The sequence below is a fragment of the Pezoporus occidentalis genome, unplaced genomic scaffold (assembly GCF_034315485.1).
Source record: "Pezoporus occidentalis ecotype Australia unplaced genomic scaffold, CSIRO_AGI_Poc_V1 ctg344, whole genome shotgun sequence".
Lineage (NCBI taxonomy): Eukaryota > Metazoa > Chordata > Aves > Psittaciformes > Psittacidae > Pezoporus > Pezoporus occidentalis.
This window is the reverse complement of record NW_026915419.1, coordinates 78,133-212,309: the sequence shown is the minus strand read 5'-3', so window position 1 is coordinate 212,309 and position 134,177 is coordinate 78,133. Positions and strand designations below refer to the sequence as shown.

The following is a 134,177-nucleotide window of genomic DNA, read 5'->3' as shown; positions in this document are numbered from 1 at the left end:
GGGTTCAAACTGAAACAGGGGAAGTTTAGGACAGATATAAGGAAGAAGTTCTCCCCTGTGAGGGTGCTGAGGCACTGGCACAGGGTGCCCAGAGAAGCTGTGGCTGCCCCATCCCTGGCAGTGTTCAAGGCCAGGTTGGACACAGGGGCTTGGAGCAAGCTGCTCTAGTGGAAGGGGTCCCTGCCCATGGCAGAGGCTTGGAACTGGATGAGCTTTAAGGTCCCTTCAACCCAAACTAGGCTGGGATTCTATGATTCCATGAGCTCCTTTCTTTATTAACCTGTAAAACAAGTAAGACTTTGCTGTTCAAGGAAGAAGAAAGTCATGGCCAGACTCAGTACTAGCAAGGCAGCAGCACACCACAAATCCCACTGAATATTGTGCCAATGCCACCTGCCATCCCAAGTGGAGCAGCAGTTCCAGCACCCTTCCTCCTAAGGGACGTGAGGGGAAGGATGTGGGGATCTTCCTGGGATAAGCTAATTCATTGCTATCACCCTTCCATCGTTAGTGAGGGAAGTGGGTTCAGTCACCACCACCTTTATTCATAGAATCATAGAATCACAGAATCATGGAACATTTAGGGTTGGAAAGGACCTTAAGATCATCCAGTTCCACCCCCCTACCATGGGCAGGAACACCACACACTAAACCATGTCACCCAAGATTCTGTTTAACCTTGCCTTGAACGCTGCCAGGGATGGAGCATATATCCTCCTTATATCCAGCCTGAACTTCCCGTTTCAGTTTGAACCCATCACCCCTTGTCCTATCACTACAGTCCCTAATGTGTTTACAGCACTATACAGATGAAAAAGAATAAGAAAACTGTATTTAATTTCAGTTTTAATCTATATTATAGAATATTTGGGAATGAAGAGGCTGCTTTTTCAAGTAAACACTCTCACCTGGCAAGCCTCTCATGGCAATGAGCAGAGAATGGCTTTGAAACAGCCACAAGGCATCAGTGTCGATTTAGAAACCATTTCTGAACAGTGCCTTCAAATCCCAGGCATCCTGACAAGGTTCTGCTGATCACACACCAATCCCCCCGAGCCTAAAACACCCCTCTCTGAACGATGAGACCACAGATCCCATGCAGAATATAAATAGAACACTAAAATATGGGTAAGAGGTAGAGATATAATAAGATTCTTGTGCTGTCAAAAAAATAAAGATGTCAACTACATCTCCGTTGGAAAATCAACATCCATCCACCCACCCAAGCATTCAGCTCAGAGATAAACTGGAATGTGCAGATGAGACATGAACCTCCCGTAGCCCCAGCGTGCCCTCTAGGTAATGCCAACATGAAGCCAAGCGACACTTTTAGCAACACTCCCCCGCAGTGACACAATTCAAACAGAATCACGACGTGGTTTGTGCTTCCCAAACGCAGCTTTTACTTCACCTACAGCAACCACACTCCTCCAGGAAGCATCGTCTCCGGGGCACACACCCCAGAGCACGCGAGATCCTGGCTCTGGAGGACGCTGGTCCATTGGGCTGCACAAGGATGTGACGAGCAGCAAGCTTGACTCGAGCCCATATGAGAGAGAACCTGCACTGTCACCGGGCTTCAGCATAACAGAGGCTGGGCTGTAGAGTCTCTGCTAGCCCTTTTGGAGACCCATTTTGGGGTCTGTGTCAGCCTGAATCCCTTTATCCATGCTCAGCGTTCAGTATCCCTTCTGAACGATGGGAATGAGGTGTACCAGCTCAGCAATTGGTATGGTGAGCTCCCAAATTTGGCATTTCTGTAGTGATTCAGGCCAGAGCTGTCAGATGCTCAGCAAACCTGAGCAGGCTGCTCTTCAGATCTGTCCTACAGGCTTGAGGTATCAAGAAGCTGAAACAAACCCCAGATGATGCTTGTACTCTGGTGATGTGAAATGTAATAATGGAGAAAAGAAAGCGGCGAGCAGATAACAGGGTGAGGCACAGTGCGTGACAGTCCTTGCCACAAAACACTCCATCCTCGGGGCAACAAGCTACAGCCAGGCTGACACGGCATCCTGCCAAACCTTGCTCATACCAGCACAGTGCTGGGACTGAACCTTGCAGTGCAGGCAACCCCTCTCCCTTCGCAACACAGCTGCTGGGTTAGGAATAACCCAACAAGTGAAGAGCTGCCACACTGGAACTCAAAAACCACCCTGGTGGAGCTCTCCAGCGCATACCCACTCTCCTCTCGCTCAGCTCTTAAGCTGGGATGCTTCTGAGCAGCTCCTATGTGAACTGGTCTCTTGCAGCAGTGGCAATCAATGCCCTGCCCTGCCCTCAGTGCTGCTGCACTTGTTCCTCACTAAGTAGAAGCCAGTCACATACAGCAGAGCCCTTTCACCTGTGTTCTCAGTTGTTGTTTTAACAAATACAGGCAATGGAAGGATAAAGATGATAAAAATGCAGCGGGGATGATGACAAAAGGCCTGTACAAAGTGACCAGCAGCAATGGATGTGTGATGGACAGTGGGGCTACTGCACACACCTGCCAATGAATCCCACATCCAGCTTGTGTCAGGCACTCTCACCAGTGTGTGGAGGAAAAGGAACTGCAGGACAGGGCCCTGCTTCAGCCAGAGATGTGTCAGGGAAGAGCAGAGCCCAGGCAGAGCAACAGGGCTTGTGCACTCAGAGGAAAGGGAGCACGATGCCCTGCCTAAGAGCTCAGCCCTAGGGATGGACACTTCCACCCTGAGACCCAGAGCACTGCAGCAAGGAAAGAAGGAAAAAATCATGGTTTTCAGAGCCAAAAGGTGTCTGGTCCAAACCGAAGAACATGCAAATGCTGTTGTGTCGTCCATCCCCAGGGAAGCCCTGAAGGACACATGCTGATGGAGAGCAACAGCCTTTGCATGGGGCTTAGAGCATCCAAGCCCCTACCTGGGTGCCCTCCTCCCTCTTGCAGCAAGCTCTGTGTATCTTCACTCACATACTGTTTCAGTCAGGCATCAGAGACATCCCCCTGTCTTGATGTGATTAGTGATTCAAACAACCACAACACCCCTGGAACTACTCCTGATTCCAGTGCAGCCAACAGCACCACAGCAGCTCCCCATTGGGCTCCTCCTATCTGCTCAGAGGGATGAGTGTCAAAAGAAAATGACACACTGGAGGCAAGTGACCCAAATATCACTCTGCAGCCATTTCGGGAAAGGAGAGAGAAGCCAAAAGAGAGCAATTCTGTCGGCTCCTGTACGTCAAACGACTCTCAGCTGAGCTCTCAACTGAATGGGATGAACACCTAATTCACCCACCACCATCTTATGACAGCCAAAAGAAACTAAGCCAGTGTTTGCTTCAGAGATAAGCCTCACAAACTAGCAGCTTGTAAATAAAACAGACAGCACACACCATGATGCAATGGCCCCAGTTACCCCTTCTGCAACACGGCAGCTGTTTCACTGTGACTCAAATTCAAAACCAGACTATTACCTCCCAGCTCTCTCACCTGGTCTGGTAGAAGACACCATCTCACCCTGCAATTACAACAAATTCATGCAACGTTTTCCTCAACAGCAGCTTTCTAGAGAAGGATGCTCAGAAGGCAGATGAGGACACTGCAAACCCTCACCACCAACTACATTAGAATTACAGAATCCCAGCCTGGTTGGCGTTGGAAGGGACCTTAAAGCTCATCCAGTTCCAACCCCTGCCACGGGCAGGGACACCTTCCACTAGAGCAGCTTGCTCCAAGCCCCTGTGTCCAACCTGGCCCTGAACACTGCCAGGGATGGGGCAGCCACAGCTTCTCTGGGCACCCTGTGCCAGTGCCTCAGCACCCTCATAGTAAATGTCCCCTCTGTCAGCTAAAAGACATTCCCCCTTATCCTGTCACTATATGCCCTTGTAAAAAATCCCTCTTCCAGCACTTGAGATACAGAGAACAAGGACCAGAAAGGTCTGCAGACGTCTGTGACTTTCCACATCCGTATGTCTCCTTAGGTGGAGAGCACTAAGCTCACAAGGATGGCAGGCAGCCACCAGAATCATAGACTCATAGAATCGTTAGGGTTGGAAAGGACCTTAAGATCATCCAGTTCCAACCCCCCTGCCATGGGCAGGGACACCTCACACTAAACCATCTCACCCAAGGCCTCGTCCAACCTGGCCTTGAACACTGCCAGGGATGGAGCATTCACGACCTCCCTGGGCAACCCATTCCAGCGCCTCACTACCCTAACAGGAAAGAATTTCTTTCTTATATCCAACCTAAACTTCCCCTGTTTAAGTTTTAACCCGTTACCCCTTGTCCTTACAGAAGGCCATCTTCTCACTGTCAGGTTACCTATACACCTCAACAATCTATGAGGATGGTGCTGGGAACATCTACAGCCAAGGACAGAACAACACATCAGACCACCAAAACCATTCCACAGCACAGATGCTCCTTCCAGAACACCATGCAGAGAGCAAGGGGCCCACGACAACAAGAGAGCAGCAATCACACAAGCTGGCCAGGAGAGCTCACTCGCCGGCCAAATGCTGTCCTGCTGCTTCCATGGCTCCCAACTGCTCTTGAACTGCAGGAATAACTGAAGAGTTTCATTCCAGGAAGCTGGGTTTAAGTACAGTTTGTTTTGAGAAAAGGAGAGGAGTAAATCACCAGACTGCAGTACTGGCATTCCACCGTTCCTCCAGCTCGAGTTCAACAGGAGTCTCAACAACTTTACTCTGCCAACGATAAAATTTCGAATATAACTACACACATAAATCCACTCAGTGATTATTTGTTGGCAAAAAAATTATTTCCCATAGTGAAATAAGAAGCCCCAAACTGTCATTTTCTGAAAGACTTTAATACCCCTCTAGACTCTTTAGGGGAGAGACCTGAGACACTTGCTGACTGAAGTCCCTACGCTCCATCATACCAGCTGGGAGAACACACATACCAACTGCTTCTGTTCCATCTGAGAATAGCCACAAATAACTTGTGTTCTATGAGAGGAAGCCAGAAGTCCTTTTCCCACCGTGCCCCAAGCATAGGGGGTCATTTCTGGCCACCTGACTGCTTTCCACAGCCACAGATTTGATCAGATTTAGTATTATCAAAAGCTTATGAAAATTAGCAGCAAATTTAAGGCAGCTTAAACGACAACACTGAGCTTCCCAAATGCATGGCAATTGCTTAAGCAAACGGCTCCCCAGGGGCCTGTGGGAAGAGCACTGCCACGAATCAGCTAAAAGAGAGGTACCAGAGGAAGGAAAAAAGCAAACCCACTGGTACCTCAGGTTATTGATCGTGGATTACTTGCACCTGATTGGCATTCAGTGCAGACTCATCCGGCAAATCTCCCACAACGGGCACACCTGAAGGGCAGCAGTGATTTATTTCTGTCTCTACCTTCCCAGCACAGTTCCCCTCCAGGGAACTGGATTCTGCAGACACCCCGATCGATGAGGGTCTGCCACAGACTGCAAAGAGAGCAAGAGCAGGCTGAGGAATACAGATCGAGCCGGGCAATGCCACAGAGGTGGATGCTTCAAGTAAATGCCAGAAGTAGCAAAGACTTTATTTGCACCAAGGAACAAAGAAGATCATTTCCATGCGGCTGGATGGAGGATCACAGTGTAATTCCTCCCAAACGGTTCCATTTCATTTTTTGAGTACCCCAGGAATCACAGTTTCCACTATAAAAATTCTTCTCCTTTTAAAAACTACCTATCTGAATGTCAGCCAAGTAACTAGTGAATCAGTGCCTGCTGCAATTAAAATCCAGTCGCTTCTCAACTACTTCAGTATGTCTGCCATGAAAATCAGGAGGTTTTTCGGAGGAGCTGCATGAAAGGCACCCACCCTTCCAGGCACACATTACAAACCTTACCGATTTTATTTTTATGCCATTTAAAAGCATATTAACACCAGGGCCAGCCCCATGTGCACAACCTACACCAACCCCATGCCTGCCTGCAGATGTTTCTCTAACCTCAGGCCCCTGGATTATGCAGCATTACTTGTCAGCTGTGCCCCTGAATCCATAACACAGCAAGACTTCCATGAGTTAACACGGAGTCAGAAACTCACCCTCAAGGTGGCATGGAAACACACAAGAAATCCAATCTCCCTTCCAGGCTCTCTACTATTTTAGGCACATGAGGGATACAGAACTTTACAGAGGATGACTTGTTATACCAGAGTCTGGCACAGCCGCAGCACTCACAAGGGGCTGCTGCTGCGATGTCACCAGGAGCAGGAGTCAATACCCCGATGCCAGCAGCATCAGCACTCATCCTGAGGACATGCACTTCTGAGGCACCACAGCCAGAGCCATGTTTAGATCCAGAAGTCATTTTTCCACATTCCTTCATCAGTTTGGCTCAGTCTGGAAAGCAAAGTAGAAACAAGCAGCTCCATTTGGCTTTGGGTTGTTTTAGAAGAGATGAAGCCTACAAGGCAAATCCTACAACTCTGGGAAAGGGGATTAAGGGCAATACCACAATGGGTCTTCAAAGGGGAAATAATAAACTACAACTGTCAGCCACCTCTCCAGCACCACCGAATGCAACATCAGTACTCAAAAGAACTGTAGGCACAGTCTGCTGCTCATTCATATGTATGTCTTTTCTTTGTACTTCCACAGTATCTTAATCGAGGTCAAGCACTGCACTCCGAATTGTTTTCTGACAAATCCGTAACTAAAAAGGTGGAACTAATGTCTCTGAGAGCCCAGAGCTGGGATCCTGGGCTTATTTAGGCAAGAGAGCTGCCTGACTCCAAGGGTTTTCATCTAAGCAAGGTAATAGGGAGAGATTTTTCACTCCTGTGTAAAAATGCAAATCCCAGGTCAGCGAGTGACTTAAGCATGTGCCTGGTGGAAAGCCGGGGAGAAACACTGCTACTAAGCAGGCTGCTTGCTTACAGCCAGACATAAGTACCTGGATGATGTGGAAATATCCCATAGCCCCTGGAAAAGAGACTAAACCAGGCTGGTCTGTGAATTAATCACAGTGCTATGCACACAACTGCTAATATTAAACTAGGGAGGATTGTACATGTGTGTATGTGAGTGTGTGTTGAAGCATCTGTTCAAGTTTAGGCATAGAAAACATTTTTCAGCCCAATGACTCCATAGGGAAATGCCTCATACATCAGCTCATCTGACTCAATTTTTCCATCACATTTCCTTTAATACAGTTTTGCCCATAAATACACTACTCCTTTTCTTCCAAATATAGCTTTTTATTTATGGAGTTTATTGTAACTCGTGTTACTACTTAAAGCCATAGGTTCTTCTTTGAGATTTAATCCTTACGGAATTATTAACCGATATTGAGGGATGAAACTCAGTTATCTGGGTTTGCTGAAGGGGATTTCTTTCTGCTACAACATTAACCATTTTCAGTATTTACCACAAAACACCCAATAACATCCTAACTGCCCAGCCAGGAACTGCACCTGAAATCTTTTGTTTTACAGGAAAAGAAGCCAAGTGTTTAAAAATCCCAACCAGATCTCACAGACAAGTAATGTCCTCAGTTACTCAGTGTTCTCCAGTTTGGGGAGAACTGTGAGTCACCAGCCAAGCACTGATAACAGCTCATATTTATGGCATGAGAAGGTCAAAAAAGGAAAGCCACCGTTGCCTTTTTCCCCTCCAAGGGGCATTTTGAAGATCAAATCTTTCTGTGTGTGGCTTTGAGAGGAAAGCAAACAGCCCACCAGAACCATAACGGACAATGGCCAGTGAGCAGGTAATTCAGACAGTTAAAAGTACAGAGGCAGCATTCAGACGCTGAGCAATACTGAACCCAGCCAGTGAGATGGGATTTAATAGAAGTCGACCATTCTTAACCACAACTACATGTTACTACACAGCACAAGCACGGGACGGTGGAACTCCCCTCCTGCTGCTGCTCCCCGGAAGCGCAAAGACCAGCTGCAAACACTGATAACGGTGTGGGGTCCTGCAAGGAAACCTTCCTTCCAAGGCAGTCGGGATCCCATTCCCACACAGAGGCTAGTGTGGTCCAGGGACCAGCTTTCACAGGTGCATTTGTAATTCAGGGAGTCTTCCTAAGGAGATGTGAGGAAGGAATGTGCTTCCCTATACCAGTCAGCAGGGTTATCGTAAGGCAAGCATAAAAAGTAGGGAACATTAAGGCATCTTTTTCTCACAGGAAATAATTTACTTCCTATTAACCAGATTAAAAATACATAAATCAGGAGCACAACCTCCACAAAGCACTTTGTTGAGTCACGGCACCAAAAACAAAAGCTGGAACTAGGGTGGGTGGTGAGGGTTTGCAGTGTCCTCATCTGCCTTCTGAGCATCCTTCTCCAGAAAGCTGCTAATGAGCCAGCAGCCCCGTGAAGAGCAGCCAGACCACAAAGGGGCCCATTATCTGCCAGGTTTTTACTCCAACTGTCCAGTGATTATGACCACAGTCCGAGTTGGTACAGTGGTTCGGAGAATCCCATCCGAGCAACAGGGCTAAGGTGGAAATGAGGTACCTGCCACAACTCACTTGGCATCCCCAGCGCTTAAAAGGGAGACAATGAAAACCTGAAGTGGCATTAGGAAAGAGCCAGGTCCAAATGACTGTGAGGGGAACGCTGGCAGGTCACCAAGACTGGCACAAGCTCTCACTCGCCAGCATCACAGCTTGGTCAGAAAAGCAGCATCAGCCACGCTGCGAGTGCCTGCCCGACACAGGAGTCTGAGTAACCCCGTCCAGAAGGGACCCGTGTGGGTGTTTTCAGGATTAAATTACTCCCAGCAGCATGTTTCTAAGTTGCTTTGTTGGTCCCAAGTGGCTGAGTTACATCCGCTCGCAATTGCAGGCACTGCAAGAAGTGCACCGGAGCTCATCTTCTGCTTGGTAAAACGGGATGTTTTAAGAGAGTTTGGTTGCTTGGACCCACAGAAGTTGCTGGCAGTCAGGAGATCACCAAGTCAATAAACCTCTGCATTAAAATTCAGCACAAACTCTCCGTCATAGGTTGTAAGAACCTCTTGAATCTCAGCCATTAGCTATAAAACCATACAAAGCCAAGAAAAGACCTTTTAAGACAGATCCACCTAAACAACCCAGTTCAGAACTGCCCTTGGAATACCAGAAAACTCCTCAGAAAACCTGTGTCTACAATTAAAACTCTTCAGTAAGTGCTAAAATCTTTGCAGAACTCTTACAATGGGTCTGAACTTGTCCAGCAGCTGACCACTGCCCTGCTACAGCCCCATCCTCACAAGCACGCTCATGGACTGGTAAGTAGCTGTAACGTTCTCCCTGCTTAGAGGCAGACGGACTGCTGGAAGTCCTCACTGTCAGCACACTTCTCAAGCCTTCTGCACTCTTCCCTAACTCATTCCAAGCCATCCGCCGTCCTCCCAGTCTGTGACCTGTTTGTTCAGTTCTTTACTGATATTTGCATCACTCGCAAGTTATCTGGGATGCCTTAGATGTTTGCTTTGAAGCAACAGGCAAAAATAATCACTAATGAAGGGCTAAGAACGGGTAGCAGTGGAATCCAGGTGGAAAACAGACACTTCATGCCAGTTCCTCATTTACAATCACACATCCAGACCTGTGAGTTGCTTTGCTTTAAAAAGCCCCAAACTTCGCGCTGTTGCAGCAATTAAGAAAACACTTAGTTTTTTAAGTTCAAATGTCCACTGCACCAGTGATAGTGCAAACTTGCAATTCCAGTCTTAGCCCTAAAAGCATGTTTGGAAACAGTACAGCCAGTCTTCAGGTCTTAATAGCTTTTCACAGTTTAAACTGATCTAAAACTCAACGAAGCCAATTAAAAGCCACTGCAAGGAGAGAAGCTGGGTGATGAATCCAAACAGCACCACAAAGAGCAGCTGAACACGTATTCAACAGAGTTAAAAACCCATCACGTTAAAAAGTTTCACATGATCCAAAACACAAACTTCCCAACACAGAAATGTCAGTCAAGTTACTGTTTTCCCAAAAACTGTGCTACAAAGGGATCATTTTCTTACAAGGAGCCACAGGAGCACTGTCAGGGCAGACACCCGCTACCACCACGGACCAGAGCACACAACTCTCCACACATCACCAGCCCCGGCATAGCTGGGCTTTCACTCCAAGCCCCTCACCTCTTACCTCGCCCATGCCATAGTCAGAAGCCCCTGGCCATAAAGGATCCCGGCTGCACCATCGCACGGGCGAGCCTTGTGCTCAAACTACTTCAGCTTTAACCTTCAGGACCAGCTATCCGCTGGGAGGGTTTGCTGCTGCCGAGAGAGGAGGATGAGCCGCCTGTGCACTCGTCAGGCACAGAAAGTATGGAAGTGCTGAGCCCACCCACCGCCAAGCCCTCGGGATCCTCCAGTCACCAGCGCGACGCAAGAGCCGAAACAAACATCGTCCCCTCCTGCCTCTTAGAACAGTGGGAATGCTGCAGTTAATGTTGGGATTGCTGGAAATCCAGGACTTCCAGCTGCTTGCAATCCTATGGGGAGAATAAGGAACAGCACAATAAGGCTCAAATGACCTGTGGGGCTGTGTGTTCGTTTTCTTTTTCAGACTCTTCCATATCCCACTTCACAGAGCGGAGCTCACTTGTGCCCCCAGGAAAGCACAAGCATAACTTTGGAATATACTTGGAAAAGTCATGAATACAGAGAAGGGCACTTTCCACTTTCCTAACCACAAGTCTTAATGTGCACAACACCTTTCCCTTTCTAAACGGCCTGAAGAAAGGTGGGATTTGGTACTTTTTGCTTTCCTAATCACAGGTCTTGACACACACAACAGCCTTCCCCTTTTACCTGACCTGAGGAGAGATGCGGTTTGGCCACTGCACTGACAGCTGCTTTGCTGAACATCACCAGGACAGAGACTGCTAACAGAAAGGGTCAGGTTATTTCTTTCTACTGCTTCTCTTTGACTTCCACTGGGCAGAAGACACGGAAGCAATGACAGGAATAGTCAATGGTCTGGCAAACGCAAGGTTTTTGTTCCCCCTATTTCTAAATCCAAGCCCAGTGAAAAAGGCTGAGCCCCGTGCTACCAACTGTTGCTCGAGAATCCATACTGCACATCCATGCCCTAATTAAATCCCTGCGCACTATCTCCTATTTGCAATCAATTTGAGGGTGGAACAAAATTAGCACTTCCCTGGGCAGCAAGGTCGCAATGACCACAGTCAGCACTAACCCCTGCCAGCAGAAAGGAGAACGGCCTGAAACCCCCCACTAAAAATAACCGTACAAACATGGCTTTTGTGACAATTCACGGTGACGGGTGAAAGTCGGAGCAGACAGAGGCCGAAACTTCCCTGTCCCGATAGCAGGGCTGGGTTCTCCTCGTGCTCTGCGTTCAGATGAAGCCCTCAGAAAGGTCAAACCGCACAAGCCCCGCTGGCTCCAGACAGGGGTAACTCCGTGTTAGAACCGCTCATCCGGCCCGGCTGGCTCCGCAGGAGCTCCCCACCGACGGCACCGGTTACCTGTTACTGGGCGCTGCTCCGCACCGCAGCACAAAGCGGGCTCTGCCACGTGCGGGCACCGGGAAGGTCCGGACCGGCCGCGCCGTGCCCCAAAGCCGGGACGGGGCTTTGCGTTCCTTCCCTCCGGGATGAACGCCTTAGAAACGCCCGGCCCCGAACGCTGCCTGCGGCCAGCCCTGAGGGACGCGCGGGCCCCGTCGGGTTCCGGGGGCGCGGCCGCTACCTCGCAAGGGCGGCGGAGGAAGCGGCGGCTCCTCTGGGCCCCTCAGCACCGCTCGGATCCCCCCCGGGTCGCTCCCCTCAGGCTCCCGCGGCTCGGCTCCGAGCGCCCCGCGCCCCTCACAGCGCCCGGCTCGGGCCCCTCGGGCTCCGTCCCCCTCAGGGCCAGCCCGTTCCGCTCCCCTCCGCCCTCCGGGGCTCGCTCCCCTCCAGCCCTCAGCCCCCCGGTGCCGGTGCCGGTGCCGGTCCCTGCCCCACTCACGCCGCCCTCTCTCGCGCTCCCGCTCTCAGTCTCCTCCGCGCCGGGGCCGCCGTAGCCCGGGCGGGGGGCGCTCGGCGCATGCGCGAAACCCCTCATGTCCACACACCAACCCCCCCCCCCCCCCCCGCAGCCCACTCGCCACGTGCCGCCCGGCGCGCGCGCCCCCGCCAATGGGGGGGGGGGGTGTGCGCGAGAGGCCCCGCGCGCGGGAAACAGAAAGGGGGGGAGGGGGGGGGCGCATGGGGATGGGGAGGGGGGGACCGGGATCGGGATCGGGATGGGGACAGGGACACCGAGAGCGGGATGGGGACAGGGACACCGGGAGCGGGATGGGACAGGGACACCGACACCGAGAGCGGGATGGGGACAGGGACACCGGGAGCGGGGCTGCAGGCAGGTCACCAGGAGCAGGATGGGGACAGGGACACCGGGAGCGGGATGGGCACAGGGACACCGGGAGTGGGATGGGGACAGGGACACCGGGAGCGGGGCTGCAGGCAGGTCACCAGGGAGCAGGATGGGACAGGGACACCGGGAGCAGGATGGGGACAGGGACACCGGGAGCGGGATGGGGACAGGGACACCGGGAGCGGGATGGGGACAGGGACACCGGGAGTGGGATGGGGACAGGGACACCGGGAGAGGGGCTGCAGGCAGGTCACCAGGAGCAAGACGGGGACAGGGACACCGGGAGCTGGTTGCTCAGGGAAGCACATCAAGTCACTGGGGACTGCCTGAGGGGTCCGTTCAGCATTGCTCACTGCGGAGGGGTCATTCAGCCCCTTGGTCTGTGGCAGTGCTGAGCCCTGATGAACTCGTGCCAAGGATGGAGCCCCCGGCACCCGCAGCCCCAGGGAGCAGCTCTGCCTGCCGCCGTGCCTCAGTTTACCTGCTCCACAGCCCCAGGCCCTAGGGCACCCTGCACAGCTCCCTTTGGGGGGGGGGGGGTGAAGGGAGAAGGGTGTGGAGTGGTGTTCCAGCTGGAAAAGGGGTAAGGGTCAGGGTCCGGCCATGCACGGCCCCTATTCCCAGGCAAGAGCCATTTCCATGGAAAATTCCCATCCCGTGCACACGGGGCCAGGCTTTCAGCCACAAGAGCTCGAGCAGCCGCTCGGGCCCCACTGCGGGTCAGTGTTTTCCAGAGGCTGGGAACAGCCGGCGTGAGAACCGGCTCCTTCCCACGCCAGCCCAGGCCGTATCCTGCCACCCTTCCTGGGATGATGCTCGAATCCATAGGGACCCATCGGACATCACAGCCCCCTGCTTCTGTCCATCAGAGGGCAGGGATGACCAGCACCAATGCCCATCAGCGTACAGGTGTCTCCATAGGAACTTCCAGCCCTATTATCCAGCTCTGGAGAGCCCAGGGTTGGGAATGGAGCCATCCCGGGGAGGAATGATGGATGTCTTCTTCCTGGGACAAACCCCTTGCTCCAATGGGACAAAGCAGCCAAATGCTTGGCTCCGGAGCCAGGGTCACATCCCTGGAGCCCTGGGACGTGCTGTGCAGCACCGAGCAAGCTGCCGGCCCCACAGGCACCCAGCCTGGTGCTTGGTGCACCACCCAGAGCTGGTGCAGCACCAGGGCCTGCCTGTCCTGCTCCCCAGGGACCCAGTTTACAGCCCAGCACCACTGGGAGGTGAAAAGCACCCCCAGCGAGGCCTGGGGAGGGGGGTGCAAGGTTGCATGGCAGGTCTGGGCTGCACAAAGCAGGGCTTGAATCCTGTTTTCCCCCAGGACAGAGGGGCAACATGCCACCGGCGAGGCCATGGTGCTGGTGTGGATGCAGGAGGTGATGGGGATACTCCCAGCCAGAAAGGCTGAGCCCAGAGCTAGAGCTGGAGCCCCCGGCAGCACTCACCCTCCTGCCGGGCAGAGGGGATGGGGCAGCTCACATGGGTGATGCTGTTATCCGCTGGCAGCAGCAGGAAGCCCTTCCCCATCCTGGTTTCCAGGCTCTGCTGGAAGCATCTACCTCCCCGCAGCATCCAGTTTCCGCAGAGACCCAGCACAAGGCAGGACACACATTCCTGGGGCTGCTTCCTTCCCCTGTGCCTACGTCAGCCCAGTGCCTCCCAGTTTCCACCAGCAACCAGGAAGTTTGGGGTGGTGGGGGGGTGTCCTTGGCTTTATCTTCTGCTCCCAGGGTGCTGCACACCCCCATGAGCCGCCTCAAGCCCCTCTGAGCACAGGGATGCTCTGGGGCAGGCTCCTGGAGGTGAGGCCTGAGCTGGACCAGGCTGCCATGGGCAAATCCAGCACAAATGGCAGCAAGGAGGGGCCAATCGGGGGGGGGGGAGCAGCTCCAGCAGAGCCAAGGCAGACAGAGCCCATAAATCCACCCAGGAGATGGAAACCAGCCCTGGTTTCCCAGCATGTGGTCTGGAGCAGACCCAGGGCAGAGGCTGGAGCTGGGGCAGGACAGAGGGAGCACTAAAACCCCTTTGGAGCACAAGCAGCTGCTGGGATACCTGAAAGCACAGCAGGAGAAATGAGACCTAGCAAGAAAGGAAGAAAACCTTAGTGTGGGACAGGACTATCCAGGGCTGGTCAGTCAGCTACATGCAGGAGTGGGATGGCTGGGGGACAGGGGACCTCGAGGACAGTGTGAGCTCTAAGCACCAGTGAAGGCAGAGCTTCTCCAGTGCTCTGGGTACAGTAAGACTAAGCCCCACCTGGAAACTTGTATTAAATGTTTACAAGGGTTCAAAAGGGGTACAAAAAGGTAAAAGCCACATTTGCTGCTTCTCCTGGACAGGCTGGTAAAGCCCTCCCACCACCAGCATCTCCCACCTCCCTCAGCTGCCCAAAGACATGTTTTGTACAAGGCAAAACTGCTCCCCTGGCAGCCAGGAGAGGGTTAAGAGCAAGCTCTATTGCTTGACTCATGTTTACACTCCTTAGGAATCCTGACATCACATTCTCACTGCTTTGCTGCAGCCAGGGATAACCCTTGTGCCTGGAGAGAGCCCATCCAAAGGGAAAACCTCACTGGAAGCCACAATGGCTGAAGACTAACGACACTAAAAACAGCAGTGCTCCGGGCTGTATGGAGCAGGCACAGTCCAGGAATGCCCAAGGAGACTTCTATAGCCATGAAAGAGTGACCTGAGGAGAGGTTCTCTGTGTGCCCAGAGCATCCAGGAGCCAGGGCTGGACGAGCAGGGAGGGGGAAGGACAGACAGACGCCTGCCAGGTCTCAGGTCAGCCTTCACGCCGCAGTGGAACGTTCACATGGGGTAGTTGAGAACGACGTCCTGCTTGGCCAGCTCCAGCAACATGGGGTCGTCGAAGAACTTGCTGATGCTCACGTCCTCACTCAAGCCCTGCAGGGGAACCACAAAGCCAGAGGTGAAACCCCCCTGAAGTCCTGATCCAGCCCTGGGGCAGCAGCACAAGAGGGACATGGAGCTGTTGGATGAGTCCAGAGGAGGCCATGGAGATGCAGCAAGGGCTGGAGCAGCTCTGCTCTGGAGCCAGGCTGAGAGAGCTGGGCTGGGGCAGCCTGGACAAGAGAAGGCTCCTGAAGGGGAGACCTCAGAGCAGCTCCAGTGCCTGAAGGGGCTGCAGGAAAGCTGGAGAGGGGCTTGGGACAAGGGATGTAGGGACAGGCCAAGGGGAATGGCTTTAACCTGCCAGAGGTGAGACTGAGATGAGCTCAATGAAAGTGAAAGCTGTCCCTGCCCATGGCAGGGGGTTGGAACTGGGGGAGTTTTAAGGTCCCTTCCAACCCAAACCATTCCATGACTCCTCTGGCAGCCAGCACTCATCCAGGCATCACAGCAGATTCCACCCATAGCCCTGTTGTCCCACAGCAAGATAAATTTTCAGGCTCCAGAGAAAGCAGGAGAATGTGCAAGGCACGAGGCACTCCTCAGCAGCTTGAAGACATCCCATTGCCTCTCAGGAAGCTGCAGACGTGTGGTTGCTGCTGAGCATATCCAGCAGTTCACTGCTCTCCCAAAGGGGAGCCTGATTCCTTTCACCCTGCGGTCCCAGGAGCTCCTCCAACCCCCCAAGTCCAGTTCACTAAATCAGCACAGAAACTGGTTGCTGCTTTTCCTGCAGGATAAACGGGCTAAATGAGGCCATGGAGGGATCAGAGCAGGGAACAGGGCTCAGTGATGCTGCAGCACCCCACTTTGCCTGGAGCTGCTGCCAGATGAGTGGTTTCTGGGACCACCACAGGCACCAACAGGCAGCACTGGGGATCAAGAGCGAGAGAAGAGACACAAATGACATCGGTCCACTACAGGAACAGAGAGGAGGCCCCAGGGACAACACTGCAACAGTTCAGCTGCTGGGGTGGATGGACAGAGGGACACCACAGGGATTCCTCCCACACCTACCTTCCTGCGCCTGGTCTTGATCATGAACTCTCTGGCCAGATGTGGGGCTGGCTGGGGCTCCAGGGGTCGGATGACGATGCTCTTGTCCAAGGGGTCACCAGGCACAATCTGTAACAGGGCCGGGACATGAGAGTGATGCCAGGGGCTGGTTTAGCTTCCTGGAGAACCTGAACTGCAACAGGAAGCAGCCAAGGGCTCTGTGGACACCCCAAGCCTTGGCACACCAGCCCCATCTGTTCTCCTGGCACAGAAAAGCTGTCACATCACTTGTGGTGAGCAGTCCCTGAACAGTGTTGACAGACCTCTGAGATCCTGCTAACCAGAACCCCCAGTCAGCACATCCCTCTCTACAAAGCATGTTTATTCTCCTCAGAGCTAAGCCTCAGGCTTTTATATCTTGACCTTTAAGCCAGCTCTTGGGGCTCAGATGGCTGCTGCTGCTCTCACCTGCCTGTACCACAGTAGCTGTGCAGCTCACACTGGTAGCTCCCACGCAACCTCATCTGCCCCAGAGTGGTCAGCAGACAGTATTTTGTCCCAAACCCCGTTTTGCATAGTTTTAAAAAGCTTTCTCTGAGAGGCAAAGTGAAGTGTGACAACCCATGGCTTGCAGAGCACTGAATGCACCCAAACAGGTTCCCTTCTTCCAGATGAAGACATCCTCTCTCCAGGCACTACAGGACCCTCACACCCAGCAAGCAGCAGCATTCAGCACTTCCTTACTAGGGCAAAGGGTGATGTGACATGGAACAAAGCCATTGATTCCTGGTAGACACTTAACAGCTGGTGTACAAAGCCTCCCCAGCTTGGGACCCATTTGAGGATGTTTTCCAGAGTACTGCCTGCATGAGCTGTGGTACTGAGCTCTACTGAGAGCACTTACCTGGTTCCTGGTCCTACCATGTCCCACTTCCCCATCGCACCAGGATATGGACTCACCTGCCAGTGGTGGAAGACAGAGAGCGAGAAGGCTTGTCCCTGCGTGTGGGTCCTCAAGTCTGTCTCAAACCCAAATGAATCAATGGCTGGGATGAAGGCTTTGATGGTGTAGAGAGGAGAGCCTGGGATGGGAGCATCTTGCGTCACGTGGCCTCTGCCAACACATCACAAAGATCAGTCTTCCTACATGTCATAGAATCCCAGCCTGGTTTGAGTTGGAAGGGACCTTAAAGCCCATCCAGTTCCAACCCCTGCCACGGGCAGGGACCCCTTCCACTAGAGCAGCTTGCTCCAAGCCCCTGTGTCCAACCTGGCCTTGAACACTGCCAGGGATGGGGCAGCCACAGCTTCTCTGGGCACCCTGTGCCAGCGCCTCAGCACCCTCATAGGGAAGAGCTTCGTCTTAAGAGCTCATCTCAGTCTCTCCTCTGGCAGGTTAAAGCCATTCCCCTTGGCCTGTCCCTACATCCCTTGTCCCAAGCCCCTCTCCAGGTTTCCTGTAGCCCCCTTAGGAACTGGAGCTGCTCTGAGGTCTCCCCTTCAGGAGCCTTCTCTTGTCCACGCTGCCCCAGCCCAGCTCTCTCAGCCTGGCTCCAGAGCAGAGCTGCTCCAGCCCTCACAGCATCTCCATGGCCTCCTCTAGACCTGCTCAAGCAGGTCCACATTTTTCTCATGCTGGAGGCTCCAGAGCTGCACACAGTACTCCAGGTAGGGTCTCATACCCCTTTATACGTTCTCTTCTCTGACGCTCAGGAAGAACGAGGCACAAACTAAAGGCAGGATGTGATCCTGGACATTCCCTCGCCACACAGCACAGGTGCTGGGATCAGCCAAGGAAGCTTTCAGCTGTCACGTTGTACAGATTTCACTCTCTCCCCTTGCTTTACAAGCAGTGCTAGGACTGTGATCATCTCTAGCAACCCAAATCCCAAGCGAGCAGTTGCTGCTGTGCAATACAAGGTGATGGTGGGTGGTCAGAGCAGCTCACCTCCGCCGGGCCAGGACCGTGTACACCGCAGACACGCAGTCAGCAGGAGCCTGCACCTCCACAAAGTAGTAGGGCTCCATCAAGCGAGGGGTAGCCTGTGAGGAGAAAGGGACACAAGCCACTGAGCCTCCAGCAGCACCAACACAACTTGGTTCGAAGAGTCAGGGACTGGCACGCTTTGGTGAAATGCAGCACCTGACTGGGATGGAAGGGTTCCTGCTGCCCCATGGCTACCAACACTGAAAGGAGCTTTTCCCCTGGCCATGAGTCATATGCTTCCCTCTTCCTCACGCCCACCCTTCCCAGCAAGCCAAACTGTAGCAAAAAGGGGAGACAGAGCAGATGCACACAAGTTTCCAGCCAGACTGGAACGTGATCACTTGTAAAACCCGTCTGGCAGCCCACAGGGGAGCTGGAAACGTTAATGGATGAATGAGTCAGCCTACACTGACATCCTTGGGGCAGACCATGCAGCACACATGCAGCCCACTCTCCTTGGTGCTGGCACAGAGCAAGGGTCAGTCTTTGTCCTCCCAGAGCAGTGCTCACCATCAGGAAAGCAGAATACACCACTCTGCGGGCCGTGGGGATGATCTGTCCTCCGCCCCGGTGCAGCGGCTCCTGAGCAATCACTGCATCCAGGATCTTGAACTTCACATTGCGGATCACTGAGGAAGGGCAGAAAAGAGAGCAAGTGACCCCAGGGGAATGTTCTCTGCACAGAACACACATCCCCAGAGAGCCTGAGCACACAGCGAACACCCAAACACCTACAGCCACTGGAAGAAGTTCTCCTACATTGAATTCCAGCAGGGAATGCATGACCATGCCCTAACCCTGCATATGAGACACAAACAGCTCAGCAGCAGATCTCTGCAGGGTGCTCAATGGTCTGCACCTCAACTACACAAGTAGAGCCAAGCAGAGCTGCTTGTGGGTGGCATCTGCAGCCAGGATGAAGGGAGAAGTCCTCTTATCTCCCTCTTCAAGCACTCCCAGCTGTGATGTGAGAAGGGAGCTGGCCATTGCAGGACTGCACCAGCAAACTCACTCCAGTGCTCAGATATGGAAGCATTTCATCAATCTTATTAGCTCCACTTCTCCACAGAAGGCTTACTTACATTCATCACAGAGAGGTCCTTCCCTCGTCCCCCACTGAAATCCCTGCACAATGCTGTCCTTCACAGAGCCCAGCAGCGACTTATCCACCTACAGAGACAGACAGACTGCTTCAGAGACCAAGCCTGCATCACAACACAGTAACATACACACTGCAGTGCTCAAAAGCCAGTTCCTAGAAAAGCAGCCAGTTCCTAGAAGAGCAGCAATGTCTCCATATACCCCCAGTGTCCATCTCTCCCTCTCACAGCTCAGGAGCATTATCTTCAGAGTCTGGCATCTAGAGCTATAAATTAAGAATCCCTATTTTGGTAATGCTGGAACACAGACCAATTAGTTGCCAATTTTGAGGACACTGACCCAAATAGTAACACCAGAATAGTAACAAGTGATTTCCTAGCCAAGGTAGGAGTATGGTGGAGAAAGTACAGCAGATGTGAGATCTGACAAAGCAATGAGCACTCCAACTGCATTAGAACCTTGTTCTGGAAGGAGCAGTCACCTCTTGGCATCACAGAATAAATGTCTCACTGAAATTTACCCCCTGCCTGCGTTTCTCACCTCTGAGGGCAGTGTATCATCTACCAGGATGTTTGGGCCAGTTGCATCTGGCCCAAAAGCCCAGATGGAACGGGCAGCCAGCAGATCCCAGTCATATTTGGTCTGGAAGAATTCACCCAGTTTCTTTCTGATGGAAGAAGAAAGGAAGAAACTTTAGGAAGCAGGTACCTGACCTGCACTCACAACATTACCACCCTGCTCCCCCCAGGCATAAAACAGTCTCAGCTTTTCACCTGGAACAACTCATTTGCTGCAGCAGGGATGCTCACCACTAGCTGGCAGCAGTATTGAACACAGGACCCCTGCCTATAGGCTGTGGACTCATACTGTGCACCTTGCAGATCCCAGCATTCCCTTTCCCCCACTCAGTGATTTGGATTCTTGCTCTCCCTGCATCAGTCATACCTGTTCCATGTTATCTGGACCACTTCATTTTCAATGTCCTCTGCGAGTCCCTTCTCCAGAGGCTCAGCAATCATTGTGATCTTGTTCCTGAGGAGGCAGACAGTTGCAATTAGTCTGCAGACTGATGGAAATGGGACTAACTGGCAGGACCTCAGGGACTGTGCACTGCCCTGAACACAGCTGGGGAGATGAAGCCATCCGTGTCCTTCTGCCCTGCTTGTAAAGACAGCCCATGTGCTTAACAACTCTTTGAAGTCCGGTCACTCCAGAAGCAGACTGCTGGGGGACAGCGTGGCTCCATCCCACCTGCCAGATGTCCAGGCTGCAGAGGGAAGCCCATGGGCCAGGCAATAAGCCTCTAGGAAAGCCTTTCACATTCACTGTGTTTGACATATGGGATGTTGCCTTGGAGAACCCCACCAATGTGAGGAACCTGTTCCCAGAGCAAGTCATTCCACTATGCCCAACAGTTCAAAGACTGACCAAAGGCTGGAACTTTTCCATTCCCAGAAATAAGGTTGCCAACTATGGAGAGAGTGTATGGGAATAAGAGAGGGCAAGAAGAACCAGGAGGCACAGGGGAACACAGGAAAGCCATCTTCAGCACAGGATGGATCATGATTTCCCTGAGAATAAAGGTATTAAAATGTCCTGTGCTCCCAGATCTCCACCCTCCTACTCAGCCTGTGTGCTCCCTCCCAAGGCCTCCCTCCTTCAGTCATGTGAATCTCATAATGCATTGTTGGAGGAGGAAGATGAGACCAGGCTGTAAAGCTCCAGTGCACCACTGGAAAGGAACACATCCATTGCAAGATTAAGTATGAGAGGACAAAACTTTTGTCATGGAAGGTTTGGGGAGCTCCTGAAGGCTGCACTGGGCTCTTTGGCTCCTTCTCTAGGATCCTCCTAGCCTTTAGAACACCACAAAACTGCTGAGAAGGTGAGAAATGTAGGTAAAAGAAAGGAGGGTGCGGATCTGTCTCTATTACCTCCATTATGAGAGTTCCTACAAAGGATGTGGATCTGTCTCTATTGCCTCCATTGTGAGAGTTCCTGCTAAGCACAGAAACATCCCTAGGACACCAGTGTGTTACTGAGCTCAGCAGAGCTGCTGCAACAGAATGCTGTCAACTCAGGCACACAACACTGGTCTGGACAAGAGCCATCAAGAACAGACCCCTTGGAGGGGACAAAGCCTGTCACCAGTGAACCCCTCCGGCCTTTCTCCCATGCCCAGCTCACCCACAGGCTCTTACTTCTTGTTGGGTGTCTCAGCAAAGCACTTGAGGGAGGATGTTTCCACCACTGTCTCACAGAACGTCACAACCGGATCGGCGACCTGGGATAACAGCAACAGGTTTGTAAGGGGTTCAAGAACTTTGTTTTTGAAGAGATTGTTTGAAAGCTTTGAACACCTACAAGAGAAAACTGGCTCCTCTGCCAAGTGTTTTACCCAGTGTCGTGTATGACCCACTGAGGCCTGCACAGGCAGCTTTACTAATTTCTTCATTCAAACAAGACAGCAACACTTAAGCCTAGTTCCAGGTATAAAATCATGGAATGGTTTGTGTTGTAAGAGATGTTAAAGCCCATCCAGCTCCAACCCCTGCCCTGGGCAGGGACCCCTTCCACTGGAGCAGCTTGCTCCAAGCCCCTGTGTCCAACCTGGCCTTGAACACTGCCAGGGATGGGGCAGCCACAGCTTCTCTGGGCACCCTGTGCCAGCGCCTCAGCACCCTCACAGGGAAGAGCTTCTGCCTAAGAGCTCATCTCAGTCTCCCCTCTGGCAGGTTAAAGCCATTCCCCTTGGCCTGTCCCTGCAGGCCCTTGCCCAAAGCCCCTCTCCAGGTTCCTTGGAGGCCCCCTCATGGTATTTCCTCACCTTGATGTCAATCTCCGAATACATCTTCCGTAGATCATGCATCACACAATCCAGGTAGAGCTCCCCTGTCCCCAGGATCACGTGCTCCCCAGACTCTTCCACCTGAAAGATGAGGGAGGTGTTCAACTGACAGCTCTCCTGCTCCCAGGCCCTTCCCTTCCCAGCTCCTACAGGAGCCTGAGGAAGCATCAGCCTTAAATAAATTGGTCAGGATCAGAGCATGCCAAGGAAAGCTCCCACAGCCCTTCCTGACTGCGAGCGCTGATGTGCTCTGCAGGAGGATGCCTCCTGGCACAGCAAGGTGTGTGTTTTCCCTGCTGGCTTTACAGTTTTCTGCTATTTCCACCTGATTTATGAAATCAACTGCACCAGCGTGAACAAAACCACACTACAAACAAAAACAACCAACAGTGGAAAATGAGTTAAGATCAGCCCACGAGGCAGCCCACAGCATGGGCTGGGAACAGGCCCACATACACCACAAATACCTTCGTAGTAAGCGAGGGGTAACTCTTGTTGACTTTGCGGAGGCCATCCAACATTTTGGGCAGCTCTGAGGGGTTGACTGGCTCTACAGCTATTTTGATAACAGACGTGGTGTTGAACTTCAAAGGGCGGAAGATCTGAGCCTGAAATCAGGTAAGGACAAAGAGCTGAAGCTGCATCGTTAGGTGGTCACTGGAGTTAGAGACAACCTTGGAAGCTGTTGCCTTTCCCTTAGTGGTTCTTGAACCTTGGCACCTCAGCAGATGTTTCTCTAACCTCACACCTTGAGTTTTTGGGATGCATTCTATCCCCTTGGCTCCCTGTATGGCTGAGGGATACCAGCTATGCACAGTTACCTCCTCATTGCCCCGAGGCTCCGTGACAGTTGCAGTCTTCACTATGGGCTGATCCACTCCTTCTATCAGCACCCAGTTGCCAGCAGGAACCCGGTTTACCTCAATGTGATACCTGAAAAGCAGGAGAATGTAATGGAACAGTTTGGGTGGAAGGGACCTTAAAACCCACCCAGTTCCAACCCCTCCCATGGGCAGGGACACCTTCCACTAGAGCAGCTTGCTCCAAGCCCCTGTGTCCAACCTGGCCTTGAACACTGCCAGGGATGGGGCAGCCACAGCTTCTCTGGGCACCCTGTGCCAGCGCCTCAGCACCCTCCCAGGGAAGAGCTTCTGCCTAAGAGCTCATCTCAGTCTCCCCTCTGGCAGGTTAAAGCCATTCCCCTTGCCCTGTCCCTACATCCCTTGTCCCAAGCCCCTCTCCAGGTTTCCTGCAGCCCCTTTAGGCACTGGAGCTGCTCTAAGGTCTCCCCTTCAGGAGCCTTCTCTTCTCCAGGCTGTCCCAGCCCAGCTCTCTCAGCCTGGCTCCAGAGCAGAGCTGCTCCAGCACCCCTGCAGCTTCAGGCCCCTTCCAGCACTCTCTCCCTCTGTGTCCCTGGCAGCAACCACTCCAGGTGACTTCTCTCCCAAACAAGCACTGCCATAGCTTTCCATACCTTGCCACTGAGATCCAGAGGCGTCCGACGGTGCAGATCTGGGAATCCTCCTCGTCTTCCAGGGTATAGTTTTCCCCAAGGACCTTCACAGGCTGCCCAGCGTGGATGGTACCACTGAGCACTCTGCCAAAGGCGTGGAACTGAACGCCATCATCTGTGCTGTACATTTTCGTGGTGTGACACATCAGTGGACCCTTCCCATGACAGAGAAAGACAGAAATAAGCCTCTTTCAAAACGCAGTCAAGAAACAGACACAGACCTGGCAGGACTCATGGATACAAAGGGATTAATGGGCTGGAATTTAGCAACATTACTTTTGACTTGCCAAGTCCTTCATTTCCTTCCCCTGGAAGTCCTACATCTCCTTGCCCTGTGTGGAGATCCCTAAAACAACTTCAGTGGCTTTTTCTGGAGCTTTCCCTCCTCGTGTGAAGCAGTGAATAGTGGTTAGGACAAGGCCATGAGGAGGAATGGCATCTCCTGGCCTGCAAACCAGCTCAGGGCAGAGCACGTGAGCCTCCACAGTTCACAGCTTTCAGTCCCATAATGTCCCTCCACCCCTGGTGATCTGGTTGCCAGTCACCACAGTATAATTTTATCACAACTCGTTAAAATGAGAGATTTGTTTTCTCCCCAAACACCAGAGCAAAAGTCCTGGGCAAACTCCTCCCTTCCCTAAGCTGCTGCCTGGCGTTGGTGGCTCTAGACAACTCGGAATGACAGCTCAGTACAAGCTGTTTGAGGAGGAAGGTTTCTGCAAGGCTCTGATAGGAAAGGTGCTGACTAACTAATTCAGGGTTATTTTTATCAGTGTAATTCAGATGAGTTCCCTCAGAGTTTGGAGACACACTCAAACTTCAAGGAAAAGGGACAAAAAGGCAACAAAAGGACACAAAATCACCCCGCAGCTCCCACGTGCCCCAATGTCCTGACCTAGCCCTATTCTCCTCTGAGCACTGCCAAACAATTCTCCCTCTCCAGGCCTGCCCCGGCAGGCGACTGAAGTTTCTCAGAGTGAAGAGATTTGCTTCCTTATCGGATGAGAGGTTTCACAATGCTGCCAGTCAAATGTGTGCAGATGGCTGCCTAGGAGGGCAGTGGCCCTGTTGAGGCAGTGAGAGCACACTTGGCCACATTTGCTTTTGCACCCTCCGAGCAAAGCAGAAGAGTTTCCTTACGTCAGGGTCACATTCACTCATGGCCTCCCCTAGATCTGAGTCGACTCCACCGGTGTAGGTGTGCTCGATCTTGGTCTTGGCTCCCACCTTTGGGGAGGGGATGTGCTGCACACACATGTCCACAAAGCCTGGAAGAGTAATACTGCATGAGGACAGGATTAAGCAGTGGAGAGAGAAAAAATGGCCTCCAGCCTACACAAGGCAAAGCCATTCTGACTGCAGCGCACCCACAGCCAAGGGGAAGATGTGAGCAGTGTCTCAAGCTGTCCTTTGGGCAAAGGGTTTACTATGTTATATCTGGACAGCCAAGAAGGGATCTGTGCAAGTGAGCACGCCATGGCTGTACTACAGCCCTTAACTGTGGTGCTGTGTGCTGGGAGGACTGTGGAGGGGAAACCAAAGAGCATTTACCTGTGAATTCCCCAAAGAACTTCTTGCAGACGAGCCGCAGGAGGGGCCGAATGTTCAGTTTCAATTCCTCCTTGGTCAGGTGGATGCCGAGTTCATCCAGAGTCCTGGGCAGGGTGGTGTCCACATCCCCCACCACCTGCAAGACACCAAGCACCACGCTCAGCTTTGCTGCAGGGGTCCAAGTCAACGGCTTTCAGGTGCAGCTTCACACCCTGGCAATCACCATCAGGGCTCTTGACCTGCTCTGGTTTAGAGCTCGCACAGAACTCACTGGCTGGTATTAGAGTGCACTAGAGAGAGCAAAGGTGGTTTGATTAACTGTGCAAATATAGGGCTATCTTTCCAAGCAGCAACTGCTAAGGAGTTGCTCACCATTGCTCTGCACCCCCAGACCCAATCTGTGAAGAACCCACTGCAGGCACTCCAGCAGCCAGCCCTCAGCTGCTCCCGTCTGGGACTGTGGGAGGCAGGATGAGCCACCACGTACCTGAGCCAGGATCTTGTACAGGGGCTCCAGAATGAACTCCACAAAACTGCGCTGGGAACTGCTCGTTGGGGCCTTTTTAGTGAACTTGCGGCTGTTGGGAGAGCAAAGAGAGACCTGAGGAGCCTGCAAGCACCCCTACTGCAAGCACAACCTCTGCTCTTCCCACATTATCTTCCCCCTCCCAGTCCTCCTGGGAAGCTGTTTGGGCACAGGAGTCACGCTTACTCCAAATGAAGGCCAGAGGAGGCTCTCTCCTCCTGCTTATGGGATTCAGCAGGACCACGTGGACCCACGCTAAGGAGGCCTGACTCAACCCTTCCCAGACACTTCTCTAGCATAGGCTGGAAGGGAGCTTGGGTGGTCACCTAGTCCACATCTGACATGGAAAGGAGGGGAAAACCCAGCCATAAACTAATAGATGTTTAAACAGGCTTCTTACGTCTTTGGGTTGAAGTAGATGTCACCCCAGAGCCGTTTTGCAAACTCCTGATAGTTGATATCTCCTAAAGGAAAAAAAGACAGAAGCCTCTCAGATGTCACTGCATTTCTCTCACCTCAAAAATCTTTGTTTCTTGGCTTTCTTAAAACCCCTGCAGATTCGATTTAAGGGACCAGTGCTGATGAGTGACCACTTGGTCCCAGCTCTGAATATACGATTACTCCCTGACCTGGGGAGACCAAGCAGAGAGGTGAGCAGAGAGCAGTCCCCTGTGGATGGCACCAGCAGCCCACGCACACTGTGGCTTCACAAACCCACCTCTCAGGAAGATTTCCACTCTCTCAGTTACACACAAGGTGTGTGTGCAGGAGCCCAGGCACATCTGCTTCATTTCCCAAACATTAACACTGCACCCTGACGCTGGAGTGCCAAGGTGCTGGGGTTGCTTACAGCCCATCTGCCCCACAGGCTTATCACAAGCACTTTCTGCCTTGCTGAACATCTCCAGGTTCTTTTCTCTTGTTCAGCTGATGCACTAAGCACACAGGCAAGTGCTGAAGGAACACTGCAGTGCTTGGCTGTCACGGTGAATTTACAAATAATAAGACAGCAGTGACAATTTACAGCACTTCCCAAACAAGCTTTTGCTGTGGGCAGATGTGCAGCATAAGAAATTTCATGGTGGCTGCAGATTTGACAGTTAAACTGCCCTAACTCATGTGAGTTGAAGTGTGGTGGCTGCACATAAAATCCCTGCTCGCCACAACTGAATACTACTGACTTCAAGCACCCATTCAGCTTGTGTCTGCCCCACATGGATGACATCTCCTAGCAACTGTGCCTGCACCCTGCATCTTTATCAGTTCCCTAAAGGGATACCATCCTAGCAGGCATTGGGTTAATACTGTGATGCCCAGGGAGTTCATTTACTTCCCCAAGCTCATGAGGACACGTGATAATGCTGCCACATCAGTCCCTGACCCCTATAACTCCATCCTCCCTCAGGCTAACTTCTTTGCAAGAGCTGGGCCAGCTGCTTTACAACATCCTTCTTCCCCTGCTCATGGGGATCCTACAGATCACCCTAAACTCCCCAGTGTCAGACTTCAAAAACCTCTGCTGTACAGCTGGCTAATGCAAGCAAAAGGCCTGCTTTTACAAGTGGCAGATTGCCTTGAGTGGGCACCTGGGGAACAGCAAATTAAATCAAAGCCAGAAGAAGACAGCTTCTTAAAAAAGAAAGAGGGCAAGAGAGCAAAACCTTGTGGGCCAAGCATGTGCCCGGCTGCAGCTGAGTCCCACACTCTGGAGACCTGTGTGAAAAGGCAGGCAGAACTTAACTGCTTCACTACTGGGCTGTTGCAAGAAGGTGGCAAAAGTACAACACATCCACTTGCCTCCAACTGCCACGGCAGGACTTGGTTTTTATGCTTAAGATTATGTAAAAAATAGTGGCTTCTGAATCAAGAAACACTTCTCAGGAGAAACTATGCAGCTAAAACCACCCTGGAACTGTAGCTTTGCTGTTTACCACCCAGGCTTCAGATCTGCAGTAGTTCTCAACTCCTACAAATTTCAGAACACATATCCTGGCCTCACACGTGCAGTGAAAGCTGAAGCTAAATAGCTCAGAAAACCTCAACAGAAAAGGTCAAGCAATGAGATGTTAAAAGTGTGCAAGGTTTCTGGATAATCCTCACCATATGTGTCTGCATAAATCTTTGCAAAAGATCCCAGCGTGAAGCAGATGCTGTACTGTGAACTGGAGAAACACACGTTCCCCAGAAGGGGAGACAGAACGAGGTTCTCATCCGTGGAATACATGCTGAGAGGAGACAGTTTTTAGAGACAAGGGGGAAAAAAAAAAGAAACAAATCAATGTTATGAACCAAAGAAGACACTTAAATCCACTTCCCACACCAAACAGCAGTATGTGACAGGCAAGGAAGGGTTCTACATTGCCAAAGAGCATCTTAAAAGAGGCTGCAGCATGCTTGCCATCGGAATGTCAGAGTCAGTATCATTTTATGATGCTAAACTTCCAAAGATTCATGTGCACAAAAGAAATATCAGTGTGCAAAGAAACAGTTAAAGACCCAGAACATCAAAGTCAGCAGCACAAGTATTTTTTGACAGGTTGAGTTTTTCTTCCCCTAAAAGAAGGTCAACCAAGCAAGGGAAATGATAATGCAAGGCAATTAACGTAGGGACAGAATTGGTTCGTAACAGTTTGAGTGAGTTCACAGGAGTGCTAGACAGGATAAATCACCCTGCTCGAGCTGCTTGATGCCAGCAGCAATCGAACAGGGAGACATGCAAGTGAGCTCGTGTGGAAATTACACACTTGAAGGGGAGAATGCTGTTAAGGAAATCACCTGGATGCAGCAGAATCACAGGAATGATGCATTGCCCCTGTGAAAGCCAAAGATGTGCCTCCCTCCTCTGAGCAGGATCTTGCAAGGTTTGACCATAGCAATATCATAGCCTCTCTTAGGGGTTGGGACAGCAAGTTCCTACTAGTTTTGTAACAAATGTGTAGGAGTTTTAAGACATCTCAACCTACAGTTTGGGATTCAGCCTGGACAATTTCAGTTTATTTGAGACATCTGGGAGTACAGAAGATCCCTGCTCTGGTCATATGTCTGCTTTCCCTACTTTTTAATAAAGGAAAAAAAGAGCTGATCCTAAGAAGTTCGCCATGAAGAGCCAATCCTAATTCAATATATTGGTTGAGATGGATTTCCAATGCTCCCTCCTGCCCCGTTTTCTACAATTCAATGTATCAAGAGACAAACTCATTAGTTTTTAGGCACATAAAGGGCTCACAGAGCAAAGCACCTGCAACAGAACAGGGACAACAAGCACCAACAACGCATCATCCCAAACACCCCTACCTGATCAGCCCGTTAACCTCATCTACAATATGTCTGAGTTTGTAATAAGCATCTGTAGGGGGCAACTTCAGCTCCAGGATCAGTCGGTCTATCTTGTTGATGCACACAGTCACTGCCAGCCTTTCCTGCACAGCATGCTTGATCAGCCTCTCTGTGTTCAGCATCACCTGCAGGGAGTAAGAGCACAAACACCCCTGGTGAAAGCCCTCCACAAGATGCTATCTAGGGCGTGAGAGACAAAGCAGCGACCCTTACACACAGGGCTGTGAGTCTAGAAGAGTCGAAGCTCAGCCACCAGCAATCAGCTCATCACCCTGAAATTTAGAAGTAGGTGCTAACCCAACCAAATTCCTTGAATCCTACCCCTTGGACTTCTCTGATATAAATAATCCGCTCAATTTTAGGTATCATAGGGATTGAGATGCAAACAAGTTAGATAATCAGCCTGCAGGTCACACACATCACGTCAGCCCTGGACACTGAAGCCAGAGGCTTGACTGCCTGGTTTGGCTGGAAAACACTCTTGCTTCCCAAACCGTCCTCCAAAAACCCTTCAGCCCACAAAGCTGAACCCAGCCCAGGCCTTCATCCTCAGGCAGGAACAATGAGTCCAGAGGAACTGCTTCTGAAGTTCACCCCTAGGAAAACCTGGCACTCACCCCCTCAGCCGCATCAATGAAAAGCACGACACCATCCGAGATACGAAGGCCAGCGGTCACCTCATCAGAGAAATTAACGTGACCTTCAAGAACACAAAAGAGGGGTGAGAACCAGAGCAAGCCCTGGCACCAGCAGCACAGAGGGTGGAAAGCCACCCTTCTGCTCTGCAGCTTGCTCTGGTCACTGGTATCCAGCAAGGCAGAAGACAGACGGCTTCCTCCTCAGACAGGGACCCGAGAGCGGCTGCCAAAGCTCTGGGTAGGGATCTGCTTCAGCTCTAATGCTATTTTTTGAGAATAACCACAACAACTTGTTTTAACAGGCGCTTTTCCTCACATTTGCTCCTGTTTTTCTCACAACTCCGTGCAAGTACTTCAGGAAAAGGAGGAAGATTGCTTCTTACCAAAGAACAACAGATGCCTCTCCCTCCAGTCTCCTCCTGCTCTCTAACCTCCCTCATCTTGAGCTGTAACTCAACAGATGTGTCCCAAGACCCTCATTCCTAAAGTTTGGCATTGGTTTCTTACCACAGAGCTGCAATTATGTCCCCCCAAAAGGAGCTTGCTAAAGGCCTGAGGGAACTTGCCAAGAGTCTCACTGTGGGGCAAGAGCATCTGAGAAAAGCACAGCCTCCACTGCATGGTGATACCTGGAAAATCCAGTTCTGTGTGTGCTTCTTGTACACTTGAGTGAAACACATTTTCAGCCTCACTGGCCCTCAATTAGGCCAGCTACTCCTTACTGCTGGATGTGATTTCAGAATGAACTTAACTAAAGGCTCAGGACTAGGCTGGAATCATCTGTAAAAAACACAAACCAACACATGGGTTTCCATGTTTCCATGGCATTCCATGAATCAGTGAGGTTTCAGGGTATGGATTCTTTCCAACGCTACACAATCCAACACAAAAGCTCTTTGAAGACCTTCATTAAGCATCACTGTACACTTTTTTACTGCTCTGCTCCTGTGCACAGCCCTACCCAGAGGACCAGAGAGGATTATTAATGACAAATCTGGATTCACATGGCCATGTATCTGCTGCCTCCAGCTAAGTGCATCCCAAAACCAGGATTTTCAGGACTACCCAATCACCTGGAGTGTCAATGATGTTGAAGAGAAAAGACTTCCCTTTGGTGTCTGGCAGAACAATCGTCACCGGTGTGCTCTTGATCCCTACTCCCCTCTGAAAGACAGGAAACCAGGATTATCCATTAAAAGAAAGCAAAATGACCATGTAAAGATGCAAAAGATGACCAAGGGAAAATCAGAAACAGTGGAAAGAAGTAAACATCCACCCAGGACATCCTGAGCACTGCAACTCACTCATCCATACTGGCGCAGACTGGTGAGCTACCACTGCCCAATCCACCCCTGGCTCCAGCTGAAGAAGTACAATATGCAACACCAGAGATAGAATATGCATGCTTTTCTATGCTTTCACCGTTCTGCTGCTGCCAAGTTACTCCTCATGGAGTAAGATCTGATCATACAGGGTATGAAGTAGAACATTAGGATGAAGAGAAAATAAATGCTTCATAGGGCTGTTCTGGTCATAGCAATATTTAGCAAGTAGGGCAAAATAAGATTCCCATTCACACCCCAACACATGGAGTCAGAGCACCCAGCTAGGGGTTCCCATCAAAGGAAACCAAGGAGAAACATGTGTATTTTGAAATCATCATTTTTGCCCTCATCCGGCACTGCTGTGAGCCCCTTCCACCTCTTCCTCTGGAAGAAAAGAAGAGTTATCCAAACGGGATAATTCTTCTATAGATCTTCAACACTACACAGGCTATCATCTCAGATAAATAAAATCATACGTGATGAGGGTTGCAGGAAATGGAAGAAAGTTGGACCAGGGAATCTCACTGAGGCAAACATCAATGAAGAAAATAATCAGAATGTGGAATGCACAAAAAGATGTTAAAATGGAAGATGGAACTGCCTTCAGCAAGTAACTGTGAGTTTAGCATGAGATAACTGGATAAAAATCACTGCCTGCTCTACAAGGCTCACTCACCTCTTGCTCTGTGAACAATATATCAGTGTAGCAAAGCTGCAAAGACAAAACAAAAGTCAGAATATCACAAAGTGGTACCAAATATCAAGTTTGAAGCAGGACATAATAACTCCTTAGACAGAGTTAAGGTGGAAAGTGACAGATAGAATCAGGACTGAGCTCTGCCTGCCCAATCCTACGTTCTAATCACTAAACCACACGCTACCCACATACAGTCATGCTCCCACTGAATGTAAAAGCCAACCCACGTTCCTCAGGGCAGGAATACACCAAAAGCACACTTACATCCTGGTCGTAGCGCTTCCGGATTTCAGGGTGTGTCTGCTCTATCAGGCAGTCAACAAAACAAGTCTGGAAAGTATCAAGAGAAAGGAGGTGACTACATTCAGAGAGAGAAATACAAGCACAGTCCCATCCCTGTAGTAGCAGGACACAGAAAGCTGAGCATGTTGTTAGTTCCACGTGGTTTTCTTTCATGAAAACCTTTGTGAAGGGCCACGGAGCTGCTGCGAGGGCTGGAGCAGCTCTGCTCTGGAGCCAGGCTGAGAGAGCTGGGCTGGGGCAGCCTGGACAAGAGAAGGCTCCTGAAGGGGAGACCTTAGAGCAGGTCCAGTTCCTAAGGGGGCTACAGGAAACCTGGAGAGCGGCTTTGGACAAGGGCCTGCAGGGACAGGCCAAGGGGAATGGCTTTAACCTGCCAGAGGGGAGACTGAGATGAGCTCTTAAGACAAAGCTCTTCCCTATGAGGGTGCTGAGGCGCTGGCACAGGGTGCCCAGAGAAGCTGTGGCTGCCCCATCCCTGGCAGTGCTCAAGGCCAGGTTGGACACAGGGGCTTGAAGCAAGCTGCTCCAGTGGAAGGTGTCCCTGCCCGTGGCAGGGATGAGCTTTAAGGTCCCTTCCAACCCAAACATTACTAAAACCTAGAAATAACTGTTAGCAAGAGGAGCAGACAGTCTGCTGCTGCAGGGAGTGAGAGGTCTAGAGCAAGACTTAAAGCAAGCAACACAGGGATCATTGCTATCACCGACCCAGGCTGGATGCCCACACTACCTTGCCGTGGTGAAGGTGCCCACACAGAGTCACATTTCGAATTAGCTCTGAGTTGTCCATCAGATCTGCCAGGAAACTGGAGGAATAAAACACAAAAGACTGTTAGAAGCTTCTGCTGCATCTAAGAAAAGCAGGTGCCATTTCAGCTACACTTTCTATCCAAGGTCCCCCCGAATCCTCTCCAAACTTTCCTTCTGCCAGTGCCCTGCGGAGGAAGAATCCCACTTTCCAGATGGGGAGGACAAGAAAGTTGGAGTCCTAGACAGATGGCAGTGGGTGGGAGGATATAGAGCTGGTAAAACTGCCAGCAATGGAATATTATTGAGTATTTTTCTCCTCTTCTCGTCAGTATGGGAGCAAAAGTCACATTCATGTACTTGGATGATGAAATCTCTCCACTCAAGGAGTGGCAGGCCGTCAAGTAAATCACAGAGCTGGGTACCAAGCACCCCAGGGAGTTTTAAAAGGTAACCAGGGGCCTCCATAGACTATTAGTTCTGATTTTCAGGTCCTAAAACAGGGATGTTCTCAGGGGCTCTAGGAAACAGTAATGGGATTTAAATCTCTTTAGAATCAGTTGCTTGGATCCTGTCCAACATATTACTGAGATCCCAAATTCCCAACTACCCTAAAAAATAACTGGAAGCTACAAACATGGATCCAGTGCTATGGGTCTACAGGAAATAAAGGGCTGTCAAATAATCTCATTTTACAAAGATTTAATTTTCCCTGATGTGGTTGACTTTTTAACATGCAAAATTTGGATTAAGAGCTAAAAAATAAATGCAAAAATCAATAATAATACAGACTAAAATCTTGCTTATTGGTCTGAAAATAAGGCTAAATGGGAAATCAATACCAAGCTTGCAGGTTTCTGGCTAAGTCCCACAAGGAATTTCTCTTGGTGCCATCCTAACCATTTACATCAACAAACAGGAGGAATTCATTACAGATGGAATGAGCAGAGGACACAGGGATCACGAAAAGGGTGGCTGATGAAGAGTACAGGACATTGACCAAGAGCAAAATGAATTGCTTAAGGAAATAAGACCCAGCAGGCTCTTCAGTTCCTATCTGGCTATATCAAAGACCTCTTGGATAAACGAGCACAGCCATACTGACAGTATCAGGGAACAGCCCCAAGAAGCAGCCGTTCCATAAAGATCCCAGACATCCAAGTACCCAAGTGAGTGAATACAAACTCCAGTGAAATTCTGTTGCTGGAAAATAAAGGATCCTCACTGGGAGGAAGAGGGACAGCTCCCGCTGGGGCCTGGCACACAGGGAGCTGCTGCTCACCCTGCATCCAGCTCTGGGATCTCCACTTGAATACAACAGTTAAAAGCTGGAACAGGCTCTGACTAGCCACAAAGGGGCATGTGGAAAGAGGAGCTTATGAGACACTCACGCAGCTCAATCTGTTCATCCTCAAATAGAAGACAACGTATAGAAACACTATGTGAGGATACAGAGCCCCTCCACCCAGCGACAACAGACGTCGATGCTGAGCTTATATTTTTAATACAGGAAGTCAACAACAGGTTTTATTCCTTAACAAAGTTGGGTGAGATATTATATCCAGCAGCACGGAAATTCATAGAATCCCAGACTGGTTTGGGCTGGAAGGGAACTTAAAGCTCATCCAGTTCCAACCCCTGCCATGGGCAGGGACACCTTCCACTAGAGCAGGTTTCCTCCAGGATACATAGGAATTAATTTGAGACAGCAGGAGGCCAACGGTCACAGGGATCAACCTAAAATGCCCCAATCTGAGGTGTGCTACATACTGACCGTGTAAGTACTTCTTGAGCCAGTGAAGGAAATCTGCCTTCAGCAAAACTGCCCCACAGAGGTTTCCCATTACCAAGCTCTAGATCAGCTGCCAAGGTTAAATTACATTCTACTTCAGAAAACCCTGCACTGTGCTGCATATTGTGGAGGGAAAATAACTGTCAAATGGTTAATCTGCTACTGCCTTCCACTCGGTTTTGGGGCAAAAACCTTGCAAATGGCTGCCCTCAGCTCTACTGTGCTATCAGTAAGAAACAAAACCAATGTCCCCTGCAATGTGCCTCCTCCACACAGCACGCATCACTCTGCCTCCCTCTGCCTTTGCCTGCAAGCAAGCAAGAGTGAGGGACCACAGCCACCGGCCACCCTTAAACCCCTCTCTGTTACTTACTCCATCTCATAGACAGTGACCGGTAACGTCTGTTCCATCAGAGAGAACTTTTTGGTTTTCACAGGTTTAATAATAGGCTCTGGAAACAAGAGGAAGAACAATGAACGCAGTTACCAGAGCCCCTGAACCCAGCTGGCTCAGAAACAGCCAGAGGGCACAGGGACCCACACAGATACACAGTTTTCAAGCTGACAGATGCTCTTAGCTTTCCTAAATAAAAGCAGTTGTACCAGACGATCATCGCAGGACCCTGCCAACCAAACTGTTCTACTACAGAAGGAACAAATGAGATGACTTGAACACGTTTTCATTTCTTCTTCAAGATCTTGACAGGATCTGCTGAGTATCTGCTCTTTAAAACATTGTTTGGCATTTGTAATAATCCCAAGTGCCAAACCCTGCACACCGCTGGACAAGCAAGAGTCAATGTGCTCCTGGGGCTAAAGGGAATTTGAAAGGGGCATTAAAACCAGTGGGGAGAAGGGAAGGGAATATTAGTTCCTCTTTTCCAAGGATCCATCAAGAGTCTTCTCCCTCCATACCCAACTTGCTGCTTCCACACCACTTACCAGTGAGAGGCTGCGTGTCTTCCTCTTGTACAATTGTCTCTACTTCGGGCCCATAGACCTCTTCAGCGGTGGGATAGTACTTCTTATCCTCATGCAGCACCACGTCCATCCCAGGGTGGTCCTCATCATGGTCCCCCATATCATCATCATCGTCATCATCGTCGAGCTGCAACCAATGCTCACACTGAGCTGCTGCCTGCACCGAAGTGCTTTACAAACACCAGTCAGCCCAGAAGGCACAGGCTTGGTGTCATACAGTGAAAGAGAGCCACAACCCAGCCAGGGAACTTCTGCTGTCCCCCCTGCCCTTGCCGCTCTCCTCTGGTGCCTGTGGAGCCTGCTCTGCCTTTAGCACTGCAGAACACAGCTCCTGGCCACGCTGCTGCAGCACTGGCACTAAAGGCCTGAAGACCTCACTGAAGGGATGCAGAACCTCCAAAAGCCAAATACAGCTGGAGGTGCAGAAGCTCCCTGCTCTGTGACTCCAACAGGAACTTTGTCTCTCCCGTTACCCCAGGAACAGGAGGGCAGCTTTTCCTGAATCCTTTACAAACCAACTCCACTCTCAGAATCGTGGAATAGCTGGGGTTGGAATGAACCTTCAAAGCTTACCTGTCCAACCCCCCTGTGATCTTTAACTAGATCCCTCTGGATCCTTAGGACTCAAACTCCACCACTGCAGGGCCAGGGCCCAGCATGCAAAAGGAATCACTGCCAGCTCAGGGAGCCCGCGGTGCTCGTCCCCTGCTCCCGTGGGCCGCTGCCCCTCGCCCCGTGCCCCCCGCTCACCTCATCCAGGTCCTTGGACTCCCGGCCCATCTCATCGTCGTCATCGTCCGAGTCCAGCTCGGGCCCGATGTAGTTCCCGAACTCGTCGTACAGGTCCGTGTCCATGCTGCGGGCGGGAGGGGCTCAGGCAGGGCTCCGGCTCTGCCGCACGCACAAAGCGCTCCCGGCCCCGGCCCGCCGAGCGCCCTCCGCCTTCCCCGCTGCCCCTCCGGGCCTACCCCGGCCCCGGCACAGCGCTCACCCTCCGCGTTGCCCTCGCCTCCGGCGCCGCCGACACCGCTGCGGAAGGCCCCAGGGCTGCCCGCGCCGCCGGTCACCAAGGAGCGCCCCCTGTCCTCCGTCAGCGACGCGCTCCGCGGGGGACGGGACGAAGCCGGGTCCGGTCTCGGCGGGGTCCCGGTGGCCGCGGGCCGGGGCCGGGTCTGTCGGGTGCGGTCGGTACCGGGTCCGTCAGGCGCGGTCGGGACAGCCCCGCGGGGGCCTCGGGGGCGCTGCCCTGTCGCTATGGCGACGGAAGGGGAGCCCGCGCGCGTGGCTGGAGCTCGGCTGGGGGTGGCGGGGCTATCGCGATAGAGCGAAGGTTCCTGTTGCCGGCAGCCTGGGGGAGGGCTATCGCGATAGAGCGAAGGTTCCTAGTGCCGGCAGGCTGGGGGAGGGCTGTCGCGATAGAGCGAAGGTTCCTAGTGCCGGCAGCCTGGGGGAGGGCTGTCGCGATAGAGCGAAGGTTCCTAGTGCCGGCAGCCTGGGGGAGGGCTGTCGCGATAGAACGAAGGTTCCTAGTGCCGGCAGCCTGGGGGAGGGCTGTCGCGATAGAGCGAAGGTTCCTAGTGCCGGCAGCCTGGGGGAGGGCTGTCGCGATAGAGCGAAGGTTCCTAGTGCCGGCAGCCTGGGGGAGGGCTGTCGCGATAGAGTGAAGGTTCCTAGTGCCGGCAGCCTGGGGGAGGGCTGTCGCGATAGAGTGAAGGTTCCTAGTGCCGGCAGCCTGGGGGCGGGCTGTCGCGATAGAGCGAAGGTTCCTATTGCCGGCAGCCTGGGGGGGGGGGGGGCTGTCGCGATAGAGTGAAGGTTCCTGTTGCCGGCAGCCTGGGAGGTCTGTCGCGATAGAGCGAGGGCTCTCAGTGCCGGCGGTGCACGTGGCTTGGTGGGGCTGTCGCTGTAGAGCAAAGGTTCCCAGTACCGGCAGCCTGGGAAGGCTGTCGCGACAGAGTTCCCTGTGCCGGTGGTGCGCGTGGTTTGACTGGGCTGTCGCGAGAGAGCGAAGGTTCCCAGAGCCGGGGGTTCACATGGCCTGGTGGGACTATTGCGATAGAGCCTCAGGGACTGGAGGTGCATCAGGGCCTCGCGGAGCTATCGCAATAGGAGTGGCGTCCCCAAGGCAGGACTGTCACAATAGGAGTGGGGTTGTCACGACAGGAGCAATAGGAGTGGCGTCCTCGCGGAGCAATAGGAGTGGCGTCCCCAAGGCAGGACTGTCACAATAGGAGTGGGGTTGTCACGACAGGAGCGCACCCAGGGGTGTCCCTGTCCCCCGCAGGTCGCTGAGCTCCATCCGGGATGGATGCGGAAGGGGCCGTGGACCCGCGGGCGCTGGAGCGGGAGCTGCGGGCGGCGGTGGCGGAGGACGAGCGTCGGGACAGGGAGAACGCGGCCAAGCTGCGCGCCCTGCGGCAGCGCCTTCCCTCCTACGAGCAGTTCAGGTCGGACGGGGACCCCCGGCAGGAGCGGGGGGGGTCCCACCCCAAAGGGCTCCGTCAGCACCGGGCGCTCCTGCCCTGGGGCCGAGCACAGCCGCAGGGATGGGGTCTGGAGCTCCAAGGGCTCTGGAGAGAGGAGGTCACTGCGCTTGTGAGCGCCCCAAGCCCGGTGCGGGGCCCCGGGAATCACAGAGTCCTGGAGTCAACCGGGTGGGAGAAGCCCTTTAAGCTCATGCAGTCCAACTGCCAAGGCCACCGCTGACCCATGGCACGAGGGCTCGTCTCCACGGGGTGTGAACGCTTGCAGGGATGGTGTGCAGGTATTGTGTGCAGTTCTGGTGTCCTCAACATAAAAAGGACATGGAGCTGTTGGAACAGGTCCAGAGGAGGCCACGAGGATGATCAGGGGCTGGAGCAGCTCCTGTATGAAGACAGGCTGGGGAAGTTGGGGCTGTTCAGCCTGGAGAAGAGAAGCTGCGTGGAGACTTCAGAGCAGCTTCCAGTGTCTGAAGGGGGCTATAGGGATGCTGGGGAAGGACTCTTCATTAGGGACTGGAGTGATGGGACAAGGGGTAACAGGTTAAAACTGAAACGGGAAGTTTAGATTGGATATAAGGAGGAAATCCTTTCCTGTTAGGGTGCTGAGGCACTGGAATGGGTTGCCCAGGGAGGTTGTGAATGCTCCATCCCTGGCAGTGTTCAAGGCCAGGTTGGACGAGGCCTTGGGTGCCATGGTTTAGTGTGAGGTGTCCCTGCCCCTGGCAGGGGGGTTGGAACCGGATGATCTTAAGGTCCTTTCCAACCCGAACTATTCTACGATTCTATGGTGACTCCAGCACTGCCCTGGGCAGCCTGTTCCAATGCCTGAGCACCCTTCCTCCAGTCTGTGTTCACTCCTGCAGCCGGTCCAGGTCGCTATGATCCAAACTGAGAAATTGCCTCAGAGAAGAAGCTTGAAGCCTCGGAGCGTTTGCTCTTGCTAAGCATCCCTTGCCCTTCTTGTTGCCTGCAGGAACATCGTGCTGGCATCACACCTCAAGCCCCTAGAGAAAAAGGACAAGATGGGCCAGAGGAGGAGCGTGCTGTGGAACCCCTGTGCAGCCCATGCCAAGGCGCCGCAAGCCAGTGATGTGGAAATACCCCAGGTGAGAGAGATGCTCTCCAGGCCTTTATCCACACCTAAACATCACTCCAAAATAATTTGGGGTATTCTCTTAAAATGCATGTTATTCAGCAGTATCTCTACCCATGAGCAAGCCCTCAAAGTCCCTGGGAGCATTGGTGCTTGCATAACCACAGGGCTCATCCTTGCCCACTACTTTGTGCCTGAGAAGAGCTTGCACCACCTGCCTCAAGAATCTGCTTCAACCTTGTGGGAATCCAAGGCCAGCTGCAGAGCTCCCAGTGCCCTGCCTCTGGTGGTGGCCAGGAACAGATTCTTAGGGAAGAGTGCCCTCCCTTGACTGCACTTTTCCAGCTGGCTGCGGTTTAGAGACCAGGAGCCAGGGTTGTGCATCTGGAGCATCAAGTTTAATAGCTACAGACCGAGAGCGTAGCCAGCGCTTCCTCATCCCGTGGTTTAACGATGGGAAAAGTGTTCTTTTGTTCCAAACCTGCTGCCTGAGGAGTTCGCTGGATGCTCCTTAGTTCTCCAGTTGTGTGAAATGGTGTCTAAACATCTTCTATCTGGGTCATTTGTGATTGGAGTGGCATCTATCCTGCCCTCACCGTTGGACTCTGCCCACGCTGGAATGTCCTGGTCACTGGATGTATAGACAAGGATGATTCCTGGGGATGATTCACATGGAGGCAGGCTAAGAAAGTTGGGGCTGATCAGCCTGGGAAAGAAGGCTGTGTGGTGACCTCATAGCAGCCTTCCAGGATCTGATGGGGGCCTACAAGGATGCTGGGGAGGGATTCTTCATTAGGGTCCATAGTGATAGGACAAGGGGTGATGGGTTCAAACTGAAACAGGGGAAGTTCAGGCTGGATCTAAGGACAAAGCTCTTACCTGTGAGGGTGCTGAGGCGCTGGTACAGGGTGCCCAGAGAAGCTGTGGCTGCCCCATCCCTGGCAGTGTTCAAGGCCAGGTTGGACACAGGGGCTTGGAGCAAGCTGCTCCAGTGGAAGGGGTCCCTGCCCAGGGCAGGGGGGTGGAACTGGATGAGCTTTAAGCTCCTTTCCAACCCAAACCATTCCATGATTCTACGATTCTCTGATTTTTTTGACACTGAACCTAATTTGCCTGTTTATTATGAGATGTTTCTGCAACTCCTCTAGGCAGCTTTGTGTTTTCTTAGCATGAGCAATGATCTCCCCAGAGCAAATCCTGTTCCTAATCCCATTAGCGCCTGGGCTCTGATCTCCAGGGCTTCTCCGGTTTGTGTTCCGACACAGCCTGATGTTGCTGGGCCTTGTTCTTGCTCTCTGGATGAAAGCCTAAACATTTTAATGCTCCTTCAGTCTGTGTGTTAGTTACAGAAGTCGGCGGTGATGAGTTCAGCCGTTCAATTGCATGTTGTATAAAACAGGATTTTCTTTTATCTGGGAATCCCACATTGAGCTTGGCTCTCTTGTAGTGCAAGCTCTTGCCAGAGACCCCTATGAATGCAGTCTGTTACAAGACGGTGGGGGAGAGCCATCTGCGTCTTTTCTGGGGGTTACATCTTACCTCTTTCATCTCTTTACTCCTCTGATTTGCCTCACAGTGCTCGAGGTGGAGCAGAGCTTTCTACTGAGCTACCCTGATCACCAGGAGCTCCCTTCCCGAGCAGCAGTGATGGATCCGCAGCAGGCAGCATGTCTGGTTCTGGTTAGGATTGGGGTCACTCCACTCTTGGTCTGTTTATCCACACCACATTTCATGCCTCATCCATTCTTCCTTTATTTTCTCTGAAGTCCTCTGGTTTCTATGGGGCTCAAGGAACCCCACAGAAACCAGAAATGGTAGTTCCTTGTCTTTGTTTTGCCACCCCACAAGCTTTATGCAGCCCTTTGTGCTATAAGCGTCTGTTAAAGACATCTCAGCCATGCACAGGTTGTTCGGGGCCGGGGGGAGGAAGGATGCAAATCATCAGTGGGAACAAAATCGAAGGAACTACTTTTTCTTTCAGGAACTGGATGGACTGCCTGGAACCTCTGCTGAATTTCACAGAGATTGGCGCAGATGCTTAAAAAGCAGAAAACTGAAATACCAGTTTCTGCTGGCGCTGGGAGGGGAGGCCTTGGGCAGAATCTTTCAGGCTGACTTGGGCTATGGCCTCCTGGGTGAATTTCTGACGGTGCTGGCAGAGAATGTCTGTCATGAAGACAGAGATGCCATCCTTCAGATCCTACAGAGCCTTTCGGGCACCAAGCGCTTCGGGTTAAACCTGGATCTTCTGAGCGAGCTGGAGAAGGAGAGCAGCAGGGATTTGTTTAGGAAGCTGTGGAGCATGAGCAGGGGGGATTGGACCGCCGGCCATCCCAGCAGCACAGCCGGCTGCGAAGCAGAGCAGGAAGGCAGCCTCATGGATGCCAGCTTGCAAAAGGAAACCGAGGAGGAAAGGAGAGTGCTGGAGTTGATGAAGTGTTACCAGATCAACTGAAGGAGCAGAAGCACCAGAATCGTGCAAAAATAGAGCACAAACAGAGGCTCAAAGCTTGACTTTGGCATTGCTGTGTGAGAGGGGGATAAATCGGATACTTCTGGAGCACTGCTGTACCTTTCTCTGTACCTGGGAGCCACCCAGAGCAATAGTTCTGCACAAATAAAGGTTGGTTACTGAGAGGACTGCGTTGTGATCTTTGGGGCAGGGTGTCCTCACAGAGAGCTCTGTGAGAGTATCTTAGATGCAGGGGGGGAGTCTCAAACATTACCTGTGTGGAGGAGCTTTGGCACACAAAGCCCTTGGAAAGCCATCAGAGAAGATGTAAAAGTCTAACTACCATGTTTGAGACCTCTTCTTCTGGGCTATGGAGGTCATCTGCCATCAGAGGAGGGTCTTCTCTGGGTTCACTGTACTTGGAGGGTTCAGAGCAATGATTAACATTCACTGCAACTGAGACTTTCAAGAAGATGGTGGCAATTCCCCTGTTGCCACCACGCTCCCCATCGCTGCACAAAGGAGCTGCCAGCTCATAGTCACAACACTCCAGAGCAGCTGGGAAGAGGGAGGGTTCTAGAGCCCGTGTCCCAGGGAACAGCCTGCCCCAGGGTTGTTCAGAGGGCTTCCCAGAGGGCTGGAATGGGATATTTCAGCTGCTGTTTGATCCCTGCTATCAGCCGTGTGCACTGAAGGCAGGGGGTCATTTGCAAACCCCATCTGAGCTGGTGTGTGCATCGTCCCTGCCTGGCACTGACGCTGCTGAGGCTTCCTGCCCTCCCTGCGGAGGACGTGGGGGCTGCAGAGGCTGTGCGGTGCGATGGGGACAGGGCTGCCGGGAGCTGCTCTTCTCCTCTGCCTGGTAGATGTTCTCCATGCTTTTGCGATTGAAGAGAAGGGAGATGTGTTCAAGAGAATGGCTTGTCCTGCTTTCCTGATGTTCGACAACGCCGCTTACCTGGCTGACATGACCTTCGAGCTCCCTTGCAAGTGCAAGCCTGAAGAGGTCTCTTCTGTCACCTGGTATTTCCAGAAGAACATGGGCAGCCGTAAAACCACGGTCCTGACGGACTTTGCTGGCAACATGATCGTGGACTCAGGCCACATCCACGCCGGCAGTGACATGCTGAAGCGTTTCAGCATCCGGATGTTTAGCCTCATCGTCTTCCGAGCCCAGGCGACAGACTCAGGGCACTACCTGTGTGGCACTAAGGAAGGGGACTTCTTCTACGGCTACGACGTGGACGTGCAGCCCACCAAGTCCATCGTGGTGGCTTTTGAGGACAAAGGCCAGCACGTCCAGGATGACCGCATGGGGCAGCTCATCAACCTCTTCACCACCTTCTGGGACTGGACTCGGTGTGACCGCTGCGGGGTGAGAGGCGAGCAGCGGCGGATCGGGCTCTGCTACGTGCAGACAGCCCAGCTGCACCCCCGCTACCGTGCTGCTGTGCCCAACGTCACGTCCTGTGGCTCCAAGGCTGTCCCCGCTCGCTTCCAGAGCCTGAGCCACCTCCGAAGCCCCGAGGTGGCCATCCGAAGCTGCGTGACCCCTTGCCGGACGGACGAGGTCCCCGAGGAAGGTGTGCAGACCATCTCCAATATCATTTCCAAGCTGGGTAGGAAGCCCTGGCTGCCCCATGTCCCCACCCAGTTCCACAAGCAGCCCATTGGAACCGACCTGATCATCGCGTGCCCAGGAGCCCGGCCCGAGCATGCCGTGGCCTGGGACAAGGACTCCGTGCGGCTCTACCTCTCCCACTACCTCATCCATGTCAACAAGACCATGCGGGTCTTCATTGACCACGGCAACCACCTGCACATCCAGCGGGTCCGGAGCAGGGATAGAGGCACCTATTTCTGCTGGCGGGAGGGCGAGATGGTGGCTGGCTTCCGGCTCAGCGTGTTCCACCAGGTCCGGCGCCGGCGCTCGCTCCAAGACCCCGAGACCATCTACGCCATGCGCATCATCGGCATCAGCTACATCATCATCAGCATCCTCTTCGTCGTCATCCACGTGTGCCAGTGCTGCTGGCGGGCGCTGAGGGGCCCTGTCTGAACCCAGCATCTCCAGCGTGGCCCCAATGGGACGCTCTTACCCCTCGGACCATTCTCCCATTGGAAATTCCTGGTGTTCCGAGCAGGAATTCTGGCAGCTGCTCAGCCTCCCTGCTGGGTCCAGAGAGTGATGGAGAGGCCCCAATGTGGAAAACTCCTCGTGCTGCAGATTGGCTTAGCAGGGACACGAGGGGATTTCACACCAGCACTGTTTGTTCCTGGCTCTGCTGCTGGCTTCTGGTGGGGTTTTAAGCTCAATATAGTCCCTTCCAAAAGAGTTCCTGGAGTTGGTGCAGGATCCTCTGGCCAAGCTCTACAGAGTTCTCAAAACACATCAGTGATTTATTAGAGCTGGGTTGCTAAAAGGCTGCTAAAACCACCCATCAACCCATTTAAATCCAATTAATCCTGGCTTTCCTTACCCTGTTTGTTTGCTGAGAACTCGGAGTGCCAACACTTCAAACTGTTCAATGCTCCTTTGAGCTCCCCAGCTGGAGCGAGCCCTTTCTGCAGACCCAGGTTTCATCAGTTTTTAGTTCCATTTCTGAAAAGTCTTTTATTTTTTTTATTTTTATTTTTTTTAAATTTTTCAAATCAATCTGTTGATTCTCCGAAGAAATTTCTCTGGGTTTTGGTTGCTTTGAACTCCCCTGACTCAGCACCAGCTTGGGAGTCAATAGTTACGCCTGACACAACTACCATGCATGGCCTCCAAAGAGGATGGCATCTCCACAGGGTTTCGGTGGCCTGGAGCAGGACTTCCTCATCACCCGTGCTTGAGGATGTGGCTGAGGGATTTTGGCTTTCCCAAGAGAAACCCCTCTGTCCAGGAGGGCGGCATCCAGGGTCCCTCACAGGTGTTGACCCATGAAGCATCGGCCATGCCTTGGGGTACAGCACCAAGCTTGTGTCCCCTGATGGCTTTGAACTCAGTTTGAGCTCCCAAAGGGCCTTTCCACCCCGACTGATCCCATCTAACTCACAGCCCTGGCTGTGGAGAGGCGGTTGCAGGCAGAACGTGGAAGCAGAGCACTGGGTTTAGCTTTATTTCTCCTCTCAAGCTCCTGCGGGTGTTAGTGCATTAATTCAGCAGCAACGTGGGCTGCAAAGCTCCAGCTCGCAGGGGACTGAGCCCCCCGGGCCGCCACCATCCCACCCCCGATGCCAAACCCGGGCAGCACCCATCTCCTGAGGCATCTGCCCTTGGGAATGGCCTTTGGTGTCGGCGGTGGCAAAGCATGCTCAGCACCGGAGCCAGGGGACGAGGGGGACGGAAGGGAGGAGGGGATGGCATCCGAGTGGAATCCCATGTGCTCACCCCAAAGGGCTTGCAGGTTGTTGCTCCTGTGTTAGGTGGCATCAGGGCAGGTTTTGCTCGTGGTGCAGGTGGGTGTAGAGGCTGCAGGGGAGCACCAGGCTGGGTGATGGCACGTGCTGGTCCAGGGGGGGAGAACAGGAGTACAGGTGTGGGGACAGAGCCACGTGGAGCCCGAGGACAAGGGATTCCTCCCATCCCATCCATTCCTTGGGTGCCTGCTCTGAGGGCAGGCTCAGGCTCCATGCACGGCAGGGATTGACTGGGGCAGCCCCAATCCCAGTCCCCCTGGCTCCCAGTGGGACAGGCAGGATGGGGATGGCTCCATTTGCCCTTCTCCTGTCACCCCCCGCTCCATTTTCACCTGCCTGGGACCCCCCCAGGGCCATGGGTCACCCCTTGCCATGAGTCCCTTGGGACTGTTTCTCCTCACCATGATCATAGGGAACGGCGGTGGTGGACACCCAATGCAGGGCAGGTCTGTGCCAGGAGAAGCCCTTGTGGCCACCCACCACTGCTTCAGCCCCACAGAGCAGCCCGGACACCCCAGCATCCCATCCTCATCCCTAGGAATCCCTCATTATCCTCATTTCATTCCCCTTTAACATCATCCCGACAGCACCCTGCCTCTCCATCCTCCTCTTCCTCCTGCCCATACCTCTTGGCTAAGCTCACCCCATGCTTGGTGATGGGGAAACGTCCCTGACCAGCCGGTACCTTGCACCCTGCAGCCCCCCAGCACCAAGGGTACTCAGGGTCTGGATGCACTGGGGAGATTTGGGGTGACCTCCCAGGGCAGGCAGAGGGCAGCAAGGTGGGATGCAGGCCCCAAATCCACCAGCCCCTCCATGCCATGGGAATGTGGTAGCATCCCTATTGGGAACGTCAGCTCTGCCCTGTTCTGTTCACCCCCCTTGGGTACTGTCCATCCCCAGCCAGACGGGTGCTCTGCTGGGAGCCAGCTCCAAGCAGGGTGTCAGCGATGTCCCTGGGGCAGGGGAGGATGTGGGAGATACAAGGGGTGGGTGGGAGGGAGATGTCCCCACTGAAGCACCACCAGCTCCTCCTGGGGCTCCCTCGCAGCATAGGATGGGACCTATGGAGCTACACCTACAAGCGTGCGGCTGCTGCAGGCACCCGCTCTACACCAGCTCCTTGGGCTCCTGCTTGGGCTCCTTCAGCACCTGGAGGCAAGAAGGAGGGGCACCATCACCCTGTGCCATCACCCTGCACCATCACCCTGCACCATCACCCTGCACCATCACCCTGCATCACCATCACCCTGTGCCATCAGCCTGCACACCATCACCCTGCCCCATCACCCTGCATCGCCATCACCCTGCCCCATCACCCTGCCCCATCACCCTGCCCCATCACCCTGCACCATCACCCTGCCCCACCATCACCCTGCACCATCACCCTGCACCACCATCACCCTGCCCCATCACCCTGCCCCATCACCCTGCACCATCACCCTGCACCATCACCCTGCATCCCCATCACCCTGCACCATCACCCTGCATCCCCATCACCCTGCACCATCACCCTGCACAACCACCCTGCACCAGCATCACCCTGCCCCATCACCCTGCACCACCATCACCCTGCACCATCACCCTGCATCACCATCACCCTGCACACCATCACCCTGCCCCATCACCCTGCCCCATCACCCTGCACCACCACCCTGCATCACCATCACCCTGCACCATCACCCTGCCCCATCACCTGCACCACCATCACCCTGCCCCACCATCACCCTGCGCCATCACCCTGCCCCATCACCCTGTGCCATCACCCTGCACCATCACCCTGCCCCATCACCCTGCACCATCACCCTGCACCATCACCCTGCCCCATCACCCTGCCCCATCACCCTGTGCCATCACCCTGCCCCACCATCACCCTGCCCCATCACCCTGCCCCACCATCACCCTGTGCCATCACCCTGCCCCATCACCCTGCACCCCCATCACCCTGCGCCATCACCCTGTGCCATCACCCTGCACCACCATCACCCTGCGCCATCACCCTGCCCCATCACCCTGCACCACCATCACCCTGCACCATCACCCTGCGCCATCACCCTGCGCCATCACCCTGCACCACCATCACCCTGCACCATCACCCTGCACCATCACCCTGCCCCACCATCACCCTGCCCCATCACCCTGCGCCATCACCCTGCCCCACCATCACCCTGCCCCATCACCCTGCCCCATCACCCTGCCCCACCATCACCCTGCGCCATCACCCTGCGCCATCACCCTGTGCCATCACCCTGCACCACCATCACCCTGCCCCATCACCCTGCGCCATCACCCTGTGCCATCACCCTGTGCCATCACCCTGCCCCATCACCCTGCCCCACCATCACCCTGCCCCATCACCCTGCGCCATCACCCTGCACCACCATCACCCTGCGCCATCACCCTGCACCACCATCACCCTGCACCATCACCCTGCACCACCATCACCCTGCACCACCATCACCCTGCACCATCACCCTGCACCATCACCCTGCGCCATCACCCTGCGCCATCACCCTGCACCACCATCACCCTGCACCACCATCACCCTGCACCACCATCACCCTGCACCACCATCATGCTGCTCCATCACCCTGCGCCATCACCCTGCACCATCACCCTCCACCTGGCTCCAGCTGAGCCTGCTGGGCTCTGAATGAGCCTGGGGACAGGGATGGTTTCCCCTATGAGCTGCCAGGCTCGGCTCCACCACATCCAGAGGCAGCCCATGCCCTGCTCTCAGGGCACTGGGATCACCGGCTCCTGGGGCTGAGGGATGGCAGCCCCATGTGCGTGTCCCCTTGGGGACACCCCATGGGAGGCAGGGGTGGAGGGGAGGCAGCACGAGTGACATGGATGAGGAAACCCCACCCCTCCATCTCTGGTCTCCACAGTTTTGACCACGATGCTCCTCTTCACGTGGGCTTCTGACGTGGATTTAGTGTCCAGGCTGGTCTCTAGGGCACATGGACAGGACATGGCAGTGACCCAGTGCCCGGGGTAGAGCCCTTCCAGCCATGCTCAGGTGGACAGGCCCAAAGGAAACACATTGGGCTGGAAATCCCTAAACCACCTTGGGACACAGCTGCCCTGGGGACATGACCAGTCACAGGGACATCCTGTGGGATGCAGCTGGGGATGCAGTTGGCCTCGGGGATGTGCTTAGCACTGAGGATGGGGCTGGCTTTGGGATGGGATCAGCTTTGGGGACACAGTAGGCACTGGGGACATGTTTGGCCTTAGAGATGGGGTTGGCAATGGGGACATCGTGGCTTTGGGATGTGATTTGGACTTGAGGACAGGGCTGTCCTTGAGGATGCAGCTGGCACTGAGGAACACAGTTGGCCTTGGGGATGTCATTGGCACTGGAGACACAGTGATTTGGACAGTCCTGGGGACATCACTGGCCTTGGGACATGCTCAGCCTTGGGGATGTGGCCATGGGACGCTCCCCCCACAACTTGGGGAAACCGAGGAGCCCTGGCTCCCTGGCAGGAACCCTCTCTGGATGGGGCAGGGACAGTCAAGGTGGCATCTTCTCCCACAGAGCCCCTCCTTGTGCCTCCATCCTGCCCCATGCATAGCCCCAGGCTCACTTCGGATCTGCAGGGTAGAGAAGCTCTGCCCAGGGATGGTGATCCTGCAGGAGCAACGGGGGAGCAATAGGGTCCTGCTGCCCTCAGCACAGGCTCCAGCCTGCCCAGGGCTGGGTCTTGGCTCGGGGCATGGCTGGGGATGGGGAGAGGAGCAGGACGGAGCCCCCTCCGCCCCCACCTGCTCTCCTCGCCCTCCAGCAGCCTGCGGTAGGCGGCGATCTCCACGTCGAGGGCCAGCTTGATGCTGAGCAGGTCCTGGTACTCCTGCAGCTGCCGCGCCATCCCCTCCTCGAGGCCGCGGGCGTCCTCCTCCAGCCGCAGCACCGCGTCCCGGTGCGCGGCCGCCTCCAGCGCGCAGCGCTCCCGCAGCGCCCGCAGCTGCCGCTCCAGGGACCCGTTCTGGGGACACCCCCACGGCACCCCTGCACCTCCGGCCTTGGGGACCCAGCGCAGGGCGGCACCGCCGCGGCGGGGGCCGAGGACAGGTTCCCCCCTCGTGCCGCGCACCCATCACCTACCGAGCCCCGCAAAGCCTCCAGGACGCAGGAGAGGGCCCGGAGCTGGCGCCGGTACTCGTTGGCCTCCTGCTTGGCTCCGCGCAGAGCCTCAGCACCGCGGGCGGCCGCATCCGACAGGTCTGCAAACTGCGGGGAGCAACGTGTGCAAGGGCATGGATACACAAAGCCTGCCCTGGGGCACAGGGCATGGAAAGATCACCTGAACCAAAACATAACACAAAAACTAATAGTTACCCTAACCCTAACCCTAACCCTGACCCTGACCCTAATTCAAAGCATAAATCTACACCCCAACCTAATCAAAACCCAGACCCAAACCCTAACACTGACACTAATTCTAAACCTGACACGGACGCTAACCCTAACCCTAAACCTGACCCTAACCTGACAATAATAATGACCCTAAACCTAACCCTGAACCTCACCCTAACCCTAACCCCAAACCTGACGCTAAACCTAAACCTGACCCTAACCCTAAACCTGACCCTAACCCTGACCCTGAACCTAACCCTGACCCTGAACCTAACCCTGACCCTAAACCTAACCCTGACCCTAACCCTACAGCGACCCTAACACCAACCCCAACCCTAAACCTAACCCTGACCCTAACTCTAACACTAGCCTTGACCCTCACCCTAAACATGACCCTAACCCTAAACCTGACCCTGACCCTAACCCTAACCCTAACCCTAACCCTAACCCTAACCCAAACCCTAACCCTAACCCTAACCCTGACTCTGACCCTAACCCTGACCCTAACCCTAACCCTAACCCTAACCCTAACCCTGACCCTACCCCTGACCCTGACCCTAACCCTGACCCTAACCCTGACTCTGACCCTAACCCTGACCCTAACCCTAACCCTAACCCTAACCCTGACCCTACCCCTGACCCTGACCCTAACCCTGACCCTAACCCTGACCCTAACCCTGACCCTAACTCTGACACTAGCCCTGACCCTCACCCTAAACCTGACCCTAACCCTAAACCTGACCCTGACGCTAACCCTGACCCTAACCCTAACCCTAACCCTGACCCTAACCCAACCCTGACCCTAACCCTGACCCTAACCCCCAGTGCCGCTGGGGATGTGTCCATGCTCACATGGGACATGGGCTTGGTGGCACTGGGGGCACGTCCCTGTTCCTGCAGCACAAAGGGTCCTGAGGACATCCCAGCCCCACATCATGGGGACACATCCCTGCTCCCATGGGAGGAAGGGACAGCGCACGCAGGATGTGCCCCCAGTGCGTGTGGTGCTGGGACACGTCCCTGCTACCATGGGTGGAAGGAGCAGTGCACATGGCTGATGGCACGTGTTGTGGGAGCATGTCCCTGGGCTCTTGAACTGATGGGACAGGGGATGTGGGACACATCCCTGATGGCAACTGCTGGGGACGTGCCCCAGCCCTGCGGGTGGGAGGGATGGTGCCTTGGGATGTCACAGGGGATGTGTCCCTGCTCCTGTGGGATGGTGCACGTGGGTGATGCCTCACAATCCTTAGGGACCGTGCCTACATGAGTTACCACAGGGGACACATCCCTGCTCCCCACAGGGACCAAACCAGGACGTGAGACACAAACAGAGACAGCGAGGACCCCAAACCACATGTACCATAAATCATACAGTGGTTTGGGTTGGAAGGGACCTTAAAGCTCCTCCAGCTCCAACCCCAGCCACGGGCAGGGACCCCTTCCACTGGAGCAGCTTGCTCCAAGCCCCATCCAACCTTGCCCTACGAAGGGCACATCCAGGCCACCCGTCCATTGGGTGCTTGGCTTCTACCGCACCTTGGACTTGTACCACTCCTCGGTCTCCTGCGCGGTGCCGGTGGCCACGGCCTCGTACTGCCTGCGGAGGTCACGCAGGGCAGCCGCGAGCTGGGGCTTGCTCGTGTCCGCCTCGACGTGCACCCGCTGTGGGGCCGACTGCTCCTGCAGCTCCCGCAGCTCCTGGGGGCACAGCAATGGTCAGTGGGACCCCCCCACACCTGGCCAGGGCCGGGACCCCCCCTTCCCCTGGGCTCCGCGAGCAGCGTTACCTCCTCGTGCACCTTGTGCAGGAAGGAGATCTCCTCCTGCAGGGTCCCCACGCGCCGTTCCAGGTCCAGGCGAGCCAAGGCAGCAGCATCCACGTCCTGTCACCATGGGATGAGACAGGAGGGGCTGTGCCAGGGGCCTGCTGCCTCCTGAGCTGCCTGCTCCTGCCTGTCCCTGCCCTGTCTTTGCCTATCCCTGCCCCATCTCCATCCCTGCCCTGCCTTGTCCTTGCCCGTTCCTACTCCATCCCTACCCACCCCTGCCCCATCTGTCCATCCCCATCCTTACCCAATCTGTCCATTCCCATCCCTTCTCCATTACCACCCATCCCTTCTCCATCCCCACCCATCCTTACTCCATTCCCACCCATCCCTTCTCCATCCCCACCCATCCCTTCTCCATCCCCACCCATCCCTTCTCCATCCTCATCCATCCCTTCTCCATCCCCATCCCTGCTCAATCCCCATCCCTACCCAATCTGTCCATACCCATCCCTACTCCACCCCTACCCATCCCTGCTCCATCCGCATCCCTACCCAATCCCCATCCCTTCTCCATCCCCATCCTTTCTCCATCCCCATCCCTTCTCCATCCCCATCCCTGCTCCATCCCCATCCCTACCCAATCCCCATCCCTGCTTCACCCAAGCTCCATCCCCACATATCCCTGCAGGAGGCTGAGCCAGGGGCAGAGCCACTGGGGTGCAGGGTGGGGGATGCAGGATCTGATCCCTGTCCTCACCTGCCTGTAGGCAGCCAGGTTGCTCTCGGCCTCCAGCCGCAGGGTCACCTCGTCCTGCAGCCTGTGCCGGGGTGGAAAAGCACCATTACCCGTTCAGCACCATTACCCGTTCAGCACCTTTACCCGTTCAGTACCATTGCCTGTTCAGCACCATTGCCTGTTCAGCACCATTACCCGTTCAGCACCATTGCCTGTTCAGCACCATTACCTGTTCAGCACCATTACCCGTTCAGCACCATTCCCTGTTCAGCACCATTACCTGCTCAGCCCCATGGACAGACACACACCCCCCCCCGCCAGCTCAACACAGCCCCATGACACCAGCCCCTACACCCTAGGTTAGGTGCATGTGCCCATCGCACACCCTCCACCACTGTCCCCAGGGGCCACCCATTTCCCCATCACCACCCTGGTACTCAGCAGTACCTGGTCCCCAGGGCTACCCTGGTCCTGGTGACCACCCTGATCCCTGGGGACACCCCAATTCTCTCATTAGTCCTAGGTGTCACCTTGGTCCTTGTTACCACCATGGTCCCCATCACCACACTGGTCCCCAGAGCAAGCCTGATCACCATGCCGGCATCCACCCTGCTCCTGGTGGTCCCCCTCACACCCATCCCCAGTGGCCACTCTCAGTCCTGTCCCGGTGACCACCTTGGTCCCTGGGGGCACCCTGGTGGTCCCCCTGCTCCCCATCACCACACTGGTCCTGATCACCCTCCCGCTCACAGCACCCACCTTGACCCCACGCCTACCGCAAGCCAGGCAGCTCCTTACCTGTGCTGGAGGCTGCCGAGGTCCTGGCTGAGCTCGTCCCTCTCCGTCTCCAGACTGGCCTTGGCGGCGGCCAAGAGCTCCACACGACCCCGCAGCTCACGCAACTCCTCCCGGTAGACGCCGGCCACACGCCAGGGCTCCTGGTCCCGCGCCTGGTCCAGCTCCAGCACCAGGACCCGGTTCTGCCGCTCCAGCAGCCGGACCCTCTCGGCGTAGCCGGCGAAGCGGTCGTTGAGCTCCATCAGCTCCACCTTCTCCTTGGCGCGCGCCTCCCTGAACTCCGAGTTGAGCGCCGTGGCCAGCGAGAAATCCATCCTGCCCGTGCCCGTGCCCATGCGGGGACCCAGCTGGGTGCTGCGGGGCGCCCGGGGTGCTCCCTGGGGCAGCGGGGCGGCGGTGCCGGAGCGGCGGCTGGAGGAGGACAGGCGCTGGCTGTCCATGCCGATGGGATGGGGGCGATGTGCCGGGATGAGGGGTTTTATGGAGCCCGGGAGCCCCTGTCCCGCTGGCACTGGCCGCTGGCCACAGAGCTGGAGGGATGGCACAGAGCCCAGCCGCTGCGGCGCCTGCAGGGGTGAATGTGCCCTGGCACCCGGCCTGGCCACCGGGAACCGCCTGCCCCATCCATCGGCTCTGCTGGGATCCAGGGAGGGCATTGGGCACCCGGCATGGGGAGCACAGAGCGTGGCCATCCCTACCCACCCCTTCTCCATTCCCATCCCGGCTCCATCCCTAGCCATGGGGCAGCCGGTGGGGCTCGCTGGGCGCAATGCCATGGGGACACTGGCTGCTGGGTCCGAGGTGTCACAGGGTGCCCACTGCAGTGCCTGGGCTGTGTCTGCACCCTGGGGATCCATCCAGCAGCGTCTTGAGGTGCTCAGGGTAGGGAGAGCCCCTGGGCAGGCTCGGGGGTGGGTGTGCACCCCCCTGCCATGCACATACGCGTGGTTCTGCCGCCTGATGATGCTGATGCTGACCTGGATGCTCCTTTGGACCATGTGGATCCAGACAAGGAGCCTGATTCACATCCCCCAGACCCTCATGATAAATGGGCAGCTGTAAAGGGAGGAGCGAGAGGGGCAGGGATGCGGGTGGATCGAGAGCTTTCCCGGTGCTGTATGTGCCGGATCAGGACCCACGGAGGGAAGGTCTCTCCTATGCTCTTATCAGGTACCAGGTGAGCAGTGATGGACCATGGACTTGGAGCCCCGTATACAGCTCATTTGATAGGGTCTCTCTGGGATGCTCACATACCAGGATCCGGCACATACAAACATATCCATGTTTCCATCGACCCCCACAGACTTTTCCAGCCTGATCATCCATCCTCACAGGGTCCTGGCTCCATGTTCTGTGCGTGGGGCCGTGCAGTGGGGTAATGATGGTCTGGGTTTTGTGTTTCAAACGTTGTAATTGTGAGGAGTGTGTTTGTGGGATCCCTCGTGTGTGTGTGTGTGTGTGTCTGTGAATGTGTCTTTGTGTGTGTGTAGGTGCCAGGCAGTGTTCTGTGTGGTTTTTGTTGTCAGGTTCCCATATTAGTTTTTAAGGGAGGGTTGGAAGCAGGCACTGCTGCCCCTTCACTTGTTTGATCCCCGTGTGCACAAGAAGCTCCCCCTGATCCGGCTCCCAGCACTCCTCCGGTGGCACGGCCGGGATGGACACCGGAGCCGTGCAGTGAAGGAAACCCCCCCCAAACCCTTTCAATCTATGGGAGCACTGGGGCCGTTTGTAGACACCCCACAAACAAAGCCTCAAGAGCACCTGCAGCACGCGGGGCACACGGGAGGAGCCCAGCTCAGGGTGTTTAAAGTGACCTGGGCGTGAATCCGGGGCTGGGAGGAGCAGATGGATCGGGTGACACCAGAGCTGCAGGCTGGAACAGCGAGAGGGGCAGTGCAGCCCCGGCTCCATCGGCTCCATCACCTCCATCAGCTCTATCGGCCCCATCACCTCCATCAGCCCCATCAGCTCCATCACCTCCATCAGCTCATCAGCCCCATCAGCCCCATAACCTCCATCAGTCCCATCACCTCCATCACCTCCATCAGCCCCATCAGCTCCATCACCTCCATCAGCTCCATCACCTCCATCAGTCCCATCAGCTCTATCAGCCCCATAACCTCCATCAGCTCCATCACCTCCATCAGCCACCAGCCAAGCAGCATCGGGGTCAGGAGAAGAGGAAACCAAAGTGAGACGAGGCAGAGCTGGAACAGGAAGGAGCCAGCGCAGCTCCTGTGTTTCCGACCTGCCGGGCCCTTTGCCTGCGGGGAATGGCCCAGCCAACTCCTGCAGCGTTAACACCGGGCCGCTTGCTTCTGCAGCTGCTGCACGCTCCTTGTGCCTCAGAGCGCCTCTGCCCTAAGGAAACCCTTCAACCTGCTGATAACCTGGGGGGTATTTGTGTCCTCCTGCCTGCAGGTCCACGGCGCTGCCTGCAGCCTTTGTCAAGCCTTGCCATGGGCTGGGCAGGGGAGAGGAGGAACCGGATGCCTCAGCTGCAGGAGCTGCCCGTGAGTACCCCAAGCAGAATGAGGCAGAGGAAGAGAGAATCGAATGATTGCAAAGCATCACTTGGGGGCAGCTGAGCAGTCGCAGCTTGAATGCGTGTGCTTGTAACGTAGCTGTGGTCAGCGGCTGGGATTCTGTGTGTAAAGCACCTGTATTTACTGGCCAGGTGCTGATAAGAAACTGCACCTTGCATTGTCTGGGTTGGTCCCTTGTAAAAGAGATGTTGGAGCGTGCCCATTCGCAGCAGCTGCTAGAAAATCCTAAGGCAAAAGGCAGAAAGATTCCAATGGGGTGGCAGTGTTCTAAAGGAGGTGTTGACAGCAGATCCCTGGAACAGAACGGGGCAGGTCAGGGTTAACCCCTGAGCGTGCACGGTGAAAGTGCGTTCTGTTTGGGACCTCGCTGGGTCCCTGCAGGATGGGCTCCTCCGGTCTTGTCTTCTGCCTCTTGCTCACAACAGGACTGCCCCTACCGCGGCTTCCACCCAGCCACAAGAGAGCATCTGCAGCCAAGGGACAGGACAAGACCCCCTGTGCCTGCCGGGTGCCAGAGCCAGGAGTGCTTTCAGGCTGCTGTGGGATGCCTGGGTGGGGGCTGGCATTCCCTCAGCTGCTCCAGCAATGGCAGCCTCGGATCCTGGGCACACGGGGGATGCTGGGGGTACAACAACCAGGAGCTGTTTACAGCCACAAGAGATTCCTCTGTTAACACTGTAAAACGGATCTGGATCTGCATTTTCACTCACACGTGCACATCCATGCGTCCCCATGCACTTCCATCCCTCCACACCCACGTGCAGCACACACGTGCCTGCCCCTGCACGCGGGTGCCCTGGGCAGATGCACACCCGCGCTGCGGTCCCTGACCGTGGGTGCACCCATGGGGCTGCACACGTTCATCCACCCTTCCGTGTGTGCCCCAGGCACAGCCACGGCCCCGCTGCTCTGCACACGCATGCACCCATGCCCGCTGCACCCATGGCCACGCTCCCCCGGTTACAGCCCCCGGACAAGCCCCAGCACGAGCAGCTCTGCTCCGGCCACCACAGCCCTGGGGTGCTCCTGATGTGGCTGGATCCTCCCAAAGCCCTTCCATCCCAGGGGCTCTGTAAAGGAGCCCAGCCAGGGCTCAGGACCCTGGGTCCCTTCCCAGCTCCCAGGGAGCCCAATCCTGCCCCAGCCCCAGCTCCGTGTGCGCGGCCATACCCCGCTCACCCAAGCACTGAGGCTGGGGGTCTTTTGCCCCCCCCAGTGACCCACGGGGATGGAGCGAGGGCCAGAGCCCTCCCCGGGCAGGGGCTCCGTGCCAGGGGCTTTCCCTGGGTGGTTGAAAGGGGCTTTGTGTGCAGGGCTGGAGCCTGGGCACGGGCAATGGGAGCCTTTGTGCCGGGCACCGCTGCCGGGAAACACAGGAACGGAGCCAGGGGCAGTGGTGGGGATGGGGACACGGCCACCCTGTGCCCTGCAGCACTGGGGCATGGCCAGGCCTTGGGGACAGCCTGGGCATGGATAAAGTGGGGTTTGGAGGCACAGGGCTGTAAGGAACATGGGGTCCACACGGATGCTACCACAAGAGGCAGCCAGGATGAAGCTGGGTGGCAGGGGGTCACTGTAGGGATGCTGCAGACAGGATGGGGACAGGTCGCACAGGCTGGCAGCAAGGTGGCATCTGATGGCTGGGAAAGGCTCCCTGAGAGCTGCAGCACAGGGACAGCAGCCAGGCCCTGCTGGACCACAGCCACCAGCACTAGGGCACCGACAGCATCCAGACTGGGGAGGTTATAGCAACAGCCACGGGTGCAAGCTGTGGGCACCCAGAGCCACTGGTTGGGGTGGGGCCCAGTGGTGGCACTTGGGTAGCGCTGAGGGCCAACCTCTTGCTGCCCCATCCCCATTTAACCCAAGAAGTTCTCTGTCCCCATCCAGCCCTGTGTCCCCACAACCTGTCCTGCACCAGTGTCACCGGCAAAAGGCAGCAGTTTCACCCCCAGAACCACCTCAGCCTGGACACTTCCCTGCACCATAGGTGATGCTTGGCATCCCCAGGCTGCTGGAGCAGTGACCGCCCTGTGGCCCCACGCTGTGGGACAGCCCATGGGGCCAGCAGGCCCCTGTCCCTATCAAGTGTCAGCAGTGCCTGGGGTGCAGAGCCCACACGGGGCAGGGGCTCCAGGGCCCTGCACGAGCCCCCACGCTGCTCCCTGCACATGGATTTTCTCCCAGCACCTCCGCAGCCGGGATCCAAGCATGGAAAACCGTCACTGCGGAGGCAGCGCTGGGCTCCCTCCTCCTCCTCAGCCCCCTCTTAATGAGGCAGAGGAACCAGGAGCAGCCTGGAAGGTTGAATTGGAAGCTTCCAGGCTGGGAGCAGGCAAAGGGGAATGTGGCGCTGGCAGGCAGGAAAGGAGGGCAGGAGGAGCGGGTGACCCCGGTCCCCACGGGACTGCAGCACACCCAGAGCCACGGCCCCATCCATCCTGCTCCCACCGCACTTGGCCATCCTGGAGGGGGGCTACGAGGAGCTGGTGCAGGCAGCCAGATGTGCCAGGGCCCAGATGTGCCCTGCCAAGGCAGTCAAGGGGGTCAGAGGGTGCAAGGGACAAATGCGGTCCCAGGGTAGGGATGCTCAGAGCTCTCTGGCCCAGGCCTGGGGGTTTGCAGCAGCTGGAGCAAGGGGGACACAGAGAGGGGGGCAGCAGCAGGGTTTTAGCAAGGGGGAACAGCACAGAACCACACAAAGCTGCAGGAGCTGGGTCTGCGCTCCAGGACACGGCACCAGCTGGACCCCCACAGCACAGCCAAGGGGGCAGAAGGCACCCGCAGGAGCCCCCGGATGAGGGGGGAAGCCACAAAGGAGCTCAGCCCCAGGAGCAAGGGCCTTTGCCAGGCCCAAACCCAGCTCCCCCCAGGCGGGGGGACAAGAAGCTCAGCCCTCTGCTTTGAACCAAACCATGGAGTAAGAACACAACTTAATTCTTCACATGCACCACGTGTGGGGAATGGGGGGACGGGGAATGGGGGGACGGGGAATGGGGGGACGGGGAATGGGGGGACGGGGAATGGGGGGACGGGCAATGGGGGCACGGGCAATGGGGGCACGGGCAATGGGGGCACGGGCAATGGGGGCACGGGCAATGGGGGCACGGGCAATGGGGGCACGGGCAATGGGGGCACGGGCAATGGGGGCCAGTGTGAGAACAAGAAAGACTTAAGGGGATCGTGGTGGGGCTGCAAGGAGGACGTAGAGGAAGGAAGAAATCTGGGAACCGGGTTAGGGACATGGGGAGGGATCCAGGAGCCATCAGCATAAGAGCTGCGTTGGCTGGGGGGTGTGGGCAGGGGGGACAGGGGTGAGGTCTTTGGCTCTCCTCTTGCTCCCCTTCCAGGTGCTGCTCCTCCAGCCAGGCTCTGAGGAAGACAAGAGCAGAGAAGCAGATGAGGGAGCTCCTGGGCAACAGCAGCAAATCCAGAGCCCCTTCCCGAGGAGGATCCAAGCCTCCTCCTTCCCACCCCTCTCCAAGGGCCCAGCGGCCTTCCCAAGGCTGTGGCTGCAGCCAGGAACAGCAAACCCCAAAGGGCATCTTCCAGCAGCACCAAACATCCCGTTCCCAGGTGTTTGCCCCCCCCAGGCTAGAATGGGGCTGGCACAGCAGCAGCTTGCTGAGGCAGGGAGCACTCCCACAGCCCATCTCGCTGCAGGGAAAGGGCTTCCTTGGGTGCCTGCCTGGGTGTGGAGGAGCACAGGACTCACCTGGGATGCGGGAGGGCTGCACACAGCTCTTGCTGCTGCGCTGCAGGTGGGCAGTGCAGCTCTGGAGCCCATCCGGGCAGGGGAAGGCGACGCTGTGAAAGAGAAAGGGACCATTTCTAACCCCAGAGCTCAGGGCAGAGGCCCCCATCATCCCCAACTGGCACAGGGGAGGTGGCACAGACACAGGCAAGGATGGGGGCTCCAGCCCCAGCGGGGAGCAGAGGCAGGAGCTGCCTGCACAGAGCACTGAGGGGCACAGGGTGCTGGTGCCTGTCTCACCTCTCCACTCACCTCCGCTTCAGCGCGGGGGCTTTGGGGATGCAGGAGCTCTGCATGGCCAGCGCTGGGATGGGGGCTCTGCAGCCAAGGAAAAGAGGGTTAGTGCCAGGGGATGGATCCTGACCACCCGCTCTCAGAAGGCTGAGAGGCAACACAAGTGTCCCCTCTGAGCAGAGCTGCAGTGATCCACAAAGGGTTCCCCCAGACAGCAGGGCCGCAGAGGGGAGACCCCCAAGCACACACTCAGCCCAGCCAGGGCAGCACTTACTCAGGCAGGAAGGGGCTCTCCTGCTTTGGTTGCTGGCACTGCCTCTTCTCCCTGTGCCAGCATCCCGAGAGGCGGATGGGAACGGGCAGGATGGCGCTGGGGGATCTGCTGTGCGGGCACAGCTCAAAGGTCACATTGAGCTCGGGGGCAGGCGGGGAGCACCGGTTCTGGGCAGCTGACACTGCCAGGGGCGCAGGGCTTCGGGGGCCTGGTGCTGAGCAGGATCTGGGGCTGTAACCCAGTGGCACCGGGGAGCCAGGGGATGCCGGAGCTGCAGACTCGAGCCGGGGGGTGCCTGGGCTCTGTGGCCCGGGAATCTCCGCTGTCTTCCCACGTCTCTGCTGGCCTTGCATCTGCCTCCTGGTGCTGCGGCGAGGTGCTGAGGGGGAGGCACTGCCCAGCCCAGGCTTCCTCCTCCCAATAGGGCTCAAAGCCATGGGCACACGGCCCGAGAGCGGAGCAGGCTGCTGCAAGCGCTGCGGGCTGGAACTCATCACAGGGGCTCCGCACACAGTGACAGATGCCGCATCTGAAGGAGCAGGAAAGGAGCAGTCACCTCTCTGCCTGCAGCTCCCAGGAATGCCCAGACCTCAGGGCAGCCCCCTCTCCTCCATCACTGCTCAGGGGACATCTGCCCAACAAGCCCCACGGCAGTCATTTCCCGGCAGGGGCTTCCATCAAACCACATTAAACCCAGAGGAAAAGAGCCAGCACAAGGAATCCTGCCCCTGGCAGCCTCGGGGATGGCACCAGCCTGCTCCCAGAGCAACCGCCTGGGGCAATGCCTGAGCTCTCCCAGGAAAATGGGGTCTGCCGAGCCCACAGCCTGGCTACTGGGTTCATGTGTTAGCAACGAGGACGAGGAGGAAGATCTCAGCCCTGGTCACACGTAGGCCGAGGACACAGCCAGGGTGACTTGGGCCAACCAACCAGGGAGACAAAGGAGAGGGGCCAGCACCAACTGTCCCAGCTCCAAATCCTCACCATCCCAGCTCCACTTCATCCTCTTGGCTGGGGTGGCCTCGCTGAGCTCTGCAGGCCCGCTCAGAGGCAGAGCTTGCTCAGGGCTCCCACCAGCGTCCTGAGGGACCAGCTGGGCCAGTTCCTCAAGCACAGACACCAAATCCGGAGTGAGGAGGTTGGCAGCCTTCAGCACAGAATAAAGCTTCTGGATGCCGCTCAGGCCAGAGGCCACAGGCCTGGGGACAGAGACAGGAACCAGTTAGCAGGTGAGCTTGAGCCAGTGTCACCAGGAACAGAGGCTCAGCACCACCAGCATCACCTCTGAGACACCACCTCAGCTGAGGCAGAGCCCATCAGCCCATCAGAGGTCTGGGGCAAGAGAAGCAAATGTGGAGCTGTGAGGTGCCCAAAGGTGAATCTCTTGCTGGAGAACACCGAGCCCTGTGTTCACCTGCCGGTTACAAGGGACCAACCAGCACCTACAGGCTTTTTGCTGCCCTTCAGACACTCCTGAGCTTGGCTAGAGACAGACCCAGGCCCACGTCTCCCCCCAGGAGACCTTTCCAAAGAGCCAAGATGCTCGGGGCAGACCCATGAGCAGATGGTGCTGTGGGAGCCCTGCCAGGGTGGGACCTGGGGGAGCCAAGGCAGGAGCAAAGACCTCAGAGGTCGTTTCACAACTAACAACACACACTTCAGGCTCCAACAGTTGCTGTGCCTGGAAACCTTCAGAGCTGGCATCGCCAGGACAGATTATTCCATGGCATTAGATCCCAGGAGCCAAAGCCCTTCCTGTACAGGGCAGGCAGTCACCTGAAAGCGAAGATGTGGGCCCGTCTTCATCTAGACCATCCCCAGGATGGCTACATGCAACAGCAGGGGGGACCCCCCACCTTCCACAGGCACCCAAGAGGACACAGGGGGGGCAGGAGGACACTCACTGCTCTGTGCGGTGGCCGGACAGAGGGCTGTTTCCTCCAAGCTTTGGCTCCTTCAGTCCCAGCCGCAGATCCGCCCCATGGGATGCTCCAGGGCTGCTGGTTGGCATTTCCTCCGGAGCCTGGAGCAATCACCCAAAATTCCTTACCCATTAGCCCAGGGTTAGCCCACACGTGAGCTGAGTTTGGTCCCCAAAATGCTTGAACCTGGGAAGTTAAGGGCCTTCGCTAGCAAACCACAGCCCAGCACGTGCTGAGCCAGGACACACGGACCCCTGAGCTCCTGCCACCTCCCAGCAGGCCCCAGCTCAGCTGAGAGCCCCAGCTTCCTCTGGGCCCTGCTCATCACCCCAGGCCCTCCTGTGCTGCCCATCCCTCCTCTCACCTCGCCCTCCAATTGCAGCTGCATCTGAAGAGGAAAACGAGCCTGCAGCTCCTGCTGCTCTCCATCATCCTGCCCCTCACCATCAAGGGCCAAGCCCGGCTTTGGGACAGCTTCCTCCAACCTACAGAAGCCAGAGAAGCAGGCACTGAGCCAGAGAAGATCCTCTGCTGAAGCACCATTTTGCATAAGAAATTTGGGGATGGACCAAACACAAGATTGGGCCTTTGCAACCCAGCTTCCCTTGGGGCTTGTGTGCTCTGCTCCAGCAGGTTCAGAACCGAACCCAGCCACAGTCGAGATGATGCTGCACACCAGCAGCTCCTCTGCTTCCTGACAGGCACTAGGCTCTCACCAGCACTAAAACCCTGCAGGTTCCTTGACACAGGGGACACCAGGAGGTCCCACACAAAAGCTCTGTTGCTTCTTTCCCCCCAGCCTCACCTGGGCAGCTCCACTGGGCTCATGCTGGACGGAGCCTGTGGCCCTGCTGCCTGGTTCTCTGCCTCACGGGCACCATCCTCATAAGCACGAAGCTTTGCCCTCAGCTCCGCCACCTGCAAGGAGGGATTTTCTGTTTGCTCCGATGGTTTTATGACCCCTGGAGCTCAGAGGTTTGCACCCCAAACAGACCACAGCTAAAGACAGAGCCCTGCCCTCCCCACCAGCATCTCACCTCCCCTTTCAGCTGCTCACACAACTGCACGTATTCACAGAGGTGGGAGTCAGAGCTGCACATGTTGCTCTTCAGCTGCAGAGACAGGGACGAGACAGAGGTTACAGAAGCACTGGGGCAGCACATACCCTCTCCTGACACCGGAGCAGGGCACCTCCTCGGCCTCCTCCAGGATGCAGGGGCCCCGTGGAGCCCCGGGCTGGCTGCAGCAGACACAATCTGCACTCGGGGACCTACTGCCGCAGTCACAAACCTTTCTAGGCTCAGGGCTGGGGAGCTTCAGCAGAAGCCTGGGCACACACTGTCTGCAGCTCCATCAGCTGCTTTCTGCCCAGAGCAGCACCCCCAGGGCTGGAAAACTCACGCTGGAGAAGGGAGGCTCCCACTCATCTACCCCAGCATGCAGCAGACTCCCTCCCATCCAGCAGCAGCTCCCAAACACCCACAACAAACACATCACCCCCACCACATGAGCTCCTCACCGACAGCTTGATCTCCTTGGCCCTGCTGGCATACTTGAGGGTGTTGTAGGTGTCTTCGTAGGCCAGCACAGAGGGGCTCACCGCTGCCACCATGACGCTGCGGCAGTTGCCACCCAGGCAGTCCTTCAGCAGGCGCGTCAGCTTGCTGTCCCGGTACGGGATGTGGCTTTTCTTGCCCTGCAGCAAGAGAGCCAGGATCTGCTCAGCTTTTGGCCCCCGGGCACTCGGCTCCTACCCCTGACTGACAAGGGGACGGCTGCGCTCACCCCGCAGCACCAGCAGCACTGAAACTTGAGCACACCGCTCACATTCAGGCAGCCCAGGGAGCCAGAGCCCAGCAGGGCCCTGTGGGGAACAGCGTTACCTTTGCATCAGCCAAGGCGTTGATGACGTTGATGAGGGCCAGCAGCGAGCGGTTGATGTTGGCCCCCTCCCGCAGCCGCTCTCCCCTGGTGTTGGCCACCGACGCTCGCTCTGAGCCTGCCAGGTCGATCAGGCTCATCTTGGCCACCTTCAGACCCCGACTGAGGCTGCCAGGGCAGTCCTGCTGCTTCACGTGGATCTGTGAGGACAGAGATGGGTGAGGCTGCAGCTCGACAAGGCACAGGGGGTCGGTGGTTGGAGGCAGCTCAACAGCAGGGCAAGAGGGTGATGCTTAGAACAGGATGGCCAAGTGGATGGTGTGGGCTGTGAGGCAGAGAGGAGCCTGGCACGCCGAGAAGACAAGCCAAAAACTCGGTGATGAACCAAACAGCAAAACCATGGAAGGGATCCTGCAGGAAGTGACAGAGCTATGGGAAATAATCAGCATCTCCTATGCTTGGTGCACAAACAGGGCAGAGCCGTCTGGGTCCCCAAAGGGCCAAACACCACCCAGAGCCCCAGCCCCAGTGCATTTTGTCAAAGGCAAGACACCAATGGGGGGCTACAAGCCTGGCATCAGCCAGGGCTTTCAGAGCTGAGCCCAGATCCCAGCTGGTGTGGGCAAGGAGGGACACAGCCACCAAGACACATCGGGCAGCATCGCTCCCTAACTTCCCCTTCTGCATCCCTAAAGGTCTCCCTGGAGAATGCAAATGCTTTCCCCACAGCCTTAAAACACACTCAGCCCCTAGGAACAGCACCTGCATGGACTGCAGGTGCCATGGGACTGCTGGAGCCCACTAACAGGTCCTGCATCCGCACCAGACTGTGCCGTGCCTGCCAGGAGGCAAAGCTGGCAGCGGGAAGGGTGCATTTCCAGCACAGCAAATGGATTCAGAGCAGGCAGGAATCCAGCACCCACCAACAAACCCAGCTGGGATGCCACCTGGAAAAGCACCCAGGCACCTGGACTTCCCCCTGCAAGCAGCCACGGCTGAGACACCAGCTTCACACTGAAACTGCAGTCGGAGCCCTCCGTTTCCCCACACAGCCGTGACCGCCCTGCTCATTCAGGAGAGGGCCTGCCTGGAACTGAAATCAGCTGGCAGGTGTGCATAGGAGAGCACCACCAAACTGGGGAGCCCATTTACAGAGCCCCTGCGGGAGTGTAATTCCCAGCTCAGTGCCAAGGAAGACACGACGGAGGAGACAGCCTGCTCAAGGCACGAGCACAAACCAGCCCCTCTGCTCTGGGTCAGCTTTTAGGTACAGCTGCCACACGTTGAGTCAACGAGAGTCAAAAGCACACAGTGAACTTTCAGCCCCAAGGGGCAGAACACCAAGCTGAGAGCATGGAGCTGGCCGGGAGGTGCGGCCACCAGCGTGACCGGTACGTCCCGTCCTGCAGCAGCGTGGCCAGGGCCCTGTTCAGCCCCATACCTCTCTTTGCAGGGCTACAACTGCTCTGCTTTACCCCGTGGCACATGAGGAGCAGTGGCAGGAACCCCAGGCCCGGCATGGCCTTGCTTCCTCCTCTCTTTTTAAGCACAACCCCCCAGTGCCACTGCATCCACCAGCCCTCACCTGGAAGATGGCATGCGAGCGGGAGGAGACAGCGTTGGCGTCAGTGGGATGCTGCGTGCGATTCCTGTTGCCCCTGGCCAACATCTCCAGGAGCTGCTCTGCTGATGCAGGCTGGGAGAGAACAGGGAGAGGGATGCTACCAGTGTGCCCCATCTGCAGGCACAGACACAAGCCAACACAGAGCACCCACGGCTCTGGCATCCTGCAGCACCGTGGGCCTCGCCTCAGCTCAGGCTCATGTTTGCTGCCGGCCAGGAGCTGTGCAGGTCGCACCCCCCTATCTTCAGACACCCCCTGTCTCCAGGACACATCTGCTTTCAGAACCGGTGGAGGTGCAGCACTGCCCATTGGTATACCTGGTGTGCCCATTTTAATGCCTACCTGGTGGAAGGAGAGGCCCTGGACCACAGCTCCTCGCTCAGGATCCTCCCGAATAGCTAGAGGTCCCTTGGGCTCCAGCAGGTCATAGATCTGCTCATTGTACACCTGAAGCAGGGAACTCAGTGTAAGGCTGAGGTTTGGCTCCCCAGTGGTGAGCAGGGAGAGGAGCTTTGTACCCCAGGGTCACACATGACCTTGTGTCCCGCTCCCAACACCACCTGCAGGACGTCACTACACCCAGGGCAGCTGATGGTGCTCTAGCTGACAGCTCAGGAGGGCTTTCAAAGCAACTCACTTTGCCACAGCTCCTCTAAAGCCTTTCCAGCCAGGAACCCCTCATTGCTACGTGCATCATGGCAAGGAAGAGAAAATGCCACGACTCCAGACAGGAGAAACCAGGAACACCAGGTCATTGACCTGGCAGGGTGAGCTGCTCCCTTCCAGTTGGGCTCTAGGGCTGCCCTGGGGGCACTGGGTACCCTGAACGGGGCACTACAGGGTCTGCATCAACCCCAAATCTTAGTGACGGGGACCCAGTTGCGGCAGCCCCAATGCACCTCCTGGTAGGAGACTAGGACCTCACAGCTCTTCTCCTGCCTTCTGGCCTCCATCCTCTGGTACAGCTCCACCATAGTCAAGTACATGATGCCAGGGCTGTGCTCCGAGCCCAGCATCGTGTAGGTTTTCCCTGCTCCGGTCGCGCCATAGGCAAACACTGAGAGGAGAAAGGGTGGATGGGTGAAGGAGTGAATGGGAGCAGCAGAACATCCGCTCCTTGCTGCAGAGGAGATGTGGAGATCTTCCCGCAGCAGCCCCTGCAGCAGGGCTCGCTCACAGGCTCCCGGAGACGAGGCAAAGCTCATTACCCTCTGCACTACCTGCAGCAGCCTTCAGTGCAGGTTATTTCCTCATTGCAGCCTCTCCAATTTAGCAGAGGCAGAATGAGTCCCCAAACCATCACCGCTTGGATGCTCCAGTCACCTCCAAACACTTCCCTTTCATAAACCAAACAGCCCCATTCCCCCATCTCTCACCAGAAGGGCTTTCTTCATCCAGCCCTCGTTATTCATCTCCATTTTCCGCCCCAGTCTTTCAACACCCTCTTTAAAACATCACCATCAGACCAGGACACACTGATCTAGAGAGCCTCAGCCCTTCTCCCTGTTAGCAGCGCTCGGGGCCCCGCCACTCTCTCCTGAGAGGATCCTGGAGCTCTTTTATGCAGACAGAGACAGGAGCCGTGCCTGCCAGGTGGGCACGGTGACAGAGGCAGCCTTCAGCGCCTCGCAGAGCACACGGGGAGCCAGGAATAGCATCCTGCAGCGCCAGTGCCCGGCCCGGCACGCGATGAGACAGGAGCGCGGTGTCTCCCGCTCAGTGCCTGCCTCGCACAAGGGATGGGCTCATTAAGGCACCGTCTGCTGACAGCCTGCAAACGCCACAGGGGCTGCAGCACCACGAGAGGAGCTTCCAGGCCCAGCTTCACGGAGCTGCCAGCCTGGGAGATGCTCAGGAGGGGCACAGCAACCCTCAAAGCACCCCAAGGTGTGGCTGCTGCACCCCAGATCCCTCCCCGAAACTCAGCATCCCTGTGGCTGCAGCCCCACATCCAACCTACCTTCACTTCTGCCACAGGGCTCTGCTGACTCCCGCTCAGGTCAGTGCCCACCAGAACCCACAGGTCCCTCCCAGCCACACAGTCCCCAGCCTGTACCCAGCTCCTGGGTCACCCCATCACACGTGTGTTAAACTACACATCCTTGTGGTTGCCTTTCCCAGCCCAGGCAGGTCTCTCCCACAGACCACATCACATCCTCAGCACACTTGCCATCACTAAGGGATGCCACCACCAAGTTGAAGGCTGCAGGTTTAGCACTGCTCTTGTGCCTCCCTTCCTCCCCCACTCCCAACCGCCCGGGGGCTTCCAAACTAACCCCCCAGCTCTCCCAAGCAGATGGGGCAGGAGCTCCCCCAGGACCCAAGCCAGTGGCCAGCTCTTACCGGAGCAGTTGTAGCCCTCGAGGACGCTGTCGAGCAGCTCGGAGGTGCTGTGCTGGAACACCTCCTCCTGCGTGGCCTCTTCCCCAAAGACCCGGTCAAAGACAAACTCCAGCTCCTTGCCCTTGGGCCCCCGCGCGGGCAGCGCGCTGCCGGGGGCAGCCCCGGGCTCCGCGGGGCTGAGGACGATGCCGTGCTCGTTCACGACGTGCACGACCGGGGGCAGGACCCGCTCGCTGCGGGCCAGGGGCCGCACACGCACCACGACAGTCACGGGGCCCTCCTCGGGCGGGGGGCACGGCCCCATGGTGGCAGCAGGGACAGGCACCGGGCTGCTGGGACGGCTCCGCTCCGAGCTCCAACGTCTCACAACGGAGCTCGCACACTGGGGGAGGGCAACGGCTCAGCGCGGGGGCAGCGGCTGAAGGGGGGGGGGGGCTGGGAGCTGGGCAGGGTCTTGAGCACCCACCCCTGCCCTAACCCCGGAGCCACCGGGACAACCCCGGAGCCACCGTTACAAACCCCAGAGCCATCCCTATAACCCCGGAGCCACCCTTATAACCCCGGAGCCACCGTTATAACCCCGGAGCCACCGCTATAACCCCGGAGCCACCGCTATAACCCCGGAGCCACCGCTATAACCCCGGAGCCACCGCTATAACCCCGGAGCCACCGTTATAACCCCGGAGCCACCGCTATAACCCCGGAGCCACCGCTATAACCCCGGAGCCACCGCTATAACCCCGGAGCCACCGCTATAACCCCGGAGCCACCCGTATAACCCCGGAGCCACCGCTATAACCCCGGAGCCACCGCTATAACCCCGGAGCCACCGCTATAACCCCGGAGCCACCGCTATAACCCCGGAGCCACCGCTATAACCCCGGAGCCAGCCTTATAACCCCGGAGCCACCGCTATAACCCCAGAGCCACCGCTATAACCCCGGAGCCACCGGGACAACCCCAGACCCACCGCTATAACCTCAGAGCCACCCCTATAACCCCAAAGACACCCCTATAAACCCAGAGCCACCCCTATAACCCCAAAGCCACCGCTATAAACCCAAAGCCACCTCTATAATCCCAAAGCCACCCCTATAACCCCCTTCCCCCCAACAGCCCCACATCCCCTCCACCCCGGCACCGACCCCCTCACCTCCGGGCCCCCACCACCACTCCCCCCCTCCAGGCCCCTGTCCCACAGCCCTTCCAGACTCCTCGGACCCATCACAGCGCCTCCCCTCCAGACCCACATCACCCCACAACCACTACACACGCCCCACAACTCCTACACACGCCGCACATCGCCCCCTGAGCCCCACTCGCTCCCCTCAGACCCCTTTGCCCTCCCTCCCCGCCGCCCACCTCCGCTCTCCACAGCGGCCACCGCTCCGTATTCAAACGGAAGCTCAACAACCGCCCTCTCTCCTGATTGGTCGCCTTGCCACGCCTCCCCTCCCCATTGGCTCCGGGGGGTCACGCGCCGCGCGAGGTGCCCCATGGGAGTTGTAGTCCCGCCGTGCCCTGGCCGGCAGCCATCTTTGCCCCCCCCTCCGTTTTGCTCCGTGCCGGAGGCGGCAGAGCCGGCGGTGCCAGCGGGCAGAGAGCAGAGGGGGACCCGCGGGGGGCTGAGGGGCCTGGGCTCTGCCCCCGGTGCCAGCTGGGGCGGTGGCTGCAGCCAGCCCAGGCCTCAATGGTGCCCTCCCCAGCTCACAGCCCTGGCACCAGGGAGCCTCCCTCCCGGTTCTTTGGTGCTGAGGAGCGAACCCCCCCCCCGGAGCGGGGTTGGTTATGGGGAGGGGGGGGCACAAGGAAGGGGGCCATTGGCTCTGCCCCCCATGGGGACACAGACAGCAGACGGGGGGAGGTCACAGCTCAGCTTTACCATGGAGCCCCCCCACCGCGCCCCAGTGCACAGGGCTGGGGACAGGGGGGCACCCTCATAGACATCTCCATGTCCTGTACATGTATACAGCAGGACCCCCCAGCCCCGACATCGCCCCGCGTGGGGAGCCATGGGGCCAGGGAATGGGGGTGCAGTGGGGCAGCACGAGGGGTCCCCAGCTTCTTGCTGGCCCCCAAACCCCTATGCCCCCCCCCCCCCCCCCCCCAGCCCTGAATTAGCAGCCATGGGGTCAGCTAACGGGAAAGAGGGGTTGTGGGGCAGCACAGATGGCTTGGACCACTGTGGGGGGATGCTGTGGGGCTGAACCATGGCAGAGGGAAGCTGTGGGGCTGGTCAGTAGGCGGGAGAGGCTATAGGGCTGGACAGCAGTGGGGAGAAACCATGGGGCTGGACAGCAGCAGGGCGATGCTGTGGGGCAGCGGAGGTTACCATGGGGAACACACCATGGGTTGGGGGGAATTCTGTTGGGCCAGACCACAGCAAAGGGATGCCATGGGGCAAGACTGTCACTGGGGGATGCCCGGGGGGGCGATGCCGTGGGTCCAGGCTCAGTCCGAGTAGATGATGAAGCCGGAGAAGGTGCTGTACTTGTTGTTGTTGCCGCCGTGGGCTTTGCCCCCGTCCAGCTTGATGAAGACCTCATCGCCCGCGTCCAGGTGCAGGATGACGCTGTTGCTGGCGTAGTCGTAGTTCTGGTCGGCGTCCTGGGCGATGGCGCTGGCCCGGACCTGCACAGGGGACACCGCGTTACCCGGCTCGGGGCCGTGCATCCCATGGGATACCCAGATCCCAGCTCAGGCACAGCCAGGGAGAGGGCCTGCGAGCGCCGGTGCGGTGGGGGGGAGCCCTGGGTGCCCACCCACGGGTGGAGGTGGCTGCTCCGAGCATCGCCCAGAGCCTCAGCTTGAGCTGGCAGGTGTGGGTTTGGATGGGGGACAATGGCACGGACATAGGACTATAGGTGCGGGACCACGGCTCGGACATGGGAGCCCATCTCTGGGTTCGGATGCATGATGGCAACGGACCCTGACTCCAGGTTTGAGTGCAGGACCACGGCTCGGACATGGGACCATGGCTCCGGGTATGGACACAGGACCACAGCTCACACACAGAACCCAGGTCGAGATGGGGCACCACAGCTCTGACGTGGACCTGACCCCAGGTCTGGACGGCTCAGACATAGCTCCACATCCAGATGTGGGACCACGTCCTGGACACGGGACCCCAGCCCCAAACCAACTTAATGAACCCAGCGCATCCCCACAGGCTTCATGGGGATCGTGAACATGTGGTGAGGACTGAGCTCAAACCCCCACCCCAAACCAAGCCTTGAGCTCAGCCAGCTCCCACCCCGCTGCGGAGCAGGATGCAGGAGGCCAAGGCCAGGAGGTGCTCGCAGAGCTGGAGGTGCCTGGAAGCTCTGTGGCTGGAGCCTGCTGCTGCTGCAGCATCATTTGGGTAATCAAATCCACGGCGGCGCCTTGCGGGGCCGTGGTGTGGCGCTGGGTGACAGTGACAAGCTGGCAGGTAAAACCCCAAGCGAAAGGCAGACGTGATGCTCCTAATTACAGCCAAACGGAATGGGCTTTTAATTGGATCGCGCCAGGCGGGGAGGCACCGGCGAGAGGCTGCGGGGTCCCAGATGTGGGGTGGGAGGAAGGAAGGGTGTCCCCAGGGAGCCCTGCCTGTTGCCCCTAGGGCAGCGTCCCCTGGGAATGCAGCCGCCCCTTCCCGTGCTCACTGCGATGGTGTGGGGCAAGCACTGTTAACTCTGGAGCCTACTGACAGCCCATAGGGCTTGCTCTCATGCAGCCGTATCCTTCGTGCCATCACCATCACCCTGGGTTTACCCCAGCAGCACCGGGGTCCCTGTCACCAAGGCTCACCGTGGGTCACAGTGCCCCACTCTCAACCAGGGGTTGTGTGAGGAAGAGGAGCAGAGGAAGAAGCACAGAGGGAAGGAAAGCGAGGAAGAGCCTTGGCGCCCGGCTCTGCTGCCATCGTCCCCCCCTGCAGCCAGAGCCACTCGCTGCCATCCATCCCTCTTCCCTCTGCACTGTGTGCCCTGGCACTCACCACGGCCAGGCCGAGCCCATGGCCTCATGCCCCTCATCCTGCCCCGTGCCTCAGTTTCCCCTTGCCACAGCTACAGGTGGAAACCATGGCGGGGGGACACATGGCCCCCGGAGCTGGCTCTGCCATAGCCTCTGTCACCGACCCCAGTGACAGCACTGGGGGTGTCACCATCCCCTGGGGACACTGTGGGATGGTCCCCAGTGTCACTGCTGCACCCGAGGGCCCTGGGCTATTGGGGTACGGGGTGCTCCTGTGTAGAGGCTGAGCCACTCGATGCCTGGGGGACACCATGTGCCACGGCCACCATGGCCCAGGATGCCCAGTGTGTGTCAGTGGACCCCCTCCAGAACCCACAAGTGTGGTGATGGGTGCCCCCTTCAGCCCACCCCCGACCAAGGCAGTGGGTGCCCTCCAGACAGGGTCCCCTGGGGACCCCAAACCCACCCGGTTCCAACCCAGCACCTCCCATCCCGCTGCCCCTCTGGCTTCACCCCCGGGTAAGGCAAACCGGAGCCATTGCCGCTAATGAAGCACCCGCAGCAGCTCCCTGAGCACGGGCTCCCCAGGCTCTCATTAGCTCCAGCCCCGACACGGCGGTGATGGGCTGTGCCCCAAACCGGCAGCGCCCAGAGGAGAGAGAGGGCTCAGAGTGGGGCGGGGGGGGGGGGGGGCAAGCTCTAATTGCCTTGGAGAATACCGGGATTGACCCTAATCCATTGGGAACCCCCCTGGGACCTCCCAGCCTTGCCAGGGATGGGGCGGTTTAGCAACGACCCCCCAGGGTGTAATGAGTGGGGGCGTTTGGGGGGTACCCGTCTCAATCCGAGCCGAAGCGCTCCCGAGCGGCTGCTTCAGCACCAGCGGAGCCCTGACAGCTCCTCAGTAATTAACAACCCGTTAATTGAGCTGCATCCCCCGGCCGGGGGCTCCGCATCCATCCGCTCCCATCGACCCCACACGGGCTGGAGCGCGCCGAGGGAGGGGAGGAGGTTGGGAAGGGTTGGGGGGGGGCAACACTATTCCAGGGGAGGAAAAAGGGGTCCGGAGCTTGGGGGAAAGACCCAGGTGTCACTGAGAACCCCCGGAATTTGGGGGAGACAAAAGAAATGAACCAAAGGGAAGGAGATGCCAAGTGTTTGGATGTGGGGAAGCGCCGCGGGGCTCCTGCTCCTGCTCCCGCTCCGGGGGGGGCCGTGCAGGGCTCCCGCTCCCCACACCCCCCCCCACATCCCCCCCCCCCCCGGCTGCTGTTTGGGTTGAAAACTCAGTGTTTGGGTTCATTCCGCGCTGTACGTCCTCAGGACAGGGATGCACCGCGGGGCTTGGTTCCGGCAGGGCAGGGTGGGATGGATCCCACCGGTGACACCCAAGGGGATGGGGCTCCGGTGAGGTTTCGGGGGTCAGGGCCACGTCTTGTGCCCCGGGTTGTGACTGGGGGGGGGGGGGGGGGGGGCACACGGGGTGGGGAAGGGGCAGCGGTTTGGGCATCACCCGGATGCCGCGGGGATGGAGAGGCTGTGTCTGGGCATAGGGAGGGTTTTCCCGATGGATTGGGCTGGGGGGAATGCTGGAGCAGGGGGGGCAACAACGAAGCCAGCCTCGAGATGCCCCCCCCCCCAAGTTGTCCCCTGTAATATCTCGGCACAGCCCGGGCAGGGATGGGGACATCTCTCCTGGCACAGCAGAGCTGGCTCCGGGCTGGGGGTGCAGCACCCCAAAAGCAGGGCAGGCGCTGCCCCCCTCCAGGCCACCACAAGCACTGACCTCTGTGGAGGAGCCCTATCCCGTCCCCCTCGTCCCGTCCCCCCCACCCCGGGCAGTGCAGAGGGGCCAGGGGGGGCAGAACACTGCGGGGACACCCCAGAGGCACAGCCAAGGATGGGACCGAGGGGACCCTTAGGGACACATCAGGGCAGCGCGGATATGGAGCACTCAGGAGAGCATCTCCAGGGATGAGGCACCCTGGGGATGCACCCAGAGCCCAGCTTCACTACCGGGAGAAGGATGGAGCATCCTGGGGGAGCTTGCCCAGGGCTGGGAGAAGGATGTGGCCCAGCGGGAATGCACCCAGAGCCCATCATGTCACTAGGAGAAGGACAGGGCACCCCAGGGGTGCATCTCGGTGGCCAGGAGAAGGATGTGGCACCCTGGGGAAGCACCCAGAGCTCATCACTGCCACCGGGAGAGGGACAGAACATCCTGGGGGTACATCTCTGGGGATGGGAAAAGGATGGGGCACCCTGGAGGTGCACCCAGAGCCCACCATCACCTCTGGGAGAAGGATGGAGTAGCCCAGTGATGCATGCCTGGGGCCAGGAGAAGGACAGAGCACCCCAGGCGTGCCCCCAGAGCCCACCATTGCTACCAGGAGAAGGATGTGGCATCCTCTGGATGCATCCCTAGGATAGGAAAAGCACGGAGCACCCCATGGAATCACCCAGAGCCTATCATCACCTCTGGGAGAAGGATGGAGTAGCCCAGTGATGCATGCCTGGGGCCACGAGAAGGACAGAGCACCCTAAGGGTGCACCCAGAGCCCACCATTGCTACCGGGAGAAGGATGTGGCATCCTCGGGATGAATCCCTAGGATAGGAAAAGCACGGAGCACCCCATGGAATCACCCAGAGCCCATCATTGCCACTGGGAGAAGGATGGAGCACCCCAGCGATGCATCCCTGGGGCCACTAGAAGGACAGAGCACCCTAAGGGTGCACCCAGAGCCCACCATTGCTACCGGGAGAAGGATGTGGCATCCCCTGGATGCATCCCTTGGATAGGAAAAGCACGGAGCACCCCAGAGAATCACCCAGAGCCCATCATTGCCACTGGGAGAAGGATGGAGCACCCCAGCGATCCATCCCTGGGGCCACGAGAAGGACAGAGCACCCTAAGGGTGCACCCAGAGCCCACCATTGCTACCGGGAGAAGGATGTGGCATCCTCTGGATGCATCCCTCGGATAGGAAAAGCACGGAGCACCCCAGGGAAGCCACCCAGAGCCCATCCCCGGTGTTTGGGGGGGGGGCAGCAGCTCATCCCCGTCCCCGCGGTGGGGCTGGCAGCCGGGATGCCCAGCCCTTACCTGGCCGTTCTTGCAGAGGTCGGCCCACATGCTGGTGCCGTCGCCGCCGCGCATCAGGACGTGGTAGGTGAAGAAGTAGGTGCCGGGGATGGCGCAGGTGAACTTGCCCGAGGCGGCGTCGTAGCTGTTGCCCAGGTTGGTGACCACGTCGTCGAACTTGAGCACCTCGTAGCCCTCGTGGGGGTTCTTGAGGCCGGCGTAGAAGGCGACGCGCGGCACCGTGCTGTAGGTGGCGGCGCTCACCGCGCCCGTAGCCCCCGGTCCCGGCAATCCCGGCGGTCCCGGCCGCCCCGCTTCGCCCCGTGCCCCCGCCGGTCCCGGCGGTCCCGGTTCTCCCGGCGGTCCCGGTGGTCCCGGTTTCCCCGGTCGCCCCGGTTTTCCTTGAGGACCTTGCACCAGGGTGGAGGGCGGCGGGAGGGGGCCTCGTTCCGCCGGTTGCGGGGGGGGAGCGGCGGGGCCGTAGGGCTCGCAGACCATGCGGCACGTCCCCAGCATCTCGTAGCGGCCGTCGGTCCCGGCGGAGCTCACCAGCACCGGGATGAGCACCACCAGCACCAGCACCATCACCACCCCCGCCGCGGCCGCCAGCAAAGTTTTCCGGCCCAGGCTGAGCCGCCGCCCGGCCGGGGCGCGCTGCCGCCCGGGGGGGGGAATGGTGCCGGTGGGGGGGAGCAGGGCGGCGGCGGCGGCGGGGGGGGATCGGCGGCGGCGGCGGCGGCTCCGCTCCGCTGCGCTCCGCTGGCTCCGGTGCGCCCCGCGCCCGCACAGGCCACGCCCACTCCCGACACGCCCCGCCCACCGGACACGCCCCCCCCCATCAAACACACCCCCCCCAAACCCTCCCCCGTTTCTCCATGGGACCCCCCCCCCCAAATCCTCCACCCGGTGGCCACGGGGACACCCCCCGGGACCCGCCACCGGTGTCCCCACGGGGGTCGGTCCCCAGAGCCCCCCCCGTGCCTCAGTTTCCCCTCCCTGTGACAGCGGCCGCGCACCCCCCCCCCCCCGCGGTGCTCGGCATGGCGGAGGCCGCGGTGACAACGGAGCCGTCCCCGCGGGGCGCTGAGCACCGGGGGGCTTCGTGGCACGGGGACACGCGGCTGCACCCGCTCCATCGCCCGCCACCGCCGTCAGCCTCGGCGGGGACAGCGGGACGCGATGGGAAGTGACAGCCGCTGCCAGCGCCGGGGGTGAGCGAAGGACGCGAGGCCGGGGGGGGGACACAGGCGATGGGGACAGGGCGGGCGGGAGGGGGGGGGGCACAACACACACAGCCCTGCGCGGCCCCGGGGCTGCTCCCGGTGCCACCCGCCACAGGTGACAGCGCCGAGGTGGCACCAACCCCGATGGGGCCATGGGGTCATCGTTGTCGTGTGTGTCCCCCCCCAAGAACCCACCCTGGGGGTGCGTTCCCCAAGCCCCAAAGGACACACGGGGGGGGGGGGACACAGCCCCCCCAGCCCAAAAGAGGAGGGGACCGAGGGGACACTCGGCAGCCCATCGATCGTCCCCAGCTCCCACAGAGGCTTTACTTTGATGAGCAAGAATCAATTAGTCAGCTTTAAGGAGGTGATTTATTCCTGGGGCCTAACGAGGCTGGGGGGGGGGGGGGGGGATGCTGCCAGCCCCGTGTCCCCCCTCAAGCTGTCACCATCATGGCACTGGTTCCTTCCCTGGCTCTTTCCTCCATTCTGCCCCTCTCCCCCCCCCCCATCACCCCATTCATTCTCCTTCTGTTTTAACAAGCACCTAAAATCACACCCGGTTGAAGCCACCAGACCTGAGTCACGGCCGCACAGTGCCCCCGGTGGGCAGGGGCTTTGCGTGGGGATGGGGTGGCCATGGGGGTCCCAGGCACACCCCGGCTGCATCAGGGCACTGAAGGATTCAGGGGACATCCCTGGTCCTGGCCACTGGGTCCCAGCCCAAGTCATTTGCCACAGGCCATTGTGCTCCCATGGCATGGCCACTACCCCAGGCCACCTCATCACCCTGGGCCACCACGTCCCCATGGCATGGGTACCACGTCCACAGGCCATGTCCCTACAGCCGAGCCAGGACGGCTTCACCACTGCCGTGGGGTGGGACCAACGCCGCAGCTGGCCCTGGCCGGGTACCCCAAGGTGCTCCCTGCCCCTGTTCCCAACCGCTGCATGAGGAGGTGACGCAGCGCAGTCCCCCAGGCCAGCTGCATCCCCCTGGGGATGGAAAACGGATCACAAACCTCCGAAGGGCCCTGTTTGAGGAGGAAGGACAAAGGCGGGAGGTGACAGCGGTGGCAGCGGTGGCTGCGGCAGCGGCTGCGGCGTTGGCTCTGCTCGACGCCAGCCGCCGCCGCTCCTCTGCAAAGGTTAAGCAAACAGCAGCGCCGGCACAATCAATGCGCGGCCGAGCCTGCCGCTGTTTGCTCTGCAGCATCACGCGGGGAGCGGGGTGGGTGACACCGAGGGGACGCTGCCGGAGGGATGCATCCCCCCATGGCTCGCTGGGGAGCTCATGAAGGGGGATTTGGGTCAGGGAAGGGGCTTTTGCGGGGGGCAGTGCTGGGCCCTGCCTCAGTTTCCCCTCGGGGGGGCACAGGGACGCTGTGCTGCTGCTGTGGCACTGGGAGCTGGAAACAACCAACAACCCCGATGTCAGCCCACGCTGCTGAGCTTGGGAACAGAGCTGCTGCTCGCAAACTGTCCCTGATGGTTTTAGGTGCTGGCCCCCAAACTCATGCTGTGTGCCCAGGATGGGGCCCAGAAGGGGCTGTGGGAGCACATCCATCCATCCATCCATCCATCCATCCATCCATCCATCCATCCACCCATCCACCCATTCATCCATCCATCTATTCACCCATCCATCCATCCCTTCATCCCTCCCTCCCTCCCTCCCTCCCTCCCTCCCTCCCTCCCTCCCTCCCTCCCTCCCTCCCTCCCTCCCTCCCTCCATCTCTCCACCCATCCCTCCATTCATCCCTTCATCCATCCATCCATCCACCCATCCATCCATCCATCCATCCATCCATCCATCCATCCATCCATCCATCCATCCATCCATCCACCAACCCGCACCTCCTTGCATCCACACATCTTTCCATCCATGAATTCATCCACACATGTATGCATGCATCCATTTGTCCATCATCCACTCATCCATCCTGTGTCCCTGCATCCAGCCATGCATCTGTTCATGCACCCTTCCATCTGCGCATGCATCCACATATGTCACATCCACATAGGACACATGTCCATGCATCCACGCACCTATACATCCACATGGATGGCTCACTGGTTGGTTGCACACTTGGACAGAGGGTTGGCCAGTTGGCCGCATGGCTGGATGGCCAACGGGCTGGTTGGCTTGAAGGCCACCAAGGTGGCTGTTTGCTGGCTACCTGCTCACTCGCCTGGCTGGGTGGCTGATAGCTGGCTGGCTAGCTGGCACTGGGTAGCTGGTGGCCAACTACCTGGCTGGCTGGCTGGTGGCTGACTAAGAGGTGGGCTAGCTTGCTGGCTGCACGGCCAGTTGACCCATTGGGCCCACGTCTTGCTGGCCAGCGGCAGGCTCATTGACCAGCTCTGGCCCTGGGAACAGGGATGTGCCAGTGCACCCCAGCCCAACACCGGGCACTGCCCCTGCCCATGGGGGAGCACAGCTGCAGGTGCAGGGCACGGGTCCCCCCTGTCCCCATCCCAGTTCCCGTCCCCATCCCGACCCCGATGCCTCTCATTACGGACACAGCGGGACTCATGCCCCCCCATTGCGCTGCAATTAAGGGCTGTGGTGCTGCTGAGAGCCTGGCTGGGGAGGGATGGGGCACCGGATCCGGGATGGGCTCAAGGGAACATGGGGTCAGAGCAGCGGGGACTGGAGCTGCTGGGACCTGCGGTGCTGTCCCCAGTGTGCCCCATGGCCAGGGTGCGCAGTGGCACTGGGTGACAGCCTGCGGGAGGTGCAGGGGGTGGCACTGGAGGGTGTCCTGCACAGTGCCAGCATGCGACACCCCAGGCCATGCAGTGATGGTGACAGTGGGTGACAGCCCTTGGGCCATGCAGTGGCAGCGACACTGGATGATACACTGTGGGACAGCAGTGACGGTGACGCGGGGTGACAGCCCGTGGGCCATGCAGTGACAGCGACACTGGATGATACACTGCGGGACAGCAGTGACGGTGACGCGGGGTGACAGCCCGTGGGCCATGCAGTGACAACGACACTGGATGATACACTGCGGGACAGCAGTGACGGTGACGCGGGGTGACAGCCCGTGGGCCATGCAGTGGCAGGGCACCGTGTGACATCCCATGCGCCAGGCACTGACGGTGACTCTGGGTGACAACCCACGGGAGCTGCAGTGGCTCCGCGTGGCACCCGGCGGCCTCGCAGTGACAGTGACACCCCTGGGTGCCACGCAGTGACAGTGACACCCCACGGCATGCGACAGTGACACTGTGAGACCATGGGGCTGTGCCGCAGCACTGGGTGACAGAGTGGGACTGGGCAGCCACGGTGTCACTGAGACACCCCAGGGGCTGTGCAGTGACAGGGACACTGTGCTGCACCGCAGGGACCGTGCAGGGATGGTGACAGCGATGACACCCAGGGCCACGCAGTGACACAGGTGGCACCAGTGCCATGTGGTGACACCACAGGCGGGCCCTGCAGCCTGGCTCCCCCCACTGGGGGTTCCTCCCTTGTAGGTATTGGGGCCCCCACCAAGCCCACACCTGGGGACAGTCCCTGGTGGGGGATGTCATCATGTCCCTATAGCCCTGGAGGGGGGAACCTGCCAGCTCCAGGACATCTGCACTTGCCATTCCCAGTGGATACCCCGGGATGGTGCTCTGCAGGGACAGTGCTCTGGCAGGGATGCCCTGGGACAGGATGCTCCAGGTAAGGGGTGCTCCAGGAGTGGGATGCACTGGGGAAAGGGCACACCAAGGATGGGTTGCAGCGGGATAGGGGTGCAGCGGGATGGGGGTGCAGCGGGATGGGGGTGCAGCGGGATGGGGGTGCAGCAGGATAGGGTACACCGGGAAGCGGTGCAGTGGGATGGGTTGCAGCAGGATGGGGTACACCAGGGACGGGGTGCAGTGGGATAGGGGTGCAGCGGGATGGGGGTGCAGCAGGATGGGGTGCAGTGGGATGGGGGTGCAGCAGGATGGGGTACACCAGGGACAGGTTGCAGCAGGATGGGTTGCAGTGGGATGGGGGTGCAGTGGGATGGGGGTGCAGCAGGATGGGATGCAGCAGGATGGGGTGCAGCGGGATGGGGGTGCAGCGGGATGGGGTGCAGCAGGATGGGGTGCAGCGGGATGGGGGTGCAGCGGGATGGGGTACAGCGGGATGGGGGTGCAGCGGGATGGGGTGCAGCGGGATGGGGTGCAGCGGAATGGGGGTGCAGCGGGATGGGGTTCAGCGGGATGGGGTGCAGCGGAATGGGGGTGCAGCGGGATGGGGTGCAGCGGGATGGGGTGCAGCGGGATGGGGGTGCAGCGGAATGGGGGTGCAGCGGGATGGGGTGCAGCGGGATGGGGGTGCAGCAGGATGGGGTGCAGCAGGATGTGTACGGGAAGGCTGTGCAGCGGGATGGGGGTGTCCGTCCCTCACAAGCCCGCAGTAGCAGCAGCAGCAGCAGCAGCAGCAGCAGAACGGATCCACCGCCATTGCCAGCAGTGAAACGCGGCTGCGGGACGGGCCCGGCTGCCGACCCATGGCGGGAGGTGCGATGAGCCGGGGCGGTCTCAGCACCCAGCGCCAGTGCTGGGGACAAGGGCTCAGGATGCGTCCGTCCCGCCCCACCACCCCGGCTGGGTTGCGCTGCCCTTCAGGCCCCCAGCAGGGCCATCAATCGCGCTGTCGATGCCACCCAGCAGACTCATCCGTCACCAGCGCTGCCGCTTGGCCCCGAGGGGGGCTGCACTCTGCGGCCAACCCCCAGCTCCGGAGCCCTTCCCTGGGGGGGGGGGGGGCCAGGTTGGGTTGAGCCCACATGGGGAAGGGGGGGGCTCAACCCGGGTCACCCCAAAGCCAGCCCCCCCCGCCCCGCTAACCCTGTTAGCGGCTGGCGCACGTCAGCAGGGCCGCAGCGGAGCCGCAAACGCGATTACGGGGCCGCTCTCGGCTCCCCCCGCTCCCGCAGCCGCTTCCCCCGCAGCGCTCCGGCTCCAGCCCCGGTTCACGGCTCGGCACCGCCATTAACGGAGCGCAAAGCAGGGCAGGGATGCGCGGAGGGGTCGCGCTCCCCCGGCACTGCCCGCAAAGGGGGGGACCGAGGGTCGGGGCTGCACAGGGAGCACCGCAGGCGAGTGAGGCACAGGAGCCCCGGGGGCAGAGCTGGGCTCAGGGCATGGCCATGGGGTGGGAAGGGGGCTCGGCCCCAAAAAGGGGCTGTGACGCCTGGGGAAGGTCCCTGTGCTGGCACAGGGGACAGTGAGGATGCTGCCTGGCTCTGCTGCATCCCTGCCTGCACAGGCAGGAGGTGGGCAGGGGCTGCAACGCCGGCCTTTCCCTAGTGCCAGGGCAGGGAGACAGGGGGGTGGCAGTGGGACAGGGGGGTGGCAGCGGGACAGGGGTTATGGCAGTGGGACAAGGGGGTGGCAATGGGACAGGGGGGTGGTAGCGGGACAGGGTTGTGGCAGTGGGACAGGGGGGTGGCAGCAGGACAGGGTTGTGGCAGTGGGACAGGGGGGTGGCAGCGGGACAGGGGGGTGGCAGCAGGACAGGGGGGTGGTAGCAGGACAGGGTTGTGGCAGTGGGACAGGGGCGTGGCAGCAGGACAGGGGGGTGGTAGCAGGACAGGGTTGTGGCAGTGGGACAGGGGGGTGGCAGCAGGACAGGGTTGTGGCAGTGGGACAGGGGAGTGGCGATGGGACCAGGGGGGTGGCAGCAGGACAGGGCTGTCCCAAGGGGAAAGCACCGCCATAGAAAACCACAGCCAGCCCCCAAATCGCTCCCCAGGAAGCCAGCCCCAGCCCATGCAGTGCCTGGAGCCAACACAAAGCCATGATCCCCCCCTCATGGAAGCTCACGGCAGGGGCTGAGGCTCCCCCAAGCTCCCCAGGAGCTGTGTACTCAGCGCGCACATCAGCCCCGCTCGTGTGTGCTGAACTTTACCGAGCGCGGCGTGCCCCGGCATAGGAACAACGTGGGAATGGGCCAGGAAAGAGCAGCGCTCGCAGCCCCCCGCTTGTGGAGCTGCAGGGAGCCGGCTGCTGGTTAGCGCTTTATTAAAACAAATGCGAGGAGCCCGGGCTGGAGCTCCCTGCGGGAACATTGCCGCTGCCGGAGAGCTCTAACAGCGCTCGATGAGCTCTAACAAGGCAGGGGCTCAGGGCTCAGCCTGCTCCGAGGATGAATCAGACCCTCAGCCAACGCCGAGGGTGACCCCTAAGGGATAAAGGCAGAAACAGAGGGCAGGAGGGAGGGGGAGCTGAGCACCCAGCCTGCAGGATGTGCAAGGAGGTGCTGGCTGCCAGCCCCTGGGGACTGAGCACGTTTCCATTAAATCAGCGTGCAAGAAGGGGGAATTCCATGTCTGAATTCAGGCTAGCCGGGGCTGGGAGCCAGGAAGGGATCAACCTGGGGACACCCAAGAGCAGAAACAAGACCTGGGAAGCCACCTCCCCCCCCCCCCCCCAGTGAATGGATTCACAGAACCCCAGCCTGGTTTGGGTTGAAGGGACCTTAAAGCTCCTCCAGCTCCAACCCCTGCCACGGGCAGGGACCCCTTCCACTGGAGCAGCTTGCTCCAAGCCCCTGTGTCCAACCTGGCCTTGAGCACTGCCAGGGATGGGGCAGCCACAGCTTCTCTGGGCACCCTGTGCCAGCGCCTCAGCACCCTCACAGGGAAGAGCTTCTGCCTAAGAACTCATCACAGTCTCCCCTCTGGCAGGTTCAAGCCATTCCCCTTGGCCTGTCCCTACATTTCCCTGTAAAAAAATCTCTCCAGATTCCTTGTAGGCCCCTTTTAGGTATTAGAAGATTGGCAAAGATTGTCCTGGAAGACATTAAAGTGCCTAAACCCACTGAAGTCCCACCACACAGACCCAGGAGGGGGAAAACAAGGGACGTGTTCCCTCCACTGGCCACAGCCATGCAAGGGGAACCGTCCCATCCCACAGGCACAGCTGGTGGGCAGGAAGAAAGGAGAGGGGCGACGGTGCTGTAGAAGGGAGACGCCTCACCCCGCTGTCTGCATTCAGCCGGCAAAGCTCATTAAAGGAGGTGGCCTTTCAGTGCTCTTTTCAAAGCTGGCAATCCAGGCCCCTCGCACAACAGCAAGAGCAGGTGAATTACGAGCTGAAATGCCGGAGGAGGAGGTACACGAGCCCCCCGAGGCCGGCCACAGCCGTGCCCGCTGCCAGCCGCGCCCAGAGGAAATGCAGGGAATCCTCGAGGTGGCTGTGGAGCCTCAGGACCTGCCGGCGGGTGCTCTCCCGCTCGCCGGAGTTGTCGATGATGTGAGTTGCAAGCCTGCGCTTCTCCTCCAGCGGGAGCTGGGAGCGGATGCGAGCTTCTGCCTCCGCCTGGGACAGCCCATTCCTCCGCATGAGCCGGGAGAGCTGCGCCCCGGGGCTGCTGCCGGCATGGGAGGACGGGGTGAGGTGGGCTCTGAGAGAGGAAGAGGAGGCTTCTGCCTGCCTTCCTCAGCAGGAGTTGGGGGGGGGGGGGGAGGAGGGAGAGAGATGTGCCCTGTGTGGGCATCCTGCACTCGGAGCAGCACAGGTACCCCTGCAGCACTGCCAGGCCCGTAACACCCTAAAGCCTGCCCCAGCCAACAGGGTGCAGGTTGTGGAAGGCCTAAAGACAGCGACTTCCCCTGTCACAACGGTGCCAGGCTGCAGGAAAACCGCAGTAAGAGGCCCCTTGCACACTAGGATACAGGGAGGTGCCACCCCTCACTCCTCGTACCTCCAGGAAAGAGACTGATGCTGCTCACAGGCTTTGCGCCGGGGCTGTGGCTAAATCCTCACCAGAGCAGGAGGGCCATGATGGTCCCCTCCAGCCTCTCAGAGAGGCGGCAGCATCCCAGCCTCATGGCTCACGCTGCACTTACCAATAAACCAGGACCGTGTATTTCATCAACTTGGTCAGTCTGTTGGTCTCAAAGAGCAGAGGGATGTCGAGGATCACGTAGCGGTAGCCTGCAGGAACATCCCCCCCCCAACAAGGGAACAGCATTACTTGGATTCCCCTATCTCCCATGCTGCACACACATTGCAGCCACAGCTGCTCCAGCAGCAGCTCCACATGACAGCCGAGAGGAGAGCAGAGCCTTCCTGCCCTCCTCCCTCTCAGGATGTGGTTTCATTCCTAGTTTCCAGAGGGGGGAGAAAAAGCAGAGCCAACAAACCCTAACCTGGCTGATCTCCGAGCAAAGGTGAAGCTGCACAAATATAATGAGGAGCTGAAAGGAGCTCAAATGAAAGTGCCTGTTCCTGCCTGGCGGGAGCCGCAGCCACATCGCTGTTGCTGGGCTCTCCAGGGGAGCAACACTCACAGCAGAATCTGCTCTCCTCTCTTTCACTTGTCCAGGGCTTCACCCGACTGCAGCCGCTTGAGCTGATGTTTCCCAGCTCAATTTGCTTCCCTTTATGGAAGGCTTCACTTCAACACTTCCAGTTTTCCAATGGGAGCAAGGAAATCTTGCAGACTTTTTGCAGCTGTGACACTGGCACAGCCCCTGGGGGCTGAAACCTCCCCAAAACTGGGCCAGCTTGGTTTAAAACCCCATCACCACACAGCAGCTGCAGAGGAGAGCTCGTACCCACCAGCCACCATCCTCCTGGGCCCTGCAGCCCACCCCAGGCTCTCCCTGTCTCCCACAGACAGCAGTATTTGGGGATGTGGGGCACGTCCTACTGCACTCGGGGAGGAGGTGAGGGCAGGGGAAAGCTCAAAGTCAGGACCTCGCTCCCCTCTGTGTCCCCCAGCCATGAGGACACCTCCAGTTCTCCAGTTTCACTGGTGTCCCCTCTTTACAACCCAAACCCCTCCAGCTGAGCTGGCCACGGCAATAACAGCCTTGACAAAGACATCCTCATCCACCAAGCGACCATTTTACCAGCATCTCCGCCCAGAGAGACTTCTTGCTGCCCTCCAGTTGGATCGATACAAGCTTTCCTTGCAGAGCCATCCTTAGAGACAGCATCCAGCTATCCCAAATCATTAAAACCTGACTAATGAGGACAAAGCAGCCTGCAGAAGACACTCGGTGCTCTTGCTGAGGGGCAGGACAGCATCCGCCTCCCGAGCCTGCAGCCCTGGATACAAGACTCCATCTCTGGCTCCCGGCTTTCCTGCCTGTTGCTTCCTTTGTGCCTCCTCCTCCTCCTCACCCTGCAGCAGAGCATGGCTCCTGCAGTGCCCCGGCACAGGCCTATTCAGCTGTCACAGGGCTCAGCTTTGATAAGCTCTATGAAACCAGACTGACTCTATTAAGACATCCTTCTGTCTACACAGAGACCTCCAAACCAGCTGGTGATGTTATCTGGCATTTGATTAGACCAAGTTTGACAGCTGTATTTGTTACATTTACCAGGGGGAAAAGCAGGACTTTGGAAGACACAGCTGTCAGCCCAGTTCTCACCTTATCGAGACTAAAAGGGCTCCGCAGCTTCCCTGGCAGGCCGGGCAGGCTGGCGGCAGGCAGGAATACTTGCCCGTTTCGGAAGGTATGACATTATACATCAAGTAATCTCAGAAGAGGCCTCACAATGCTTTTGCTCAGGCCCTACAGATGTACTTTAAGCCACAGAAGAAGGTGGTGAAGGGCAGCAGTGAAAGGCAGGAATGAATCCTCCAAACACCAACGCTAAAGGCCACCGGTGGCGGAGCACAAAGGCCGTCACTCAATGTCGGTTCCTTTTGTCCTTCCCTGTCCCTCTCCCCACTTTAAAACCAAAGGCAGAGCAAGCAGGTAGAGCTCCCGCCCGAGGAGGAGTCCCAGTGTGCTGGGACACAGCCTCTTACCTAACACAAAGTACTTCAAGATCTGCTTCAGCATCTCCTTCTGGATCTCCGGGTGGGTGATGGAGTTCAGCAGCTGCCGCTTCTCCGGCTGGGAGAAGATAATGCTTCCCAGAGCCTCACGATTTATCTCCCCGTTCTCCAGGAGGATCTCGGTGCCAAAGTGATGCACTATCTGCTGATAGGCCTTGAGCTGGGGCTGCACCACTGAGAACATGAAACAGCTGGAGGTTAGAGCCAGTTCTACAGCACAGTTGCTGTTTGCATCAGTGATCGGCCTCAGCTGAGTTCGGTTCATTAAATAACCCAGCTCATTCTCCGTGGTGGGCAGCACATCTGCGTGCAGCACACACTGCACTGAGAGCAGCGTGGCTCAGCACCACAGCCCAGCACACACCTGCATCGGTGCTGCTGCAGGAAAGGGGCTGCAAAACCCCCTCTCAGCCCAAGGTCCCTTTGAGCGCTGACACCCGAGAGATCGAAGCATCCTGGCCACATTAATTCAGAGCCACAACCCTCCCTGTGCTGCTGCTGCTCGGGGTTAGGAGGCACAGGGTGGCTGGGAGGATCTGCTGACAGCCAAGGCACAGGCAGGAATGAGGCTGAATGATTCCCAAGGCACAGGCAGGAATGGGGCTGAGCAATTCCCATCACCTGCAGGGTGAGGAGTGGAGCAGGGAGATCCCAAAGGGACCAGGACCAGCAGCAGGGTTGTTTTAGCTGCAAACTTCAGCACTGGGTGAATACAGCCCGACTGCTACAGTCAGCTACTAACGTGGTTTATCCTTTTTTTACTGTCTTTCACCTCAGTCACCCAATTCTTCAGTGCCATGAGCAGAGAAACCCTCTTAGAGATTGATTCCCAATAGGTATTTGCAGGGCCTCTGACGTTACATGAGTGGATCTGAAAGCCACCAAAACCCCATCCAACACAAAGGATGCAGTAATAAAAGCATCATGAAGCTCAAGCTGAGGCTAAGCACCGAGAATCACACACTGTGTATCATTTCCTCTCCAAAAGCCTGGAATGCTGCCACAGGTTGGAACCTCAGCCCAACCTAATAAAAATCTTTCAGGCCAATTTCTTTCTCCCATGGAATTTCACACGGAGGCAGTTTGAGGATGGGGGAAGTTCACATAGTAAATAAACACAGATAAAAAAGGAATTGGAGGAAAAGGAAGCGATTGGTAGAAACCCAACACCGAGCAGCTGCGGTGTTTTCCTACCGTCTCCGAGGGCTTTTAGCACCTCCAGCAAATCTCCCACACCTTGAGGAGAATTACAGTGCAATAAAATGTTCAGAGCATCACAGCCTTGGGAAGCCCTTGCCCAAACAGAAAAGCACAGGCACTTCAAAGCAGCACCTCCCGCCCCACGCTCAGCCCCCAGCCCTCCCGCATCCCCAATGGGCCGCTCCTCCCGCTGCTCTCCATGGTATCCCGAGGGATGAAACCTCCAGCTCTGCGGGGGGACCACAGCTGCGGGTCTGGGTCTTTCCTGAACCGGGTTTGGGGAGCAGCAGGAGGTGGATGTGCTGTGCCACAGCCCAAATTCCTGCTGACCTGGGATACTGGGAGCCCCTTTGGTTTATTGGTTTTGAGGCACAAGGAATTTTGCGGACCAGTCCCTCAGTGTTACCAAGCAACATCCAGCACGGAGGGAAATTCCCTTTCAACCTTGTCACTAATGCCACCTAACATCTGGTTATGGGTTGGGTGTCCTGGGGTTTAAGGGGGGGACATCAGATTAGAACCTGCTTTACAGAGAGCCACCTTTATCTTCGGCTTTCTCAGCTGGGAAGCACTGCACTCCAGGAGCGGAAAAGCGAGGGCAAGATCTCCCCGCAGTGTTCATTAGGCCATGATCTTGGTTTTCACTTTATTAAATGCAGATCCTCGATCCAATCCTCCCCGAGCCAGCGGCTCCAGAGAGCCTGGGAAGAGGAGGCAAAGCCTCATCTGCCGTACCCAGAGCACCCTCTGCTGTCTGCGCTTCCCCACAGCAACCCCGGTCGTCAGGAGCCGCACAGCGAGCAGCGCTCACCCTGCCTGGCGATAACATCGGCGTCAATCACAGCGCAGCCCAGCTCCTGCAGCACAGCCACCACCGTGCTCTTCCCCGACGCGATGCCCCCCGAGAGGCCGACCAGGAACATCGTGCTCTGAAACGGAGAGAAAAAGACCTTGGAAAGACGTCAGGATGGGACCATTCGCCTCATGCACTATGGGCTCCTTCCCCTTCCAAGAGGCAGGTGAACAGATGGGGTTAAAGGAGCAACAGGGAATCAGAGAGGGCACTCATGCTAAACAGCAGTGGCTGATGGAAAGCCCACTGATGCCAACCCCATTCCTGGTGGTACAGAGCCCTTCCTGGTGTTGTGCTGGGCTTGGTGTGACAGAGTGGCCGTGCCTCTGTTTACCACAGTGGGTTAAAACCTTGCCCTCCCCAGCACGCTCCTCCGTGCCCTCTGCACCAGCCTGCAAGGGGTAGGGCTGCAGGATGGGAATCAGGCCTTTGGCCCGCTCGGGATGGAGGCTCCACTTGTGCGAGAGCCACATGGAAACCTCTTGTGCATCAAGGCTTCAGCTGCAGTAACCCCGATGCTCGGGCCTCCAGCCTCAGCTGGGCCTTGCTCCCAACGACCTTGGCTGTTTCTGTCCCTCTGCCATGACAATTACTGCAGGGGTAAGAGAGCACTTGGAAGGGATAACCTAGAAACCACGGCCAAACGGGGCTTGAAAACACTTGTGCTGTCAAAGGGCCTGTACAGATCCGTGGTAGGAAGGATGAATCTTTAATGAGCCTGTGGCTGAACTGCACACAAGGGTACCGGGGCTCCTGCAGATGTTACAGGCAGGAGCCAGCACCACTTTTCCCCCAAATCTGCTTTATTTTGGTGTGTATTTGGCCAGCAGCAACTAAATCAAATGGGGGGAAAGCAGAAAGCCACAGGGAAAACCTGGCAAGTTATCCCTCTGTGAGAAATGGGCCCTGGGGGATGTACCCCAGAGCTGGAAAAGCAGCTTTTAAACACCGAGGTGCCCCAACTTCCCCCGTGTCCCAGCTCCTCCGGTTTTCCAGCACGAGTTGGCTGCCCCGAGCCTCATCCGGAGCCCATGAAGGCTGAGGACAGAGCTGAAACGTGTCCTCCGGCCCCATCCCACCCCCAGCGCTGCTCCTGCTGCCCTCGGCTCTGGCGCACTCGCAGAGCCGGTGCTTGGCTTGAGGAGGCTGCAGTTAAAGAGAGCACCCATATAATGCACCGGTACCTGGGTGGAGTCGCATCACCTGCGACTCCTTGAACGCTTTCATCAGCGCTGCCTCCGTACAATTCTAAACATAGAACCAGAGAATAGTTCGGGTTGGAAAGGACCTTAAGATCATCCAGTTCCAACCCCCCTGCCATGGGCAGGGACACCTCACACTAAACCATGGCACCCAAGGCTCCGTCCAACCTGGCCTTGAACACCGCCAGGGATGGAGCATTCACAACCTCCCTGGGCAACTCATTCCAGTGCCTCAGCACCCTCACAGGAAAGAATTTCCTCCTTATATCCAACCTAAACTTCCCCTGTTTCAGTTTTAACCCGTTACCCCTTGTCCTGTCACTACAGTCCCTAATGAAGAGTCCCTCCCCAGCATCCCTATAGCCCCCTTCAGATACTGGAAGCTGCTCTGAGGTCTCCACGCAGCTTCTCTTCTCCAGGCTGAACAGCCCCAACTTCCTCAGCCTGTCTTCATACAGGAGGTATGAACATCCATAGGACTGGCTACGTGTCAAATGTCACTGTCCTCGAACAGGCAGGGGTCACCAGTACCAAGGCCGTATTGTTGAACTTGCAGCTGCGCTGGGCAGGGCCCGTCTCTAGGATGAGGGATCACTGCCTCCCTCGGATCCCGTCCTACGGTGAACTCACCACCGGCAGCCGCAAGAGAAGCGCCCCAAAGGAGAGATACCAGGACTCCCTGAAACAACACCTCAGCCTTGGCCATATTGACTACCATCAGTGGTCCACCTTGGCCTCCAGCTGGGAGACCCGGAGACACCACACTGACTGCTTTGCGAACTCACGCAGAACTAGTCCCGCGGGGAACAGACAACGCAGAAAGCACCGCACCGCGGCGGTACCACCCACGGAGCCCTTCCGCTGTGCTTCCTGCGGCCGGATGCGCCTATCCCACACCGGCCTCTTCAGCCATCGTGAAGCCCTTCCCAAACGTGTGTGGGCGAAGTCCGGCCATGACGGTGATGACACCCGTGGGGAAAGGGAACCCCCGGCACAGCCATGAACCCACCCCTCGGCGGGTGCCCAACCAAGCCCCATGCGCTGCCTGACCTCCGCGGACACGGCCCTGGCTGCGAACCGGCGCGGTCCCGGTGGGCCCGGGCCGCGGCCACCCCCGAGGGCCGGGGGTTGGGGTCAGACCGGGAGGGCCGCGGGAGCGCCCGGGCCGGGCCTTCTCGCACTCACCCTGTGCCGGGCTTCATGCGCGGCGCAGCATCCCGCGCGCCTATTGGCTGGTGGGGAAAGGGGACGGTCTGCCAGCCAATTAGCACCTCCCTCATTGGATTCGGCCTGCTCCCTGAGGCAGGAAGCGAGTGAGGGCGAGGACCCCGCAGCCTCAGCGGGGGACAGCGGACACAAGAGCCGGGCAGCGGCTGCGCCCGTGTGAGCGAGCCCTCCCGCCACCGAGCCCTGGCCCGGGACGTCCACAAAGGCCGACGGGAGCTGTAGTCCCGGGGCTGCCCGGTCTCCGCATGCTGGCACGGACTACCGGTCCCGGCACGCCCCGCGGCCCATCTCCCAATCGCGCCTCGCTTTGTTGTGGGGGTGCGGCAGAGGCCGAGGCCCCGTTGCAAGGCGGCGGACGGCGGCGACGACGACACAGCAGCGAGGCGGCCACCGCCGAGGTCTCCGCAGCCTCCGGGGGAGAACGACCCCGAGCACTGCAGCGACTGCGAGAAGGAGACGGAGCACGGCTCCAACCGGGGGTGAGCGGCGCCCGGGCCCATTGAGGCCGGCGGTGGCAGGGAAGTGAGCGGCGCCCCGCCCTCAGGGCGCGCTGATTGGCTGCGAGGCAGCGTCCTGTTGTACGATTGGTCCAGCTGCCCGTCAGTCTGCCGGTTGGGGCGGAGCCTCTGGCTCCCGTTGACGGCGGTGATGGGAGCGTGTCGGGGAGCGGGCAGCGCCGTGTCCGGGGGCAGGAATGAGCAGGAATGAGCCTAACCCGCAGCTCTTGTCCGTGTGTTGGGATGCGCCTCCCATTCCCAATGGTCCCCAGTACAAGCCCCGTTATCCCGCTAGCATCTCCAGCACCACGGTGGTACCCAGGGTGCGTTATCCCGCTGCCCGGAGCCTGAGCCTGCCCTGGAAGAAGCCCAGGCTCCTGCACACCCGTTCTGGCCTCACCTTGGAAACAGCCCAGGGTTTTGCAAAGCTCGGCTGATGATGTCTTGTGGTTTGAGGAGCCGGGTGTGCAATGGTGGGTTAGCAGCAGTTAGGCTGGGAGCGAGTGGATGTGGTAAGGAAGGGCTTTATCTAGGCAGGAAAGATCTAAAATCCCCAGCAATCCTCCCACTACTCGCTGCTTTATTTGATAAGGCAAGGAGCTGCCTCAGCTGTTGCTTTCCTCCCCTTTCCTGCTGGCTTTGCATGCAGCAGGGCATGTCCATGCGTGGTTCATGCCACATCGTGTGCTTCCAGAGGTCTTGAGCCCCTGAGCCTCACCAGACTCCTCTTCCCTCTCACCCTGTGCCCCAGCAGCTCTGCGGTGCGGAGCCCATCACCTTGAAGAGCTCCTCTCCCTCCACCAGCAGCTTTCCAGAGGCAATCCCGCCTGCCTGGTAACCAAAGTGAATAAAAGGTCACTCAAGAAATATCGCAGAGGATTTTGTTATGACAGCACAGATGCCTGCTTATGGTGTATGTGCCTCCCGGGTGCGGCGCTGTGTCTCAGGCTAATAGGTTTAGCTGGGCTTGGGGAGATCTTTATTCTCTTTCCCTCTGACATGATTAGGTTTGTGGAAAGCAGAGCCAAGCAGAGAGGAGACGCTGTGCTTAATCACTGTTATTTGCCAGCCCAGCCGTTCAGCCTGCCCTTTGCCAGGAAAAGGTGTGTTCTTGAGCCCTCTTCACATCATAGGACCCGTATCACACCGCCTGCAACCTCCAGGAGTTAAAATGCAGTTTCCTGCCTGGACTAGGGTGAGCATGGAAGTGCAACGAGCTAACTGGGCAGCCTGGGAAATGCCAGTAACAAGGAGAGAGCTTGGATCACTCAGGAACTAACGTTGGAAGCGTGGCTGCCAGGCACAGTGATCAGAAGCGAGGCTTTGGAGTGCTTTGGCAAAGCTCCTGTTTCCCCAAAACCTAATGAGGGGGGGATCCACTTAGAAAAGACCGAGCAGTAGGAAAAGAGGGGGTTTCTTTCTCAATGCTTCTGTTGATTCCATACCATTGTGTTACCCTGGAGTGGGGGAGTGTTTCCTGTCACTGTCCCCCAAAACAGGGCAGGGGAAGTGCCTTGAGCTACCAGGGGGTTGCAGAGCAACACTCCAAGTCCTGCTTCTGCCTTTGCCCTGCCCGTGGTGAGAGTCTCTGGATGTGGGCTCTGAGATTTAAGACATAACAATATTACTTAGTGAAAGCAACACTTCTTTTAATGCCAGGAAAGAGGAATTGAGCTTCCTGTGCCGTGGTTCTGTGTTAGCACAGGGAAGTGGCTTCTCCGCTCTCTGCTGCGGTGTCCAAGTCGATTTCCTCCCCGAAAAGCACAAACGAATCCCACTGTTGTCACCCTTTGTGCTCCTGTCGTGTCTCCAGTGCTGTGGAGGGTTCATTCCCATTGCAGAGGAATGACACTGAAAGGGCAGAGACCAGCAGGGGCTCTGCTCCCCGGAGCTGGTGCCAGCCCGTGGGGTTTGGCAGGTCACAGGCAGCGAGTGGCAGTGATGAGAGCAAGGATTCGGGTGTCCCGGCCCTGTGAAATGGGGCTCTTGTTGGCAAAACCACCCAGGGAAGGTGGGGAGTGTTCAGGGAGGGTCGTGGGGCATGAACTGGGTGTTACTGGATGGAGCCTGGGGGGGGGAAGGGGCTTTCTGAGAGGGGCAGCTGCTGGGTTTGGCAGGGGGATGTTCCTGGGACAACCACCGTGCTCTGTCATGCAGGGTTCAGTTCTGGATGTTGTAAGGAGCACAGTAATGGCACACTCTGCTTTGGGACCTGTGCTCCAGCCTCAAAGCAGCGCAGGCTGGAAAGGAGATAGGGGAGGAAGGCTGTGGGACAGGAGCTGGGCTGGCAGTTAACCCTTTTAGGGGGGAAACCAGCTTCAGGCCTCGCATCTTCGTGGGTCTCATCAGCCACAGTAGTTGGGATTTTGGATGGTGTTGGATCATCCCAGGACACCAGTGGGACATTTCTGTTAATTTGAGGAGAGTCCAAGGGGCTGCAGCTACACTGGAGCCTAGAGAAGGTGATGTTTGCTTTCCTAAATGGTCTTTAAAATAGAAAATGCCTATAATGACTGCTTCCCAAGGCGCAGCAAGTTGGTCCTTCAGGTTTTCCAGCATGCTGGCGAGCCCTCTGCTGGGTTGGTTTTCATCTCCCAGCTGGAGCAGGGCTCTTCCCCACACCGCAGCCCCTGGGAATGCAAAACCTCATCCTGCCTTATTCCACCCTGATTTCTTCCAGGTCACGATGGCTTTGCTCATAAATCAAGGAGGATTTTTTCTCAGTGCCTTTATCCAGCGAGCCTGGCGTGGGGTGAAGTGGTGCTGGTTGGGCTGAACTCATTAGCAGCGAGCTGGGAGTTGGCAGCTCTGATTTATGAAGCAAAGTGACACCGGGTGAACACTCAGGGTCTGGGAGGATTTTGTTTGTCTCATCTGACACCTGCAGCATCCCGATGTGGAGGTGACCTGGGAAAACGTGTCCGTCCCCTTCGGAAGGGGTGATTCCAGCGTCTGCCTTCAGATGTGCTCACAAACCTGCCTCGTGCCATCAGTTTGTGGTGTTAAAAGTAAGAAATCATAGAATGCCAGCCTGGTTTGAGTTGGAAGGGACCTTAAAGCTCCTCCAGCTCCAACCCCTGCCACGGGCAGGGACCCCTTCCACTAGAGCAGCTTGCTCCAAGCCCCGGTGTCCAACCTGGCCTTGAACACTGCCAGGGATGGGGCAGCCACAGCTCCTCTGGGCACCCTGTGCCAGCACCTCAGCACCCTCACAGGGAAGAGCTTCTGCCTAAGAGCTCATCTCAGTCTCCCCTCTGGCAGGTTAAAGCCATTCCCCTTGGCCTGTCCCTACATCCCTTGTCCCAAGCCCCTCTCCAGCTTTCCTGCAGCCCCTTCAGGCACTGGAGCTGCTCTCAGGTCTCCCCTTCAGGAGCCTTCTCTTGTCCAGGCTGCCCCAGCCCAGCTCTCAGCCTGGCTCCAGAGCAGAGCTGCTCCAGCCCTCGCAGCATCTCCGTGGCCTCCTCTGGACTCACTCAAGGAGCTCCACGTCCCTCTTGTGTTTATTGCAGCTCCACGGTGGATCGTTTGCCTCACCCCAGTACCTCAGTGCTGCCATCCTGCCTGCTTTGGGCTCTGCCCAGCCAGGTCTCACCCGTGCTCCTCTGCAAGGAGTTTAAAACATAACCCGTGGTGCATTTGTCACCAGGATCAATGGTGCTGTCAGCACCGCTTTGCTGTAATCACTTGTGCTGTCCTGCCAGAGCTCAGCAGCTCCGTGGCTGCTCCTCTCCCTGCTCTGCTGCTTAATGTGCTGCTGGAGAAGAGCTGGGGCTTCTCATCCCAGCCCAGCTCGTGGAGCAGCTCGCCCTGCACCGCTGCTTGTTCCCCTGCTGCTGAGTGATTGCTGGCTCCTTCCTGATGTTTCACTTGGGGATAGGTGGGAATCTTCCTTGCCAGCAGATGCCATTCGCAGAGGCTCCAGGAGGGTTCAGGTTTTGTCCATGGAAAGCCTGCACCAGCTCAGCTGCTCCGTGTCCCGCAGACATCTCTGCTCCACAGGCTGACAGCTCCCCATCGTGTCAGGTGGCTGCTCTGTGTCTGTGTCCTCGCCATCTGCAGGCGTCTCCATGCCCAGCTTCATCCCTCAAAGCCACATTTCTCTGTCGGGCTGCATTCAGAATTCACTGCTCAGCCCAGGGATGGTTTTAAACCTTTTTCCCCTTCAGGTTCTCTCCTTTTCCTGGCCTTGTTGAAATAAATGGTTGGATGCTGCTCCAGGGTATTTTCCACCCTCTTCACCGCTCTCTTGTGCTTGTTAAAGACATTAATCTGGTCCAGGAGCAAGTGGTACTCACTGGGGTTTCCAGGCTGGCTGGTGCCTCTGGGTAGGTCAAAGCTGTGTGGTTGGCCCTGCTGGGAGAGCAGCACTCGTTTTGGGGATGCGAGGAAGATGCCTCTGTGCCATAGAACAACAAATACGGTGGCTTGGATCCCTGAGGTTTGGGGAAGGAAGAGGACAAGGTCCCCGGGTGCAGGAGACCCCAGACATGTCCCACATCACGCCCTAGGCAGAGCCAGCCCTGCAGAGCTCATCCTGGTTTCCAGCCAGGTCCACGCTGGTGTGGGTGACAGTGCCCACCAGTGGTGGACCTGGCGGATGTAGGTACTGCGGATGTGCCGCTGGATGCAAAGAGCATCTCCCACCCAGGGTTTTCCATGGCTTTCCTCCCTCTGGCCTCTCCCCATGGAGCCAGACCCGGGTTGTTGTCCTCAGGGAAAACAGAGGAGGAGATTTGCTGCAGTTTGACTGCAGCACTGACGGGGACAGGACAAGCTGCTGGTGTGCACAGGCCCCTTGTGTGTGTTGGCAGCTGGCAAAGCACCCCTGGCCCCGGGTGCTGCTGCTTCCCCTCATCCCTCTGCTCAATCCCGCTCTGGCCAGCCCGGGGTTGAATTTCCACCTGTAACCTTGCTGTGGGGACCAGCGACAGGGAGGCTCCTGCCTTGAGGTGTCCCAGCCCTGCAGCAGTAGCACCCAGCTGAGGCCACATCCACCGCGCTGGGAGCAGGCACCTTTCCTGTGTGCTGGCATCGGGTCCTTGCTGTAAGGCTGAGTTCAGGGGGAGGTTTCATGCTTTAGGATGATCACATCGGCTATGGGGCTGCCATGCATCTCAGGGAGGATGGGCCATGTCCCCAAAGAGATTTGCTGCTCAGGCCCAATTTGCTAGCTCCAGTATAGCAGTATAATGATTTCCCACTATAGCAGCCACCGTGTCCCAAGATCATCACCTCTGCAGGGGGGTGACAGTGGCCTTGGCCACCTAAAACCCCATCTGCACGCTGCTCTCAGCTCACAGAGCACGAGCACCCGGCCCCTGCTCCCACAGCCGAGGAGCCAGGACAGAAAGCTGGTGCTGGGCATTGCCCAAACCCCTGAGCTTGGTGGTGGGGATGATGGAGAGGAAGTCACCAGGACCTGGACTGAGCAGGGGATGGCAATGGCACTTGCTCTGCCATTGCCCAGAGCAGCGTGTGGGGGGGCTGCGGGTGATGCTGGGCTCAGTGGAGCAGAGATGCTCCCCTGCTTCCCAGCCCACTGGAAGCTGCAAGTTCCCCTTGGAAGTTCCTCCACGTGAGCGTGAGTTCACCGCACGTCCCCAGCACCCGGTGAGTAACCGCGGCCTCACCAGCGCCGTGCAGGGAGAGGCTCCTCAGCGGGGCTGTCCCAGCACGGGTCAGCTGCTTTGGTGGTGAATCCACATCGAACTGTCCCGAATCCCTGACCCTGAGGGGGTGGCAGGGCCGGGACGGCTTCATCTCTGCTCCTGCCATGTGTGTGCTCTCTTTGACTCATGCCAAAGGGGGAAGTGGTGCTTGGGGAGCCGGGCACCAGCCTTCCCCTCAGGGTGCCTTGGCTTGAGCCCGCTCCATGCACCATCCCCAGGGCTGGGCTCTTCCCTCCAACCCCCCTTGGCATTAGCAGGGTTCGCTCTGTGTTTTGGGGGCTCCAAAGCGGGTGCTTTGGTGATGTCAGGGAAGAGGCAGCACAGGGAGGGTCTGATGCGGTGCCGGGGGCTTTGGGTCAATGCTGCAGGGAACAGGCAGCTGGATGGTGAGTGAGGACCTGCCTGACCCCGAGATGAGCTCAGGTCCTGGCTGCTCCCGGGCTTTGCTGCAGGGACAGACCCTGCTGCAGGCAGTGGAGGAGCTGTGCGGGGCCGGACTTGGGTTGAGTCCTGCCTGGAGCTGGCACCTCTGCCTGGGGCTGGTCTTTACCGTTAGCTCGGAGCAAAGAGCAGGACCTGGCCCTCGGCCTTCCCAGCTCTGTCAATATTTGCCGGCAGCAGCCCCATGCTTGGCGCTGGCTCCTGCTCTTCACCTTCCAGGAAGGGGCTGGAGCGGGAGAAGGGGGTTCCTGTAAGCACTGATAAGCCGGGGCAGGAAGGAGCCGTGGCTCTCACTGGTTGCTCTCCCAGCGTGTGCACCAGAGCAGGGTGGTGGCAACGGGGGCTCCGTGCTTGGCCCTTCCAAGGGCTGGGAAAACTGAGGGAGGGCAGGAACAGGCACCCGCAGGCACCCACCGGGGCCAGGCTGAGTGTGGTGCGGGGATGCCAGCGGTCATGGGACGTGCGCATGGGACTGGTGGGAGGAAACGGGGTTGGTGCAAGGCTGAGAGCACAGGGACAGCCCAGGGGGGATGCCCAGGTTTCCTTGGCTTGGCTTGGCTTTGCTCTTCATCCTCTTCGCGTTTCTCGGTTCTGGAAGTCCCATCCCGTTGTGGCAACTCCAGGAGGGCTCCAGGCACATCCCTGCGCAGCTCTGGGACAGATTCCCTTTGTGGCAGCAGCAAAAGTGGGACCTCAGCATCCCCGCTGCCACCAAGCGCAGGGCACTGAGCCCTGAGCGCTCCTGCACCCTCCCGGCGCAGCGCAGGGATGCTCCGCGCTGCCGGCGGCTCCCGGGGCGCTGCCGGTGCCGGTGCCGGTGCCCCCGCTCGGTGCTGCCGCCGCTCAGCTCCGATGCTTTCTAGGAACCGGCTCTTGCCCAAGTGCTGGTGCCAGAGGAAGCCGCCACCCCCGCGGCAGCCGCATCCGGTCCCCCCACCCGGGGACCCGGTCCACCCCGCCTTGGAAGCGCCGGGGCCGGGCAATGGCAGCAGCCACAGACCGGTCCCGAAGGATGCTGTCCCCTTGTGCCCAGTGTCTCTGTCCCCGTATCCCCGCGCCCGGCCGCACATCATCACCCCCACCCCACCCCACCGCAGGCAGCACAGGCAGAGAGCCGGGCTCTGGAGCAAAAATAGTTTATTTCCATTTATATTGCGTATAAAACCGAGCAGGGATGTGTCTGTGGGGCTCAGGCAGCAATAAATACGGTACAAAACACACCGGGATGGGCTGGGAACCATCCAGTACAGCTCCGGGAACCGGGAGCCCGGGAAATGGATGAGAATAACTTAAACTGCAATAAATACACTGAGTTTAGCAGGGAATGGGGATGGGCGGTGGAAAAACCTCCTCGTGGGAAGCTGCTGCATCCCCACTGCACCTCCCTTCTCCCCTCCCTCTTCCCTAATGACTACTAAATATCAGTGTCACTATGCCAACGAGAAGTGACACCGGTCAGGTCTGTCCCTGCAGCCCAGGCAGGGAAATGCTGCTCCAAAGCTGCTTCATCCATGGATGAAGGCGGTTTTCCTGTGGGATGCAGCGCGCTGAGCCCTTGGGGGCTCAGCCCAGCAACTCGTAGCAGAGATACACTTTTGTTTAAATATTAAACAAGGGCGATGCTGCGCACGGGTCCGTGTGCGGTGGGGCCGGTGCCGGGCAGCATTCCCGTCCGGAGAGAGCTTAAATAGCCATAAATATTAAATAGGTGGGAAAGCCGGGAGCTCCCGGGCAGGGCGCCAGGGCTGGGACATAAATAAATGGGGAGAGGCGGTGTGGGGCCGGGGTCAGAGGTGCGCGAGGTGCCGCAGCGCCCGGTACGTGGCCTCCAGGAACCGCTGGAAGTCGGCCAGGATGAAGAAGCTGCCGACCTGGTGGTGGAAATGGGAGGAGAAGGCGGGCAGGGGACCTCGGGCCTCCGTGGGGTACGTCACCGTGGCCAGGCCCAGGTCTTCCATCTGTAACTGGGCAGAGGCAGAGGATCAGCTCCGGGCCCTGGGAGCGCGGCAGCAGAGCCCCGTGAAGGCACAGAGTGGGTTGGGTTGGAAGGGACCTTAAAGCTCATCCAGCTCCAACCCCTGCCACGGGCAGGGACCCCTTCCACTGGAGCAGCTTGCTCCAAGCCCCTGTGTCCAACCTGGCCTTGAGCACTGCCAGGGATGGGGCAGCCACAGCTTCTCTGGGCACCCTGTGCCAGCGCCTCAGCACCCTCACAGGGAAGAGCTTCTGCCTAAGAGCTCATCTCAGTCTCCCCTCTGGCAGGTTAAAGCCATTCCCCTCGTCCTGTCCCTACATCCCTTGTCCCAAGCCCCTCTCCAGCTTTCCTGCAGCCCCTTCAGGCACTGGAGCTGTTCTCAGGTCTCCCCTTCAGGAGCCTTCTCTTGTCCAGGCTGCCCCAGCCCAGCTCTCTCAGCCTGGCTCCAGAGCAGAGCTGCTCCAGCCCTCGCAGCATCCCCATGGCCTCCTCTGGCCTCGCTCCAACAGCTCCACGTCCCTCTTGTGCTTCTGCCCCAGAGCTGGATCAGGACTGCGGGGGGGGGTCACCCCAGAGAGCAGCAGAGGGCCAGGATCCCCTCCCTGAGCTGCTGCTCACGCTCTGGGGGTGCAGCCCAGGATGCGGTGTCCTCGCTGTGCCCATCCTGCCCCCCAGCTCCCCTCACCTGATGCTGGATGTTGGAGGACAGGTTGGCAGCATCCAGCTGCACGCTCTCCACCAGCGCAGCGTGCCCGGGCAGCAGCTCCAGGACAGCATCGAGGGAGCTTTGGTAGGTGCGGAGCCCCTCTCGGATCTGGCTGAAGCAGGCTTCCTGCGGGGTGCATGGCGTGGTCAGCTCGGCACGGCCACCGCAGCACCGGTGGTACTGAGCCCGGCCAGCTCGTGGCACAGGTGGGCCCTGGCACTCACCGCCTGGAAGCCGCGGCCGTGGCACCGCTCCATGGGCACCTGCGCCATGCTCAGGTCCTGCCGCAGCAGCAGCAGTTCTTCCTCCTTGCACAGCTGGAAGGTGTCGCACTGCGGCCAAAGGGGGGAACGTGGTCAGGGGGGCTGGAGGACCCCGTCACCCCCAGCTCCCATCCCTGGGGTGTGGGATGGGGGAGACCTGGTGCCCAGTGTGGTGGAGATGGGGCTGCCCCTCTGCTTTGTGCCCTGGGGCGGTCCCCAAGGGAGCAGCAGCCCCGTGCACAGCCACAGCCCCACAGCAGCGAGGTGCAAGGGGTCAATAAGGATGGGAGGGGGACGGGCACCGCTGCCACCCGGGACTCACCACCGCGTGCTGCAGCGCGGCCACGTCCCCCTTGATCTTGCGGGTGAATTCCAGGTTGTTGCTGAGGAAGATGAGGAATCTCTGGTCCCCCGAGAGCTCGGCCAGCGGCGCCCCGAGCAGCGCCGGCCACGGCGCCCACAGCAGCAGTGCCAGCACGCCTGCGGGAGCAGCGGCTCAGCACCCACCGTGCCACGGCCCCACCGCTGCCACCGGGGATGGAGGCACCGGCACAGCCTGGGGAAGGGACCCCGTGGAATGGGGGAGATGGAGCAGGCGCTGCCCGTGTGGCACCGGTGCCATGGCGCTGGGGCAGTCGGCTGCAGGCTTTGGGTGTGTGGGTGCGGCGGGTGCTACAGGTAGAGTGGGGTTAGTGGGGGCTCTGGGAGCTGTGGGAAAAGTGGGTGCGGTGGGAGCGATGGGAGCAGTGGGAGCGACGGGTGCATTGGGAATGATGGGTGCAGTGGGAGCAGTTGGAACAGTGGGAGCACAGGGAGCACTGGGAGGAGGAATGGGAGTAATGGAAGCAGCGGGTGCAGTGGGAGCAGGTTTAGGAGTGAGTGCAATGGGCTCAGTGGAAGCAGTGGGAGCAGTGGGAGCAATGGGACCAGTGGGTGCAGTGGGAACACTGGGAGCAGTGGGTGCAGTGGGAGCAATGGGAGCAGTGGGAGCAGTTTTTAGCAGTGGGAGCAGTGGGTGCAGTTTTAGCAGTGGGAGCAATGGGAACACGGGGAGCAGCGGAAGCAGTTTTAGCAGTGGGAGCACTGGGAGGAGTTTTAGCACTGGGAGCAGTGAGAGCAGTTTTAGAAGTGGGAGTGCTGGGAGCACTGGGAGCGCTGGGAGCAGTGGGAGCACAGGGAGCAGTGGGAGCACAGGGAGCGCTGGGAGCAGTGGGAGCACTGGGAGCAGTGGGAGCACAGGGAACGCTGGGAGGAGTGGGAGCAGTGGGAGCACAGGGAGCAGTGGGAGCACAGGGAGCAGTGGGAGCACAGGGAGCAGTGGGAGGAGTGGGAGCAGTGGGAGCAGTGGGAGCACAGGGAGCAGTGGGAGCAGTGGGGCTGTGGGGCTGCGGTACTCACGGGTGACAGCGCACATGGTGCCCAGCTCGGTGTCTCCTCCTGCGCGTGAGGGTGGCCCGGCCGATGCAGCTCCTGCCCCGGCATTGATCAGGGCATTTATAGCGGCCGCGGGGATTCACACCGATGTGGCAACAGCTCCGGTTGCTTCATTGCCTTAATCACCAACATGCAAATCCGGGCGCGGGTGCTCGCCGCTGCCCACCCCTCCTGGCCTGGGGCTTTCCCGGTGGGCAGCGGGTGCCCCTCAGCGCAGCGGCAGCCGGCGCCCGGTGGAGCCCTGGCACCGCGGTGGGTGCCCGGTGCGGGGCCGGCGGCTCGGTGACACATTAACCCGGCTCTCGCCTCGCCGCCCAGGGCCCAGCACTGCAGGGTCACTCCCAGGTGACCGGGCAAGGGGACGGTGGCTTTTCACAGCCGGCATTCCCCTGGGATCAGCGCCGTTCCCAACCCATGTGGGCACTTCCCCTGCCCGAGCCCCTCACCGCGGCATCGGGGCGGGCAACAACGGTGTGAGCTTTCCCGGTGGTGGGAGCAGTTGGAGGTGGTCAAGGTGAGATCCCAGCCAGGCACTCGCCCAGGGCCGCAGGGCTGGATCCTGCCTCGTTGGGTGCTGCAGGGCTGGGCTGTGCTCAGCATCCCCATACATGAGCACAAGGGGCCTGACCCCCCCCCGGCTGGGGACGTCCCGATCAGCGCCTTCGGGGAAGCATTGGCCAGGGCAGCCCGGCACGGGGCCGGCTGCTCCCACCCCATTGTGTCCCCACGGCGCTGACCAGGGGGATTTGGCTCATGCTGCTTCCCGCAAGTGCTTCCAGGATGATTTGCTGGGTCGGTGCCAGCTGGAACGGCTCCTGCCCAGCACGGGCCAGGGTGTGGGATGCAGGGATCCGGGCAGGGTGACACCAGCGCAGCGCTGAGCTCTGCACCCAGCCTGGGTCCCATCACTGCCCTCCTGCAGGCCATGGGGAGGGGGACAGGGACCACTGGGATGGGAGCTGCTCCCACCTCCAGCTGGGGAAAGGAACCCCCCCCATTGGTGGCTGTAGTCAATCTGTGAGCATCACCCAGGGCCTGGCACGAGGCTGGTGTTCACTCTGAAACCTAATGGTGACTTCCCCTCTTAGAGCTGGCACTACCTGTCCTGCCTTCAGGCTGTGTGAAAGGACCCTGGGAGTGGAGCCTGTTTATAGGGAGGACACCCCCAACTCTACACGTGCCCTCCCCAGAGGCACTGGAAACCATGGCCCTCCTGGAGCCGGTGCCCATGGAGGGGGTTTGTTGCATTGTGCCCATGGGGGTGAGCCCGGAGCGGAGCTGACAGCGGGTCAGACTTTCAGGAATCGGGGTGAGGGGGACGTGAATCAGTGCTTGGTGGAGCCCAAAGTCCCCGTCAGCTTTCCAGGGAAGGAAGGAAGGAAGGAAGTGGTGACCAGACCCGAAACCCTGTGGGTGGGTGCTGGGGCACGAGGGCAGCACAAAACCCCCTGGGACCGGAGCTGTCCAGCCCCAGGGACTGTCCCCAGCATCCACCCCACTGCGGTTCTGCCTCATGGTCACCCTTCCTGTGTGGGGCCTGACCCAGGCACCATCAGCCCCTGCCCAGCATCTCTAAGTGAACGCTTCCAGGGTGTCCCCTAGTGTTCCCAGTGCTGGATCCAGCTCTCAACCTTCCCTGCTCTGCCCCACGGGTGACCTTAGAGCAGGGACAGGCTGGACCCTGGGCAGCCCCATGCTTAACCCACATCCAGGCATGGACACATTGGGACACTCATGGATGGCCCTGGAGAACGAACACCCATGGTGGTGTGACCCACTTGGCGCAGCTGCAGGTCCCATCACTCCCCAACACTGGTGCCTGTGAGGGACAAGGACCCAGCTTAACCCCAACCCCACCGCATGCCCTTCCCAGCAGGACTTGGGGGGTTGGAAGGGGGGTTCAGCCCTCTGTGCAAATGGTGTTTTTCCCACTTTTATTTTAAAAGTCATAATTGAAGCTTAACAAAGTTTGACCCCATCATCGCTGTGAGAGCCGGGGGCACCCGCGGTGCCGCGCTCCCCGCACCCGCCCCAGCTCTGCGGCCCAGGGAGGCCCCAAGGGCAGGGGCTCCTCTGTGCAACCCCCATGACCACAGGAGACCTTAAAAGAATGCTGGGTGATTGGGGAAGGGAGATCCCGCTGCGGGAAGCAGGGGGTGGGAAGAGGCTGCATGGCCAGGGATTCCCCCCCCCAGTGTCCCCATCCCACTGGACAGACATGCAGGTATCTATAAAAGAAAGGGGCCGGGGCCGTGCGGGGGAAGCGCCGCTCAGGCAGCATCTGCCCTAGGGACAGCTAAAAAAGTAGAGGCAGGCCAGAGGCTCAGGGGAAGCCGTCATCATCGTCCTCTGCCATCTCCTTTGCAAACTCCAGGTCCTGCTGCTCGCGCTCCCGGCGCTCCTGCAAGGCAAAGGCCAAAGGAAAAGGGTGGTGGGGGGCCGGGGCCAGGAGCTGCGTCCGTGCTGCAGCCTCGGAGGTTGTAAAGGAACCCCTTCCAAAGAGACCTCACCTCTGCAGATTCCAAGTCTTTGTTGTAGGATTTGGGTGGGAACCTCATGGCCTGGAAAACAAAGAAGGAACTTCACTGGGGACAAGGGGTGATGGGTTCAAACTGAACCAGGGGAAGATCAGGATGGAGATAAAGCAGAAGCTCTTCCCTGTGAGGGTGCTGAGGCGCTGGCACAGGGTGCCCAGAGAAGCTGTGGCTGCCCCATCCCTGGCAGTGTTCAAGGCCAGGTTGGACACAGGGGCTTGGAGCAAGCTGCTCCAGTGGAAGGGGTCCCTGTCTGTGGCAGGGCTTGGAGCTGGGAGAGCTTTAAGGTCCCTTCCAACCCAAACTCTTCTACGGTTCCAAGAGGAGAAGCTCCTCGAGTGCCGCCGCTGTCCCCTCAGCCAGGCCCTGCAGCCCCTCGCACCTTGACGGACATGTTGTGGATGTCGAGGCAGAAAGAGATGCGCTGGTGAAAAGCCAGCTGGGGCTCCCGCGTGGAGTAGATGTCGATCATCTCCTTGGACTGGACGTAGCCCTTCTCGTGGTTAATGCTGGCCTCGATCACGCCGTCCCGGATGGCCTGCAAGCCGGAGCGCAGGTCAGGGCACCCGCTGCCTCCCGGGGCTGACCTTTAGGGGGAAGGGAGGAGCTGGCTGCTGTGACAGCAGCGCTGAGCTCAGGCCGCGGCGCACAGAGAGGGGATGTGGTGCCCTGGGTGTCCCCAGCGTCCCTTTGGAGGGGCCTCAACCTAAAACCAGTGACTGCCCCAGGGAGGGAGCCCGCTGCCAGAAGCGGGGGCTGTGGGCAGCTCAGGACGCAGAGGGACAGGACTTGATGCAGGTACCTTGGCAACAATGAACTCTGCATCCTCTGGACTGTCCAGCTGCAGCTTCTGGGCGATGTCAGCCAGGGAGATGCGAGAGTAGGACAAGCTGATCATCCGGACACCTGCGAGGAGGGACAGGAGTGCAGCCCCCCAGGCCAGGCAGCCCAAGGGTCCCCAAGCACCATCCCTGCAGCCTCCTACCTGTCTTGATGACGTTGTGCCTCAGACGAATGATCAGGGTGTAGGTGCCATCGGCCTGGAACTTGTCCCCAAACTGATCAAGGACTTGGTTGAACTTGGCCAGGTTCCCAGTCCTGACAGCTGGAGGAGAGAAGGTGCTTGTCAGGGCAAGAGAATGGGGAAAGCGAGGAGGGCAGCTCCTTGCCCCCGAGAGCTGCCGCCTCCCCCTCCCCAAGAGGAGCCTGCAGCTGAATCCCCTTCAGGGGAGAGGAAGTCCCCACTGCTCCCCTTCCCAGGCCTTCCTGCTCCCCCAGAGCCTGGGACACGGCTCAAGGAGCTGCCTGTTGTACCCTGAGTCAGGAGGAAGTAGGGCATGAGCGAGCGCTTGAGGGAGGGTTGTCTGAACTGGAGCCTGTCCGGGATCTCCCCCAGCAGCAGTTCCACCACGATGAGCAGCTTGTGCACCTGGAGCAGAAAGAGACCCCGTGAGCCGCAGCTTCCCTGAGGATCCAGGAGGATCCGACCCCCCTCGAGCTTCCCATCCCTGCTCACTGTCTGCTTGAAGCCGACGGCCGTGTGCTGCGGGGCCTTCCGCAGGGCGTTTGTCATGGTCCTCCGCGCCTCCGAGTACTCCAGCTGGATGGCCTTGATGCGCCCTGCGTTGAGACAGGCCACAAGGGGCTTGGAAAAGCAAATCCAACTGGATCCACTGGATCAAATCCTGCCTGGAAACCCCATCTCCAGCTGTTCCAATGGGTTCTGTGCAGATGCAGAGCCCTGGATCTCGGGCACAGCCCAAGCGCAGGACCCTCTGTCTCACCCGTGTAATAGAGGTACCGAGCCCACTCGTTGTTGTTGGCCTGCTCAGGAAACACGGACTTGGAGACGAGCTTCTCGGCCTGGTCGTAGAGGTTGTAATGGAGATAGTTCCTCAGCAGCAGGTTCAGGATGGTGGCCTGGCCGTCGGCATCGTGCCGCAGCGTGGCCGTCCGGAGCCGGGCGTGCAGGAAGCTGCAGGGAAGGGAGGGAACGTGGCAGGGAGGAGGAAAGCAGCAGCCTTGGCTCTTTGGGACGCAGGTCCCAGCCTACCTCCTGACCACGTCGAGTTTGTTCAGGAACTCATAGATACGGGAGTGGTAGTAGTAACATTTCGCCACCACCAGGTCAAGGGCCCGGCGGTTCTGGGAGCTGATCTTTTGCATCAGGTCGTCAGATACCTTCTGAGCCTGCAGGAGGGGAACAGAGCTCAAGGTGGGGGAAGTGATGCTCTGAAGAGCAGCGAGGCTGCGGGGCTGAGCCCAAGGCTGCCTCCAGACGCAGCTGGAACAAAGGGCAACACAGAGATGCGGGTCCCCTGGGGTTCTCCAGACCCTGCCTGGTGCAGCAGCACCACACAAAGAGCTCAGGGGACCTCACCTCTGGGTACCGCTTGCTGTTCATCAGGTAGATGACCAGGAGCAGCTGTAGGTAAGTCTCCACTTCTGGCAAAAGCGGGGCTGAGGCCGCCTTCCCCGTGCGCGGGCGAAACTGCAGCTCAGCTTCCGTGTCCATGGACTGAGGGCAGAGACATTGCTGGATGCCTGCTCCCCCCCCCCCGACCCCCCCATGCCACCTCTGCCTGCAGCAAGGCCCATGTGCAGCCCGGTGACAAGAGCCAGCCCAGCTGCTGGCACCCTGAGCTCCCGGTGCCCTCCCTCCCACCCCCCCCAGGCAGAGGTTCCTCAGTGCAGGGAACGGTGTCCCCTCTGCCCGTACCTCCTCCAGGAAGCCGAGGAGGAAATCCCGCACGGCGCTGTTGGAGGTGAAGAACCCATGGATGGCTTTGTGGAGCACGTTGGAGTTGAGGCGGCGGGAGGTGGAGGGCAGGGCCCGCAGAGCCCGCAGGACGTAGCGCGGCTCCTTGCCCGACACAGCCTTTTCCAGCTGCTTCACGTGCTCCTTGATGTCTGCGGGAGGGAGCACCGGGAACAGCCTCACCCGGAGCAAAGGCAGCGCAGGGTCCCTCCGTCTGCTCAGGGCACCAGGACTGTGCGCTCCCCAGTGCCCCCCCCTTCTCCATCCTCCCTCTGCAGCTCCCCCCACCCCCTGCTCCTAAGGGTGCCCCCCTCAAACACAGCTCCCCACTTCCCTTCCCCTCATAAGGCCCTCACAGCTCCCTTTTGCCACTGACACGCTTTGCAGCACCCCCTTTTCCTCACCCCGCACTACTCCCTCCTCCTCAAGGACCCCCCCATTGCCCTTCCTTCTCAAGGCACCCCATTACTCCCTCCTCATCAAGGACCCCCCATTACCCTTCCTCCTCCTCAAAGACCCCCGCATTACCCTTCCTCCTCCTCAAGGACCCCCCCATTACTTCCTCCTCCTCAAAGACCCCCCCATTACCCTTCCTCCTCCTCAAGGACCCCCCCATTACTTCCTCCTCCTCAAAGACCCCCCCATTACCCTTCCCCCTCCTCAAGGACCCCCCCATTACCCTTCCTCCTCCTCAAGGACCCCCCCATTACCCTTCCTCCTCCTCAAAGACCCCCCCATTACCCTTCCTCCCCCTCAAGGCCCCCCCATTACCCTTCCTCCCCCTCAAAGACCCCCCCATTACCCTTCCTCCTCCTCAAGGACCCCCCCATTACCCTTTCTCTTCCTCAAAGACCCCCCCATTACCCTTCCTCCTCCTCAAAGGCTCCCCCATTGCCCTTCCTCCTCCTCAAAGACCCCCCATTGCCCTTCCTCCTCCTCAAAGACCCCCCCATTGCCCTTCCTCCTCCTCAAAGACCCCCCCATTGCCCTTCCTCCTCCTCAAAGACCCCCCCATTACCCTTCCTCCTCCTCAAAGACCCCCCCATTACTTCCTCCTTCTCAAGGACTCCCCCACTCCCCCACCCTCCTCCTCAAGGCCCCCCCATTACCCTTCCTCCTCCTCAAAGACCCCCCATTACTTCCTCCTCCTCAAGGACTCCCCCATCCTCCTCCTCAAGCCCCCCGCAGCCTCCCTACACCGCCCCCATTCCCCCGTTCTCCCCCTTCCCAGCCCCACACAGGTCCCCCACCGAGGCTCCCCACGTGACCCTCCTCCCTTTCCCACCCCCAGCCCCACGTTACCGGGACCCCGTTCCCCCCCCGCTCACCCTCCAACGTGACGGCATCGAGCTCCCGCTGCGGCTGCCGCTCCCCGCCCGTGTCTGCGGCCGCCGCCGCCTCCTCCTGCATCTCCACGTCGGGGGGCGCGGGCGGGGGCCCCTCGGGGGGGGCCTTGGCCTTGTCTCGGCGGCGGGACGGGGCCTCCTGCTTCATGACACTGCACCAAGCGCGGGGCACGCCGGGAGCCGCCAGGCCCCGCCCCGCGCTCAGAGCTAGGCCCGCTCAGCCGAGCGCCGAGCGTTCGGCTCCTTCCGTTCGCGCCCGCTCGGGACTTTCCGTCACGCTCTCGGCTGTTCCCGCCTGGCTCGCTGAGGTGAGGTGCGAGGGAGCGGGGATGGCCGCGGGCGCTTCCCTCCGCGGGGGCTCGGCGAAGCGGGGCTCGGCTTCCCGTCGCCCCGTGGGTACCCCCTCCACCCCTTCCCGTGCTGTTGGTGCCCCCGGAGCCGTCAGTGGCCGCCCAGGTAAGCGGCGGGGCCCTTCGCTGAGGGACCTCGGAGCTGGGGGGGAGCAGCGCGGCGTTACCTCAGGGTAAAAAGCGCCCTTTGAAAGCGCTGTGTTGGTCAGGAAAGAGCTTTATTTGTAAAGCGGCCATGAGAGCGGCTCTGAAGCGTGCTGCTGCAGGTGGGGCCTGCGTCCTTCACCTCCTCTGAGCTGCCCCTCGGCAGCTCATTGAGCTCTGGGGTTGCTGGGGGGCTGCATGAGCAGCGGTGGAGGTGCTTTGGGCTGCTGAGGAAAGCCAAGGTCGTGTAAAGCTCAGCCAAGGGGTGGGCATTTGGGCCAGTGGGGGTTGCAGTTGGCATTCGGCATTCATGTGGGAGGAAAGGAAAAGCAGGGTTGGGATCTGGCGTCCATAAGGAGTTTTCTTGCCTTAGGTTTGCTTTTAGAGTCATTGAGTGGTTTGGATTGGAAGGGACCTTAAAGCTCACCCAGCTCCAACCCCTGCCACAGGCAGGGACCCCTTCCACTGGAGCAGCTTGTTCCAAGCCCCTGTGTCCAACCTGGCCTTGAGCACTGCCAGGGATGGGGCAGCCACAGCTTTTTTCCTTTGCCACTCATTTCAAAGCAGTGCGAGAGCCTCACCTCTGCAGGGATGAAACTTGGGGAAAGAAGCTGGCTTGTGCTAAGAGACTTTCAGATACACTGTGAAGTGATTATCTTTAAATCATCGTGCATGGGAGGGCTGTGTAACCTAACAGGGGTTACTCAGAAGATTGAGGATGTACAGAGACACATAGAGGGCTTCTGTGGCTGAGGAGGCATCTTCTGTGCAAGCAGCAGATCCGTCCTCACGGAGCTTCACCCCGCTCATCTCCATCATTGCAATGGTTACTTGGCGGTCCCTCTCTCGGGAGAAGGAGAGCAAGCTGGGGTCTGCGCTGAACCCCTTCCTATATTCTCTCTGTTTCAAGATGCTCTCAACCTTCATAGCAAGGACCAAAAGAAAAGGCAAAATCAGTATTTTAATATCCCAGCTGTGGAAGTCGTTTGCGAAGTGCTGCTCATATGGGACTTTTCAACCCAAAAGATTATTGTGCTTGTGTATTCAGTTCCTGCCTTCTTGGGGATTGGTTATGGCCAAGGAATTAAAATTGTAGAATCATAGAATAGTTCGGGTTGGAAAGGACCTTAAGATCATCCAGTTCCAACCCCCCTGCCATGGGCAGGGACACCTCACACTAAACCAGGTCACTCCAGGCTCTGTCCAGCCTGGCCTTGAACACCGCCGGGGATGGAGCATTCACAACCTCCTTGGGCAAAATAGTGGTTTTTTTGCTGTTTTCTTATTTAAATCAGGAGCCAAAGAAGCCAGGGATCTCTGACCACCATTTCCAGCTGAGCAGTGGTAGCTGGGCCCGATTGAATGCTGATTATCAGCAAAACAGCTGGTAGAAATCTTTGGCCTTCATGTCTTGGGGTGATTTTCCTTAAAGTATGCTGATCTCTGCCAAGTTTGAAGCAATTATTCCTTCCCTTTTCCCAGTGTTACCCTAAATTGGGATACTGCTGCCTGTGTCATCATGTCAAAGTTGCTTTACTTGAAATAACACCCCCCCATCCCTTCATTTGGGCCCAATGAGGTGTATGGTCTCTCACCAGCTTAAGCTGTTGGGACACGATCTTGTTTTCCAGGGACTCGAGCAGCAGCAGGTGCTGATCCTCACTGAGCTCTGCAGAATTAAAACAGGTTGTGCCAAAACCCCACCACAACTGGAGCCAGCTGGGGAGAAGTGAAGGGTGAGGAATGCTTTTGGTGTATTCTGGTGCTGCTGATTTCTCTGTTAAAGTGGCCAGCAAGCCTTACCTTCTAAAGCATCAAGGGTGTAGGTGATGGCTGCTGCCATGCTGAGGAGAATGTCTGCTGAGGAATGCTGCAAGTGGCTCAGCAGGTCTTTTAAGGCTGCGCTTTCTGTTTTCAGCTCACCCCTGTCACCTTCATCAAGAACTGCTTCCATCTAGGGGAGATAGGAGGAAACAGCAGGGTTTAAGAGGCTTGTGAGTCCAGGAGTTTGTGAACAGTCATGTAGTATGTATCTTCCCCTCCCTAAGCTATTTGTGAGGCTGTAATTGATAGCTGCAGTTAAAGACAGGATAGGACATTTAAATGGTTTGATACCTTCAAGTTAACCTGCTAGGCTCTACAGAGGACACATTTCTGCAGTTGACTCTGTCCTGAGCACCTTCTTTGTCTGTATGGTGATGGAGACCAGACATGCACTGAGTGAAGGCTTTTGGGGTTGGTAGTTGTGGTACAGGAGAGGTGGGAAGAGGTGGATGTCTCTGTCTATAAATCCTGGTAGTAAGAGGAGCTTTGCTTACCTTGTGGCTCAGTTCTTGGAAGAGGTTCCCGTCTCCCATCACAGCTTTGATGGCTTTTAGTAAGATGATGGACAGCTGAGAAGACAACATGGAGAGAATGTGACAGTTCCTTTTCACTTCTGCCTCCAGTGCTCCTAATATTCCTTCCAGGACATCTGAAAAGCAGAACGAGCCCAAAAATCACTTCCAAAACAGGCAAGTGTGAATACTTTCTTTTAAAGCAGTGTACAACTTTGAGTTGTCGTGTCTCGAAACTACAGCAAAGACACTGATTCTGGTGGCTTGTGTTTGGAGAGACTCAATCTTGCCCAGAGGGGGAAGAAATAGTGCGAGGGAAAGGAGTAAAATGCATTTCTTACCATCAGATGCAAGCCTCAGTGTTTGTTTTCTTGGCATGTAGCAAAGATCTGCAACAGGAAAAAAAGGACATTGCTGCAAGGCTTCAAGCTGGGGTGTCTATTTTACCAGGGTGGTTGATTTTAAGCCTGAAGATGTTGGTGTCCCAGGTCTGAGATACCACATGCTGGTTGTAGGTCAGGTTGTGCTCTTCTCTAGTGCACCTGTTCATTTAGGACTCATTATTCCTGAATCTCGTTCCTTACTGTCCTGTGCTTTTCATCAGGCAGCGAGTGTGTTAAAACACAAGGAAATTAATATGACAGCTTATACTCCACCAGATCCACGCAGGTGTGGGGAGCACAGGGGCAGAAAGCCAGCTGTGCTCTCTCTAGTCTTGCAGGCTTTATGGAGCTCAGTCCTTTCTTTCTTTGCCCATCCCAGTGAAGGAGCAGCCACCCTGTTTGCTCCCTGACTTTCCGAGGAGGAAAAGAAACCAAAACCAGCACTGCTCTGTGTCATGTCTCAGCAGGAGCTCTGCAGTTCCTGGAATGTGGAGCTGGGGCTTCCCTCTCTCATTCCTCAGCACCCCCTTGAAGCTGCATCTCTTTCCCAGGTAGCTCTTTTAACTTGTATACTATGTACAGCTTTTTCCCCAGGGGGTTTCTGTCACTCACACTGTCTTCATGCCTGAAATCAGCTGAGGGCACCTGTGAGGCTAAATAATGCTTCAGAAAACATTTTTCCTCTTCTGTGGTGTTTCCCAAATGGAGGAGTTGGCAGTTTTTGGAAGTTACTTACCCCATGTTGCATCTGAAATGGCCAGCTTGAATGCCCTGAAGGCCAGGGTGCAGCCTTTGGGTATGGTTATGCTTTGTTTGTTCCCTCTGGTGCCCTGCTTAGCGAAAGACAAATGTGTTACCAGGCTTGAGGATGTGCAGAGGGTGGGGAAGGGCCGAATCCTGAGCCTGAAACCCAACATTGGCACAGAACTTGACGTAAAACTGGGCCATGAAGTTGCCGTCTGCCTCAGAGATTTCCTGATAGCTGGCCTCCTCCAGGGTTTCTATGGTCTCATGAACCACGTACAAATTCTGCCCTGTTTTCTGTAGTTGTTGAAGGAAGGTGTGATTTGTATTAATTTTCCTAAAAGAGAAGAAAGGTCGTGGTTTAGTTGGGACAGAAGTCCTGTGGGACTGTATGCTTGTGTCACATGAAAATATCACTCTGTTTGTGGCTTCTGGGGGGAAAAAGGTGGCAGAAAATAGGCTTGGAATTCTTGCTGTCCTCAATGCATTCCTCTTCTCAGAGGGGCAGTGGGGTGGTGGCCTGTCAGGTCAGATGGATGATGTGTCATGATCTAACTGCTCCTTTCCAGGCACAAACCATGAGAGGAGAGGCCTTGACTCCATCTCGAGGTGTTCCTGCTTTCTGAATGGCAGAGAGATCTGTAAGCATTACAAAGCTTGGTTTGGAGTCTTCACCACCTCTCTTTCCTGGCCTCTGGAAATCTGCCTGCTTAGGGAGGATGCATGCTCCCTGGTTTTGGGGTTTGGCTGTTGGAAAAACCATTGTGTGAGCTGGCGTGGGGCAGAGGAGGATGACCCTTTGTGCCTGCCTTACCTTTCTGTTTTCAGTGCCTCAAGTTTTGCTGGTGGTATGTGTTTCTTCTGCAGCTTGATGGACCACTCGCTGGCCAAGGAGGCAGCTCCTTTCAGCTCCGCTCTTGCGGGGTCAGCAGGAACGATGAGACTCCCATCAATTCTGTCAGTGCCACTCTTTTTGATTAGAAATTGCCTTGAATCTTGTTCACCTCCATTGGGAATGAGAGACTCTGAAATCATTCCATGCATTTGCGTAAGCATGATTACACAGACTCAGTCTTACAACTAATTGTGCACAAGAAAGATGGGACATGGTGGAGTTCAGCCCCAAATGTTTTGTCTGTGGAAACTGTGAGCTTAAGATTGATAAATGTGGTCTTTACCTGAGCTTTTACCATCCTGTCCAGGCAGCAGTACGTCCTCCAGTCTGTACCATGTCTGTTTGTAGCGGGGAGATCGCTGGAATATGGTTTGTTTTTTTCTTCTCACTAGCCACAGGGGTCTGAAATGTTCATGGTCCAAGATGCTGCGAACTGGGACCAGGTCTCCATCTGGATCCATTTGTTTCACTATGGATTGGGTGACTTTTTTAAACATCCTGTTGCAGCTGGACGAATTTTTGATCCACAGCAACGTAGACTTGTGCCTTAGGAAGAGGCAAGACACATTAAGCCAAATTACTTGAAATATAAGGAGAAGGATGTAGCAAAACATGTTGGTTTAATTAGGAAGACCTTTTCCAAATGGATAAGCACCCCAAAAACCCTGTGTTAGTCCAAGACACAGCTTAAACTGGATGGTTTATAGGAAAGCTTTTGGAGAGGTAGGAGTATGAATCTCATTTCAACTCACCATATCCTTTGCCGATGAGGAAAGGTCATTTGGAAGCACTGATCTTCAGCACTGGAGTCTCTTACTGCTCTTTCAATTAACCTATTTCGTTGCATGTGCCAGTACATACCATTAGCATTTTCATTACTGGACACTGCACCTTAACCTAGGACCTGTCATGGTCCTAAATGCTTGAATCAGTTTAATTTGGTGCCCTGATGCAAGTTTAAAAGGAAAAAGGTTGAGTAGTTTATTGCCAGTTTTTGCTGTTTCCCCTGGGCATTTTGTTGCTTGGCAGGAAAGAGCAGTGCTTCAAAATAAGAGCAGCACAAAAAGCTTGTATTTGTGTCTTACTGGGAGAACTGAAAGTGCTGAGAGTTGAACAGTGTGTTGTAAGTAGGAGAAGTATAAATGAAACCCAGAAGTGTTGTAAGTAGGGAAGGAAGAGACCTTGTTCAATGGCAAATCTCCCCCAGAATATAAAGAAATCCCCCCAGCACAGCTCCTTGGATGGGCCCTGCTGCTCTGCCTGTGTCCCGTCCCCCCACCCCAAGAGAACTGGCTGTTTCAAAGGCAGAAGAAGAATCACTGTTGGTTTCCTAACAGTGATTTTAATCCAGAGTTTGAGGTTTTGCTTCAGTTAGTGTATAGAAGGGTTGATGAAGAACTTTGTATTGGATGTGATGGAGCTAGGGATAGAAAATCATCTCCTGCTGAATGTGGGATCATTTAGGTAGCTCTGACAGGACTCATTCCCTTGGGAGACATCAACCAGGGATAAAAAAGAAACCAAAACACTTCACAGTTTGCTCTACCCCTCATCAGGACCGAAAGCGCTTCAAAATATACTTGCCTGTTTGTGGGGTGAGTGGCTTCTCCTTCACGGGAGGGCAACCTGCGGAGCGGTGCACGGAGCTTCCAAAACGGAGCAGCCTCTCAGGCAGCAGGCTGGGACCTGCTCTCTCCCTGCCTTTTTCGACAGTGGTTCGGAAACTTCTGCTGAATGAGACAGAAATACTCCTTGCTTGTGCAATTCTTCCGGTAAAAGCTAGTCACTGACCTGGCTCCAGCTGTTTGATTGGTTACAGTGGCTGTGAGTAACTTCTTCTACAGATAAGGCACTCCTCTGGGGCTGGATTTCCAGCATCATTTCGGTTTTCATTCATACTCTGCCTCTTGGAATGAGGAGCAGAATGTCCTGAGATTAGGAGGATTTCAGTTTAGCCTGGGAGAGGGGTAGCTCGTCAGGTGTGGTGCTGATAAGGAGACAACATGATGTTGCTGTAGGCACTTTTATGTTGACTTATAGATGATATTATAACTTAGATGTGCACACATGCTGCCATGCATTAGGGCTTGCTGGTAGCAGAGGGGTTTGTGTGGCATACAGGTGTGGTTGCCTGCTGAAGTGTCTATTGTTGCTCAATCCATCATGTGTTGGAATTGCCATGGAATTGCCCCTCTGCTCTCTTGAGACCTCACTTGGAGTATTGTGTACAGTTCTGGTTTCCTCAACATAAAAAGGACATGGAACTGTTGGAACAAGTCCAGAGGAGGCCACGAGGATGATCAGGGGACTGGAGCACCTCCCGTATGAAGATAGAATCGTAGAATCGTTAGGGTTGGAAAGGACCTTAAGATCATCCAGTTCCAACCCCCCTGCCGTGGGCAGGGACACCTCACACTAAACCATGGCACCCAAGGCTCTGTCCAACCTGGCCTTGAACACTGCCAGGGATGGAGCATTCACAACCTCCCTGGGCAACCCATTCCAGTGCCTCACCACCCTCACAGGAAAGAATTTCCTCCTTATATCCAATCTAAACTTCCCCTGTTTAAGTTTTAACCCGTTACCCCTTGTCCTGTCACTCCAGTCCCTAATCCCTTCCTGTTATCTATAATACCTCTACCTATGTTTAATTCTAACTGAGCCTTAGCTTTCCTAACCTGGTCCCTAGCTTCTCGGACAACATCCCTGTACTCTTCCTATGCCACCTGTCCTTGCTTCCACTTATTATAAGCCTCTTTTTTCAATTCAGTTTTCCTCAGGCACTCCTTATCCATCCAAGGAGGTCTCCTGGCCCTCCTGCTGCACTTCCTTCTGGTTGGGATGCAACACTCCTGAGCTTGCAGCAGGTGATCCTTGAATATCAACCAAGAGTCTTGGCCCCCCCTGCCCCCTAGGGCTGTATCCCATGGAACCTTCCGAAGCAGGTTCCTGAAGAGGCCAAAGTCTGCTCTTTTGAAGTCCAGGGCAGTGAGCTTGCTGCATGCACGCTTTTCTCACTGTCCTGAGGATCTCAAATTCGAGCATCTCATGATTGCATGAGATCACATGAGATAGGCTGAGAAAGTTGGGGCTGTTCAGCCTGGAGAAGAGAAGGCTGCGTGGAGACCTCAGAGCAGCCTTCCATTATCTGAAGGGGACCTATAGGGATGCTGGGGAGGGACTCTTCATTAGAGACTGTAGTGACAGGACAAGGGGTAACGGGTTAAAACTGAAACAGGGGAAGTTTAGATTGGATATAAGAAGGAAATTCTTTCCTGTTAGGGTGGTGAGGCACTGGAATGGGTTGCCCAGGGAGGTTGTGAATGCTCCATCCCTGGCAGTGTTCAAGGCCAGGTTGGACAGAGGCTTGAGTGACCTGGTTTAGTGTGAGGTGTCCCTGCCCATGGCAGGGGGGTTGGAACTGGATGATCTTAAGGTCCTTTCCAACCCAAACTATTCTATGAAGTGTTTATTTGCTCGGCTGCTTTAAAAGCAAAACCTGTCTGTGTAACAATGCAAGGACCCAAACCCAGGTTTTTAGAGGAATACTTTATTAGTTTCTCTTAGAATACTGTACAAAGGAGTAATAAAAATATTCACACTTTATTTTAGAAAGTTCTCTACATGAGACTCATGTATCCACAGCAAAAAGAGGAAAAAACCCCTACAACTTTGTACAGTGTCAGAATGTTCCCTTAAAACCCCAACTACTTCAACTCCAACTGTTCCAGGGAGGCTACAGACACACAAACACTTGCATGCTGAAAAGAGATTATAGGCAATGATAAAGCAATGTCAGTCACAAGAAGAAACATTAATGTGTTGACAGGAGTAAGCAGCTGCTGGCCCTTTAGCAAGGGTCAGAACCGGGTGTCTATTAAAACAAAAATGAAACCATGATTAAAAAGAAGTTCTTGGGAATTCAGTAGCCCCAGATCTCAGCTTTGCTTTTGTCTTTTTTGTTTTTTAAAGGCCTTTTCTTGGTAAGGGTTGGGCTGTTGGCCATCCCATGGGGTGTGTTAAAGGCATTGCAGGACAGAAGCATCAGGCTGTCAGTACTCAATTGTTTTCTGACTTCCCTTGTGCAGTAACTGCCAATCTGTGTAAATACCTGCGTGGCCTTGACAGAGGCTTTGCCCAGGACAGGATGGGGCAGGGAGACTTCTTCTGCCAGTGCCTGTGAATGGTTCAAGTGATGCTTTTCAGAGGCTTTTCTCCTTTGGCATTCATGGGAGAATGAAAAAGAAAAGCATCTGGAGTACCTGCTTACCCAGTAACTGCTTCTCAAGCACAGGATGGAGCCTGCCATTAATTCTCCAGCTGAAGTTTGCCCTGGTCACTCTGCAGGAAGCCAGTACAAGTTTGAGAGGCAAATCTGTCGTGATCAAAATCCCATTTAAAACCAGTAACAATCAGTTGTCTCCTTCACACAGGTACTTGAAGAAAGCTCTACAGTGTGTATGAGCAGACAGTCCTTGTGCTCGCCTTCTGGTTCTCCACGCAGAAGGTGGGCTTCACCCTGGGATCACTGCTCTGGTGGCTGCAGGTATGGAAATCCCCCCTCCTGTCCCCACTGTCCTGATCTCCTTTCCTCAGGAATCACTTATCCCTTGAGAGTTTTAGTATTTCGATTCCACTCTTGTGCATGTGCAAGAGCAGCCTTTGAGTGCTGAACGTGCTTCTACATGAACTTAACACACACAAAGAAACTAAAAGTGGTTTCAGTTCCAGGAAACCCAGAACTGTGTCCAGTTCTTCCAGGCCACTACAGTGGTGGTTTCCAAGCAGAAGCTGAAATGGGGCACCACTTGCTCCTGTGATACGACAGGAAAGAGCCATGCAAGTGGCACAGGGGGTGCTCAGCCAGCACCCCCCAAAACTCTTTCACTTCAGGTACCCCTAACAAGTAGCAGTTGTGGCTGTGGCTTTAATTACAATTCGCTTATGGTTTCTTTTCTAGTCCTGATTAATTCTCATACCTACCCTTAAAATGGGATCTTAAGGAAGAGACTATCAGATGTATAACTACTGCATTATTAATCTTGTGTAGATACTTACTTAACACACCCCACTATTACCATAAAACCTTCCGTTCTCACTTTGCCTATTTTTCCAGTTTTCATCTATGTTCCCTTGATTGGATTAACTCTATGAGTCTGAGTTAATTTCAGTTATTCCATGGCATCTGTTGTAAAGAATGTCATTTGCCATGGAACACATCTGTGCTATTTTAATCCTTTGTGTGAACAAGGTAAATCAGAAAACTCACTATCGCAATTAAGGCTTTGCCTAAGAAGAAGTTTTAAACTTCAGGCTTTAAAAACTGGTCTTTCAGAAGTTTCTAATCCCACCCTGGTTTAGGATCGGATGTCCCAGATAACAGCACGAGGGACAAGTTCAGACCCTCCGCTGCTGTAATGCCAAGGCTTTCAAGGAAACTGCATCAAGTGCTGAGCCCTGCCTTCAATTCACACTTAGGCTAAAAATACCAAAACTCCTCTGACTTGGGGTAATGTGCATGTACTTAGAAATAATCAGCACACATCTGTACAGGAGTAGTGGTTTTAAGGATACAGGGACTGTTTCTGTTGCAAAAAAAAAGGCTGTTTTCTCCTTGTTTTCTACCAAAATATAGAAGTAGTTTTGTTTTCTCTGGAGATTTACCAGCCTGAGCTGTGGGCAGACATTGAGATCTGTTAAAACAACATGCAGCCTGTGTTACAGACCCAGCTGTAGCTGAGGACAGTCCCCCTACGTCTGAGGGCATTGATGCTATTGATCTCTCAGGCATTTCAGAGGTAATTGCCTGATAGAAATGTCTCTACTTTGAAAACAGTATTTTTTCCCACAAGTCATTGTCTAGTAGCTTAAAGAGTATTGGCTTTAGGGCATATGGTACCTTAACTAGAGCAGCAGTCCTTGCGTCACGGTGGTTAAAAGCTTCAACCTCCCTATCCAGTAAATTGCACGTGTCAAACTGGACAACAGCACTCAGGTATCCAGCCAGATTCTTTCCTCTTCCCACCTTCTTGAAAACTTCTTTTCACTTCAAACATTCCCACTTATCCAACATTAGGTAATGATTCTTTCTGCTTTCCTCTCTGAGGTACATGAATGTTTTTTCCCTTCTCTGCAGCAGTAAGTCTGAGATAGAAGTAAAGCCGCTTGCCTAAAATTCTACCTGGAATAGTACTAGATCTTAGATGCAGACCTGAAGTTCCCATGTCCTACGCTCAGACCATCAAACAACTCAACAATGTCCACTCTGACCTCTAAAGCTAATGCAGGAACAAAAAGGACATATTTAAAATGATTATAGCACTGTCCAAAGTGGGAGAGAAGCACTGAGACAACAAAAGAGAGGCTTTTACAGGGGAAGCATGAGGGTTCACACATTCCATCAACACAACCCGGAATTAAAAACAATGACTTTGAACAGGAGAAAGCTCGCTCAGCCAGGGAATCGAAACCTGCAAACCTGCATCCTTTAGGTGGGAATTTAATGGGAAAAAGGCTTGATTTTGTTCCTGTACTAAATAATTATTACCAGGGACCCACTGTGTCCTTCTGTTGGCCAGGTCAGGCTGGTGCTGGTCGGTATTACTCTCCTACAGTCTCCTCACCAGTGACCACATGAGGACTCACAAGTGGAGCTGAGTGACAGATTTCCAGGTAAGCCAGAACTGGAACACTCGCTTGCCTCGAGTCAGGAATTGAGCCAAGTCCATGGCTAAGTGGAGAACTGGCAGATCCCAGTAACATGGACATGGACTTGAGCAACCAAGAGCTGGGCTGAGGAGAAAACAGTCCAAATTGCAGTCACTGATTTCAGCAAGCAGGCATCATCCATCCATCTCGCTTGGCCTGTACCTGTCAGTCTGCAGCTTCTCCCACACTGGTGCGGTCGCTGTGTGTGGGCTGCTCAGTGGCATTTGCTGTCAGTCATCACTGCCCTGCACCCAGCCCTTGGGCTGAGTGCTGCACTGCCTGAGCACTCAGAGTGCCCTTAAAAATCAGCAGTTTGGGCTGGGGAGCTGTTAATCATCTTCTGGCACAAGCTGAAAATAACAAATCTGATGTAGGTTCTCTTGAGCGTTTCCCCGAAGCACACAAATAGTTCCACAGTAAAGAGGAAGTTGCTCAGGTTGCAGGTCACTCCTTCCTCTACTGCCTTTACTAAAGAGCTTCCTATCTCAGTGACATAAAAGATTGCAAAACAAGAATTTGCCATTCTCTTCCCACTGCCCTGCCCCAAAATGGAACTCAAACCTCCAAACAATCAGGTATTGGGAAAGCTTGGCTGTATCCCTTTGAATTTCCCCCACATACTGCTTAAAGCACTTAGCTTCAGAAAGGGAAATATATTAAAGTGCATTTACCACAGCAATAGTACCAGCACTAAAAGCTTTTCCCCTCATCCCTCTTCATTCAGTGTCTGGGATAGATTAAAATCCCACCAGAATTCATCCTCGTTGTACCTTGAAGTCTGCATCTAGTTATGACACTGGAATGTAAGGAACCCAGTGCCACGCATCCTGCTTCCACTAAACTCTACTCTGGAGCTGGTTTAGGTTTATTGGGCGTGAGGATCCAGCATGCGGTGTATGTCTATGGGATACTGCAGTTAAACAGCTGCTGTGAAATTGCATCCCAGTCTGCGTGGGGAAGAAGAAATGGAACTAGAGAGAAGGAACATCCCCCTCTCCCCCTGCTCCTCTTGCATTCGCCCCAGCCACGCAGCTCAGTACTTGTTGATGCCAAAGATCCGGACGCCATGGAGCTGCGGCAGCTTGGGGATCAGGACGCTCATGAGGGAGATGGTGTTGATGACGAAGTGGATCCGGTCGTACTTTGTGTAAAAGCTGGTTAGAAAATACCTGGAAAGGAGGAGAACAGAGAGGGGGAGAGCTGAGTCACAGCGCTCTGTGGTTTTGTTTCCCAGGCCAGCACATGAAGTACTCACAGGACGATGGGCATGATGGTGAGGAACTTGCGCGACGCCGTGAACTGCACTCCATAGTCCATCTGCTCCCAGTGCGTGAGCAGCCGAGCCTTGCCCTGGTCCGGAGTCTCAAAAGGAGTTCCTTTCACGGTATGGAGAAAGATGTACATGCTCTGCAGCAAACACAAAAGCAGTGTGAAGCACGCAGGGGACCTCCACACCACCAGAAACGCTCAGCTTCGTGAACGGCCGGGGGAGCTTGCACCAGCGCGCTGTGCCACTAGAGGGATGCATCCTCCCCGCTGGAAAATGCAGCTAAGCGAGTGGGGAGAGCGGGGAAGGAAAGCAGCCGGGGTTAGCTCAGGGCCGGCTGTCACACGGGAGGCCTCTGCTTCAGCTCCTGGGCGTAAGCCAAGAAAGTGGCCGCAAGATTACAGCGCTCCCGTCTCTGGGGTCAGGAGATTAGTGTGGAATGGCTCTGCCGTGCACCAGCAATGCCCAAGGCTGTCTAAAAACAGTGCTGGTGGGGCTGTGGGCAGTGAGGATCTGTTCCTGCCCTGATTACGAGTGAACCTCTTGGAGTGGAACCCAGGGCACAGATAAACAGCAAGTGTCTGGCTGCATCACGTGGCTTTGAAGAGTAGCCATTGCTGGCCTTTAAACTCCTTTCTGTTCCCATGACCTCATTGTTTAAGCTGCCAGAGAAGGGGAAGGAGCTGGATGTAAAGCAGGCAGCTTGCGAGCTGAGCTCCAGGCAGCTCAAGTTAGTGGTTTTGTGGGTTCCTCCTCTGCTAGATGTGAAAAACATCCCTGGTAACGGGGTCACTTTCACCTCTGGAATATTCTCAGGCTGAGGTATCATTGAAAATAAAGGATACAAAATCAATTGCTGCATCTCTGAGGGTCTTTGTCCCCTGTGCCTGAGGCTGAAGGGCTGCTCCTCAGCTGCAGGACATGCAGAGGCTTGTGCAGTGGAGGCACTAAAGCAGCTCCTGGCCTGCACCCTGGAATGTGCCTCTGTGCCCCCAGCACAGCACTGACACCCATTCAACTGGGTACCTGGTCCTTAGAAGGGATGAACCTGGACTAATCTTTAAGGAGAACAAAGTTTGGGTGTTCGTTTTGTTTTCTTAACTCTGCTAAGGCCAATTCAGGTTGTATCCACCAAAGTGAAGGCTGTCCTGCCAGCTTCTGTGGCCTCTCAGCTAAAGGACTTACGCTGCAGGCAAGTTATTGCAGTGTCCCCTCTGAGCAGCCTCACATCTTTGCTGTCTCAACAGTACCTAGGCTGGATTTAAATCTATGACCTAGAGGCAAAGATTGCAGTCTGAGGGGTGGAGGTTGAGTAACTTACACTGCACCTTTGGAAACAGAAAGGAATTGTTTGAACAGGAATCTCCCTAGATGGCTCTCAAAAGAAGAGCTGGTGCTGAGAGATGATGTCTCCCTGCCCCAGAGGAAGTCAAGCCAGCCACACCATTCCCTTACCATGTTGTGAATGATGTTGGTAAGAGTCCAAACCACGGGGACACTGAAGAAGGGGATGCTCAGGAGCACGACGTGCAGCAGCCCAATTCCAAGGATGTAGGACAACCAGATGCCCCGGCTGTTCATGACCCGGGTGTTGGGATTCACCTCGCTGTGCGCTGTCCCCACGTTCATGTTGGCTCTTGTGTCCAACAGGCACCCCTGAAACTAAAGCAGAGCTGGGTCAGTACTCAGAGGTGGGAACCCTCCGTCTAAGCTGAGCACCCTCTTGCTCTCCATCAAACCCCGAACCTGTTGTTTGCTCTAAGAATCACAAGTTCACTTCTGCACCTCGTTGCTTTCATTCTTAGAGCTGCCATTTCTGGGGGGAAGCTAAATCTGGGAGCTTTTGGGAATACCGTGTGGGAAGCCTGTCCGTGATCTGCTGAAAGGTTTTCCTGGAACCAAAATGGGAAGGTTCAATCCTGCGATTGCCTGAGGAGACTCAAAGGAATACCTGAAGCTCTTCTGAAGTCACCATCGCAGTGTTAATCATGGAGGCACTCGGCACGTGGAGCTTGTTGCATGTTTATGGATTCAGCACATTTTATACTTGGAACGAGCATGTTTGCAGAGTAAAGGCACCACAGCTCCACAGCAACACATCTCCCCATCAGTTCAACTCAGTTAGCAGGGCTCTGGGGAAGTAACTTAATTCCCCCGTGGGGAAGGAACAAGATTCTTCTTGAGGATCATAAAAAGTTAGAGATAATGAGGAAAAGTGCATTGGGAAGGTATTTCATGAGCAGGAGCTGCAGAGGAGATGGCCCTTGCCCTACCTGCAAAGAGCTGCCACATAGGAGGAACACAGATGTTTTTCTGTATCACAGACTGGGCTGTGTTGGAAGGGACCTTAAAGCTGATCCAGCTCCAACCTCTGCCATGGGCAGGGACCCCTTCCACTAGAGCAGCTTGCTCCAAGCTCTGTCCAACCTGGCCTTGAACACTGCCAGGGATGGGGCAGCCACAATGCCAGGAAGGTGAGGAAGGACAGTGTCATCCTCCTGGAGACAGTGCAGGTGTTGGTGGGATTTGGGCTGCTGTGCTGATAGCACAGCAGGTATCAGTCAGCTTTCAGGCTTTCTGAGAAGAGAGCTCTGGTTTGCAGAGATCACAGGAAGCAGCACAAATGAGAACATCTGTAAAACTGAGTATCTTTGAGATCAGGGAAGTTCTTGTGTAAAATCATCTTTGTCTCCTGGGGAAATGCAGTTTAATGCGGTCCATCCCTCGCCGGCCCCCAAGGTGAGGCTGCTTCCTGATGTCTGGCCTTGTGCTTGGGCTGCTTTGGTTCCCGCAGCTGGGAGATGGTGTTGCTGTTCTCCAGCTCTCAGTCTGGGTCTCAGGAGGCGAGTCTGAGCCAGCTCTGACATTACACCACAGCCAGCTGCTTGCTCCCTGTGGAGCACTGGGCCTGGTGTGTGTCAGGAGCTGGCTCTCTCCCCTGGCCCTGCCTGGGGCTGGGACATGCGGTGAGTGCTTGGCTCCACAGCCCCTGGGATGCTGGCTGGAACTTCCAAACCTCTTTCACCCACACGAGGTGGCTGTTGCTCGGTGCTGCAGGCTGCCAAGGTGGGCTGAGCAGATGCTCACCTACCTCTGCTACCCAGGTGTCAACCAGGGCGCTTATGGCTGGAGGTTTGTAGTACAAGAAAAGAGGCTGCAGGTCTGGGGAGTGCTTGTTGTAAATCATCACCCATGCCCATAGCCGAGGGCAAAGGGTATCCTTGATATTCCAGGGGAAAGCCTGAAGCTTACTCCGGAAGCTGGACTTAAGAGCTGGGCTTGAGTCCTAGCAGGCGGAGCAGCTCCATCCCTAACCTGGTGCAATTCCAGAGGGCTTTCAGAGGAGACCTAGGGGTTGCAGTGAAGCATGACGTGAGTCAGGAAGTCTTGTCGTTGCAGCAAATCCCAAACAGAGCAAAGGTCCCTGTGCAATGCATCCCCAGCAGTGCTGTTTGCCATTCTCCTCCATACTGGTAAGGGCTCAGCTCTAGCAACTGCCTGGCTGAGGCTTGGACTGAGCATGGGGAAGGGGCTGGTGACCTCGCTGGAGGCTTCCAAATCCAACTTCATCCAGAGCTGAACCCTTCAGCTTCCTCCGTGGGCTGGGGACCGAGCGGGTGGCCGAGGGGCAGATGGAGCAGCCACTGAGGGCCCGGTTCTCCTCCTGGTGCCTCCGTTTCCTTGCTTGTAACAATGAGTGAAGTGTTAGAACACACAGGAGGTTAATTTGGTCTTGCAAGAGAGACCCAACGATGTCAAGCGTTCCGTCCTACCATGAGGATAATTCCACGTGCTTCTGCAAGCCCTTCCCCACCTTAAAACCACTTCATCTCTCGGTCTCCCCTCCTGAGTGGCATCTGCAGCCCTTGGCCGAGCTCTTTGCTCCCTTTGGATTGCACACACGGCTTTTGCTGATTGCAAAAGCCTGGCTGAGGGAGCTGAGCTCCCTACCCCCATCCCGCATCCCATGGTGTCTGCTTTTACACCCGGGAGTTGTTCACCTGCAGCCAAAGGGAGGCAGCTCTGCTTCCCCACGTGTGCTGCGGGGCTTTTGGGGACAGAGAAGCTTTAATGTTTCACCAGGCAGAGTGTGAAGGTCAGGGCTGTGCTGACGTTGGACCCTGTCTGTCCAAGGAGGGGAAAAGTCAGCTGTGGTTACGCCGTGATGGAGGAACCGAGCCCTTCCTCGGCCCCATCCTTCCTGACTTCCCACTCCCTGTCCATGGATCTGTAGGGAAAGACTCATTCCGGGGCTTGGGATGAACCCCAGGGCTGCCAGCTCCGTGTCTGCCGTGCCAGCATCTCGCTTCTGAGGAAGAGGGGGGAACAAAGCGACACCGGCAGCTTCCTGCTCACTTTGTCACCCATCAGCTGCTGCTGAGTGCAGCCAGCACCCCACAGCACGGCTCCTGCCCCCCGAGGAGGAGCGTGACCACATCTGCTCCTGTCCCTGTCTGCTCTGGCAGCAGCATCGCTCTTCCCCAGCGCCTGGCACCCCGTTCTCCATCAGCCCATCACAGGAGCTTCAGCTGGGACGGCAGCCAGAGGGCAGGAGGGCTCAGGTGCTTATCTCAGATCTTCCCGAGTGTTCCCACAACCCGAGTGATTCTGATCCCAAGCGATTATGATCCCATGGAGCCGCTGAGGAGCCTGCACCAGCGAGCACCATCTCCCAAGTGGATAAATACTCAACCCCCTCCTTTGCAAGGCGGCATCAGCATCTGAACCAGAGCATCAGGTACACGGAGGATGTCCACAGACACGGCTGGGCTTGGAGGGAGCGCTCGGGCCGAGGCGGCGCCGCTTTGTGTCCTGCTTGGGCCTGGAGTCGGGCTCGGAATTCCACATCTGGGAGCCCTGGGAAAGCCGAGGGGGCCTGGGGGAGCGGCGAGCACCGAGCGGGCGCTGCGGGGCTCCGGCTGCCGGACACGGGGGTGATTGGCGGGGGAAGAGTCTCGTCCGGGGGCTCCTGCACCGCGCTCACCCCACACGGACCCCGGGGGTGTGGGGCAGGTCCCGGTGCGCCCCCTCCTCCCCACCTCAGCAGCCGCTTGTTTCTCTATGGAGCGTTTTCCCCTTGGGACGGGCCCCGCCCCCCCCCCCCCCCCCCCCCCCCCAGCGCCGGGCCTGGGGAAGGGGACGAGGCCCCGCACCGGCCCCATTACCCCGGGGTGCGGGAGGGGGGGTGACCGGGGAAGCGCCGCCGCTCCCGGCCCGCACTCACCGCTGCTCGGCCCGGCTCGGCGGGGCCGGGGCTGTCTCCGTCGCGCACCCACGGCCCCGGCTGCGCTCCCGGCGGGCTCCTCGCCGCCGCCCGGCCCGGCCCTCCCCGCCCCGCCGCCGCGGCACGCCGGGAGCTGTAGTCCCGAGCACCGGAGCCCGCCCCCGGGGCCGAGCCTGCGGAGCGGAGCCGCTGTAGGAGCCGGGGTGACCCCGGCAGGCTCCTTGGCAGCCCCGGTACCGTCCAGCCCCAGCGCCCACCGCGGCCAGGGCCCACACACACACCGCGGGGTGGCTCCGGTCCCGCTGGGGGCTCCCTCCCCTGAGCACCGCCGAGGTCGGGCTGGGAGCCCGGGGGCCCCGCTCGTGTCTGCCCAGGACGGGAGCGCGGGGCTTTGTGGCACCACCGCACCCCCCCTGCGCGGCTCTGCGGGGTCCCGGTGTGCGGGGCAGGGGCAGCCCCACCAGGGCCGCTCGCAGCCCCCCGGCAAAGCCTGGTCTTGGGGGGGGGGTCCAGTTTAACCCTGTCTGGGTTCAGGATGCTCCCCGGGGTGCGCTGCGTGTGCCCATCCCAGCCGCTGCGGTGCGGGGATGCCGGTGCGGGGAGCGGGAATCCCGCAGGAGCGGGCCCTGCTCTGCAGGAGAACCACGCACGCAGCGAGCTCTATTTTTATCCCTCTCCTGCCTGGCTGAGCAGCTCCCTCTGCGCGGTGACATCTGATTTAGCAGCTTCCCCGCACCCCGCTGGCTCCGCACGTGAGGGGGAAGCACAATGCGGCGGCTATTTTTAAACGCCCATCAATACGGATTCCTGCCGGGATGCAGCAGGCAGCATCCCGCTGCCCGGCTGGGCACAGGGGATGGGATCCCGCTCCCTGCGCTCCCCCCAGCGGCACCGGGGCTGGGGAGGGGGGTCCTGAATGGGGGATTCAGCCCCATCCATTGTCTGGCAGAAGCCTGGACCAGCGTTTCCCCGCTCTCAGTGGGCTCAGGGGCTGCTCCCATAGGAATTCCTAGGCCTTGCTTACTCCGGCCTCCCCTGTGCCGGGAGCCGTGCTCACCTCCGGCTCTCTGGGGCTGCCGGTCACACTGCCCGGTCGATACTGACTGTATTCAGCCCCGGTGCAGCTTTCACCCCCGGTGCAGCTGTATTTAGCCCTTTGCAGCTGTATTCAGCCCCTTTGCAGCTGTATTTAGCACTTTGCAGCTGTATTCAGCCCCGGTGCGGCTGTATTTAGCCCCGGTGCATCTGTATTCAGCCCCGGTGCGGCTGTATTCAGCCCTTTGCAGCTGTATTCAGCCCCTTTGCAGCTGTATTCAGCCCCGGTGCGGCTGTATTCAGCCCCGGTGCGGCTGTATTCAGCCCTTTGCAGCTGTATTCAGCCCCTTTGCAGCTGTATTTAGCCCCGGTGCGGCTGTATTCAGCCCCTTTGCAGCTGTATTCAGCCCCTTTGCAGCTGTATTCAGCCCCGGTGCGGCTGTATTCAGCCCTTTGCAGCTGTATTCAGCCCCTTTGCAGCTGTATTCAGCCCCTTTGCAGCTGTATTCAGCCCCTTTGCAGCTGTATTCAGCCCCGGTGCGGCTGTATTCAGCCACCTCTCGCTTGGCTGCAGCAGGGGAGGGTGCGTGTGGGACCGTGCTGCACTGCAGGTGTTGGGGTTTCGGGTTCGTGGGTGCCGTGTCCTGGCATGGGGGACCTCGGGGGCGCAGCCCTGGTGCTGCTCCTGCTGCCGGGGTCTCTGCGGTGAGCCCAGCACCGAAGCGGGACTCGAAGCTCAAGCACGCCCTGAGCCTGTCGCCTTGTCCCCTTGGATGCGGCAGGTCCCGGCGGCACTGGGACTGCCCGACCCCAAGGCGCACAAGAGCCTTGCCCACGGCTCCCCGAGTGCCACCGCCATGGCCCGGGCCAGCCCCGGGACACGGGGCTCCCGCTCAGCCCAGCGGGTTGGGGTCCGGGGGGTCCCCGCGCCCTGCCCGGCCGCCCCTCTCCATCAGGCTTTGTCCTCCGAAGGGAGCCGAGGTCCAGGGCGGGCGCCTCGTACCCGGTACCCACTGCCCGGGGCTGGGCTCTCCCCCCTCGAGGAGAACCGGGGACCGGGGCAGCACAAGGACACAGCCCCGGGTCAGCGGGGTCCGGTAACGGCGGCCGCTCTCCATGGTGCTGAGCGGCCCCTCCGGTGTCCCGGGGCGGCCGAGCCCGGGTTAGCGCCGAGCCCCGGCCCCGGAAGCCCGGGGATGCCCCCCCCTTTCCGTGGGTCGGGTTTCCCCGAGTAAGCGATGCCGGTGCCCGCGGGAGGAGGGGGGGGGGTCCTGTTGTCCCCGAAGGGCTGCGGGGAGCCCCCGGGGGGGGGTCCCCGCGCTCGGGATCCCCGCAGCTCCTCGCCGGGTCCCCCCGGTGCCGCCCCCGCTGCTCCGGGCGGGGTCCCCGGGGCAGAGCCCTCGGGTGCGGGGACGGGACCGGGGGTGCTCGGAGCTGCGCGGTTCCCCCCGCGGCGGGGCGGGCCGGGGGCGGGGAGGCCCGCGCGGAGGATCCCGCCCACCGGCCCCGCTGCTGCCGCCGCCGGCTCCGGTCGCGGGGCGCGGCCGCTCCGGGCCGGGGCGCGGGGCCGCGCTCGCCAGGTGAGTCCGCACCGGGACCCCCCCTCCCCGGGCACAGGCGGGAAGCGAGGGCGGGCGGGGTGGGGGGGGGTCCCCGGCAGCGCGGAGCGGAGCTTCCCGGGGAAGCACCGGGGCTTCCCTCGCCCGCGACGCCCCCGGTGCGGAGCGGAGCCGGGGGGAACCCCGGGGCATCCCCGGCTGCACCGAGCGCACCGCGGGTCCCGCACCAGCACGGGCAGCCCCGTCCTGCCCCAGGGGCTGGGGCTCCCGCCGTGCCCGGGGGCTGCTTTGTGCCCGTCCTCACTGCGGTGCCTGCTCCGGAGCACCGGGGTGGCTGGGGACCCCCCCCCCTCGCCGAGCCCAGCGCGGGGGCCCGGGAGCCGCATCCCACCCGCGGGGTCTCCCGGGATGGAGCAGTCCCTGCCCTGGTCACCGGCTCCCCGATGGGGCTGGCTCCAGGTGCCCTTTGTCCGCTGTGAGCCCCGGTCCTTGCTCGGGGACCTCGAGGAGCTGGGGGGGGGGCTGCAGTGCTGTGACCTTGGGGTGCTTTGGCGTGGTTGGGCCGTGTTACACTGTGCAGTGGTCGGGGGGGGGCTCCGGGGCCACCCTTGGGTGAGCACCTCGGCCCCTTGGTACCCGGTTTGCTGGACTGGGTGCTCCGGGAGCCCTCCTGCAGCGCGGAGCTTTGCTGATGGGAGCCCTTTTACAGCGGTGTCTTTAACCAGGGAGAGCATCCGCACCCTGCCCGGGTGGCTCCACCAGCGCGGTCAGGATGGGGCCGTGGTGGGACCCATGGCTGGGGAAGCCGGGGCCTTATCTGGGACCCACCCTGGGAACTCGCCGCACGCTCAGCTCCAGTGAATTTCCTTTCTCTGTTTTCGTTTCTTTCCTGCTGACGTTTTTCCCCTCCGGAATCAAGGGCTGGATGGGGACCATGGTTACGGGGTGGTGTGGGCAGCCCGACCCCACAGTGGCACCGGGCAGGGGACCGCGGCGCCCAGCCTGCACCGGCACCCTCCAAAGGGGAAGACCCCGCGTGTGCCATGGGCACTGCTGGAGCCGGGACGCGGGCACCTGCTGTGCCTCTGCCCTCACGGGTTTCCCATCGCGCTCGCCCGGAGCCGGATCCGTGCCGGGATGCTCCGGCCGCGTGCGAGCGAGCGCAGGAGCCATCAAACGCAGCGACCTTGGCGGAGTCGGAGCTCAGCCCGGGCTGACCCCGTTGTTACAGCCCAGCTGCAGGAGGCGTCTTCGCTCGGCCCCTCGAGGCCTGATCCTGCTGGATCAGGAGCCCTGAGCCGATGGCATGGGGACGCGTGGGCCGTGCTCCCTGGCCCTGTCCCATCCCATCCCTGCCCCACAGCCGTGCTTGCAGCCGGAGCGGTTCTGACGCTGTCCCTTTGCTGTCTCCACCTCAGATGCACCGAGTCCAGCTGAAGCCACCGGGGCTGAGAGCTGCGGGGCCGGTGGCCCTGTGACAGCAGCAGCAGCAGCAGCAGCGCGGGACCATGGCTGCGGCAGCGCAGATCCCGCTGTGCTCCGTGACCGCGTGGCTGCTCCTGCACGGCCTCCTCCTGGCCTCCCATCCCCGCTCGGCCGCAGCGTTCCCCAAGGGCTGCTACCCCTCGGAAGAGGAGGGCCTGAAGACGTTCCGCTGCAGCAACGCCCGCCTCACCGAGGTCCCCAGGGACATCCCCAACGACACCAACAAGCTCTACCTGGACTCCAACCGAATCCCATTCCTGCCCCGCGACGCCTTCCAGGACCTGCCCCTCCTACTGGAGCTGGATCTGTCCCACAACGCCATCGCCGGCGTCGAGAGCGGAGCTTTCCGGGGTCTGGCAGAGCACCTCCGCTCCCTGGACCTGTCCTCCAACAAGCTGGTGTCCGTCAGCAAAGACGCCTTCAGCAACCTGAAGGCCAAGGTGAACCTCTCCGACAACCCCTGGCTCTGCGACTGTCGGCTGCAGGAGCTCATCCGCACCGTGGAGCTGGCGGCCGGCTCCTCCGGCGGCCTCGTCTGCGACTCCTCGGCGCAGGAGGAGCACGTGGGCAAAGCCTTCCTGCAGGTGATGGCCGACACGGACCTCTGCAACGTCTACAAGAAGACCACGGACGTGGCCATGCTGGTCACCATGTTCGGCTGGTTCGCCATGGTCATCTCCTACCTGGTCTACTACGTGCGGCAGAACCAGGAGGACGCCCGGCGGCACCTCGAGTATCTCAAGTCCCTGCCCAGCAAGCAGCGGAGGTCGGAGGAGTCGTCCACCATCAGCACCGTGGTGTGAGGCTCCGGCAGGACTCGGCTCGCCCGCGGCTGCCAGGAGCTGCCACAGGACCAGGCGTGGATTTGTCCGGTTCTCCTCGGGGAAGCAGCATCCGGCAGCGGGAGCTCTGGTGCAGCGAGAGGTGAAGCAGGGATGGGGATGGGCACCGGGCACCGAGCATCCACCCGGACCAGAGGGACCCTGGACACCCTGGGGCGTTCAGACTCCGTTTCAAACCGGGGTCTTTCCTGTGCAGGGATCCCTTGGGCCGTTGGTGATGTTCATGGTTTAATCCCTCCCCAGCTGCCCAAGGGATGGTCCCAGCAGCACAGGGCAGCCAGTGCTGGGCTCCCTGCCTGCACCCGGAGCGGTGTGGCCATGGGGCCGGAGCCACCGGACCAAAGGGTGGTAACAAGAGGTGGGGACACATCGGTTGGGAAGGGCGAGGGGCAGGTCTTGGGTACCCCGCTCCAGCTCTCGAGCTGGGTGGTGCTGCCCCATCTCCCATCCCAGCCCCTGCTGCTCCCCACTTCTTTCCTGGCACCTCTGGTCCAGGCGGAGCAAGGCGCATGGGGGCGGCGGTCCCAGTTGGCGATGGGGTGGCTCATGGGCAACCCCAGCGCTGTCCCCCTTGGAGCAGGATGTTCTTACAGGAAGCAAATGGGGAATGAAGCTCCCCCAGGGATGAGCTCCCTGGAGCTGCCGAGGGATGCAGGAGCTGCTGGAGGGGAGCTGAGGGGTGCAGGCGGTGGGTCTGGCCCTGCTGGGATGCGCTGGGGGGAGCAGGATTCCCCCCAGTTCTCCCTTGGCACCGTGCAGGTCGGTGTTTGCTGCCCTCATCCGCCTGCTCCCTCTCCAGGAGTCACAAGCTGCCGACCGGTCACTGTGAGGGGAGCGGGGATGGAGGGAGCCGCCGCGGCTCCTCCGCCCTCTCCCCACTCCCGCAGGAGCCCGAATCTGCCCTAAAACGCCCCCAAAATCCCTTCTCAACCCTTCCAGCATTGGGCTACGGGTTCCTGGTGTCAGTAGGTAGAGGGCAGGGTGCCGGTGGCCAGCGTGGGTCAGGGTTGGTGCCCACCTTTGGGTGCACAGGGTCCAAGCGGCGACTCGGAAGCAAAGCCAAGAGCGGAGGCAGCCTCCCCCAGCTGTGTCTGGGGGCTGGGTTTGATGGGGTTGCCCTTGTTTAAAACCAGCTGAAGCTTAAACTGCCTTAAATCACCCGGAGCACCAACCAAAGCTGCTCGAGCACCCCCCGGCTGCTGCCCGTGCTCCAATGGGAGCCGTGGTCCAGAGCCGGCCGGGAGCAGCCCCTGCACCCTTCCACAAGTGCCTCCATCCCCAGCACACACCGGGGGCTCTGCCACGCACAAGCACCTCAGCCCCAGCTCCAAACCAGGCACCCCTGGGGCCCACAGCCCCACGGCAGCTCCCCACGTACAACCAGGGCTTGTGGGGCCCCAGAGCGAGGCACTGGCGTGGCTGCGGTGCCCGTCTGACCCAACGTGTGTTTTGTTTAAGGGACCTTTTACGTTCTTACTTTGTACACCAATAAAGTCGGCTTTGACTTTGGAGCCTGTGCCCGTGTGTGTGTGTGTGTGTGTGTCCGTGGGGGCATCACCCGGTTCCTGGTGCCATCCTGGCTGTAAAGGGAGGGTGAACGGTGCCCGTGCCAGCCGGTGCCCTCCCGGTCTGTGTGCCCCGGCACCAGAGCTGTCCGGAACCCGATACGTGGCGCTGCCGGTAACCCTGCCCTCGGCTGCAGTCAGTGAGCGCTGCACGGCTCAGGTCACCGGCACGGTGACAGTGCCCGAGCCACCTTGTGCCAGGGCCCTGCTCTGCCCTCCGGTCCCCACCGAGCAGACCTGGGCATCACCACGGTCGGGAGGGACAAACCCATCCTGATGCTCACGGTCCCACTGGTCCCTCTTGGGGCACCGGTTTGCGGCACCTTTCCCTGCGCGGCGCATGGGGATGCGCGGTGGGAGGAGGAAGCCGGGACCCTAACGCGTTGTGACAGCTCCTGCTTGGGGACATTGACCTCGTTTGGCACTCGCTGTCTCCAGACGCAGGCCCAGGCTCCCAGCAGATGGCTGCTGTCCCCAGGCTGGGGTGCTCCGGGGGTCACCCTGCTCGGGAGCAGCTGGGGAGGGCCCAGGGATGCTGCTGCCACCCGGTCCATGGGGCTGTGGCTCCCCCAGGGTCTCCCCATAGGGCTGGATGATGCTGAGCCCCCGGGGCCAGCCCTGCCCTGAGTGATTAGGATGGAAAGCGCTGGGTTCATGGCAACCCCCATAAGCATGGGGAAGGGAGGTGGATTCTGGTGGCAGCAACGGGTTGGTTGTGGAACTCCATGGATGGGGGGGGGTTCAAATATGTAAGAAACCTCATGAAAACCTGCAGTGAGCTTTGGGAAGAGAACCTGGACTGGGATGGACCCAGCTGTGTGCTGTTGGTAGTGTCTGGTATTTGATTGGGTGTTAAAAGGGAATGGGGAAGAGCAGAAAACTGGGATTACCGGATATTTCCTCCAAGCTGGGGCATTGGAGGGGTCTCAGGATGTGGCTGAGCACAGGAGGAATCTGGGGCCAACAGCCTGCAAGGCTCCTCCATGGCTCCATCCCAAAGAGGGGTTTTCCTCATCCCACTCTTCCAGCACTTGCTGCTGTGGGCGAGCTCCTGCCTCAGCGCTGGTGGGTACCAGGGCTTCAGTGTCAAAGTCAATGCTTTCCCTGCGGCACGGCGATGGAATCATCCATTTTAATGCTGCGTTCCTGGGTAATTCCTCTCCTGATTTATCTGCTGGGATCAGCAGCAGCAGCATTAGCAGCGTGACCTCCTTCTGCAGTGTTCCACACACCGCTAAAGCTGTTATTGACTTCCAAGGTGCTCTCTGCCCATCGCACCGGGCACACGAGGAACTGTTCTGCCTCTCCGGGATGGAGGAAAACGGGTCACTGGTGCGAGATGGGTCCTCACTGCTTGTGATGCCTCTTCTGCTGCCTGGTCCTGACTCCCTCCGTGAGCCAAATGATGCTCCTGGTTGCCAGGGTCTGTGCATCCATGGGATCCATCCTCCCGGCAGTGCTGACGGAGGCTGCACGCCTTGGGATGCGCATTCGCTTTTGCTGTGGGGTTTAGAAGCGAGATAAAGCAAGGCTCTTGTCAGCCGCAGACAGAAGTGTGTTCGGCAGCCATGGCCCCAGCCTGCATCCTGAACTTTGAACTGATTAGATTTGCCAGAGGGAAGGAAGGATGTCTAATTGTTTAATTTCCACCATTATCAAAATATTTGTAAGTAATTAGGACGGATGGCGGCAATTACACTGTGATTAAGGCTGGCCCGCACTTCATCAGCGGCCCTTCAGCTCTGCAGCCTCACTTATTTATCTCCACCACAAACAAATCCATTCCCAGTGGCGCTGCTGCCAACAAGGAATCACAGTTATTCACTGCCTGCAAAGGGCTCATTCATCCCAGGCTGCCGCTCGTTGTAGGAGCGGGGCTGCACAGCGAGCGCGGTCGCTGGGCTGCAGCGGGAGGAAATGGGATTTCAGTGGGGAGGGAAGCAAAGCAGAGCTGAAAATCCCCTCTCTTCCCGTGCCTGAGGTTCAGAGCTGGGTGCTTCAGCCGGGCGCACGCACCCCTCCTGCTCATCCTGCCTCGTGCAAGCTGAGCGCCGCGGAGCCCCGGGATCAGTTCTGATTGATGCTCTGGGAGACAAGGTTTTGCCTGTTAATAGAAGAGGGGGACCTGCAGAGCTGCCCCTCCCAGAGGGAAGCATCTTCTCACCAAGCACCCCACTTAAACAGACCCGGTTTTCCTTCACACGCGTTGTCCCAGCCCTCCTCCCGCCTCA

The 134,177-nt window shown here is 57.7% G+C and overlaps 13 protein-coding genes and 1 long non-coding RNA gene across 20 annotated transcripts in view; 4 read left to right on the top strand and 10 right to left on the bottom strand.

Annotated features, from left to right (window-relative positions):
- The window catches only part of GJC1 (gap junction protein gamma 1), a 20,365-nt gene extending 10,111 nt beyond the window's left edge, over positions 1-10,254 (bottom strand). For both annotated transcript variants that reach the window (XM_062629962.1, XM_062629964.1), the window contains exon 1: positions 10,072-10,254. The gene's annotated coding sequence lies outside the window, so the exon portion shown is untranslated. The remainder of the gene's footprint in view (positions 1-10,071) is intronic.
- Positions 10,255-14,584: 4,330 nt separating this feature from the next.
- EFTUD2 (elongation factor Tu GTP binding domain containing 2) lies at positions 14,585-36,694 on the bottom strand. Its single transcript, XM_062629961.1, has 28 exons — positions 36,563-36,694; positions 36,322-36,427; positions 35,533-35,698; positions 34,964-35,042; positions 32,782-32,857; positions 32,016-32,081; positions 31,731-31,766; positions 30,803-30,893; positions 29,709-29,791; positions 29,050-29,216; positions 27,856-27,980; positions 26,156-26,219; positions 25,717-25,807; positions 25,230-25,365; positions 24,819-24,946; positions 23,640-23,833; positions 22,987-23,098; positions 22,633-22,773; positions 22,145-22,246; positions 21,519-21,601; positions 20,263-20,349; positions 19,858-19,984; positions 19,299-19,386; positions 18,727-18,845; positions 18,178-18,272; positions 17,190-17,343; positions 16,251-16,358; positions 14,585-15,227 (listed from the first exon to the last, which is right to left on the bottom strand). The coding sequence occupies exons 2-28, from the start codon at positions 36,424-36,426 to the stop codon at positions 15,132-15,134; spliced, it is 2,919 nt and encodes a 972-aa protein (XP_062485945.1). The 5' UTR covers position 36,427; positions 36,563-36,694; the 3' UTR covers positions 14,585-15,131.
- Positions 36,695-37,367: 673 nt separating this feature from the next.
- CCDC103 (coiled-coil domain containing 103) lies at positions 37,368-41,784 on the top strand. 2 transcript variants are annotated; one of them, XM_062629960.1, is made up of 4 exons: positions 37,368-37,433; positions 37,856-38,018; positions 39,028-39,160; positions 41,129-41,784. In XM_062629960.1, exons 2-4 carry the CDS (start codon positions 37,876-37,878, stop codon positions 41,600-41,602), a joined length of 750 nt encoding a protein of 249 aa, XP_062485944.1. In that variant the 5' UTR covers positions 37,368-37,433; positions 37,856-37,875; the 3' UTR covers positions 41,603-41,784. The 2 variants fall into 2 exon arrangements, with proteins under 2 accessions (XP_062485944.1, XP_062485943.1); XM_062629959.1 differs by lacking the exon at positions 37,368-37,433 and having other exon boundaries at positions 37,768-38,018.
- Positions 41,785-42,397: 613 nt separating this feature from the next.
- Positions 42,398-43,736, top strand: FAM187A (family with sequence similarity 187 member A). The gene has a single exon (XM_062629984.1). It carries the CDS (start codon positions 42,420-42,422, stop codon positions 43,656-43,658), a length of 1,239 nt encoding a protein of 412 aa, XP_062485968.1. The 5' UTR covers positions 42,398-42,419; the 3' UTR covers positions 43,659-43,736.
- A 1,749-nt stretch (positions 43,737-45,485) lies between these two features.
- GFAP (glial fibrillary acidic protein) lies at positions 45,486-53,619 on the bottom strand. The gene is made up of 9 exons (XM_062629983.1): positions 52,674-53,619; positions 51,897-51,957; positions 51,158-51,253; positions 50,907-51,068; positions 49,116-49,241; positions 48,776-48,996; positions 48,598-48,641; positions 47,873-47,958; positions 45,486-46,156 (listed from the first exon to the last, which is right to left on the bottom strand). Exons 1-9 carry the CDS (start codon positions 53,528-53,530, stop codon positions 46,115-46,117), a joined length of 1,695 nt encoding a protein of 564 aa, XP_062485967.1. The 5' UTR covers positions 53,531-53,619; the 3' UTR covers positions 45,486-46,114.
- Positions 53,620-59,208: 5,589 nt separating this feature from the next.
- On the bottom strand, positions 59,209-67,676 carry KIF18B (kinesin family member 18B). Its single transcript, XM_062629957.1, has 13 exons — positions 67,252-67,676; positions 65,808-65,965; positions 65,251-65,355; positions 64,870-64,980; positions 63,287-63,484; positions 62,923-63,099; positions 62,441-62,515; positions 62,209-62,321; positions 61,768-61,888; positions 61,386-61,504; positions 60,466-60,680; positions 59,482-60,010; positions 59,209-59,291 (listed from the first exon to the last, which is right to left on the bottom strand). Exons 1-13 carry the CDS (start codon positions 67,553-67,555, stop codon positions 59,222-59,224), a joined length of 2,295 nt encoding a protein of 764 aa, XP_062485941.1. The 5' UTR covers positions 67,556-67,676; the 3' UTR covers positions 59,209-59,221.
- A 1,900-nt stretch (positions 67,677-69,576) lies between these two features.
- C1QL1 (complement C1q like 1) lies at positions 69,577-75,048 on the bottom strand. Its single transcript, XM_062629982.1, has 2 exons — positions 74,313-75,048; positions 69,577-69,882 (listed from the first exon to the last, which is right to left on the bottom strand). The coding sequence occupies exons 1-2, from the start codon at positions 74,874-74,876 to the stop codon at positions 69,703-69,705; spliced, it is 744 nt and encodes a 247-aa protein (XP_062485966.1). The 5' UTR covers positions 74,877-75,048; the 3' UTR covers positions 69,577-69,702.
- Positions 75,049-82,493: 7,445 nt separating this feature from the next.
- Positions 82,494-89,920, bottom strand: DCAKD (dephospho-CoA kinase domain containing). Its single transcript, XM_062629942.1, has 5 exons — positions 89,745-89,920; positions 87,316-87,433; positions 85,275-85,478; positions 83,359-83,446; positions 82,494-82,880 (listed from the first exon to the last, which is right to left on the bottom strand). Exons 2-5 carry the CDS (start codon positions 87,425-87,427, stop codon positions 82,595-82,597), a joined length of 690 nt encoding a protein of 229 aa, XP_062485926.1. The 5' UTR covers positions 87,428-87,433; positions 89,745-89,920; the 3' UTR covers positions 82,494-82,594.
- A 7,593-nt stretch (positions 89,921-97,513) lies between these two features.
- CSF3 (colony stimulating factor 3) lies at positions 97,514-100,910 on the bottom strand. Of its 2 annotated transcripts, none has more exons than XM_062629940.1 (5): positions 100,736-100,910; positions 99,660-99,817; positions 99,299-99,406; positions 99,054-99,200; positions 97,514-98,357 (listed from the first exon to the last, which is right to left on the bottom strand). In XM_062629940.1, the coding sequence occupies exons 1-5, from the start codon at positions 100,749-100,751 to the stop codon at positions 98,181-98,183; spliced, it is 606 nt and encodes a 201-aa protein (XP_062485924.1). In that variant the 5' UTR covers positions 100,752-100,910; the 3' UTR covers positions 97,514-98,180. The 2 variants fall into 2 exon arrangements, with proteins under 2 accessions (XP_062485924.1, XP_062485925.1); XM_062629941.1 differs by having other exon boundaries at positions 97,514-98,351.
- Positions 100,911-102,691: 1,781 nt separating this feature from the next.
- PSMD3 (proteasome 26S subunit, non-ATPase 3) lies at positions 102,692-107,604 on the bottom strand. Its single transcript, XM_062629939.1, has 12 exons — positions 107,392-107,604; positions 106,025-106,215; positions 105,686-105,823; positions 105,359-105,495; positions 105,090-105,280; positions 104,822-104,925; positions 104,620-104,734; positions 104,291-104,410; positions 104,108-104,211; positions 103,688-103,843; positions 103,282-103,332; positions 102,692-103,172 (listed from the first exon to the last, which is right to left on the bottom strand). Exons 1-12 carry the CDS (start codon positions 107,555-107,557, stop codon positions 103,095-103,097), a joined length of 1,551 nt encoding a protein of 516 aa, XP_062485923.1. The 5' UTR covers positions 107,558-107,604; the 3' UTR covers positions 102,692-103,094.
- A 915-nt stretch (positions 107,605-108,519) lies between these two features.
- Positions 108,520-114,012, bottom strand: GSDMA (gasdermin A). The gene is made up of 9 exons (XM_062629952.1): positions 113,846-114,012; positions 112,545-112,807; positions 112,181-112,391; positions 111,538-111,703; positions 111,359-111,452; positions 110,222-110,376; positions 109,707-109,857; positions 109,499-109,572; positions 108,520-108,824 (listed from the first exon to the last, which is right to left on the bottom strand). Exons 2-9 carry the CDS (start codon positions 112,756-112,758, stop codon positions 108,594-108,596), a joined length of 1,296 nt encoding a protein of 431 aa, XP_062485936.1. The 5' UTR covers positions 112,759-112,807; positions 113,846-114,012; the 3' UTR covers positions 108,520-108,593.
- A 4,546-nt stretch (positions 114,013-118,558) lies between these two features.
- ORMDL3 (ORMDL sphingolipid biosynthesis regulator 3) lies at positions 118,559-125,588 on the bottom strand. 2 transcript variants are annotated; one of them, XM_062629956.1, is made up of 4 exons: positions 125,461-125,588; positions 121,692-121,898; positions 120,225-120,376; positions 118,559-120,138 (listed from the first exon to the last, which is right to left on the bottom strand). In XM_062629956.1, the coding sequence occupies exons 2-4, from the start codon at positions 121,863-121,865 to the stop codon at positions 120,003-120,005; spliced, it is 462 nt and encodes a 153-aa protein (XP_062485940.1). In that variant the 5' UTR covers positions 121,866-121,898; positions 125,461-125,588; the 3' UTR covers positions 118,559-120,002. The 2 variants fall into 2 exon arrangements, with proteins under 2 accessions (XP_062485940.1, XP_062485939.1); XM_062629955.1 differs by having other exon boundaries at positions 125,457-125,540.
- Positions 118,813-121,089, top strand: LOC134169447 (uncharacterized). 2 transcript variants are annotated; one of them, XR_009966889.1, is made up of 2 exons: positions 118,813-118,933; positions 120,204-121,089. It is a non-coding gene; the product is annotated as an uncharacterized LOC134169447 (long non-coding RNA). The 2 variants fall into 2 exon arrangements; XR_009966890.1 differs by having other exon boundaries at positions 118,826-118,933; positions 120,209-121,089.
- On the top strand, positions 124,716-131,892 carry LRRC3C (leucine rich repeat containing 3C). Of its 2 annotated transcripts, none has more exons than XM_062629953.1 (2): positions 124,716-124,974; positions 129,473-131,892. In XM_062629953.1, the coding sequence occupies exon 2, from the start codon at positions 129,563-129,565 to the stop codon at positions 130,340-130,342; it is 780 nt and encodes a 259-aa protein (XP_062485937.1). In that variant the 5' UTR covers positions 124,716-124,974; positions 129,473-129,562; the 3' UTR covers positions 130,343-131,892. The 2 variants fall into 2 exon arrangements, with proteins under 2 accessions (XP_062485937.1, XP_062485938.1); XM_062629954.1 differs by lacking the exon at positions 124,716-124,974 and adding an exon at positions 128,028-128,075.
- The last annotated feature ends 2,285 nt before the right edge of the window (positions 131,893-134,177 follow it).

Coding starts and splice junctions, on each gene's coding strand:
- ORMDL3 (XM_062629956.1), bottom strand. CDS start 121,865: ATGAACGTGGGGACAGCGCACAGCGAGGTGAATCCCAACACCCGGGTC. Junction 120,377..121,691: donor CCAACATCATTCACAACATG/GTAAGGGAATGG, acceptor TGTTTGCTGCAG/AGCATGTACATCTTTCTCCA. Junction 120,139..120,224: donor ACCATCATGCCCATCGTCCT/GTGAGTACTTCA, acceptor CCTCCTTTCCAG/GTATTTTCTAACCAGCTTTT.
- EFTUD2 (XM_062629961.1), bottom strand. CDS start 36,426: ATGGACACGGACCTGTACGACGAGTTCGGGAACTACATCGGGCCCGAG. Junction 30,894..31,730: donor TATTGTTCACAGAGCAAGAG/GTGAGTGAGCCT, acceptor CCTGTCTTTCAG/AGGGGAGTAGGGATCAAGAG. Junction 20,350..21,518: donor GCTGAGACACCCAACAAGAA/GTAAGAGCCTGT, acceptor CTGCCTCCTCAG/GAACAAGATCACAATGATTG.
- KIF18B (XM_062629957.1), bottom strand. CDS start 67,555: ATGGGGCCGTGCCCCCCGCCCGAGGAGGGCCCCGTGACTGTCGTGGTG. Junction 63,100..63,286: donor ACGCCTTGGCTGATGCAAAG/GTAACGCTGTTC, acceptor CTCTTGCTGCAG/GGCAAGAAAAGCCACATCCC. Junction 60,011..60,465: donor GATGAAGTGGAGCTGGGATG/GTGAGGATTTGG, acceptor CTGCTCCTTCAG/ATGCGGCATCTGTCACTGTG.
- C1QL1 (XM_062629982.1), bottom strand. CDS start 74,876: ATGGTGCTGGTGCTGGTGGTGCTCATCCCGGTGCTGGTGAGCTCCGCC. Junction 69,883..74,312: donor ACCTCTGCAAGAACGGCCAG/GTAAGGGCTGGG, acceptor TCCCCTGTGCAG/GTCCGGGCCAGCGCCATCGC.
- CSF3 (XM_062629940.1), bottom strand. Junction 99,201..99,298: donor ACGGCCGCGGCTTCCAGGCG/GTGAGTGCCAGG, acceptor TGCACCCCGCAG/GAAGCCTGCTTCAGCCAGAT. Junction 98,358..99,053: donor CCTCCAACATCCAGCATCAG/GTGAGGGGAGCT, acceptor GCCTCTGCCCAG/TTACAGATGGAAGACCTGGG.
- PSMD3 (XM_062629939.1), bottom strand. CDS start 107,557: ATGAAGCAGGAGGCCCCGTCCCGCCGCCGAGACAAGGCCAAGGCCCCC. Junction 105,496..105,685: donor ACAGCAAGCGGTACCCAGAG/GTGAGGTCCCCT, acceptor CCCCTCCTGCAG/GCTCAGAAGGTATCTGACGA. Junction 103,844..104,107: donor CAGAGTTCATTGTTGCCAAG/GTACCTGCATCA, acceptor TCCGGCTTGCAG/GCCATCCGGGACGGCGTGAT.
- GSDMA (XM_062629952.1), bottom strand. CDS start 112,758: ATGTTTAAAAAAGTCACCCAATCCATAGTGAAACAAATGGATCCAGAT. Junction 110,377..111,358: donor CATTTCAGATGCAACATGGG/GTAAGTAACTTC, acceptor TCTGCTTTTCAG/ATGTCCTGGAAGGAATATTA. Junction 109,858..110,221: donor TCCAAGAACTGAGCCACAAG/GTAAGCAAAGCT, acceptor TATCTCCCCTAG/ATGGAAGCAGTTCTTGATGA.
- FAM187A (XM_062629984.1), top strand. CDS start 42,420: ATGGGGACAGGGCTGCCGGGAGCTGCTCTTCTCCTCTGCCTGGTAGAT.
- LRRC3C (XM_062629953.1), top strand. CDS start 129,563: ATGGCTGCGGCAGCGCAGATCCCGCTGTGCTCCGTGACCGCGTGGCTG.
- CCDC103 (XM_062629960.1), top strand. CDS start 37,876: ATGGATGCGGAAGGGGCCGTGGACCCGCGGGCGCTGGAGCGGGAGCTG. Junction 38,019..39,027: donor CCCTCCTACGAGCAGTTCAG/GTCGGACGGGGA, acceptor TGTTGCCTGCAG/GAACATCGTGCTGGCATCAC. Junction 39,161..41,128: donor GTGATGTGGAAATACCCCAG/GTGAGAGAGATG, acceptor TTTTTCTTTCAG/GAACTGGATGGACTGCCTGG.
- GFAP (XM_062629983.1), bottom strand. CDS start 53,530: ATGGATCCCCAGGGTGCAGACACAGCCCAGGCACTGCAGTGGGCACCC. Junction 51,958..52,673: donor CTCGGCAGCCTCCAGCACAG/GTAAGGAGCTGC, acceptor ACCCCGGCACAG/GCTGCAGGACGAGGTGACCC. Junction 51,254..51,896: donor ACCTGGCTGCCTACAGGCAG/GTGAGGACAGGG, acceptor CCATGGTGACAG/GACGTGGATGCTGCTGCCTT.
- DCAKD (XM_062629942.1), bottom strand. CDS start 87,427: ATGTTCCTGGTCGGCCTCTCGGGGGGCATCGCGTCGGGGAAGAGCACG. Junction 85,479..87,315: donor CGATGTTATCGCCAGGCAGG/GTGAGCGCTGCT, acceptor TCATGTTCTCAG/TGGTGCAGCCCCAGCTCAAG. Junction 82,881..83,358: donor TACACGGTCCTGGTTTATTG/GTAAGTGCAGCG, acceptor CCATGCCGGCAG/CAGCCCCGGGGCGCAGCTCT.